Source organism: Rhagoletis zephyria, unplaced genomic scaffold (assembly GCF_001687245.7).
Source record: "Rhagoletis zephyria isolate East Lansing unplaced genomic scaffold, Rhagoletis_zephyria_1.1 Rzeph_scaffold_00221, whole genome shotgun sequence".
NCBI classification, from domain to species: Eukaryota; Metazoa; Arthropoda; class Insecta; order Diptera; family Tephritidae; genus Rhagoletis; species Rhagoletis zephyria.
In genome coordinates, this window is record NW_016157305.1 from 42,342 (window position 1) to 169,565 (window position 127,224).

Here is a 127,224-nt window from a genome sequence, read left to right on the forward strand (position 1 = left end):
GCAACCATGATGATTTTGGGCTTAATTCTGCTCGTAAATTCTGGAAAACGTTGTGCTAAAGTTTTGTCCAGAACTTATAAGCACTCTAGCGCATAACATCACTATACTTTTTCATGAAAATAGGCATGAATTGTGGTGCCTTGGGTTCTGAAAAATTATTGCACCATATGTTAAAATTACCTTTGTCTAATAAAAAAAAAAAAAAAAATATGAAATTTGTTTTGCATAAATCAATGCATAAGACTTACCTCCAATGAATGCAAACATTTTGTTCTTCATAATTATATACACTAACTAAAAAACTACTGTTTTACCTGATTTTGTATTAATTGTGTTGAATCTATACTCTTGACAAGCCGACCTGAATTTTGAGTTAGCTCACTTTCGTTCTAGATGTTCGATATCATCAGGAGATTTAATATTATCGAAACTCTAAAATTTTGTTAGAGTTGTAGCGGTTTTGTCATATCTTTGGCCTATTAGAGAAGCCCCTGAATTGTTTGCTATAAAATCCCTAATTTTAAAATATTAGGAATAATAGCTACAGTTACTGTTACTCGGCCATCCTCCATTCCCACTTTTCAGCAGTGTTGGGCAGTATCGATACCAAAAGTACTCATAACTTCATTCTCGAAAGAATCGAGTGTACCCGATTTTTAAAGGAGTATCGATAATGAGTACTCCAAAGTACTCACAAAATAACTCGAAAGTACACAGAACTTTAAGGAACACGAAAGTACTCAGTATTAAGTGTAGAATAGATACTTCAAAGTATTGAGTTCTATTTACATTTACCGCTATTCAGAAATGATTATACTCAATTTTAAGTTTCAATAATTTTCAAGTACAATACTTGCACCCAGTACATTCAGCCTTTCAACCGACATAACTAGGGATTAATATATTAATTTAGTAATGAAGTGCTATGAAGTGCGCACACCATCTTCAAAAGAATCACAAGTCAAAATTTGGCATTTTTGAGATTATACGCTAAAAATGTACGCAGAGCTTTTATTTACTTTTTAGCAAAAGCTGGAGTAAATTTTTGCTAAAATTTGTTAAAAAACAACCTAAAGTATACTCGCCCTTGCCCATATGATTATCATGTGCTAAGAAATAGTTTTCGCATTTTCTGACAAACGTATTATTTTGAGTTGTGACTCTTTTGAAGACAGTGTGCGATGTGTATATTTAAAGAAAGTACTCAGGACTCTCAAACAAACCCGCTCCTTAAAAGTATCGATATCACATAATTCAATCCTCAAACGTATTCTATGCTTTCCAACACTACTCTTAAATCTGCATTTGCGCACCCTGAAAAACGTGAACAATTGACGTGTGAGAGGCGTTATGCAACTCGGGTGGAGCTTTGGGCTACAGAAGAAAGAGACGAAGCTTTAGTATACTTCACGGTATTCGGTTTAAGGACGTTTTAGAGCTCACTAGCGAGCGCTGTCCATGGTCTCACATAACTGAATGTTGGTTGTAAGACACGTTTCCAGTGTTCAAGCTGAAAACGGGATTGATACATACATATGTAAACACTCCTTCACCCAAATGAATGGCTGTAAATATAAATGTACCAGCGACTATGACGAAAAACGAATAGCCGCTCCCACAACAGTCGGGTCTACGTAACCGGAACGACTCAGATTCATATCTGGCCAAGGACTGTCACTCCAACTGTTACAACAACAGACACGAATAGCAATTTCGGGGCTGCAAAACCACAAAGATGCTATAGCTGACGACCTGCCTGATGACTGGATGCACAAGAAAAGTGACCCAGACAATTTTACCAATTACCGCGGCCTCTTAAACATTGCGTACAATATCTTAGCTAGCGAATTTTGACAAAGGCTAAACAGCACTATCAACGAAATATCAGTGTGGCTTCAGACCTGGTGATTCACCAAATATTCTTTGTCGATTTTAAAACTGGTTTCGACAGTACAAAAAGGAGATGTTGATACAACGCGATGTCTGAATTTGGTATCTCTGCGAATCCAAAACCGTTATGTAAAATGATCACCAGCTTCGTCAGAAGAATCTCTCCGATTCTTTCGGTAACTTTCGGTTTCAGAGACGGCGACTTCTTAGCGTGTGATTTTATTAATATGATGCTAGAAAAATTGATAAGAATGAAATAAATCGTTTAGGAACAATTACTGGTATATTCGATGAAATCGATATCATCAGTTCAGAAATAGCTTGTGGTACATATTTTTAGGTTTCGTTTTCTGCATAAACATCGGCAGTCTACACATCACTAGTGCGCCGAAAAATGTGCCACAAAAAATTAGATTTTAAGTGCTAAGGAAATGAAGAAAAACTTAAAAGCTTGTGTTGTTGCGGCAAACAGTGATGAGCTGAGTCTGGTTACCTACTTTATTAGAATACGGCTGTAAATACTGATTTCGATGCATAACTCATACGCCATGGCATGCGAGGGGGAGTTATTAAAAAAAATAATAAATATTAAAAAGAATAAAATTGTTTCAAGCAATTATTACGCAAATATACCCTGTGGCAAGAATAAAGCGATAAGAAAACGACTAGTTCAGGTAATAAGGTAATAATAAAACGATTACATCAGACGAGTTGCCTTCGGCGTACGTTTTAGAGCCGCTGGTAATAACAAATCGATATGATGGCTATATTACCGGCAATAAATTTGTCGCCGAGGATGACACGCTTTCTAATTACCGGCAAAAAAAAATTGTTTGGTGGGAAAATTACACTGAAAGTTGCACAACGCCAAAACCGGCTTGAGTATGTTCCCAAATCCGCTTTGTGTTCCCCTCCTATTATTTATACATAATTAGTATTAAACGATTTCAACACAGCGTTTGGAGCAAACTTTTCCTATTCACTTTTTATTTATATATTTGCATGAGTTCATTTATTAATTCGTTACGTGTTGCCGATTATTTACTTATGTACATATGTATAACCGAAAAAAAGTAGCTGTAGTTTAGGTCGTAGTTGTACACACTATATACATGCATAGATACCTATGTAATCTGTACATACATACATATGGGGCATATACATATGTATGTTGACATGTATTACATTATGAGCCTTTGAATACATACATTCAGATATATATGTATGTACATATGTATGTGTAACATGGCTTCGACCTGGTAGCTCATGAATCTTTAGATATGGCTAAATCAACTTAGTAAGCATTTTCATAACGTCGGACATAATCGTAATTCAAAAGCATTAAATTTCGCTCAGCCAGACAAATAAACTGCCAGTACCTTAAATATATACTCGTACATACATAAAATCAACATATCAATCAGTCAAACAATCAAAATCAGCCAATCAACCAATCAACCAATCAGCCATACATTCACCACAACCACTGCCGTTCGCCCATGGAAGCTCGTTACTCGTTACTTGTTACTCGCTGTTCCACAACTTGAAATCTTGAATTCATGATTCTGAGTTGGAATTATCTCTTTCAGAAAATGAACTCTTCATATTTCTGACTTTGATCGTGCAATGGATTTGCCAATTGCATCGAGTGCAATCGTAGAATGAGTGAAATGTGAGGCGAACGTGACTCCAACAACACGACAAGAAATTGCAATTTGAAGTATTCGAAAAACAAAAAAAAAAGAGAAATAAGCTAAAGTAAAATGCAATGAAAATGAAATAAATAGAAAGTTAAACAATAAAATCAGATAACTCACAACAACACGACCATGCCCACGACCACGACCACGACCACGATCACGATCAACAACACTTGCAATTTACAACAATGCTAACAAGAAAAAAGACAACATCACCACCATCATGCCGGGCACTCACTGTTCGGGCGAAACCGATAAAAATTACGGTATCGTTATCACTACAGCTATCGCCAACGCCACTTGAACAACGCGGCTCGACCACTCAAACTAAAGCAACGGTAACAGCTGCATCAAACAAAAATTCTCAACGTCCGAAAAAAAAAATGGAACGTGCATATGACGTGCACAAAAGCATGCCAACCACCTTTCAGGTGTCCACTCGACGTGATGGCTACTCAAACATACATATGTACATATGTAGATACTAAAGGCATTGTAAACTATCTGACGCGCTTGCCAATTGTACATACATACATATATACATATATATATATGGTCATATATAAATATTACATGGATGCATTTTTGTTCTAGCATACATACCAAATAGAATGTACAATACAATGCAAATTTACAGAAATATCTACGAATATGAATAGAGTCTGATTGTAAGAGTTAGTGTGTAAGTATGTGTAGTAAAGTTGCGAGATGTTTGTATGTATGTATTTGGAAAAGTCTATAGGTTTATCTATGTATGTATGTAGGAGTATGCATGCAACATTGTTTGTATGCATTTGAGTATGTATATATGTATGAAAAAACGTTTATGTAGATATGCACATTGTTAAACTTTAAAATCACGTATCTCTATTAATTTAGTTTATAGCTTCGAATGTCTCTTCTACATATGTATTTACACATATCGGCAGAAAATGCACAAATCTGACCCATTTTGATTTTGAAAACTTAAAAAGTCTGCACTTACACGCATACATACATACATACATATCTATTGTACATATGTTTATGTATTTGAGCATACCCACCATGTAAAACATCCCACCATGCAAAACATGAGAAATAGGTAACAATCGTCAATGGCAACAAATTGGCGACTCGCACATTTATTGCCGTAGTGAGAAATCGGCCACATTGTTTCTTTCATGCCAATTTTGGAATAATTATGTCATCAAAAATTCCAAAAACTTATGAATTTCGGGTCAATAGGTTTGTTCAAAAGCATCTAATTTATGCCAAAGATAGGATTGAAAAAATAGAAAGTCCCATAGCGACAGAACGAATTAATTCCGTTTTTAAGTTCCATTTTCTTATACAGAAAATAAATGAATTATTAAAAAAACAAAATCATTCCAAAAATCGCCTGTAGCAATAATAAGGCGATAAGAAAACGACTCATTCGATAGTAATAAATCGATACGATGGCGACATTACCGGCAATAAATTTGTTTGCCGTTCGCGACACCTTTTCTTATTGCGGGCAACAAAAATTGTCTGGTGGGTATGCTATCGCACGTACATGCATACATACATATACATACATGCACATATCTATGTCTTAATCAGCAATAAGCTTACATATCTGTTGATGTGCTTTTATTGGCAATAAACGACAAAAAAAGACGAATAAAGTTAAAAAAAATACTTACTAGAGAATAATTAGAGTTGCACAGTTTTATTGATAAAGTGTTTTTTTTTTGTTTTACTTACTTATCGAATTGTTATAAACCCTACGCATATTCATAAATATTTTGAGTAAATTAACAATAAATAAATAAAAAGGTTTCTTCAAAGTGTTGTTTTAAATTTTCACACAAGTGTTCAGGTATTGATTCTTTTTGAAATATTCACAACGTTTTTCAAGTTATTTTTCTGTTAAAACATTGTCCAAGCTTTAGATAAAACCATATACATACATAAATCAAAGTTTCAAACGTAATAAAAAATTTACAAATTTCCATCAAAATTTTTAGCTTTTGAATCTGAATCTTTACGTTTGGGTATGCCGTTTCATAGCCCGCAAAATCACGTTGACTTTGATATTTTTTTTTTGCTGCCGGATTTTTGCAGTTTTGCAGACCGTTCGCAACAAAATTAAAAAAAAAATCAACCCAGTTTTTGTAAATGACACTTGTTATATGAAAAAACCTTCGGTTACCAAGAAAAATTCTCAAAAATCAACGGAATTTTTCAGCCGGTTGAAACTTGCACTTTATGAGACTTCAATTGTATCGGCTATAAAACTGCATACCGAAAACTGTTGTAAACATTCGGATTACATGGTACGTAAATTAAAAAAAAGCTAATAAATCAAGCCAGGGAGGGCGTTCGAACTCTCACTGGGTACTTTACAGGACATTGTTCCCTGCGTAACCTTAGTAAAATGAATCTTTCACACTCGAGCGTCTGTTGTTTTTGTGAGATGGACAAAGAAATGCCAGAACACATCCTTTGTGAATCGCTAGACGCAGACTCATTCAATACTCGCTTATAATAATAATAGCAAAAAAAATATATATACTCCTGTTTTTTTTTCGAAATCAAAAAATATTTACAGGTCGCTCAAAGCTCTTCGGGCAAATTTCAGATATTTTAGGAAGAATATCAGTAACAAAAGACCATATCGTCGTTTAAAGTACAAAACCGCGTATCGTCATTCTGCAAAACCGCGTAACTGACATTGGATTTGCCCACACAAGCTCTTGGCTCAATCCTCATCCATTCGTCCGGAAATAAACTAGTCAGAAATGCGATTTCTTTATAAAAAACAGAGAACCATTAATAATAAAATTTATGCAACCTCACATACGCGGTTTGTACTTTAAACGACGATATGAAGAGAAGATACATTTGAGATTCAGAGTAGAGTGTAATCGAAATAATAATTTTTTAATGACGGATAACAACTCTGCTATTGTTTTAAGGCGCTGGCCTAATGCAGGCTTGCTTTGCACGCCTTGCTTACTTTAATTTGCTTTGATTTACTTCAAAAACTCGTTTTGCCAAATGGCGGCTTGCAACGCTGTTAAAAAGTCAAGGTCTGTTTCCTTACACTAAGAATAATTTTGCCATAAAATTCCACAAAAAAAAAAATAAAAATACAAAACAATCTTTTCAGATTTATTTTTAATGAATGTGAATTAATTTTTGCATTTCAAAGGAGTGATAATAATTATACATACATATAAACTTATATGTACATTTATTAGAAACAAAAAACTCTAAAAAAAAATCGATTTTTCAGGAGACGACTTACAGTAGTTTGACATCATAAATATCGCTAGCTTTGTGTGAAAAGTTGATAAGTCTGCATTTTATGAAGCCTCAAATTTTGACATAGAAAGTAAGACAAATGAAGGACTAAGGTACTTGTTTTATTTTTTATCGTTTATATTCAATGAAAGATAAATTTTATAAGTCCAAAAGAGGCCCCGAATATGCAATAAGGCCAAAATAATATGAAATTTTTTAACAGAGATCGAATCCATCTCATTTGTATGGAGTTTTGCTTTGCATTAAACACGCAAAATGTTGCATTCAAAGTTCCTGTAAAATTGGACTTAGCAACTTTTCACTTTAAGCCAGCGGCATGTTAAATATAAATATGGAAACATAGATTACTTTTTATTAAACTTTGAATTACTAATATTATATATACATTTTTTTAAATTATGTAAGACAATTTTTGTACATAAAAGTCTGCAGCAGTTTGTTTGAATTGATTTCGAACGGGAACATATATTTTTGTCAAAAGCCTACGAAACGCTTTCAAATAAAACATTTGCCTATTTGAAACTTTGAGGCGCTTAAAGCAAGTGAAGCAAAGCTGCCATTTGGCCACCCTTCATACGTTTTAGTATATTCCAAATAACTTTTGACAGTTTTCAAAGCTAAGCAAGCAAAGCAAGCCTGCATTGGGCCAGCGCCTTTAGATACCCAAAAAATTGTGGGTGGATCCCACTCGTAACTGAAGTGAAATTTCTTCCTCTTTTATCCGAATTACTATATTACCAGTGAACCCATATGGTGTTAAAATGCCAAAATTGAATTTAACATCTTTAACAGGTGCCTTTTTAAAAACCTAAAAAAGTATTCCAAATGTTAATCAGAGTTTTAAGCGATCCATCTCACAGTGCAGCCGAAATCCAAAAGTGTGGCCAAAATTCGAAGCTTTAAGGAAACTATTCGAATTTTCGTATTAGCGGGTTTTCGGCGTCGCTAATTCTGAATCCGCTGTCAGAATTTTAAAAATCAAATAATTATAATTATTTTTGGTTCCAATTTCGTGGTTGGGTATTTATCTGGGTAAAGTCGTGCCCATTTAGTTAAGCATTTCAGACATACACACATATCTATGTACTAAACTATGCACATTAATTTCAGAGAGCAACAATGAAATCGTGTCGTCCACCACAGATGGTACGAGCCGCCGCACTGATACATCCTCAACCACAGAACAGCAGCGTTCAAGTAGCACCAGTTCCAGTAGTGTTGTGACTCGAACCGAAAGTCAGACGTATGCACCGCGTGAAACTACCGTCCCATATAGCGCTACTACGAGCATAGTTACCCAGCAGCGCCAGACATCGACACCCACATCCGTCTACACTACGTCTACGCAGCGAACATCTACATCGACCTTGACCACAACAACTAGCCAAGCAACACCACCGCCCGAAGTTCATTCCACAGCTACCGAACACCCAACAACGCCCTACGATATAGTACAAGTATTTAGCGGCGGAAATGGTGGTGAACGGCATCATGGAGAGGACGATGATAAATCAAATATGATATTCAATGGCGAGCATATATCTATACCAGGAGAACGGCCATCGCCACATATACCGCCGCCACATGAGTCGCCGCCATACTATCAAATGCCACCACAGCAACCGCCTTCGTATGGGAATAATTATCGCTCCAAGGGTAAAGGGGGACGCGTTAACTCCATCGAGGAGGAGCGCACGGCTATGATAATCGGTATTGTAGCCGGTATACTGATAGCTGTTATACTTGTCATACTGCTGGTGCTGTGGCTCAAATCGACCGGTGATCGCAACTACAAGACGGAAGGAGAAAAGGCCGCCGCCTATGGGCATAATCCCAATGCGGCATTGCTGGGCAATAGCAGCACAAACGGTTCCTATCATCAGCAACGCCACCACGGGACACATCATCAGAATTTAACAAATGGGCATAATACAGGAGGCGGTGGAGGTGGCGGTGGCACCGGTGGTGGTGGTAGCGGTAGTGGCAGCATGCTCGGCGCTTCTGGAGTCAGCGGAGGTGGTGGCGGCGGCGCGGTCGGCTATGGCTGCATCAGCTCCGGCATGGCCAGCACTGGGGCCGATGGCCGTCCGCAAATGGCCGGGCTGGTGCAACCCAAACCGAAAAAACGTGATTCCAAGGACGTGAAAGAATGGTATGTGTAAATTGTTTTTGTTTGAGTGAAGACTGTAGGTTTGAGGTGGCGAGTTCTTGGATAAGCAGTGAACGGTTGACGAGTTCTGGTGAAGTATTTTAATATTTAATTCAAGTTAGCAATAATTAATTTATGAGATACCTACACACTTAGTCAAAGGCACACAAAAACACACACAAACATAGGTAAAGAAACAGACAAACCAATACAAACACAAACAGAGTAATCTATAAAAAAAAGATTCTAGAAATTATAAACGCACATGCATACATACGTACGTATTTATGTAGGTGCATAAATAATNAAAACACACACAAACATAGGTAAAGAAACAGACAAACCAATACAAACACAGAGAGTAATCTATAAAAAGAAAATTCTAGAAATTATAAACGCACATGCATACATACGTACGTATTTATGTAGGTGCATAAATAAGTAGGTATATAGTGTGTATGTAACAAAAAGACCACGTGATACATATACATACATATATAGTGGTGACTAGTCGTAAAAAAATGAAATATACATACGAGCATACACATGCATACATAACTGTAGTTACCTACAATAGTTTGGGCGGCATAGTTCGACTTGAAATTTTGCAACACAATACATACATACATACATACATACATGCATATGTATGTATGAATACATGCAATATAACAACTAGCAGCCAAGAGAACACAATAAATTTGAGAACCGTAAAATATCCATTAAACTTTAAAAAATATCTACTATTATTAATAATAACAAGTTTATCACTAAGCTACGTACATACATATGTAATAGTTAATACAAAACTTATATGTATGTATGTAATGTACAAAAAGCAAAACGAGAGAGATAATAATCATGAGGTGCATCAGCAGCCGTTTCAGTGTTGGGACAATAAATTGAAAAGCAAGGCAATTACGGAGTGCAAATTTGAAAATAATTGGTAAAATATGACACTTTTCAAAATATGTAGTTCAATTCAACACAAAAAATTAGCGGGCTAATCATTAATAGAGATACATATTTTGTTTTCTAGAAAAGCATCACTCTCATCTTCAAGCTGACTTTGTAAACCCTTTTCAGAAGTCTGACTTTTATTAATTAAAGAAGCAGCTTTAGTAGAACTTAAGGCCTTCTACCGTATGTCCTACGAAAGTAGAAGTTCTTAAATTTTCTTTTTTAACTTTATAGACGTTTATCGCCTTGGGCAATTCGGGCTGAAATAATTGCCAGACTTTTGTGGGACTATTGAAAGACAGTGCAGGCAAGATAGTTTGAAAGATTTTGTTTATTCTGTTAAGAAAGTTTTAAAAAAATAGCCAACTTTAATGTTGAAAAGCAATTGAGCATGTTTCCAATGAAGATGGTTTGCTCGCGCTACTCCGAGCTCCGAGGTTCAAGTCCTCGGAACCGGAATGTCCTTCTTTTTTTGAATAATTTTTTTTTCTTGTTTTAACTTAATTTTGTTTTAATTTTTAGATTTTATTGGTTTAAATAGAAAAATATATATTTTTGAAATTTCATTTAATTTTTATAGGTATTTTATACATTTTTTTCATATTTAAAAGATTTATTTTTAATTTTAATCTTTTTTTTAATTTTTATAATTGGTGTTTTTTTAAGAAAAATATTTTTTTTCAATTTAATGTAATGTTTGAGAGTTCAGTTTATTTATTTTTCCTACGTTTTAAAAAATTTTCTTTTAATTTTTAGATTTTGTTGCTTTAAAATGAAAAAATATTTTTTATTTAATTTAATTTTAGGAACTTATCTTATTTATTTTTAATTTTTTTTTTTTAAGTTTTTTGTGCATTTAATAATTTAATTTTCTTTTAATTTTTATATTTTTTTTATTTTTAATTTTATTTAATTTTTTATATTTTATTATTATAATTTTTTCTTTTTTTTTTAAATTTGGTTTCTAGTTTTTATTGTTAAAACAACTTATATGTATATAATTTTTAGAAAGCGTATTACTAAAAGGCAAACAGATTAACGTTCTCCTTCTTGAAACTAGAACTGTCGAGTCTTCGATTGAGGCCAATGTTTAACTCATGCGCTGCTGTGATCAGGGGTTTAAACTAAAAGATACTCCTATCTGAAAAACACTTGCAATATCAGGCATATGTAATTGATCTCCATAATCCCAGGTTTTCAGAGAAAACGTCTGCTCCAACTATGCGTTCCATTTGGAGGTCATCGTTATACAGAATACAAAATTTCGATCGGGAACGACCTGTGGAATTTCTTTCAGGTCCCAATTATACTGAAATGCCCGATACTTTTATCTCTCCATATCCCTAGTTCTTTGGATCTTAACGCATATTTTTAAATTATTATATTTCGCGTTCACTTTGTACTCAAGAATTTGCCGGAGTTTCTCTTACAATTTGTAGAATGCGTTTTGATGATTTCCGACAATTTGTGGACCTACAGTTGTATGACGATTACGTATGATTTTTTTATTGATACCTGATTCTAGTGAAGATCAATAAAAATATCTGATACAAAGTTCATCATTCATTCTTCTGCGGTACGCATCGCCCAAACTATTTTCAAAATCTACCGAAGTATTCGCAGCTTTCTTTATGATCATCCACGTTTCTGTCTCCTGATAATAGATTTACAGAGCGCGATTTTTCTTCATCGATAGAGGATTGTACTTTTTAATTGCCTACCGAACTTAAAGTAGCTCCTGCTGGCAGGAGTTATTTTGCCTTTCACAATTAAAAAATTATTTATGCCAGCAATGGTATGTCTCCCCATATGAGTCGTTTTGTGTTGGAAAGTCGTACATCGTCTTGCACTTGGGAGCTGCTTTTTCTGCAATCTCAACGGATCGCAGAGACTCTTAATAGCCGTGTTAGTTTATCACTGATGCCAAATTTAGACTTGGCTTCTCTTCGTGTTATCAAAATGGAACTCTAAAAGCAACGGAGATTAGGATCGATTCGATTGAACAAGCGGACATATATACATACATACATACGGGCCTATATTGGTATTTCTAATCTGACGAGACGTGACATTTGTGTGACAAAATGTTAAGAAATAAAATTTAAAATTCAAAATTTGGTAGTATAGATTTAAATATACATATAAGCAAATATATATATGCGCTGGCGTGGCGTTACAAAAGCCATACGTGGCGCTTGACTTGGGTTACAAAAGTGCAAGACCCTGCAAATCTGGCAAGATTATTTGTATACTTTTTTTGGCAATCTTTTAAATAAGTACTTAACGTAAATTTTCCACGTTTTCAAATGTAAAAATTTTTCTGTTTTTTTATCAGCCCAATTATCTGACGTGACGCTACATGATGTTATGTCACGAAAATTTCACTTGAAATTTTTTTTTTTTGATAACATTGTTTTTAAACGAATTTTGAACGCAAATAAACAATTATTTTATTTGGAATATATTTTTTATTTTGACTTCAATGCCAACTAGCGGTTCAACTTTTTTGCAAATCTATGCATGTCTTACTATGCTTCAACTACATATCGTCGGTGATACTGTAAAACGGTCTATTAGTACACTTGATACTTAGATGGTGCCTTATTTGCACCGGAATGTATCGGCAAATCATTACTTCCTAATAAACGAATGACAAAACTGTCTACCTTTGGCTGATGAAGATAAACGATTGCCAGAATCGATCAGATACAGATAACAGATCAGGGAACGTTTTGCAATATCACCGACGATATGCGAAATTTGAAACAAATCGGTGCGGTTTCTGTTTACATTTATAAAAAGCAGCCAAATTGGCTTTTATTTTTATCTCGCTGTAGACCTTCCGCTGGGAACGCCCATATGAATAAAGTGACCAGACTAATTCACAGTATTGTGAAAAATGTGTTTTCTGATTCGGCTGCTGATGTTCTAAGTGAATCCTAGTTTGACTTTATGTTACAAAAGTTACAAAAGAAAAATTCGCAAATTCGATAGGTTTTGTTGTGGCAAGAGTCTGTTTAAAATAAATTTAACTTTATATTAACAATAAAGGAAAGACAGTTAGTGGCCATATGCGGAAATGAGTATAATATATTAAATGTACATTACTATATGCTAAGATGATATTAGAATAAAGAAATATGTAAAAACTGTATAACGCCTGGATGGGGAAGAGACGCAATTAGTTTAAAATATTCTTGAACATAAGTGAGAGCACACAAAATACTGAAGACGAGCGTTGGCTACAAAGAAGAAAATTTAAGCAAAAGAAGGTAGTAGTTGCTGTAAAACGGCAAAACAATTGCGGCTTATAAATGAATATGAAACAATATTAAAATGAAATAGGCAAAAAATTAAACCAAATAGTTCCAAATTCAAGCAAATCTAAATATTTAACCAAATTTGATTCGTTGAATTCTTCATGTAAATTTATAAACGAAAAAAAAAAAATATAACAAATGTGGTGCTGTAATGTAACTAATACTTAGTCCCAAATTTATAAAACCAAATTAAATTTCTTTAATTTAACAAAAAAAAAAAAAAAAATATTACAAACTAATACTACAAAGCAAGAGACAAATAATATTAGAAAATCAATACAGCAAGTAAAATCATTACAAACTTATTATGATGATCTACAAAAATAAGAAAGAAACGAAAAACACAAAAACAATATTATAAAAATAATAATTACATATATAGGATTCCGTGGCAAAAAAAAACATAAAATAATATTACAGAATCTATGACATAATCACATAGTAAGTAACTATTTGGCTTTGACACTCAAGAAAAATATAATACTTATGTAATGCAAAAATAGGCTCAGAAAGTAAGCAAACTAAAATAAATAGACACTACGCTTGACCATTTTTTCGGTGCGATTTTACACGCCCCTCGCCGATTTACACAAGCTCACGCAGTCATGCGATAAGTTTGCAAATTCACGCATAAATATGTACACTGGTTAGCTTACTGCACTACACATGCGCATTACATGAACACTTTGCAGTGTAATACGATACTTATCCGCACACGAACGCCGCTCATTATTTGTTCTTTCATATTCATGACGCGACATACATACATATGTACATACATGTATTTATATGTATGTATGTGTGAAGGCAATTTAAGTACATATGTACATACATATTGCCAGTGTTCACTGTATCAAATATTTAACTTTTTACAATACGTATTTATTATACAACAACACCGTAAAAACTACAACAGGCTATTTGAATGCTCTAAAATTTTTACAGAAATTGCATGCATTTGTATGTAATACATAATACATACATACATATATCTATCGTTTTTGATGCTAATATAGTAGAACATTTTTTTGTGTTGGTTTTTTAAGAATTTTTGTAAGAACTTTTGTCTATACTAACATGGACTTAAAAGATATATGCTTAACTTGAACATATCAAATGCAAAAGACACACGTTTTGAAATACAATTTAACTAAAACTAAGTGAAAAAAAAACAATTGATACTTACGAAAATACATAAGTCACATAAAAATTTACATACACAAACATACAAATCAAAGCTCCGCCTTGCATATGTTACTACAATAGGGGTATTCTCAAAAGGCTTGCAAGGATTGCACGGTGTACGGATTGCACGGTTTGCAAAGTTTTTTCCATAGGAAAATAGGTTCTGCCGTGCACCATGTAACGGCTTTGCTATTGTTAGAGAATACCCTTAACATGAAAGTAATACAATGAACACCCCTATTCTTAGCTTTTATTTGACTTAAAATTCAATTTTTTTACTAGTTCATAGATGTCTTTTTTTGGTTTTTTGAATATAATTCTACGCAAATTTTCTCAAAATGAAAGAGATTTTTTTTTTAATTTTAGTCTAAAAAAATAGCACTAAATGGAGAAAATCGTAGTGCTTTTATATGCAGTAAAATCTTCCTTGAATTGGTAAAAGAAAAAATCTTTTTGTTTTTGAGAAGAATACTTTTTGAATTCCATTTAGAAAACAATTCGTGCTGTTGCATACTTATTGTAATGGTGCCATATTTTGCTTTTCATTGCTCAAAAATATAAACCAACAGCACTTAAAACAATTCCTTAGGCGGAGTTTACATAAATAAACTTTTGCAGAATACGTTGATTACATTTAATTATTGTGCAAACTCAGATTCTTTAAACTCTAATGTATTTTTTAATTACTGGATTTGACCCAACAGGGTCCGGTGCATTGCAGGATTTTTTTGACGTGGTCTAATGCATAGATTGACATTGGGCATGCCCGGGTCGAATCTACATGTCAAAAACAGTGTTGCCGTTGTGCGACTTAAGGGGCAATTTGACACTTTTTAAGCGCCAATACCCTTCGACCCGACTTTTTGAAAATTTTGATTTTTTGACCCTTTTCCAGAATTATATGCGACTTTTGCCCCTTTTCAGAGATTTGCTAGGAAATGTTAACAGAACCATGCTATTAAAAAAATTTTCCTCCTGTAAGTACGAAAAAATACATCAATTAAAACTTTTAAAGGAAATGCAACTCTTCTCCTTGCAGCAATTAGATTTACATATGTGTATGTTCGCAACCCTGTTCCGCCGCTCTTTTCCGGCAACACAGAAAGAATTTATTCTTTTACTACTAAAGAAAAGCAAAAATTGTATGGTAGCCCTTTTTTCGCCAATGACCCCTTTTATGCGACTTTCATAAAATTTTCAACGGCAACACAGGTCAAATATGCTAAAGAGCGCAAAAGTTATGCGTGTCTCTCGTGACAGCTGAAGCTCTTCGCTTGCGATAGGTGGTGGTTGAGCTGTGGAGAGGGAATTCACTTGGCATGGAGCGAGATTTGGTTAATGAAGTGATTGTCTCTCGGCAATTCTTGCTCAGGGCCTGCCAGTACAACGTCGGGTCTAGTGATTGCGCGATATAGGTGTGGATTTCTTCCGTGAGTTCGTATGGATGACTTTGTACAAGTCGAGGTATTGAAAGGAGTCGCCCTTTATTTACTAGCGGATAGGGTATGGCTTTACTTCCAAACATAGGTCAACAAGGGAATCGCTGGAAGCATTCTCTGCGTATGCGATTAGTTTGGCGAGACACGATACGAGAGACCATATAATTTCAACACTTTCTTTTAAGTGGCCCGCCCTTTACGAAGCTGAGATTCAAACAGCTAGATCAGTCAACGGAGCTGTAAATAATTTAGTTGGGTTATGTAGAAGGCTTAATTTGAATTACATAACTTTTTTTTTTTGCTATTTTAAACATCTTAGCCAAAATAAAATATGTTAAGGGCGTTATTTATCACTCACGTTCAAAAACTCTGGCACGCAGAAATATTTTCAGCAAAAAATTTAAAAAAAAATATTTGTGTAACTCATCTCATCTGTAAAATACAACGCATTCCATGAAAAATTCTCGTTCGTTAAATTATACAAAAAAAGAATCTTACACCAAAAATCCCTAAAAAAATAATCTTAAAAAAATATTATCTTAAAAATTTGTGCACCCTAAAATTACCATTAAAATGAATTTAAAATTCTACTGAAATTCTCCAGCAAACGATAAAACTTTTATTTTTATCTAAAAAATCTTATTGTTGAAATTGTTGTATTAAAAATGAATTGGAACACGAATGAAATATATAAAAAAGCACAGTTAAAGTTCCCTAATATCTTAAAATCAAACGTATGTATGTTGTTGTGGTTATGCTATGGCGTAATTTCTTTAAATTTGTTATATTTTGATCTTCGAAACTCACCTTATGTTCAACTAAGACACCAAAGTTATAATATTGCACAAGAAAATCTACTTATATACTTATTTATGTACTTTTGTATTTGAACTTCAATGAATCACTAAAGTGAAAGAAGAATTATTTCAAGAAATGTATGTATAAATTTCAAAAGGAAAACAAAAATATTTATGAAACGCTACTCGTTTGCAAGTTATCAAGACGAACAGTAAGTATTAGTAATCATGATTCAGAATCAAAGCTTTTTTTTTTAATATAGAGTCTTAATAAAATACTTGTGTTTTTGTATGTATGTAGATACATACATATGTAGTATATGTCCGTGTGTTTGAAAATTTATTGCAGCTACTAAAACTTCGTCCCCTGCTAATTGTAACTTTTTCTTAATTTTCAGTTTGTCTAGTATAGTAAATACAACTGTATGTAGCTCGGAACTACAACAATATTATTTTTTTTTTTTTTATTGCTGCAGTAAAAAACTGCGACTTTTGACTGGTTCCGAAACAGCCCAAAGCTATGCAGAGGGTGCAATTTGCCACCGATTATGACAACTGCGACTGCCGAGGTCGAGTAGAAAGAGGTGTACACTATCACTCGGTAGGTCCAGCGTTCCATTCGTGAGACGACAAACAGCAAAAAAAAGGCCTGAGTTCCAGGTGCTCCTAAAATTTGATGTATTTGTTATCATCTGTATACCGAACAAGTCCTGAAATGGTACCGAATACGTCTTTAATTAGCACCGAACTAAAAATGAAAAGCCCTGAACTACTGCCGAATTGGTTCTAACTAGTCCCGAAATGATCCCGAATTAAGCCCGAAAGAATTTTGAACTAGTCTCGGACTGGGCTGAAAAAGTCCCAAAAATGTTATGAAGTTATCCCCAACTGGGGTAAAAATGTTCCGAAAACATACGGAACTAGTGCCGAGCTAGACCTGAAAAAGTCCTGAACTAGGCCCGAAGTAGCCCCGAAAATGTTATGAACTAGTCCCGATCTAGTCCCGAAATATACCCGAAAGCAGTTCTGAACTATTCCCGAAATGGCTTCGAATTAGTCCTAAAATGGGCCCGAAATGCACCTAGACAGTCCCTAGACCATTTCAACGAGCAGTGTTGCTTAGATTAGGGAGTGAAAACAGTTTGAGTATGTATTTGTAAAATATCCACCTTGCTTTTTATCAATACACTAGTGTAGTGCATTGTGGAATTCTCTTAGCGAATAATACAATCACTTGCAACAGCAGTAAACATAGGCTGATTCATATGAAAAATTAAAAATTTTCCGTTGGGTTAACATAAACTTTACCCATACTGAGAGTTAAGATGTTATCAAAAAGTTTTCTTTTTAACCTCTGAGTGTATGGCTGTAAAACTGTAAGTCCTTCTCCTTTATGTAACAATATCAATGCGCACACCGCAAATCAAGCGCGGCCAAGCAAGTGTATGCGCCAAATATTTATTTTATTTTTATGACAACCCAGTTATTTGCAAGGAAAAGGTATTTAACTGCAACAATTCTTCAATGTTACTCATACGCACTGGCAGCCAAGAAGGTACATATGTATGTACATACTTGATTGGCGACACTTTCAGAACAAAAATTTAAGATTTGGAAGGTGGTAATTTATCCAATTTATTACTTCAAAACACATACGGACATAGTACATACATATATATACATACATACATGAGCACATGCAAAATGAAATAAATATGATTTTAAAAACAAAAACAAAAAAAATGTCAATCCCTTCCATTCGTTTGCTTGCAATGGTTCAGGAATTCAGTAAATTGTACATAAATTATAATTTCACGCGATGTTTCATATGTAACATCTAAGGGCAAGTGTGCATTAAACATACAACTTTGTATTTAAGTGAAAAGAGAATCGCAGAATCGCAAATGATACAAATGACAACAACAATACGCCTATCATATATATGTATGTTTGTATAGTAAAGAGGCTTCGGAAAAATGTTATGTTTGTACAATGTCGATTTACGCATACTAACTATGAGGATTTGTATGCAAAAAATACATACATAGTATATATAAATGAATACGTTAGCTAGTAATGGAAACTGAAAGAGTGATGGAGTGGATGGAGTGTTGATACATAAATCGATCAATAAATTAACAAATTGTCACTTGCACCCTCAAGTACATAAATGAATACTTTACTCTTACCGATTGTTATTTAATATTATATAGGGAAAAAGGAAAAATGTATAGAAAAAATATCAAATAAATATATGTATACATATGTATATGCATGCATACACACGTACATACCATACATAAGGATGTGCATACTTTAACACACACATAAATACACATACTTACTATAAATACATACATATATTTAATTATACACTCTTTTAAAACACTCCCACACGTCTTACCCATTTTGCATATGTATGTAGGCCGCATATATTGGATGGCAATTCAAATGACGAAATAAGATGTAAACAACATACATACATACATACGTATGTACGTCATAATTAACGCATATAACTAAAAATACACTTACATCTCTATATACACCTATGTAAACATATAGCATAAAATTACAATGTATGGTATATCGTATGTAGCGGCAGTGATTGTTAAATTGCTTTGTTTGTTTGTATTAGATTTTATAATTTATAGCAATAATAAAAAAAAATAATAAGAAAACAGAATGACTGATAAATTGCAAAAATAAAGTACATCTAATAATGAATAAATAAATAATAAAAACAAAATATTTATTGAAAATGTTGTTGTTTTTTGACATTGACTTGAAACACAAAATAAAAATATCCACGAATATTAAAAAAAAAATTTTAGCGGTGGCAATCAAGGTTTGGAATGTTTTTTTTAATCGCAAAAATTCCACAAAATTTTTACTTGAAACCTGATAAATTTGACATTCTATTGCGACGTATTCGGCATAAATGTAGAATACCTACAATTCTCAAATTAAAAAAAATCATATTGGGATCGATGGAGATCATTGAGGTGAGCGTAACGATACATATAGTTTTTTGGGAAACAACAACTAAAACAATTATTAAAGCTCAAAGTTTAAATTAAGCATTTTTTTAAATTAATATTTCTCGAAAACCTCTTCAAGGATTTGGAAAATTTTGATGTCATTTGATAGAGAATTTAATTCTCCTTAATTTGATGGTAGCGGCCCTCAAAAATTTGTTTAACAGTGCGAAAATTTCTTGGATCTATTTATTTTGTACAAAGAACAAAATAGAGGGGTAATCCATGATGTTCATACTTTAAGGACCAACCAAGGATGTATACATACATATGCATGTAAGTAATAACAGTAATAATAATAGATTGGTCTTACACAATAAGTTAGTGTTTGGCCGAGCTTCTCACACAAATAGGAGGGCCCTACAGTTTACTGCCGACTCCGAACGGCGACTGTATTAAATGAGAGCTTGTTTTCCGAGGCAGAAATAGACTTTAAGGTTTGCCATTTTATTTTATTTTTGTTTTTGATGCTAGTCGGAAACTGGGCTCTAACCCAGGGCCGGCGGAATTGTAGTGCGCACTCCTTCAATAAACATACGCAAGTACATAAATATATGTATTTTCATTGAGGGTATTCACCGAATGCCATGCAAACCATATCAACTTATTTCATAATTATATCAACTTTCAAAATTTAGTATGAGAAATAGTTTTAACACAAATAGTTTTAAAGCAAAAAAACACAGCCGACTTCAATGCTCATATGAAAATTTAGGAGTACAGCTAATTTTTTTCAAGATGCAATGATCGGAACTAAACCAAATTACCAATCCAAAGCAATAAAATCAATGACAGTAATAAAAGTAGAGAGAATATCACACCCTCGACAACAAATTCAAAGGAAATACCTCCGGCACCGAACAGAGAACTACTAATCGAGATGAAAACGTCCTCAGTGCCGAACCCGGAATTGTAAAAGTATGTACAAATTATCCTCATTTTATAGCTTAAGTAAATAAATGTATTAGCCATACAAAAGTCTCCCCTAGCAGAAAAAAGTGATGACAGTGGTATAGAAAAGAAACTTAAGTTTTCCTTGAGGGGCGATAAAAAAAATAAAGCGCAACAAATTTGACAGCTAATCATTTCAGATTTTACTTTTTAAATGAGTTAATTAACAAACGATATTTGATTGAGATTATAGCTGTGATCCAGTACTGCATGAACTTACAGGTTTTTACTCGAACTTGCAGGAAGTTACAGGAAAAATGATCCTGTATTCCAAATTCCTCCAACTTCCTGTAAAGGAGAGCGATTTTTAGAGAGTTGTATAGAGAATGAAAAATGAAATGAAATGGTAAAATCATGAATAGTGTCAAGCGATCACTGGTTGACGTGCCGGAAAAATGCTTTATTTGTTTCCATACTTTTTGTTGTTACTCACTTTTTACTCTCACTTCAAAGCGTAATTCTGCTATTTGACATTTTTACAGGATTTTAGACGAAAAGTATTGGATCAGAGCCTATATTTACATATGTATATGTAAACGTACTTTTACTTCAAAAGCAAACTGCAGTACAGAATAACTTACATATGTGAAGAATTAAAAAACTCTCATCATCTCGCTTAAATTAAAGGAAGCACGCGTTCTAAGGAAAAAGAAATGTATCAAAATAAAATTCAACGAAATCCAGATCCAAATATGATTTTTCCATTACTCCACAACAAAATATTGTTATTTCCAAATTAAATTAATTTTAAATTATTTACAGAATTGCAAAAAAAATTCGCGAGTGTTATACGTATTATTAGCCGCCTTCGAATCGCTACTTCTCTGCTCGCTATGTTTGACTTCCGTTCGCTTAATGAAAAATTTTTTATGTGAAATAGACTGATTAAAAACAAAAAACAGCCCCAGCTTTATTACCTCCGGAGGGATGTTAAAAGATGCCTGTTAAAAGCGCGACCTTTAATATTAGATAAGTTTAGGATTTTTATTTTCCATACAAGTTACATAGAAAAAAATTGTTTTCAACTTTGGAATTTGAATTGGGATTGGAATTGGGTTAAATTGCAGTTGCATTATAAATATACATATCTGCAGTGGTGGTCACATAATTAGGGACACTACTTCTTTATAAATACGTTTCGCCCATTTATTATTTTTTCTCAATTAAGTTTAAACTTATTTATTTTTTTCAAAATTATACGAAAACGAAAACCATGGAATTCAAAAATTCAAACATTGTAAAAGGTTGATATAATGATACAGAAAATGGACATATTAATTTCATACTTTTTCATCAGAATTTCTAGAAAATCTTCGGGTATCTAGTAAATTTAGTTAAATTTTAGTATAATACTGCGCAAGTTTTTAAGCGGCCAGATATGTTGATTTTTGAGCTTCCTTTTCGCTGACGGCGTTAACGATTTTCTTCCATATAAAGTATCTTAATTTTTTTATATTAATATAAGACCGATTAGCCGATGTGTTTCTTGAAATCCTGGTTAAAAAGTTTGAAATTTTGATGGCCTTTCGAAAAAGGCGATTTTTAAGAATCATGTACAAAGTTTGAGACTTTGAGTTACTTGGTTTTCGCTTCTGTATATATACATATACATCTATAAACTATTTTTTTGAAAGAAAATATTAAAAATAAATAACGAAAAAAATAAATGGCAAAACTAATGAAGAAATAGTGTTCCTGATTATGTGGACCCCACTGTATGTACATACATACAAATCACTCGTACAAGTGTTCACGTGTTGAGTTTTTTTTTCAATATTCACAATGTTTTTAAAGTTAAAACGTTATTGTTATTTTGTTTATAAAAATATTGTTGATGTATTAACCAACCAATACCAATTGCCCATAAAGTTTTGGGATTGTCTATACTAGGGCCTTCAATCCCGAAGCATTTTAACAATCACGGGATTTAGGGATTAAAAAATTCTAATCTCGGGATCCTGAGATTTTTCGGGATTTCGACTTCATCACATTTTTTTTTTCATTTTACAGTAGCTTCGCCTTTTTCAAACCACACAGATTCATTGTCACCACATTTGGTCTTAGGGGAGCATAATGCCCCGTAATAAAAGAGTCCGTAATTCAATGTTTAAATATTTTTATAGTATTCTAAAATATCTGTATTATTTGTCAAAAACATTTACTCATATTTGCAGAAATCCTTTTTCAAAAAATGCCACCAAAGTAAAATGATGAACAACTCTGCCATCTGCTGGTTGTGTTTTCAATTGATTTCAGATTTTTCGTTATTATACAGTTCTTGCACAAAATGTTTGAGTACATTTATTCAGGCAGGTCCTGAAATTCTTTTCCAAGTGCAAATGGCTCAGGTTCACTTGCAATCCAAATTTTGGTGTCCTGTATTTCTCGTGTTTCATGTCAAATTAATTAATTTTTTTTCGTTTTCAACATCTCTTTCATTCTGTAAATGAATCAAAAAAAATTTCGGGATCTAGTAGCTGTAATCCCGGGATTTCGGGACATGGGAAAGTGTCCGGGATCCCGGAATTGAATGCCCTCGGCCAAAATTTGACAATATATTCTTGAATTTTTCTAAATTTTGTATAAATTTTGAAATTTTTTTTATATGGTTTGGGTACAGCAGGAAAAATAAACCCTGAATCACAAACGGGTGCATATGCTCTTGCATTTGCACATAAAAAAAAACATAGCAAAAACATTTTAAATTGAAAAACATTGTAAATATTTAAGAAAAATTAAATATTTTATTAATACATGTATACATATGTACATAAATAGTAAAAAAGCGACATGCGCACACTTGTACATCCATCAGCACATGAAGTAAGCATCATAATGCAAATATTTTGTAAGTTGGGTGATATCCAACAGCAGTGATAACACTGTGTTCGCGTATGTAATCGTGTTTTGCTTGCATATGAACGTCCACATCTACATAAAAGTATATGTATGAATATGTATATATACACACGAACACGTACATAAGTTGAAAAGCGCTTTAGATGATAAGCAAGAGAACAAAAAAATTGATTCATTTATTCTCACTTGACATTGCGTTTTATAGCGAGCGAGTGATCGACTGATGCGTACTCAAGTGGTGGCTTTTTAGTCTCTAATAAATACTCGCCGCAAGTGTTGGGGCAGTCAGTGCTATTTGTTATTGTGCAAAGTACTTGGATTGATTAAATCATTTTTTTCTATCGAAATGCAGTTCGTTGCAACTGGTAAAATTTTAATTGTTTCATATTAATAACGTTTATGTACGTATGTATGTATATAGAGCATCCACATCGGCGCTTGAACCCTTTGACTGGCCAGTGGGTATTGGTGAGCCCACATCGTATGCGTCGACCATGGACCGGACAGCAGGAAGCGCCACAAAAGAGCAATATACCTGATTTCGATCCCACTAATCCGCTAAGTCCAGGTGTAGCACGACCAAATGGAACGGTAGGCTATGAAAATAATTTAAGTAGGCATTCTTAAGTGAAGCCATTCTAAGAGGCCTACCCAAGAAGGCCTTAAAACAGTGCTTCCTTGCATGCCTTCTATTAGGACGAAGGAGGAAGTCCTTTCGGAACTTTTCAGAAAGGCTTTTAACTCCTGAAATTATCTACTGGGTACCTATTATGTGCTTATGTATGTACGTACATACATTTCACATACATCATGTACATTTAAATATGTATTCCAAGCCTAATTGCTGTCTACCTACTATGTTCTACAGGTGAATCCGAAATATACAGGCACATTTGTTTTTACAAATGACTTTCCAGCTCTAATGGAAAACAACCCAGTCCCGCCACCTTCGGATGATCCTCTTTTTCAGGTGACCGAAGCACGAGGTACATGCAGAGTGATGTGTTTCCATCCTAAATCCAATGTAACACTGCCACAAATGACCGTTGCGGAAATACGAGCCGTCATAGATGAGTGCGAATTTAGTTCCCTGTATTCCACTTATACAAATATTGCTTTAGTAATGCATGTTTACATTCTCAATCATACAGATGGATTAAACAGTTTGATGAGTTGAGTAAAAAATACCTTTGGGTACAGGTATTCGAAAACAAGGGCGCCGCCATGGGCTGTTCAAATCCACACCCACACTGTCAAATATGGTGCTGTTCATTTTTGCCATCGGAACCGCAAACAAAAGACGAACGTTTACGCAGTTATTTCAGCAAGAATGGTAGACCATTATTAGATGACTATGCGAAACGTGAGGTGGAGCGTAAGGAGCGTGTTGTTGTTGAGAATCGCGATTGGTTAGTTGTGGTACCATTTTGGGCAGCATGGCCTTTTGAGACATTACTTATCTCTCGGAATGATAATAAACGTATTAGCGATGTGACACCGGCACAAAGGGATAATTTGGCAAAAGTAATCAAGGAGCTAACTATAAAATATGACAACTTATTTCAATGTTCGTTTCCATATTCGATGGGCTTTCATGGTGCACCGACTGGAGAGGCCAGTGGCGCAGACTTAACACATTGGACGCTTCACGCGCTATACTACCCACCATTGTTGCGCTCCGCAACGGTTCGTAAATTCATGGTCGGATTTGAATTGCTCAACGAAGCGCAGCGCGATTTGACACCTGAGCAAGCAGCACAACGCTTACGAGAAATTAGTGGTGAACGACATTATACGGAGAACTAATGCAAAATCCATTAATTATTTGAGCGATACATACTGAATGGTTTAAATATATCGCATATCTAGGATTATAGCTGTAAGCAATTGACTTTTATCAAAGCGATCTCTCGTAGCAAATTATTTCTTAAAAATATATACAGGGTATGTAAATCAAAAGCAATAAAATCATTGGTTTTTAATTTGCAAATACAGTCAATATTTATTGTTAAATACATAGAAAGCACATACATATATGCAAATGCGTGTATAATGTAAATTTAATATAACCTACTATCTATAAGTCTATCTTAGCAGCTATGAATATATGCACTATTGAAAACATTATACGCACAACTCGGTTCTTGTATTGTTTACTAAACATCCATCAATTGTTATAACAATTATTGCCGATATTTTTATATTTTAATAATTTCACATAAACGTTTTAACTCACAAAGCTACATTAAATACATCAGTAATACATTGGCAAATAATGTAGGATATAAAGAATACTTAGTTTTGAGCGGTCAATTCACATCAAAGCAAAGTATTTTATTTGATTAAAAATTTGCCACGTATTATATACTGTAACCGATTGAGCTACAGCAGCTTTAATCGGGCTTCAAAAATGTAACATTGCATAATTTCCGAATCGCCGAAAATCTCACGATTAACGCCTTAAAATTTCTTCATAACTGCTCGACTCTCTAATGCTTGCATTTCATTCAAAAGTAGAGCTACATTATAACGCAGTTGATGGAACATTGCAAGTGGAAACTCCAAAGTGCGATATCGACCATCTGGTAGTTGAAAGTGCAGTATAATAGTTGGAGCATTAATACTGCCATTGCACGCGCTGTGGAAACAATGAGTAGATTCGATTTTTTACTACAAATTATATACACATGCTTTCATTCTTACCCTTCCCCCAGTGATATATTAATGCGCCATTGCATGTTTTTTGGTTTAGAACGTGATGTCTTTGCCTCAATGAAATTTTTTGTTAATGAGGCACGATGATTGTAGAGTACCTTGCTTAAATCGTCGACGCATTCGTCTGTAAACCTGAATGTAAAAAAGAAAAACAGCAAAACCAACAGTCGCCGTAGATATATCGTGTTCTTTTTTTTTAAAGTACTTACCTCAGTTCCTTTAGGCAGTCTCGTAGTTCATAATCCTTAACAATACCTTTTGGTGTACGCAAAAATATTTGCATTATTTGTAGCACAGCCGCAAATAATTCACAAAAATTGTCTGGAATAACATGGCCGGAATGGGTGAGTTTAGTTAACTCCAAGTCTAGCTCCTCCGGTGAACACTTCGAACTCTCCAGGTAATGTACAGAAACCTTGATGAGTACCCGAAGTACCGGTTTTGTTAGTTGTGGAAAATATTTAACATATGGACGCACTGTGCGCACCATTGTATATCTGAAATTCGAAGACATTTTTAATGAAAATGTCGCTTTAGCCCGAAAATAAAATTTCAGCAAATTGACTTTCAGCTTTTGTTTTGCTTTTAAGAAACAGCTGTTAACGTAGGGTTACCATATCAACATTGTGTTGACTATTTAATGGAGATTTTATTAGTGTAGACATAAACCATTTGCTAAAGCCTCAAACACAATGAAATCTATCTCGTTGCTGTTGAATGGGGTAATTACTCAATCGTTGTAGGTAAGAGAGCGCTGTTTCGACGGGGTCGGACCAAAGAGGGGAGATGAGAAGTCTTCACATGCAGGACATATGTAGGTAGATATATAGATATGAATAAAGTAAACACTGCGACCAAAAGTCTATCGTTCCCACGACAGTCGGGTCTACGTAACCGGAACGACCCAGCTTTCTATCTGGTCAAGGACTGTCCCTCCAGCAACACTCCCTAAACACTTTGGGGAATTTGTATGTTGTTACAACAACATGTGCTATTCTCTTGGTCATATTTAATATAAGCAGCACCTATCCCTTCTTCGTGGAATGGCCTCGCACTCCAGGAGAAGATGCAATGGTGTCGCAAGAGTGGCAGAGCCTGTGTGTGCATGCTGATCAGTATTCAGAGGTGCCTCTTAGAGAGCGTTAGACCTGATTTCGTGGTCGATAAATTTCTCCATTACCTTCAGCATAAAGGAGTTGCGCGTTTTCGGCCTGAAAGACTTAGTGAGAGAGTGATCTCTCCTACCTTTCTTCTGAATAAAAATAACGTGGTTGTAAACTCGTCCCAGTTTTTCGTGCGCTTTGCCTGATTGAAGAAACTGCACACCCCTTTCCCCCACTTTGACTTGGACATGGGCAGCTAGAGTTAAAGACATCCAAAATGATGCCCAAAAATCAGCCCGCTGACCCTGTCTTCTAACTCAATGCAGTCAACTTTTTTATATTTTGAATTTAAACTAGGCAGGTTAGCCCTGAGTAGTTCATTATACTTAACCCAGTCAGTTTTCCTGGGGTTCCTCTGGACGTAACCTATTCTGACCTCATCTCCCAGTTGGAATCGGATAATTCTGTAATCCGACAGAGACGGCTCTGTCGAGACCCTCCACTGGGTGATTAGATGGCTACTTAATCCGTTGCTGAGAGATGTAAAGTGTTTCCTCTCTAACCATAGTAACGATGATGGTTCCCCAGTGAATGCCATTGATTACCTGTCTATACAATGTTGGGTCCAGTGGTTGAAGTATGTAGTTCTAGACCTCGTCCTTTAATCTTTAGCCCACGTGAAAATATTAAAATGTATGAATTTTATGAATGAAGTGTGAACAAATTATTTTTATTATAACTTTTGAACTAAGGGTGGACTAACGAAAAAAAAGGTTGGGCTAACCCGGGCTAACCTTGGGCAATCGAATGAGAGCGTAAAAGCATTGAAATTCACAAATGAAGGGGTCAGAATCATAAGGGTCTAAGTGCCATTTTTTGAAAATATAAGTTATACCCATATCTGTATAGTTAAATAATAATAATAATAATAGTAATAATAGATTGGCGCTTACACATATGTTAGTGTTTGGCCGAGCTTCTCCTCCGATTTGTGGCGTGCGCCTTGATGTTGTCACACAAAGCGGAGGGACCTACAGTTTTACACCGACTCCCAACGGCGATTGTATTTTTATGAGAAGCTGTTTTTCATGGCAGAAAAACACTCGGAGGTTTGCCGTTGCCTGCCGAGGGACGACCGCTGTTAAGAAAAACACTTTTTTCTATACTTTTGCGATGTTGATTTGACCTGGGTTTGAACCCAGGTGTTGCGGAGTAGAAGCGCGCACTGCTTACCACTACACCACAGCGGCCGACTAGTTAAATAGATGTAGTATTTGTTTGCTGAAAAAGAGTAAACATTCTTTGAAATAGTTAATTTACCTGCATTCATGTAGGCAAGACTCATTTCAAATGAATTTATCCAGAATTTACAATAAGTAATCAACTTTAACTTTAATTATCTTAAAACAATGTCAGACCTACTTAGATTTGATTCTAAGCCCTTCAAATATTAATTTTGAGTTTTAAAAAATTTATTTTTGTTATAGCTTTTGAATTAAGGGTGGGCTAATAAAAATAAAAATTGGGCTAACCTTAGGCAAACGAACCTGATAGCTTTCGTTCGAAAATTCGCATTACGGGGTGCCAACTTCACACCTGATGGCAAGATAGTTCGAAAGATTTTTGTTATTCTAGCACAAAAGTTTTGGCAACAAAGACTCTCTCATACACAACTCGTTGTGAAAAGCCATTTTGAGAGAAAGCACTTGTATATCATTCAGCTCGCCTTACTTCAACAGTCGGAACTTTTATTTTTTTATCAATTTTATTTTATTTAATATTTGTGATTTTTTATTTTTAAAAAGTAAAATTTTTAGAAATTCATTTTAAGTGTTCTTTAAGTTTCCTTTTTAATTTAATTTTTTTTTAAGTTTCTTTGATGGTGTAGTTATTGTTTTTAAAATAATATTTTTTAATATCATTTAATTCTTAGGAACCTATTGCTCCTTTTTTTAGTTTTTTAGTTAAATGTTCTTTTGATTTTTTAGATTTTATAGTATAAGGAAGAAAATAAATTTTTTTAATTACTTTTTATTAAAAAAAATATAGTTTTTTACTTCATTTAATTTTTTGGATCTTACTATATTTTTTTAATTATTTGTTTTTTTTTATAAAAATATTTTTAATCTAATTAAATTTTTAAGTACTATTTCCTTCTTTTTTGAATAAGTTTTTTTCCGTTTCTAATTTAATGTTCTTTTACTTTTTAATTTTTAATAAAATAGAAAAAGATGTATATATTTTTAATTTAATTTAGTTTTTAAAAAACTTATTGCCAAAAGGCGAACAGCATAACGCTGCTCCTTTGCAAATATTTCAATTAGTCTTTCGAAAGACAGTAAAGAGCTTTCAAGATAGTTGCCAGAAGTGACCATTGTCTTACGAAAGACTTTCGAATGACTGTGGTGAGTTGAAAGCCAGTTCCAGAATTGTTTTATTTGCGCCGAGGTTACAAAGGGTATCATGGCTTTGACCATAAACTTTCTATAGACCAGTTAGCTGTTAACTCTAAAATTAAAAAATGGGTGTGACCTGCACTTTTACTACTTGCACGCATTGGACATACATACGCACACACATAAATATGTTTATGCGCTTTCACTTAATTCACTCTCGTACAAGTGATCTTAGCTTCTTGTTGCTATTCCAGTAGCCCTTTGTGAGTTAAATAAAATTCCATTTTTTTTTGTGCCATACAACCATTGGCTGCAAAATATTTACGTATGTAGCTCATAAAATCGTATTTGCTGATTCTTTTCGTGCCAAGTTCAATATCATTTATGCAATTGGACGACGGGGGCATTTCATTTAAAAGCTTAATGCTTTGGCACATGCATACATATGTACATTTGTAGGCAAGTACATAAATATGTACATACGTATATATATGAAATTAAGCAGTTATTTTTAGGCAGCCATAATTCGTCATAATTTCTCGATCAAGTGCAACATATGTATGTACTCGTATTTGCTAACTTTGCAATATCTCCCCCAATTTCCCCATTTTTATGTTTGGCGCTCGCAGCATTAATTTACCCAGAGCGCAAAATATTTGCCTACTTTGTGAGTGTAACTCACACAAAAACACATTGAGTACGGACATATAATTAGGTACACAGTGTTACAAAAACTTGTTTTGATGATATATCGATTTTTTTTTCTTTTGATATTCACCCCTTTACCAATTCTTCTTCTTTTTGCAAATAATGTACCTGTTGACAATTTTAAATTGAGTTCAATATATCGAGCTCTCACCGCGAATTTAACGTGAGCAAAAGATCATTTTTGCAGAGGCAGGCCTCGCGGAAGACCGCGCGAAACGTGAAGAGGAACAGTTTATCGAGAGGTGAAGCAATTCGGGTTAAGCTGGAAGGAGTTCGAGGCGATTGCCAGAAACAGAACCGAATGGCCTATTGTAGATGGCCGCTTATTCCATTCTTCCTTTATAATTTCCCATAAAAAGGTCTTACTCGCCGGTTTTCTCGCTTAACGCTTGGGGTCGTTGTCTTGCTGAAAGATCCGAGCTAGTGTCAAGTTATTCGGGTAATTCCTATTTAAAGACTCCGCTAAAATATCCCCGTATGTACAACTGGCCAATTTTGCTTCAATTTGCACAAGTGTACCCAGATGAAGCGAATCGTCCCCATATCATTACAGATGATCCACCATGCTTAGCAATTTTTTTGTGCATCTGGGGTACAGTTCCTGCAATCGTGAACGCCTGACCTAGGGTCTGCCTTCATTGCCAAAAACATTTAACTTGGATTTATAACTCCACACGACCGGGTTCCAGAATATTTTTTAACCGACTTCAGAAAAAAATGTATGTTACCGTATAACATTGGACTACGACAACCGATTTCTATAATTCTTTTTTTTTTAAGGAAAGGTGGTCCCATACTAATTTGGTTTAGATTCGATTATTAGATCATGAAGAAATAAACGATACTCTTTCATTTTTGTAAGAGAATTGACTTGTTGTTGGTACTGTTTCGCGAACGCTAGCGTTATTTTTATGTATTTATGTATATGTATATGTATTTACGTATTTATTTTTCCAACATATTTGATTTGTCCATTAACGGAATTTTCCTGCCATCGTTGGCGGACTGTTTGAGCTGATTTTTTTCACAATATTGTACTGCTCTATCTGAGCCCCTATTTCAATGGAGGACATATGCAATAGATCTGCTTTACTCCTCCGATCGTTAAGTGGGGTAGTTTTCCTTGGCTTTTAGCGGAGCAAATTGTTAAAAGTCTTCTGTTTTTATATAACACTGGAGAGCGCTTGGCACTCTGCCTCTGGATAAATACAAAACTTCTGTTACTTTTCTCATGTTTTTGAACTTCTGTAAACACACCAATATAATTTTTCTTTCGCATGGAGCATAACTACGGTGACCATCCGTCCTTTATTTTAAAGGGCAGTCCTTTATTTTAACCCCCTGTCCTTTATAATTTTTGTCAAAATAAAGGACGCCATTTGTCCTTTATTTCTTAAACTGTCCTTTAAATGAGCTTTCGATTTTTCAGAGGTCAATTTTTAAACAGGGAATATGACAAAATAAAAATGTCCCTTATAAAGTATAATGAAAACCTTTCGCACCCCACTTAAGGGTTTTATTTAATCGGTAATCTTTGTACAATCTATAAATCACGAATCATTGCTAATACTGATGGGGGAAATTTATATATGTAATTAAAAAAAAATNAAATAAAGGACGCCATTTGTCCTTTATTTCTTAAACTGTCCTTTAAATGAGCTTTCGATTTTTCAGAGGTCAATTTTTAAACAGGGAATATGACAAAATAAAAATGTCCCTTATAAAGTATAATGAAAACCTTTCGCACCCCACTTAAGGGTTTTATTTAATCGGTAATCTTTGTACAATCTATAAATCACGAATCATTGCTAATACTGATGGGGGAAATTTATATATGTAATTAAAAAAAAATATATTAATATTTAGACATTTTCATAAAAAAATTAATATACTTTGAGTAAAATTCATTGTTCACAAAAGCACGCTGAGTTTCCAGTTCCACTGAAAAATAACAATAAACCCCCGCTGGCTTCATCGTGAAGTATGAATAATGATAAAGGCATTTTGGCAGCAAAGGATGGCGAAGTCCTTTATGAGGATTTGATTTCATTTTTCGGAATCGGTTAAAATCCGGTTGCAGTGCCTTTCGAGAAGTGGAACTTGTGCAATTAAATAATATAATTAACTGGTAAATATTTGATCTAAATATGCTTGAGGTACTTTTATCATACAAGTTGATGTACGTTTTTCCAAATCATTTTGAAAATATGTCCTTTATTTTACGTTGGTTAATATGGTCACCGTAAGTATAACTTATATTTTTTACCATTTTTCTAAATACTCTGCGTTAAAGCAAATTCTAGTAAAACATTTCACGTTATTTGTAGTCTTACAGTTTTTTTTTCAAAATGGCTTGATTATGAGCGCACGCGTAGTGTGAAAAAAATTTAAAATTTCCGCGAACGACAAAAACATAACGTTCTGTTCTCGCTTTCAGTAGTTATTGCAGAGATAATGGAATTTTTTTCTTACCACCAGTAAGTCAACATATTTTATCTTGTTCGGTGGCTCAACTAATTAAGAACGGCTACATCTTAAGTCTAAAAAAATACTTGCGTGTACTAGATATTTAATATTTGTTTGGAAACATATTGATTTGAATCAGTTGGTTTATATATGTACATATAAAATAATTTCCCTCCCCTCAACCGTTATCAAATATAAGGTGAACAACTTCTCGGTGTGGTGCTTTGGGTATTTTTCTCAGGAACCGTAATCATTATGATTAAAATTATTTAAATTAGCACTTAATCATTATTTTATGACTTTTATGTTTTTAAATACAAATTATTGCTGAGTTTTATTTTTTCGCTCAATGGAAATAATTATCATTTGATTTTTAATTTTTTGATTACAAATAATGATTATTTCATGAAATTTTATTTTTTCTCTCAGGGACAATAATTATTTTTGAGTTTTATTTTTCCATTTAAAAATAATGATTACTTATATTATTATTATTATTTTTAATCTTTATTGATTAAACTCGAAAAATAAAAATCATTGTAAATTGCAGTAGGACGTACGAACACAAATACGTGAGTATAATTAAAATTTTTTTTACGGCGATTACAACTTTTTGATTTTTTAGGTTAAAATTTAGAAAATAATGATTATTTTCCGTCCCTGATTTTTCTATTGTGTCTCCGGGAATTACGTCTGCACACAAAAAAAGTGGTGTGCGCTTTTAACCAAACCCACCTACCGATAAGTATTTCGACTCACTAAATCCGAATCTAGGGTCTGTTTGACTCATACACCTCCTAAATGTCGAGTTAATTGTATCCGAGTCAAACGGACCTCAGATTTAGAATCAGCGGGTCGAACTACATGTCGGTAGGTGGGTCTGGTTAAAGGCACACACCACTTATTGATAGATCTTATGGCATCAAAATGTCTAAGACATCCTGTTGTGCTACCAGCCTTGATTTTATTGGCCTCCCGGAGTGATAAGCATAGGTTTCATGCTAAAATAATCCAAGAAATATGCTTTAAATCATCAAATGAGGGTTTGTTATGTCACTGTTATTTATCTTTCAACTTTCGGGATGGGATGTCTTTGCTATACTGATAGCAAAGTGTTAAATAGTTAAATCCTCAGTATGAACCCGGACAAGCATTGCTGCTATGTATTTTTGTATAATTATGTTGAAGCATATGAAAACAATGTAGAGAATAAGTTGCAGCTTCGGCAGATAGACATACGTATATATGTATGTATATAGTTTCACTAAACTTTCGTCGGGTCCCATCAGTATTCATGGAAATGGAATGGCCAACGAGCTACCCAGGAACGGGCCCGCTCTGGTTCTTATGCCTCTCAGATATGTAGTGCCATATTTCTCTGTACTTCGAAAATTTGGTAAACAGCAGGTGCAAACATCTTCAATACTTTACGGTTTGTAGGATTCTAGACTGCCATTACGCTGCCACTACACTGGGGCTTGGCCACTCAGGTAGCAAAACTAGAATTGAAACACACTTCTCGTCGTATCTGTAAATGAGTTATATGCAAGAGAAACGGTAGAGCATCTGATGTGCAACTGCGGAGCACTGAGTATGACCAGAATTAGGCTTCTAGGAAAATCTTTATTTTGGATCTGATGACCTGCCAGTTGAGCTATTCAAGTATGGTGGCGAGGAGTTGCATTAACACTTACATGCATATGTAGAATATGGTCGGATTAACAAATGCCTCAAGGCTGGAACCTAAGTGTGCTCTGCCTAGTACACAGGAAAGGCGACCGGGATTAGGTTTTTAAACTTAAGGCCGTCGTGGCCGAGTAGTAAGAAATGCACCCTACGACCCTACGGTAGGACCCAGGCGCGATTCATATGTGGGACAACATCAAGTGCAAAACGCCGATTGGAGAAGTAATTTCTAATACTTTGATAAATTGTTTTTTTTTTTTTTTTTCAGGTTCATAGCATACCATGAGTTCACCAAACACCAAAACTTGAAAAAGATTCGCAGAGCACACCATCTCCCCACTGCTTTTCTAGTCGCCTTCAATAGCAGGTAAATCCATCGCTTACACGCCGATATGTCTGAATTTGGTATTCCTCCGAAACTAATACGGTTTGGCAAAAGGACAAAGCAATACCAGCAGTTCCATTAGCATTAGGAAGAACTCATCTGACGCATTTTATACTGAAAAGAAGAAAAGGTTTCGTGCCACCTCTTTTATCGGATGCTAGAAAAGATAATAAAACCCGTAGAACTAAATCGTTCCGGAAATTTTTTTTACAAGAGCTGATATAATCGATATAATGGCCTTCCACAACCGCACCTGTAGCTGCGGCGGATCCCGCTGCTGGCAGCAGAGGAAGCCGTCTACTGCAAAGGAAAGAGAAGTTGGAGGATAGTTTGGTTGCATTGGGTATTTCTAATCGGCGTCAGCTGACAGAAAAGAAACACGACTGGACTCAAACAAGCTGAAACGACTATAGCGCCAACCAAGAAGAACAATTTTGGTTTTTATAAAATTAAGCCTGGAGCAAAATACATACTTACTCTTCGTTCTTAATTAGTTGGCAGTAGCTGTCTACACACATCCGAAATGGAGTAAATGCCTCTCACCGGCAATGCATGTCAAATGTTTCTCCAAATTGTGTTTCTCTGAGTCGACTCAGCTGCACTCAGCTCGCAGACAAGTCCAAACCATCCAAACGGTACACACAGCCACTGGTGAGGCTTTGACCATGGCGTGGTGTGCTATGCTGGCGCTGCTAGCCAACCAACCAACTTACCAGCTAGCCAACCATTCAAACCACACCACTTGCCGTTGCCACCAGTGCGCTAATAATTGTTGTCGTTGCCGTCATTGCTGCTGCCGTTGCCATCGACGTTGCTGTTGGTGTGGTTATTTTTTTTTTTTTTTTTTTTTAATTTGCGCTCTTGCTGTCTTGCCACAGCTCTACAGTCACAGCCACATCCATAGCAACTTTCCGAGTGTGCGCGCGCCGCCGTTGCTTTTATTATTCAATTGAATTCAAAAATACTATAAGGTATTCGTCAGATACTTTATGTACGAGATACTACTCAGCTTGTCAGCTCGACTCACCAATTGGTCTCAGTCAGTTCTTGGTGAACCGTTGTGCTGGTCGTGCCGTTGTCGCTGCCGTTGTTTAAAACTCTCTTTACTGCCATATAAAACTTGTTCCGTGTGTTTATTCTTGTTGTTGGTGCGTTTTAAAGTACAGGTTTAGCCTTAGCCTCGACTTGAGGGTGTGCTTCAAAGAGTTAGTGTATTAGTAAATAATTTGTACATACTCGCATATAGGTCTGTAGATATGTATGTATATGTATGTACCGCAGTGTATGCATGTGTGTGTGTGTGTACGTGTGTATGTATGTATGCGTTGTCTACATTGGATAGTCTGTTGTCCGTTGGTGTACCGGATAATTATAATTGAAAATCTCCAAAAACAAAAAAAAATAACAGTTGTCTTCGTCCCGACCGCGCCAACCCTACATTCATACAGCCACCGCCTAAGAGGTGCTGCCACACACCATTGATGGCTCCAACATATTACTCAGTTATTGATTTTCATTTTGTTCGGTGACTATGTCGTTGGATTTGCAATTGCAGCGACTTACGTTTTTGAGATAATTAAAAGACAGCTGCTGAAAAACACTTGCGCGCACCTCTAGCGCTTTAAATTAATGGTTACGACAAACTTTAAAAGATTGTGAAAACAGAAATTCATGAGTGCCAAGCTTCCAAATGCGTCAGCGATGTGGATAACACTCATTGTGGCGAAGCCAAGTTGTGTGAACAATTGAAGAATGTGCTACTTTTTTTTGTGTTCCAAGCTTTAAAAGACTCGTAAACCAAGGCGGCTGCTGCTGCTGCACCAAAAGCACTTGCTACTTTGTGCATCTATGCATGTGCATACATATATATGTATAAATGTACATATGTATGTGGATGTGAGTGTGAAAATATTTGTACAAATGTTGAAAAGTATACATGGCAATAAATAATGAAAACATCAGCAATAATAAGTTGAGTCTCGATCAGAAGTCGAACCAGCAGAAGTTTTATTTAAAGCGCAGCGCGTGGAAATTAGCAGCAAAGAAAATGCTCGTAAATCCAAAAGGCAATAGTAAAATCAACAGCAACAACAATTACGTAATTGCTGCTAGCCTTGGTGCTGGAGCTGCTGCTGCGGGTGGTGGTGCAATATTTCACCAAGTTTTTTTTTGTTTTTTTTTTGTTTTTATTGAATTGCTAACACAAAGAATTCGTTGCAATTTAAGCAAATTAGTGAACCACTTCACGAAAGGGCGGCGCAGCGAAACCCTACAAAGTACGGACTCATAACGGCACGCCGTCCTGCTGCCCCATATGAATGCACATAAATACTATGTGCAAATTAACGTACGATAACGTCTTTATCTGTGTGTGTGAGTGTGGCTTTTGTGCATATACAAACATACATACATATGTATGTACGTGCAAGGATATGCGCCTATGACGTTAGTGACATAACGTTGTAATTATAGAATGAAAAAAGGGAATCCTTGAATATATGTAAAGGCAATAAGGGATGAGTGCGTGCTTTCCTGCATGATGGGCGCTAGAGAAATACACAAAAAAAGTATTGAAGGGAGTTGCATGCAAAATCAAAAGGAGGGAGGACCATTCAGGAGGTCATTCAGCAGTGACTCTTATCGTCGTCTTGCTGCACACGTTCAAGGAATAATGTGCGAACATTGCGTTCAATGCTAAAACGCCAACAAATGGGAGGAGGAGAACTGATTTTATCGTGCTTGCTTTGTCGACTTATGTACATTCATATTGTGACGCTGGTGTGCTTTGAGGTTGGCATAGCGTATTTCTCTGTCAATAACCCCCCACCCCCCGAGACTTTTGCCAATCTTTAATAGATTTTTGCGCTCCACTTGCTTATAAGTTTGAGTAAAATGTCAATAAGCATAAGAAAATAAATTCGCCAGCACCCTCGACCGTAAAAGTAAGGCTTTCTGCTGCCACCCAGTGAGCGAGTAAAATTGTATGGCCATCCGTAGCCCACCAGCACTGTTGTTTATCACTTCCGTTGAAAGCAATTCAAGACCACCAACAAACAACCTCCCTCACCGCAGCGTTTCAGACAGCCTAGCACAGTGTGGTGGTCTTGCGTTAAAACTTATTGGATGTTATGAAATTTTGTTACTTAATAAAGTGAACGTTAAAACGTTTGGGAGTGATCTATGGACACGAATGTTTGGCTGAAAGTTGCCATTAGTCATAAACAGGAACGCAGAATAATGATTATTTTGAAATTTTTACCATAAATATGAAAAAGTCTTGATAGTCGCAAAACAATTTTAACTATACTCACGGATCTGTGTTCGTACGTCCTACTGTAATTTACAATAAATTTTAGTTTTCAAGTTCAACTAAAAAAGATTAAAAATATTTAATATTTGAGTTTTATTTTTTCGCTCAAAGGAAATTATTATCGATTTTTGTTTTTTTTTCAGTTAAGAATAATGATCATTCAAAAAACTCCAAAGCTATACCAGCGTGATTTCCGGCGTATCCTTTTCAGAGTTAGCGACACCCTAATAAAAGGAATAACTCTCAAAATTTTCAGGTCAAACTTTCAGTTGGTTGCGTCTGTATGACGTGTTACTTTTTATGGAAATTAGAACATTTTATGGGAATTGGAAAAATTAGACTTAGTAATAAATATTATCTCTGAGCGAAAAAATGAAAAATAAAAAAATTATCATTATTTGCGATTGAAATAATAATTATTTACGTAAAGCGGAAAAATAAAACTCAATTATAACTATTATTTCTAAGCGAAAAATAAATATTATAAAATATTAATTAATAGCTGATTTAAATTATGTTACTCATAATGATTACCGTCCCTGGTTATAAGTGCACAAAAGGTTCGAAAGTTTTTTGAAAAATTTCAAGCGGGCGCTAATGAGGGAGGCACTTACTGGATGGTATAACATGGAATGGAACGGAATTGTGGGTGATCGGAAAAACCAAAACCAATTTTCCCACGCACTCAGGCCGTATTGTCCATTGTACTTGAATAATTCGTAAAAGGGGAGAGCCGGATGTTTGCATATATTTATATAAAAAAAAAATATTTATTAGATCATGTGCGATGATTCAGTGCGATTATATTGGTATTTATTATAAAATATAATAAGTAAAACTGCATGAAATTGAGAAAAATGTGTCAAAAAAATATGGTTTTCGTGATAGTAAATGTTTTACAATCGTATAGCATCAGCGCAACTCGATTTTTCAATGCCAACGTTCTGACCAAAAAAGTTCACCCACTTATCGCGCAAATTTTCGCCTCTTGGCAGACCAAACAAACGCAGAAACTTTTTCCAATCACAAAGAATTTCACTTTATATTAGGAGATCTGTAGGTTGGTCTGTCTGTTGGTTCGTGCTGCGGACGCTGCTTTTTTGTCCGCACCACCTTTAGTCAATTATCCAGTCCGTTACTTTCAGTATTGCAAAGACTTTCTATTGAAAGATCATCTAGAGGTGCCAAATCTAACAAAACATTTATAGCCAGTCCTGATGTTTTGCTAATGGTGCCCGTAATGCTTAAACATACACACTTTTATAGCTTGGTTAACAATGTCTAACCTCCATTTACTATTTGTATAGATCTTATTCAAAATAAGATTAAAAAAAACCCTTTATGGTGAGAGCTGATGGATTAAAAAGAACTACGAAACATGTAATTAAAAAAAAACGCCTTTTTTAAAGACAAGCTTTACTCAATAAAACTTCAGATTTTTACGCAACTAGAGCGCATTCATTTTGTGTTTAACCATCACTTATGGATGCGACCGTTTTGGCATAGTTTAGTTGAGGCGCTAGATAATGCATTAGTAATAAACCTTGTTATGGTTAACGAAAATACTGGGAAACTGAAATAGTTTGAGAGAAAACACGAATATGTTTAGTAGTGCTTCCATAGATTCCAAATAATATTGTGAAGATACGTTTAGAATGACTTAGATGACGCGAAGAGATACAACTTAGAAGGGTATAAGAAAATAATTTTGTTCTGCCGCTATCACCGTTCAATCAAATGCAAAATGTAATCAATAAAAGTAATAGAGGAAATTTTTTGGTGTCGATTCCTTATCAAGTGTTCATAGCGTTTTCGACATTACAGTTTTAATGACCAAGAAAAAAGAGCAAAGTGTGAACCACTTCAGATCCTGTTCCATGTGCACTTTGGTGCCATTTGTAAAGGTCGAGGTTTCGTTGTCACTTCTATTGGAAAAATTAATTTAGAAGCCAGGGTCTCGAGGTCAATTTCCATGACTTGATAATCGCAGTTTCTGCAGTCCACCCCAAACTCTCACCAGAATGATAGCACGATACCGGCAAGTTGTTCGCAGTCTTTTGGATGCCCCAAGTCTCTGCGCGCTCTTAGCTGCGGATTTTTCACCAATTTTTCCATTCATCAATACATCTAAGCTTAAAGGTGAAAAGCTGCCAAGTCCACTTATTTTCAAAACATAGTTTTAGAAGCTGAATGACATATAATGCGAAGCAATTTAGATTTTTCGTTTCACCTGAAGGGGAGACCTACAGTTTTAGGCCGACTCCGAACGGTGATGGTATTTTTATGTGAAGCTATTTTTCATGGCAGAAATTTCACTCGGAGGTTTGCCATTACCTGCCGCTGTTTGGAAAAACAACCTTTTTTTATATTATATTTTATTATATAAAAATGAAATATTTATCAAGATTATCGACTAAATAATCTGAAAACTTTCTTAATGATTTAGAACAAACGAATTCTTGGAACAACATATGTACCAGTGAAATTATTATTTTATTAATTTTTTTTTTTTATTTTTATATTAATTTTTTCCATAAATCAAAGCACTCTAAACTCTTTTAACTGAATTAGTCTTTATTTTTTATATCCGCATTTCGGTCGCAAGTGCCACACAGTGCGCGCGCCCCGCAAATGCTTATGTAAGCTGCATGTAAGTATGTGCACAGATGACATGCTACTGATTGAGCAAACTGGCAGACGGCTTCAGCGGTTATTGGCAATTGTCGAATTTTACCGTGCCGTGCATTTGCAGGTTTTTTTAAGCATTTATGTAGATAATTTCCCTTCGCATCCCCATCGCGCGAGTATTTTAGATCCATGTATGTATGTATGAATATGTGTGTGTATGACTGTACGCAAACTGTGTTTTATGATAGAGCAAAAGGCAAAAAGAAAGAAAAACTATTACATATGTATATAAAGATAGCGTAAAAAGTTAAGCTGCATATAGCGCGCGCGTGCCACATCGATCGCGTATAAAGGAATGTTCAAGTGAAATGTGTAAAATTATGTACCTAGTGCAGCGACTATAATATACTATGTATTCCTAATACTAATCAACAAAATCAACTGTGTGTGTGTGTGTGTCAACATGAATATGTACATCTAATAAATAGTTTCTCTTTGTTGTATGTATTTCTTTCAACCGTTTCCAACTCGCTGACATTTGCCAACATCAATCAAAAACGTCATCGCCGTCACATCGTCACTACGACTACCACACCACATAATTGCCTTCTGTCGATAAACGTGTATGCGCGCCGTCGTGCAGTAGTGTAAACTTAGGAAACAGCCTAACAAAAAAAAAACAAGTGTGAAAAATGCCATCAGCGTTCCGCAGGTGCACGCTGCAGGCCGCGTTACTCGCCTGTCTATGCATGGCTATGTCGCCTTGGCGCGTCAGCGCTAGCATCCTTGAAAAACTTCGCGATGATTCAGATCTGTCGCAGGTAAGTGAAGTCCACCTTACTACACATTAATTTAATGCATTTTTTTTGAAGAATTTTTATTTATTTTTTATTTAAGTTGCTTTTATAGTTTCGTTTCTATTTTTGTTCGTTTAATCTTCTTGCTAATGCCAGCGTTAGTAGTGTTGTTGTTGTTTGGTTTGGTTTAGTTCGGTTTGTTAGCCGTTCTTGTTTAAGATCTCGTCCTTGTCGTTGCTCTCCTCGATTCGCTGCTTGTGCTTGTTGTCCTCCACCTTTGACTTTTTGCCTTTGTCCTCTATGCAGCATACGTACAAAGATTTATACATATGTATGTGCGCCTACATGTATACTATGTAGTATCAACTTCTATATAAACATTGTACTTATTCAAACAGAGTAGCTGTATATGTTTGCTTAGTGTTTCTGATCCTTTTCAGTTGGCATAATCCTCGCGCAAATACTTACATACATATGTACATGCATACATACACTTAAGTATTTTCATGTCAACAGTTTGCTACAGTTGGCAACAATTCCCTGACCCAATTCATATTTGCTCCACATCATTCACACTCTCATTCGCATCGCGTTGCAGCGTTTCTAATGGCATTGTTGTTGTCCTTGAATTGCCGCCTACCTGCCCGGTACCTGTATGAGAGCTATGTATGTATGAATTTATGTACATATATATATAACAGGGTATGTATGCAGTATGCAGCGCGCTCTGGGGAACAGCCAATTTGTGGCCGCGTCGCTGGCAACAGCTGCTCATTCATATTTCAATGTAGCGTTCAAGCATCATAGCGCCCGAGATGCAGTTTACGCGTCGTGGAATTGAGTTGTGGTGAATAGTGTTTTTTTTTAACTGACAAATTGTGATTGCGTCCTTGACCTCTCCCGTTGAGCGAGAAAGAAAATGTTTGAAGGGAAATGGCAACAACATCAAAAAAGCGCCTCTGGGAATTAGCGTTGCACACAAGTTATATTTAACTTAATGGTTAAAGTACTCGTGTACGCATTTTTATGTATGCACATACATACATACATATTTATGTATGATCTACATATGTTTGTTTAAAAAATCGATAGTTACACAAAACGGCTGCCTTAATTTGTTGCACTGCTGTGAGAGGTTGGCTGGCCGCGGCCTTGTTTCGTATGCTTGTGTGTGGCTGTGCTGTGCTGTGCTGTACTGTGCTTGTGTTCGCATTAGTAGGGTTCGTGTGCTTCCGTTTTAGCACAAGTATAACAAGTACCCCTCACCTGTGCTCACCTTTAGTTAACTAACATCCTGAGTCAGTAGTAATCGATATTTTTCATTTTGCTGCTGCTTTCTTGCTTTATTCGTTTCACCCTTTGGTCGTGCGAATTTTTTATATTTTCTCAGACTTTTTGACATTTGGCGACCATAGCGGATGGTCGAAATTGTGTGTGTGTGTGTGCTAATCTGTATACGTACGTACATACACATAACGTTTACGTCATCGCTGCGTGTTTTATGGTTTACATAAGGGTTTTTTCGTTTTTTTTTTATATGAAGAAGAAGAGTTGGAACGATACAGGTACTCAATTCTGACGTTACATGTTGTACCTACTGAACTACTTAGCAAAAATCAATATTTGAAAAGGGGATTCGGATGCTGTAAACCTGTTGCTTCTTTGTCATGAATTGATTTGGATTAACTACTTTTACATATAAGTAGTCAGTACCAGCAGTAATCTAATTTTAGTGATTTATCTGCTGTAATATACGAATTAACTTTAAAGCTTGCCATGCCTATTAAGCGCGCCGGACAGCTTTGGTTGGCCAGTGTAGTCACTCAATCCCATAGACTAGGCGCAATGATGAAACAGATATCAATTTTCTTGGCAACCGGGACCAACTTTTTGATGCCTCTTTTTGCGATCAACCCCAGATTCGATAGAAGACCGACCCCAGCCGGCAGAGCCGCAGTCAATCCGTCTGCATCTCAGCAGGGCTGCACACCGCTCCTAAAATCGTTGCGGTGTAACAGCGCACTTTAAGGTTATTAAATTTGAAATAAAAAAACGACGTTTTCACTTCTTTAAGTTAGAAAATCTCATAAACCTTCCTTGCTAGAGTACTTCTAGATTCAACGCAAATAATTGCTTAGTAATTAAATGCTTTAATTTTAGGGGTCATGGTGACAGTTGATAAAAAAAAACCTGTTGGGCTTAGTGTGAGAAAGGTAAAAGTCATAAACAAAATACGTCTCCTCATTTACCCACTTATAATTATTTGGTACTTTTCTCTTTTTTTTTTATCGAAAAATTGACTTGGAAATACAGGTGCTAAAGATTATTACTAAAAGAAGGTGCGAGGACCGATTCGTCAGGTCTTGAACTTGTATCTAGTTTTCGACCATATAATTGGTGTTTCAGCTTCTTATCGCGTTATAATCATCCAATCTTCCCCATATTCTACATTTAGGACTTTCTAATAGAAGAGAGAGTCCAAACTAAATTTCATCAAAATCGGCTGGAATTTAATGTTTCCGCCCACAAAAGTGGATGGCGTGGTAATTAGCCCGTTTTCACCATATTTTATAATTTCCTATCCTTAATAAAAATTAGAGCACATGTTAAATTTCAGCTAAATCGGTGCACGTTAACAATTTTTGCCCAACTACCTGCATAGAGATGAAACACTGTGCGACGTCAGGATTTCTTGAAAACTTAGAAATTTAAAAGTTAGGATTAATTCAGAAGGACAAACGGGTATTAGAAATGCCCTTATAATTAATTCAATTTAGTCTTTAACATGCAACTCTTTCAAAAATTTTGCGAATGTTCAAGGCTATTCAAGAATAAAATTTTAAAAGGACATTTTCAATACCTACGCGTCCTTCTGCACCAAAAATTGTTTATTTTTTAATTCTACAGAAGTTTCTCTCTTATTTGATAGCCACATTCGATATTTTACATTGCACTGAAACGCAGTTTTACTATTTCTGGTCCCTAGTGTGCACGGTGCACGGTGTTATCATAAGTAATGCGAAACTTAAAAGCATGAGATGCCAACAAACTATGTTTGTACCTAACTACATATGTTTGTAGAAGACTAGCGTCTTCCCTTCTAAGAGATATGTATGTAAATTAAAGTTTATGAGCTTACTAAGTTCCACACATGGTTCTATTCCCTGTAGCTTTGTGATTTGGTCCTCACATTTTCCGCCTGCTGGATCATATACAGGTCATACTCCCGTTGACTTTTAACACCCAATCCAGTTTGGAGAGGGACTTACAAGATTATCCACAACGCCCCCTTCATCTATGATGGCTGAAGAGGAAATGTGCATCTAGCAGAATCTGAGGTGATTCCTCACTACTTTCAGTTCAATCACCGTCGTCCTTCTTGATGACTTTCTGAACTATAGGACCCTCTTACAGGACCTTCCTAATAGTCTTGTCGTTGCGCTGTAGCTCTCAACAATACTACAAATCTGTGGCGATAAGCTTTTATTTTCTTGACGTTTAGAGTTTTGTAGATTGCCAAAAGATCTCTGAAGAGTACAGCACCTAGCATATTCTGTAATACGCGACTGATAGCAAGTAAAAGTAGGAACAGTGAAAACTGTTTGTAAATCAGGTCAATTGTACTGTATTTTGTTAAATTGTATACATATGTGCATAAATATGTATATACATATGCAGGCATATACTGGTAATTATATCGTCAATAACAACTTTTGGGGAAAGTAGGCTTAATTATGCAACAAAACGTTCAGAAAATTTTTCTTCGGTTGATATATTAAAACGTCGAAACTAATTGGTATATTAAACATAATTTAAATGTACATACATTTATAAATATTTATGTGCAAGTAGTGCCTGTGAGTCATTGCTTCTATAATTTAAAGAATGCAAGCTACTGGCGTTCACACCTCGAATGTGTGACTTTCTTTTATGGAATTATTGGTTTCCCCAAAAATAAGTAATCATTATTCTGCAAACGTACACGAAGGTACACTGTATATAGTACATGTATGTGCACATTTATGTAAAAGAACGAAAAACTTAAAGTACATACATTAACACGCTTACGTACTTACATCTGTACATACGGATGTATGCATGTACATTAGGGTGGTAAAAAAACAGTAAAGTCGGAATTGTAACGCTCTCACCATCTAGGATCGTTCTATATCGAAAAAAAGTTTACCCTTATTTTTTTATTTTGAAACAAAAAAATGTTTAGAGGTCGCTCAAAACGTTCAAAGTTTTCCATGTATTTTTATATGGGAAAAATACATTTTTTTGTAGAAATGGTATAGAATTCTTGAAAGTGAATATTTTTCGATCGAAGAACTCTGGTTCTCTTCAGGATACTTTCAATAATAATACCCAATTGTTTATTTAACAATTTTTTAATACTAACGATTTTTTATTGCTCGCCCCATTGCATCTTTTGGGGGTTCGTGGGTTTTTGGCGGATCTATAAATTATAGTTGCAATGAAAAAATGGTTAAACAAACAATTGGGTATTATTATTGCGAATGTCCTGCAGCTACGCAGAGGTTTCTGGTAGAAAAATATTGATTTTTAACTATTCTATACCATTTTTACGAAAATCTGGTTTTTCCCCATATAAAATATATGGAACACTTTGGGCGCTTTGAGCCATCTTTAAATATATTTTGATTTAAAATAATAAAAAAGGGTATATTTTATGTCGGTATAGAACAATCCTAGGGGGTGAGAGCATAAAAATTCCGACTTCGTTTTCCCCCCTCCCCACCTGCATTTTTGGACTACCCTAATGTTAGGGCGGTTAAAAAGTACATAGAAAAATCGACTTTTTAAAACTCTCCAGCGACCTTCAAAATTATTCTGGCAGGTTTTAAAATCCACTTTCAAGGGAACTTCACCCAAAGCCACATTGAATTCAAATAGAATTGGGATGCGAATTGCAGAACCTGTCTGATATAGAATGAAAAAAAAAACGTTTTTGTAATTTTGAAAGCGGTTAATGTTTAATGGTGTGCGGTGTGGAAAATCTAATTTTTTTTTGGCAAAGTCAAAAATCTCGAGAATGAGAGCAAATATTCAAATATATAACGGTATTTTTGGATAAAAAACTTACGTTCTCCTTCAAAATTCCCTTCAAGTATAGAAGGAAATGTTTAAAAACTTCTTTTATTATTTTTTACCTGAGAACATACTATTGCAATGAGCCTTTCAAAAAGTCTTACCCACATATTTTTGCTGTTCTTGCACCAAATAATCTATTTCCATGACTGCAAGAACCGGAAAATGCATTTAATTTTTTTTTTTTAAGTTCATTACATGCGGTTTATAGAGTTGTTGCTAGAGTCTCCAAAAATAAAATGACGATGCTTAAAAAAATAAAATGATGATGATACTTAAAAATGTTTGCAAATATTTGTTTGTTTATTTTTTTTTTTATATCAAAAATATTTCATACCTAGTGGCGGGAAGATAAATAGGGACGCGATTGAACAAGTTTTTGATATTTTTCTTGTGTTAGTTTAACGTTTATTATTTTTTATGAAAGTATCTAACGAGCTATCTCACAAAATGTATGTATATGAGAAAATCTCACGTGTTGTTTCAGGTCGAAAATGGAGGCACACTTATCTTAGAAAATGCATTATCTTCAGTTTTCTATAAATAACAAGATACCAACGCGAAATTGTGTTTACATGAAAATTGGAAAAAGATATACTATATCTACATACTAAAAAAGAGCTTGTAAGTAAAAAATAACCACTCGTGCTCATATAGCCGTAGTTGCGTATATAACGTATACGCCCCGTAGCACCACACGCAGTCACCTATGCGTTTATGAGTTCGCCCGCCTTAACTTAAAAGTCATATTATCTAAAACTACGTAAATATTGGCGTGAAAGATTTTAACACAGTATTCTTTATGCACATATACATATACTATTTTCTTCATGCATATAACAATTTTACCACGAATTTCGAGTTTGCCATTAAAAATTTTAAAAATGGAATTTTAGTTTCTCAAATCAGTTATTTTTTACTCAATGTAATTTTTTTATTTGCTGGCACACAAACTAGCTGTGACAGATATTCTGCAAGCTTTCATTTTTTTAATTTCGTGGTAAACTCTTGATACTTCCCAGATATGTTGTATTTGATGCCAACGTCCAGTGTCTCTAATAGGAATATTCTATTTGAAAACTTCCAACAGTTATTAACAAAAAAACAATTATGATTTTTTCGAGTGATAATGAAAATATGAGTAATTTCGGTACTTTTCGCCTAAATATACGTTTTAAGGCTAAACTTGTTCAAATACTTAATTTATTTTATATTATACTTGTTTCTGGAACTACATTGATTGAAATAGATGCAAGAAGAATGCTTTAGCGTTTTATTTTCTGCCCAGAGAAGGGAGTGACACTAAAAAAACAACTCGTGAGATAATATATAAAATTCCTAATATAAATTTTGAAATTTTAATGAGCATTTGTTGAAATTCGTCGAGTTTTTACAAATCTTGTACAACATTGAAATTTTGACTTACATGGATTTTGTTTGATTGCTATACTTGTATAAAAAAAATAATAAACAAAAGAAAAAAAATAGCCAAAACTTGTTAAAATGACCCTATTTGTTTGCCCGCCATCGTAAATACATAAAATGTATGGCAATCGAAAGCGCTCGCGGTAGCCAATTTCAAAATAAAGAAATTCGGTCTCATAATTTTCAAAATTCTTCAGTTCTGGAAAAAAATGGATCACCCTAATGTACCTAAATACAAATGTACATACATAAATTATTCATGCCACGTCCGCATGTGTAGATAATTAATGCCTTTAGCAAATTGGAGCGCGTAAAACTTCATAAATTGAGATGGTTTTAATTTGGAGCGATAGTACATGGATGCATATCCTGGAGGGTATATTGCTTTTTGAGTAAGACCGAAAATCTTTCTTACATAATTTAAACTGTACACACAATACATATTCTCATACATGCGTATATATTTCATCATTTATGTAGTTATCACACACATGGACATACATATGTATATACATAAGTACGAGTATGCATCTGCGTGATAGACAATTGGCATTTTCTTAGCCAATTCACAGACTCTGATAGTTGGCTAACCAGTAGAGTAGTGTTGGTCAGCATAATGCTGCTAAACATGGCTGGCTTCTGTGTGATGCACGCCAGCTGTTCAAGCTACCATAACATTTTACATATTAATACCCAACGCACGCACACACACAATAGCCTCATTTGCATACATACCTATTGTATTTAATATTATTACTTCAGGTTTGCTTTGCACTTCATTCATTCATTGTAACGAGCCAAAAAGCGTTGCGCTCTGTTAGGCAAGTAATGCCACAAAAATGTGTCTAACAACAACAACTACATACATATTCGCCGCACTAAGCCTAGTCTAACCATCAACCATCATCAACACCGAATAACTCGACTTGGTTTGTCCAATAAAATGAGTGACAAAGGGTAACCAGGTGGCTAACACCAGAGTTTTTCAATTGTAAACGTGTTTTTATTTCTGCGTTTTTTTTCGTGCACTGAAACAAAAGAAAACTGCAAGTCAATACAAAAATATGTACATAAAGACTCTCTCAAGCACACTGAACGGTACATACATACATATGTATAAACATATGACACTATATGCTTGCGAAAACGAAATAAGAAAACGCCTAACTAGGAAATGGGCACAAAAGGTAAATAAACATCACAAAATAATAAAAGAAATTTTGTAGTTGAAAGTCATGTAGTACTTGATAGGTTTATACATACATATATACATATGTGCATACGTATGTATACTTATAAGTGCTTCAATGTTTAAATGACTTTGTATGTACTGGTATTGTGCTAAGCTAGAAAGTGTGTTGACATCCATCCAAGTTCAGAAGGCAATGTAATTACTGAAATTGTTGTCTTTGTCGGGCCGCAAAAATTTCTATTTTATAAAGCAGGGTTGTATGTATACCTCAGTTTTCCAGCAAGAATGATAGAATACAAGATTGTGCCGATCAGAGAGGATTTTTGAGAATAACTTTGGTGTGACGTCACACTGGTGCAATTACGAGAGAGAAATGCCAAAACGTGAGCAAGAATGGAAGATGAAGAAAAAATTTTGCAAGGAAAACGTAAACAATTTGCACAAGTGTGACGTCATGCAAACCAAGATTCTGTCAAATTCGTTAAGAGAGAAATAGCGGTCCGAGATCGGCGCAATCTTTGTATTCTCTCAATCGTGGTTTTCCAGTGTATGTTCCTTTGTTTTCATGAATTGATTTGGTGCACACGGTTTGGACCAGGGTTATTAAGAATTCTGGGTTCTTGAAAAAGTTGTTTCATTTGAAAACTGTTCAGAATGCAGATGCAATTGACGCAGCCCATAAAATTAAATAACATCTAATATGTAATTTAGTTCGCTCTCTCATTCGCAATTCGCACTCCAATTACCATTTGAACTACGTAATTTGCTATACAAAATTTTGAGAGCGAATTACCTCATTCGTTGGTAATTCAGATCCAATTACCATGCGAATTATCAATAAATCGGTGCCGTCTCTAATTTTTATCGGGAATTTATCGAAACTTGCTCACAATTTAAAACTTGCATTTTTTCTGAGTACGAAAAGTTATGTTTATAATTGTGTGTATCCCTAATTTAATACGGAAATTTATAGTTATTAGGACGTACCTACATTTTGCATAAATTTTGCAGCGAAGAAAAACATTAACAAAACACAGGAACAGAGAACTGTCAAATCGAATGAAGAATGTGCCCGTGAGAATGGGGTAATTCGCGATCGTAATTGGGGGAGCAAATAAAGTAATTCAGGATGCCGTGGGAAAATGGCATTACCGTTTTATACAAACAAGAACTAGCTGAAAGTTATACGTCTTCTTCTCCTAGTTTAGCGCTGTAACCGTCTACGCAATTCTAGCCGGGCTCAATAAACCGCATCAGTCGTTTCATTTGTGGGTCAACTGACTCAAATTGAAAATGTCAAAAGAAATCAAGTCCTTCTCCGCCTGGTATTTCCATCGCAGAGGAGAGCTTACTCTTCCTCTACTACCTATAGCGGTTTCGTATTGAGTGCATTCTGGGTTGGATCCCATCTTACTCAGGTGTACTAGAATCGCTGGTATACCAAATTCAGACATCGCGACTTATGCTGAGGTATTTCCTTTTGGTGCTGTGATAAGCGGTTGCGAGATTCGACATACATATAGTGAATACCTGGTATATGATGGATATTAGTTGTAAAGCCAACCCGTTTAGGTCCATCAAGTTTGATGACGTTGGGCTACAGCCTTTCTCAAAATATGCTTACTAAGACCTGGTAGGCAATGGCGATGGCGAGCTGTCTGTGGCAGCAGCTTTGTTCTTTTTTAACCGCGAAATACCTATTCGTCTCAAGACATAGTCGGGTGGTGGGACCCCGACACAGTAGCCTTCAAATGGGAATCAGGTTCATCGCCTCCGCTAGTTTCTGTGGCAAGTTGTTCCTTCCTTTTTTCCTTTTTTAGGCGTTAGGCGTTATTCATATCCATAGCATTTCGTCTTGTACGCACTCACGAAATTCGTTATTTCTCTTTCTAATACAGAAAAAGCGGCTCGATTTCTTATTTAGTTCGCTCTATCAACCATACGTATGTAGCTCGTGCTGCGCCAGATAGAGAGCAGGTGTCAAAATCCTCTACCGAATTTCTTTAAAGGTGGTGATTCCAGTCTTAGTCCTCGAGCTGCTTCATTGCAGAAGACACATCTCGTGGTAGAAATACGCTGCAGACTTAAGTGAACCCTTAAAGTGAATAAATAGAATTGGACCCACCGGAATATCCACGGTACGTGAAGGCAGACGCAAGAGTATAGTCAAGCACGTGTAACAACAGTCCTTTTGCGGTAAACCTCGAGTATGTATAACCCTTTGTCTTGGGAATAAGAATACACCATCCACTGAACCAAGCCTTCATCGGGAATCAATCAACACCCGTCACGTCAACTTTGACCCCTTTCAAGTCCATCGTAGAAGACCAACGCCACCTATTGCAGACGAAGAGCTCGAGTTGCTTTGCAAGGCTCGCGATACATTGACACAAGTCAATTCTGGATATTGTAGCAGGTTAAACGACACTAACCACCTATTTATGTATACATATGCCCAACAAATAAAAGCCCACATTTTAAATAGTTCCATTTTCAATAAAATAAGTAATTTAAATTTAAAGATTCTGGTATATAAATAAACTAGAATTATTCGATTGCAAAAATTCGATTTACTGGGTACTCGATAAATCAAGGTTTCAAAAAACAGCCTAAAAATATTCGAAAAATCTGTTCAAACCGATTTAAAAATACTAGAGTCAATCACCCTTGTAAATGTAAAATGATTTGTAAAAGCGGGCTACCACTTTTTATTTTCACCTTATCGTATACCGTATTCACCGCTGAAATAACTGCTTTTCGCACAAATAAAACCGCAAAACGATTGCTAAGTTTTCACAAATGCACGAAATACTCATATGTACTTACTAAGGGCGTCCAAAAATGCATGCGAAAAAATAAAGTCGGAGTTTTAATGCTCTCGCCCCTCGTATTGATTGATACTGAAAAAATTCATACTTTTATTAATTTAATTTTTTTGAAATTTAAAAATATTTAGAGGTCGCTCAAAAACACTCAAAGTTTTCCAAGTATTTTATATGGGGAAAAACCATTTAACGCGGAAATGGTACAGAATTCTTGAAAATCAATATTCTTCCAGTAATAATACCCAATTGTTTATTTTACCATTTTTTAATACCAGCGATTTTTTTGTGGCTTTAGGGGCCCCATAAGAGTTGGTTAATATTAAAAATGGTTAAAAATTGGTTATTACAACGCTGCTTGTTTATTATAATTGAAAGTCTCCTGAATAGAAACAAAGTTTATCGATCGAAAAATATTGATTTTCAAGAATTCTATACTATTACTGGAAAACTTTGTGCGCTTTGAGCGACCTCTAAATATTTTTTTAATTTCAAAATAAAAATAAACACATACAGCACAATCCTAGGGGTGAGAGCATTCAAATTCCGGCTTAACTTTTTTTTTTACCACCCTAATGTGCATACATATCAAAACTGTTTCTTACTGAATTTTTTAACGACTTCCACAGCTGTTGTTCCAACTTCAAAATTTCTATGTGAAATGCCGTTCACCCGAAATCGTTCCACATTCATGATAAAGTGAACCATTTCGGGAGACGAAATTTTTCGCCGGGAAATTTTTTTACGAATATTTATAATAAAGCTGATTGATTTGAAGTTGTACAATTTTCTACATATGCACATATGTACATATATTTTTGTGGTTTTTGCTTCGAAATATATATTTAATTATTATAAAACATACGTATGTATATGCAAATTTTCAGCAGTGCCAAAGTTTTAAAGAACAGTTTTTCTTTACATAATTCCATTTTAAAAAATGTAAACGACTCTGGTAGAAACATTTTGAAAGTTACGGAATTTTGCTGTAATGCAAACATCCAACTGAAAAATTAAAATTTACGCCCAAAAATTGCATGCGAAGACTATAATACACATACATAGTTGCATAAAGCACATTGGTCATTGCATGTATGTACATACATATATATGAATGTATGTATGTGCGTACCCAGCTTTCGTCAATTGAATATAAGACCTTGCCTTATATTATTTTTAACAAATAGATGACATTTAATGTCGTCATTTTTGCATTGTAATTGACCTTTGAATTTAACGCGGTGACCCGTCTTCCTGTCAGCATCATTTAAGGTAATAAATAGACACAAAACATATGTGTGTACGTATGAATATCATTTTATACATATATGTAAGTAAATATATGCCGTTGTATGTTTGCACATATATATGCACTTGCGAAATTTTATGTGAATGAAAATACCTACATATGTATGTAAGTTAGCTGGGTGTGTGACGGCCCTTGTCAAGTCACAGCCGCAATCCGGTCTTTGGCAGAGCGTTAAAAGAAACCTCCGGTTGGGGGAGGCGTCGTCGGCAACTTGTCGTCATCGACATATTGCATTCACCGCCGCTGTTAATGTACTCACTCGAATGATATGCACACAGTACATACATATGTACATATGTATATTTTAAGAAGGAAAGCGAGCAACATGCATATTAACAAATTATGCATTTACACAAAAATTTACATGTACGCACATGCATACATACATATGTAAGTTTATAAGATTGCATGTCGAGCACAATGCAAGCAAGTCTACTATATGTACATACATACATACATAAGTATTATGCACTTGTAATAAGACGTACATGCATACATACATACATACATATGTACATACAGTGATGACTCTGCGCCCGTGTGGGCGTTCACATCTTTTGTTTGCAGTGAGTGTACTACGTACTATGTGTGTCTGCAGGGTATGCATACAAGTGGTGGCGCATGTGGGACGTTTTGCTCGGATTGACGTTTATGGCACTTAGATGCCATTTGCCACAGCAGTGTGCCCCCTTTTATTTACCGGCCAGTTACTTTTGGCCTCCAACTCTAAATACATACATTTATGGAACGTGCTGAATGATGAATGCAGGATCTATATACATACATACATATAGCAAAGATTGATATGACTTTTATGTTTGTATGTACGCGTGTGTGCCCGAATCAGCAGGAGGAGCCAACTGCTCCAGCGTCTACTTCAATTAAATTTAATTAAGATTTAAACTGTTCAACGACGTGACGATGACCTTAATGTAGCCACTTCGGTTGTGTCGGTGGTTGTTATGAGGGGGTGTTTATTGCATTTAGACGACTATCACAACCCAACGCAGACAGTCTATGAAAATGTGGGATCCACATACAAGTATGTATGTATGTACATGAGTGTGTTTGTTAAAGCATCTATGGATAGATGAGCATGAATGAAAAAAGCTAACTTCACAAATGGATCATGCTTCATCATATGTACAGCTGTATGTAAATGTTTGCTTCTGGTGTGTGTGGCACAGATGTGTGGATGCATGTCCGCTCCCGTTTTATTTTCAAAGCTAAGATACGAATACGTACTTATGGCATTAATACAAATACCTACAAATATACATAAATATGTTTGTATATGTATGTATGTATGTCCGTATGTCGCTTGTGGAAGTGTTAATTGAAAATTACTTTCATCATTGAAAGCTTCTGCATTTCTAATATTTCTAAGTGCACAACATCGTCCGAGTAAGAATTCGATGTTAATTTCTTCTATTTTTTTATTTGATAATTTTTTTTTTGTTTTTTTGTGTGCAGTGCCATGATCGCATTTTTAATTGAAAGCAAATTAACTCGTAAGAAATTTCTAGCATTTCATTAACTCATGGGAATTGATAGTGATACCCAAATGTTGAGTAGATGCAACTAATAAAATGATGAGAATTACATTAGCCCAAAAGCGCATTTGTATAATGTAATCAACAAAACAAATTCGTTTAATTTCTAAATTTAGAATGATGGATCGGGCAAGATGAAAATGACAAGTGATCTTAAGGAATTACATTAGATATGCATCTCATAGCAGTAGCCCAGTGTATAGAGGTGCTTAGAGAAAGTGTTTTCAAACACCGCCTAATGGCCTGAGGTGCGCACTAACTACTACCCGGTAGAACCCAAATTCGATGCCAAACAGCATTCCCAGAAATTTTTTTTTTCTAATCGCAGTCGCCTATTAATGGCCAATGCCATACCTCTGAGTGTATTTCTGTTATTGAAATACTATTCATCTGCGGTTTAGAGGCGTCGTAAGTAGGAAGTCTCGTCGCCGGGTTAATAGAGAAGTGACTAAAAACACCAACGTGGATTGAATGCCACATGAATGAAAATACTTTGTAGTGTAATTTTTATACCGAGCCTCTTTGTGCACTGGTAAGGTTATTTGTAACAGCCTAACCCCACGTCTCCACCTTCTAGAGATTCTCTTAAAAAAGCTGTGGTAAGACAGAAATGTCAGGTGGAGACCACAAATTTCCACTGTTAAACCATATCTGTCTTGCCAAATTTTTACCATCGCTGTCTTAACATCAGCTGTCATTACATTGTTTGACAGCTCAGTTTTCATTTTTCCGTGTCAAATACATTGGGTACAGATCGATCTGATTAGCTTGATGCCATTTCAAACTGACATGTTAAGAGAGCAAGTTGCCCACATGAGAAAACGGGACAAAGTAAAAACAGAAATTTGATAGATATTAAGACATATTTAGTAGAAAATGGAGACGTAGGGTAAAGGAATTGAGATATATACACCAAAATGTTCAGAGTGAGAGAAGTAGAGAAGTCGATTAAGCCATGTCTGTCTGTCCGTCCGAGTACAAGCAAAAATTGAGACATCTAATGAAATTTTGTGTAGCACCGCCCACTTATGCAGAATTGCTACAACTCAGTAGCCGCTTCACCAATCCTCACCAAACTCGGTACGAACATTGCTTGGAATAAAATTAAGAAACCTCTTCGAACATTTTTTTTTATTGGAGCCACGCCCGCCTTCCATATAAAGGAAATTTAAAGAAATACGAAAACTGCGATAAGTTAGTAACTAATGAAGCTACTTCCCTCAAAATCGACGTTTGCAATAAGGTTTAGGTAATGAATGAGATTATTGCAAAGTTTTGAAAAATAGAAGTGGCATCGCCCACTTATGTCTGCGTATGTGTATCTCGGTTACCGTGACAGTTATTGCCTTTGGTACAAAAAAGCAGTATGTTGAAAACTTTTGAACAAAAATTACGCCCACTTCTCATATAGCGGTAAATTTCAGAAATTCGGAGACGCAAGTTTCAATCTCTTAACAAGAAATGAGATTATAGATTTTTGTAAATTATGTGTGGCACCACCCCACTTATGACATGAGTTCATCTCGGTGTCGATTTATCGATTTCTGTCAAATTTGATTTAATTATTTCATTAGTATTTTATCGAGTCTGTTTAAAATCGGGAAAAACAACCATGCTTATCATGTAGTTTACAGGAAGTTGAAAATACGATAATTAATATGTGCGTAGGGTGCATAAAGTTCCGTTTCGCCGGAATTTATGCTTTTTTATTTGTTTATGTTGGTGTGTTGTTAATGCCCAGGCAAATATGTTTACTAGGGTGGTGCTTAAAATGAAATGAACGATTTTTTAGGCTCACCCACTCAATCGGTAATACCACGGTCAAAGATATCACATATAAATGTTGGTGTCAATTGGTGGCGGATAAGGCGTGTCGACAGGGGAGGCAAAAAAAGAAAATGATTTGTCTTTCATCTAATACCCAAATTCGATATTACCATAGCCGAAGATATCACATATAAATGTTGATCCTGATTGGAGTCAGTTAAGACCTCTTCATAGGGTAATCTGAACTTTTACCCCTGTGCAACTTTAAGTCGAATGACAGCCATATATGTATTACGATTACATTTTGATTACTTAGGATTACGATTACGGTAATAGTAATCACGAAAATTGCCCTTTATGATTACGATTACAATAATCGCAATCCTTAAGATTTTAAGATTACGTATTTGTAATCATGAAAATTAGGATTACGATTATAGTACAGTCGTAATCGTTAAATTTTTAAGATTACAATAAAGGTAATCGCAATCATGCAATTCATGATTACGATTAAAGTAATCGAGAAATTAGTTTTGCTTATAGAAAATACGGATTTTCATGCAACAAAATGGTTTTGAGTTATGAATTCGCTTATTTCTCTGGTCGCAGTATTTCCAATAAACTTTGATTTTGTTTAACTGTATTAATTGTAATCATAATATTTTTAAGATTAGAATAAAAGTGGTCGAAATCGTAATTTTCATGATTATTCGTAATTATGTGTTTGATGATTACGATTGAAGTAATCTTAGTGCTTAAATTTTAAGATTATAATTATTATATGTAATCGTTTATGATTACAATTGAAATAATCGTAATCGTATATATTTTAAGGATTACAAAGAAGAAATCGTAATTAAAATGAATCGTAATCATAAATTGCCGTGCTCTGGTATGTACATTTTTAACATATTGAACTTTGATTGACTTGGGCGAGCCTTAAATATTGACCGAAAATTTACACCCTTCTCATAGATTCTTTTTCAGCATAATGAGCCATATTTTTGGTACAACCAATAAAAAAAATAAATAAATCGCCATAATGTACCTACGTTAGTGAATTAAGGGGTTCACAATGAAATTGGTGAGAACAGCTTTTTCTCAATTTTGAAAATACTTTATTACCCTGCAATGACTGGTCAGCAAGCCTTTAAGTAATTTCAAGTCGTGAAAAATAAGCTAAGAATGTATAAGAATATATCCCCAAACCTGTTTTCAGGTGAGCTCATGTGTTTTCTGGAAATTCAGCTGCTCACAATATCAAAGTTTTTGTAGAGGTGTTTTTCTCCGCTCAGCTGTAGAATAAAAGACAGAGTTAATTTGTCCGACGATAGCTTCTCGTTTATGCACTAATGACCACCAATTTGTTATCATCAATACCGCAGACGTGACTATCCTGGACTGGATATGTGTTTGCATTTTCACCTGAGATGGCAAACCTCCTCGGTGTTTATTTCTGCCTTGAAAAAGCTTCTCATAAAGAACATTTACCATTCGGAGGCGGCGTAAAATTGTATGTTTCTCCATTTGTGTTACAATACCAGAACTCATAAAAGAAGTTAGAGGAGAAGCTCGGCCAAACACTTCGCAAAAGTATAAGCGCCAAAATATTTCTAACAGAGCTAGCTAAATATCAGCGCAAACGTCTTTACTGCTAATATTATTGTTTATTGACTTAACTGAAAAATAGCTGCATACGTACATTTATATTTACATACTAATGTAGAAGAAATCATAAAACCTGCATACATATAATCAATCTGCTCACATCGTTTACAACAAACATACCGCATAAAATACACATGCATATGTATACATACATAGTACATAAAACACTAGTACGTCCTTTAGTACAGTTCCATCCCACCTGTACACTTTTACTCACCAAAATACCTAAACGACCATTATCCACACGTAGGGCTATACATACATACATATGTACATACCTAAGTAATGTCCTGGGTTTGGTGTGACTGCACGACAAGTAAATGCTGTTTTACCGCCTCTTTTCTTTCAGGCGACATCGCTGAGACGCCTTATACCTGTTAGGGTAAGATAACCTGCAAGCGTTGCATTTCGTTGCGTTACATTGCGTTACGCTTTATTTCCTTATCCTTTAGTTTTGTACTTCCAGTTGAATTGAGTTTAGTTGAGTTGAGTAGAATTAAATTTAATTAGTCGATTGGTTTGCGTTGCGTTTCTTGCATTTAATAGCACTTAAAAACAAATATGGATATACATACATACATACACATGCATATGCTAAAACATAGTATGTATGTACGTACATACATTTGTACATATGCCATAAACTTAACACATACAAAGCAATGCCATAAAGATAAACAACTTATGCTGCGGTTTCCATATTTCTATTTGTTTTTGCGGTTGCCCGGCAAATTGGATTGCTTGATTTGGCCCATTGATTTTATGGCAGCGTTAGGAAGCACACGTAACGTTGGCATTGTCCTGATGAGGGTGAACGGTTGGCTAATATGCGCTTGCATATGCATGTATATGTACATGTATGGGCGCGGAAATTGGTTTTTACAATATAAAACACACACATATATATGTATGTCTGGCGATATGATTAGAAAATTGGTTTTACGTTTTTAAAACTCCCTTCCAGCTGAATATTTTTGTTTGCTTTTGCATTCGGGTGGGTGTGGTCGTCAAACGTACAATTTATAGGGGGTTGCTTATCTTTAAAATAGTCAACGTTTGACTGTCTTTCTCGTTTGATTCGCATTTCGAATTGAAGTCGAACACGCCAAGCCAGGATGTTGATTGAGCGGCTGTCATTAGATCTTCTATCACATTGACCATTGTGTGTATGCATTTTTTGGCATGTAAGTTACGTAAATACATTACCGCAGCACGTGTGCAAAACGTTGTAGCAGTTTTTTTTCCTGATATACTTATGTATATATCGATTTTTTAATTTCTTAAGGTATTCATAAAATGGCTGACAAATATTGTGTGTGGCTTCCATACTTGCGTCTAATTATTTGTCAAAGCAACCATGTAAATACCCATAACAGATACTTAATACACATTTACAAGTGTAAACATATTCAGAAATGCGCATATGACCATAAATATTTTACAACAGGTTTTCTTAAAATAATGCATGGAATATTTACATACATACATACATACATATGTATATCTGAAGTTTACGTAATTTTGGTTTGCATGTTCTTTGTGGTTAGCCTTGTACTCTTTAACTAGTTTCAGACTAGATGTGTACTAAGTATTTATAAAATGGATAATAAGGAAAACATGTTGAAAAAACGACACGCCCATTAAATTAAATAGATAGTGTTTTATGACAAAAATTATTCTATGATTTTCATAATTTTTCTTACTAAAAATCATAAAAAGCAATGTACGGTAGGGTCAGTGGCGTAGCCAGTGGCTGCGGGCGCGCGGGTTGGGCGATATATTGCCGCTTTGTTAATAAACAACTATTTTTTTTTTTTACTTATGATTTGATAACACACTAGCATTTGATTCCTCTGATTTGTCGTCTTTTACTTCAGACTATTGATAAAATAGATTTTTATAAATACATATTTAATACATATTATCCATTATTGGACTATGCATGTGAATATATTGAGCTGGCATGCACTTGCCTTTTCAAGACTATCTGAAGAAAAGCTCAACATGCAAAAATACACTGGGCTTTTCAAGACGATGATACCGCTTCCGAGGAAATACAAGAGAGTTTACTATGTGTGCGTATCAGACCAAAGCAATATCGCATTTTCCCGGTCTAAAATGGCTGAGATAAAATTATACTCCTTTCTCTCTGTCGTTCATAAAAATAACCGGCTTCAGACGGTCTGAAAAGTTTTATAAGAGTTTTATAATGGTTTACTTGCGTAAAACTGAAGAGAGACTACTATCTCATTTTGCTCTATAAAAAAAACTCTTATATTTAAGACCAAAAGGGCGGAAACAGGCGGGATCTACAGTTACGTTATAAAATGTATCTTGTACTATACGAATAGTAAGTAGTCTGCAAAATGAATTCATAAAGTATTTAAATGTTTTATAAGACACCTTGAGAAAAGCCTTTGGGCTGACACTGATTAAAAATTCTTTCAAAATGTTTTATGCAAAGAAATGTCAATTGATTAATAATTTCATTTTTCCGGTATTTTTTAGCGTAATTAGAGAACAGCTGTGGCTGATTGGTTAAAAGTGCGTGGTACCACTCTGTAGCACCTGGTTCAAGCCGTGGTCTGAACAACATTTAAATTAGAAAACATCCGAGTGTGTTTCTGTTATGAAAAAGTGCTTAGTGGGCATTTGTGACATTTTAGCCCGAAATGTGATCATTTGAGAATTATAACTATGCCGTCGGACCAATGAAATCGTGTTACACCAACTAACAAAGTTGCTTAAATCTGCTTGTAACAAATACCCTTTCTCTTACGCATTCCTGCGAAATTTAACTCATTCATTCCAAGCATATTTTAGAATTTTTAACAATTTTCATGAAAAACCGCAAATTAACCAAACTAAAATTAAACTTTAACATAAAAACAAACAGTATTAGTTGAAAATACACCTTAAGATAGATACTAAAGACAATACCAGTTTTTTAAAGGGGAAAGCAATCGGCGACATTTTTAATGAGAAATGTGATGACAAGCATATTTTAGAATTGTTTTTTAATTATCATAAACAAAAACAAAAATTAATAAAGTGAACTAAAATTAAATTTTTACTTAAAAAACATCAGTCTTAATTATAGACTAATAGGGGCCACCGGCATTAGAAAAAACTTTTTTTGTGATGCTGGCCGGAAACTTGGGGGACTAACCACCACACCTATATGTAAAAATGTATACATATATAAAAGAATACAAACAGGCGACGCGTCTAGCCATTGCGGGTCTCACCTATCAGTTGTCGTTGAATCGCCCCCTTCCCGAAATCCTGACTTCGCCACTGTGTAGATTATCGGGTTTGATAAAGAAAATGGCAAACTCGAAGTTAATAACAGAAAGAAAATGAATAAAAAGGATAATGAGTCACAACAAACGGAGCACACGTGTCAGCGCATGTAAACGAGTTTACAAAGCTGCGCAGGAATAACTATATACTCAAACATACATATAAATATATACATAAGTACATATGTATATTGAAGTAATATTGTAAATAAACCCACACACAGACAACTGCAGAAGTTAATACCCTGAAGACAAAGTCAGCCAAAAGTATGCATAAAAAGCAAATTATTTCCCAAACAACATCAACAACATTAACCGAGGCAACGAACAACAAAACATCGACCAAAGACCATGACACCAAATTCTATTCAGTAAATTTTCTTGTCCTCTACGCGTTTTCTTATTTTAGTTTCAATGGCAATACTTAGATCAAAGTGGTTGTGGTGGCAGTTGCCATAATTTGCTCCTTTATATTTACTTTACACAAACTTTCTACTTCGAAATCCTGCGCCAATTGGCAGCACAGACTACCAAAAAAAAAAAACAAATACGTGGTAGCAGTTACCATGAGCGTGTGACGCCACTGCACACCTATGTATGTACCTACATGCATACACACGCAAAGTGCAGCGAGTAAGGGATGCAACGACGAACGGAAAGCGCACAACAAACGGAAGGACACAACAGAACGCAATGCATAAGGGGTGTGGGTTTGGGCTGAAAGGTTGCGCAAAGGTGTGCTGGCCGCAAATATTTATACGTATTGCATGCGTGTATGTAGTGACAAGCAGCAAGCAGCGGCGCCAAACGTGCAACGCCCATCGACAGGCAACAAGCGCAGCTGGCGAGTTGGCTAGCAATACAAAGTGGCAACAGCACCGATGGCCAATTGCATGCATCAGTTGCATCGAGTGGCACAAATGATTAGTCACTGTGGTCGTTGTCCTGCCACGGCACGGCACAGCACTGAACAGCCCAGCCCAACCCAGACAGGCCAGCATTGTGTCCAGCTATAGCCAAACGAAAGGTTTCAGTTACAGTTTTGGTTGCTGTTGCCACACGTTGCACCAACGCATGTGTCTGGGCGTCTATAGCAACTGCTGCCAGACAATGTTCTATGTATGTAAACAAATAAGCCATAATTGAATGAATGAAATGACACAGTTTAATGCATTGTTTGGCAGAGGACAGTTAGCAAACAGTAATAAATTTATGTAATGTGAGCGCAATTTGGGAAGCTATGAGTACTTACATAAATACAGCAGCAAATCCAATTGAAATTATTCACTAAAAGCCAAGCAACAAAAAGTATGCAAACATATCTACATGTATTTTTACGAATGTTTGTAAATACATACATACCATAAATGCATATCTACATAGGTATGAATATTGGAATAAGAGTAAATATTGTATAGCTGAAAGCTTTGCGATTGCTATGTACCTACCTATACTACATAGCTAGCGTTTGCTTTGGTTTTGCCATTGTAGCTGGTGTAAGCGTGATGTAATGGTCGGTTCAATAAACTTTGGCAACAACGGGGCGCCTTTTCGGTTTATGCAAGCTACCAAGCTATATGTACATACATACATAAATAAATATGTAAGTCTATGTGAAGATGTTCATCGGTGTATGTTTTGCGCTTTTAGTTTTTTGCACTTTGTAGTCATGGCGATTGTAGTACATACACTACATATACTATGTAGGCAGAGCGGAGTAAGGTGCCGCCGAAGGATGTAAGGGTGGTGGCCCTTCATTGTTTTTTCGATATCTGCTGCTAATACCTAAACGCATTTTGTAAATATACATATGTACTGTATATAATATATGTACATATCGTCACCTGAAACGAAAAAAGACGTTACAAACATCATCGTCGAAAAGCAAAAAGGCCACAACTAATAAAAAATTCAAAATTCACTTTTTGATTTACATACATACATGATGGATTTCATCGAATTACAACACCCCCCACATCATTTTATGGAAAAAAAATTAAAATATTAGTCACGACTTTTTTCATTTAATTTACGATGTTGTTATGTCTTTTTGCATTTCAGGTGGCGATATGTATCTATGTAGGTATGCAAGATTCGCCCTGCGCGTTCGCCAAAGCCAGACCAAAGGCAGCCATCGTTCAAGACTTTGATGTAGTCATACATACATATAATCAATGCATCAGTCCTTTGCATATTTACATGAGCATTTTGATATATGTATAATACATACTATTATGTTAGGGCGAGTCAATTCGTATGGGAGAGCTTTTCGGCTATGAGCGTAATAGCACAGAAAGATTCTACGGGTAATTCTAAGCCGATTTACCAAAGAGACCATTGGTCTAAAATCAATTTGGAATTTGCCAAATTGCGAAAATAGGCTTCTTGGCATTTTGCTGTAGTTTCGTAAAGAAGTGCTTAAATTATCTACATATGCTAAGAGGGCTCTTTTGGTATGAGGAATTCATTTATGCACTTATCTTTTTTTTAACTTCCGCCAGAGGGCGCAACATTAAAAATTTTCACAATCTACTTTGGCAATTTGACAAACACCAAATTGATTTCAGACACATGGTAGAATCCTCCTATGCTATACACGCATATTCAAAAAAAATAAAAAATTCCCGCCCTAATGTACGTACATACCGTAGTACATCGTTTTGACGTGAGACAAAAAATTAAGTTATGTACGGTAAATTAAGTTTTAACCGAAAACTTAAAGAAACTAGAAATAAAATTTTACCAGTTTTATAACGCTTATCAAAATATTTATGGTCAATTCCAGGTCATTTGTGAGATGGATTGCATCTTAAAATCGCATTTTAGTAGTATAGTTGGAAATCTTTTTTCTAAAAAGGTGTCAAATGATTCCTAGTCCGGTAAGGACTCCTAATGCAAATTTATTAACTTCAGGATGTATTCTGAATTGCTTCACAAAGTCGCAGCCAAAACAGTATTGAAATCTTACAGTCTTTCCACTTGTTGCACTTGTCATTCGTAACGGCTTTGATGTACTCAAATTTTTTTTAACGTGATCACTAAACTGTGGGATCTCGGAGCCTGGCCATCTAATCAGTCGACTCGTTTTCTTCAACAGAGAGTAACGACATTTCCATACATCAATTTACATTAAGGGCCAGCTTTTCAGTGCGTTACTATGGTTTAAACTTAAGGCTGGTTTTCACTATGTCAAATTCAGTGGCATTTGTCGTCAAATAAGTGAAAACACATTGTCAAGTGGGATTAGAAAGCGGTCTATCGATTGATTTCGATCAGGATAGGTCTTTAGTCGGGTACGTGCCCTGCTAAATCGGCTATCTGTCAGTTTTTGGCCCATAATATTATCGGTAAAGGTATAGATAAAGGAGATAAAGTTGTGTCAAAATATGTCGGCAAGTTTTGGCGTCAAAATATGACATAGTGAAAACCAGTCTTTAGTTTAAACGCTCGAGCTGGCTGGTTTAAACTAAGATTAGCCAATCAAATGTCACGTTTAACCCTAGTGCATAATTATGTACATATAAAGATTGCTTAAGAAATAATATTTAATAATATTTAATATTAACTTATTTTGAAGTTGGTTAAAAATGTGTGAAAAATGTGCTCCCTTTCAGTATGAACTTTGTTTTGTTAAAATGGTAAATTTATGAACTGAACTTTTTTGTATCTTTACTTTAAAAACTTCTAGTTAAAGCACTTGTTTGAGCAAGTATCGCGGATACTAAAAAGTGTCGACGCTTTAATGATTGCTGTTAATCAGTTTTATACTATGTAATAAGATTTAATGAAAAACTCTAACCGGGTGGGACGTGTGAGATCTGAAGGGTCATGATGGTAGAGTTTAATAAGGAAGGGTATAAAAGTATCTACATATTCGCAAATCCAACAAGCCCTAAACTAGCAATCGATAATTCTTTCAGAGTTATACGTAGGTCAAAGTTATCGGGTTATTTTTTATGTTTTTTATTTTTTTATTAAGTTTACACTACACTATACTTAATAATACTTATATATACTTAATAACACTACCTGGATTATTTTATGATTGATGGTTTCTTGCTTATTAGCCATTTATGTTATATTGGATATAAAGCTTTTTCATTAACTTCGCAAACATTAAACTTTGATTGTAACATTTTTTTATTTCGACTTCAAAAAATTTGTCGTTTTCATAATCATTTCTTGATTGTTTTTTAAAGTAGGCTTGCTAAAAGTTAATTTTGAAAGCTCTTACAGAAATGCTTATTGGGTCGTATTTAAACTTGTAACAGCAGTGTCTATTCAATTTAGAAATACGAAGAGGTCATAAAAGCAAAGCAATTTGATTTTTGTTTGCTTTTCATATTTAATTTAAAAATACTTGGAAAAAATTTAGTTTTCTAATATTTTTTCTACCTAATTAATTTGAATAAATTTCAAAACACAATATCGTCTGCTGAGTGGAAGATCGACCATATCTCAAAAAACTTTTCAAGAACGCCCTATTTCGCAATTTTTTTAAGAACACCCTACCTCTGAATTTGGTTGAAGGACGCCCTATCTCACTTCAAAATGTAATGGAAATGTGATGAGATAGGGCGTTTTTTGAATCAGCAGCTGAGATAGTGTAGGGTGTTTTTGAAACGAATACTGAAATAGGGCGTTCTTTAACCAAATTTTTGAAATAGGGTGTTCCTTTTTGAGATAGGGTGTTTTCGAACTGACTGCTGAGATAGGTCAGTCTTCCACTCAGCAGTCGATATACAAGATATATTTGAGCATTTTTACTTGTACATACATACATACTATGTACTTATACTTAATACAAAACATAGAACAAAGCCTCCTCATACATATTTATATGTTCACTTCTTTATTTGCATACATATACATATTTACAATATATGTACTTATACATATGTATGTAGATTTGCTTATTATTGTATACATTGATGTATATGCTCGTATAACCCACATTTGTAGAATACTAATTGATATCTCTTATTTTCTTCTTTTTCATCTTCTTTGCAGTTTTATAGTTTACTAGAGCAAAATATTATTGCAAATTCCACTTTAACACTGCGGCCATGTACAGTGTTTGTGCCTACAAATGCTGCATTCCAGCGTCATCATGGACCCACACATGTGCTCTATCACATAAGTGAGTAACAATGCGTAAATAATCAACAAAATTAATTGAAATTGTTTGTCTTGTTGGTGTTGTTGATATTGCTACCTAAACGAATAAATAATCATTTCAGCAACCACACCAATGACGCAGGATCAACTTATAAAGGTCATACCGTCGGATATGGGTGGTAATCCATCGTTGTATATAACGAAAAATCGCAATGGCGATGTGTATGTGAATAACGCCAGAATAATACCGTCGCTGACGGTCGAAATGACCAATAGTCTGGGAATGCGTCAGGTGAGAAATTTAATTGTACTATATAATAAATACATAAATATTATAGAAATTTAAATTAATATGCACAAAAAAACTCTAAATTCCTACTTCAATAAGTGCATAACGATAGGGTGTAAAGAGCAGTCACAAATTTAAGCAAATTTTAGTTGCGATCCCGTACGAGTCCGGACTATGTAGTCAGAAATAGTCAGAATCAGTCAGATTTTACTGGAAATCGATCCCGTACTCGGTTCTCTGACTATTGAGAGGACAAAAAAGAAAGTAAATACGGTTCTCGCTCTGTCAGAAGTTACCAGTTTTAGTCCGAGAATTTTTTGCTGGTAAATTCTGGTAAATGTGTCAAACGATCAGCTGTAGTGTGTTTGGCAACCAAATTGTAAACAAAAGAAAAGTGCACTCTGCTAATTCATGTTGAAAAGTATTTAATTACTTGTTTAAGTGGATTCTAATGAATTTGAATGTATTTTTGGTTATTTACATGTGTGAGCTGAGTGTGTTTACATTCAAAATAAGCAAAAATTTACAACCAAAATTTGGAGGTTATGTTGAAGTTGACAGAAGTTACCATTTTTTACTAGAAAGCGATCCCGTACTTTTCAATGTTACTCTCTCGCTCTGAGCGAATTTTTATTTTTTGACAGTTTTACTAGTCCGAGTCCGAGTAATACGGGATTGCACCTTTTATTGTGAAAAGCGTATACTTTTTGTATTGCTTTACTACTATGCATTGAGCTTTAAGGCTGGTATGCAGCTCTCAAGAAATCGGTCAAGAAAAATTTGCCATTATTTCGTGTGTGTGTCCAAGGAATTTTGACATTTTTGATACTTCACAGCCTGTTGCCTCACTCTTTCCTCAAGAAATAATAGAACGGGCATATATTTCTGTTGCAAACCTGGGTTGCCTTGTGCTCTTTTTTCACAAAAAACTTTAGAAACCCGTAGTAAAAAGCGTAGCAGATTTCTTAAGAACAGCGTACTGCCTGAAGGAAATTTGACTTAAGAAAATTTCTTTGCCATTTCTTGTACGTCATTTTGTATGGAATTTTAGCTTTTCTTGAGAGCTGCATACAGGCCTTTAGATAGGGATGCGCGAAACCGATACGATATTCAGTATATCAATATTGTTGTTCGCCATATCGGTTAATTTATATCGATATCAGGAGTTGCGATACGATATCGACACAATATTTTGTTTCGTTATCTGAAATATCGCAAAGGTTTGTCTACGTTCTCTCGGCTTCTGAATTGAAAATAAAATTGACTAGTTGGAAAAATTTTGCGTTCTCGCAAAACAGCTTTTGACATAGTAACAATACAAAAATTTCTGAAATCGGTTTGAAACTTTCAAGAAATAAATTCTCGTAAATTTATTTCTTCAAAAAATTGATTTTAAAGGCAAAATACTTTTTGCATAAAAATAATATTATCTGCCCAAGACCAAACAGAGCGGCTGTATTGTCATTTTAGGCTTTGACAGTTTAAATTGATCATGAAACTTACAGCCAGTTTCACCAAACTATTTAAGTGGAAATTAACTTTAATTTTCGAATTTTCGGTTTCACCAATCAATTTTAATTTTGATTTAAGTGACCTATGCTCTGCACTTAAATAAAAGTTAAATCAGAATAACCACACTCAGAGGTGTTACACGTTTAATCACCTGATCATTGTGTAATTGCTGCTTACTTGTATACCAGCCCTGCTTTTACAACACAGCGTGCCAAAGCTTTCAAACGCTCTCAGTACAAATGAAAGCGAAAGCTAGTCCTAGTCTGTTTTACAACCACTTTTTACTCACCTAAATAAATAGTTTATTGAAACTGAAAATTATTTAAATGAGAATTAAATACAAAATTAAATTAAAGTTAATTTCCACTTAAAAAGTTTGGTGAAACTGGCTGTTAGTATACGCAACCAAAACTTAAAAATTCTTTTTAGAGGTTGAATTTTTGGTCATTTCTTTTAAATTACTCGAATTTTTATAGATTTTGTACAAAGTATACAATTTTATCTTACATGGTTTTTGTTAGATAGTGAGCTGTACATCTATAAAAAATAATAAACATTATCTAAACAAAAGAAAACTTGCCAAAACTTGTTAAAATGTACCCGCCACCTAATAGACCTTCAAGGACTTTAATTAACTTTAAATGTTCGATTTGCTGAAAAATATTTGATTGCGGTTTAATTATTCATAAATATTGTAAAGAAGCAATTTTTTGAGGCTATTCAGGCTTATCTAAACCAGAATAAAAGCCATAGTAATGAGAAACAAATCAACTTGCAGGTGATGCATATAATCGATGAAGTTTTGGTGCCGCTTACTCCACTGCCAACTGCCAAAATTGAGTTCACTAATTTGGATGCGTTTCAATTTCTGCAACAGGCTGACCTCTTGGACATCGGCGACAACCGTTTGAGGTTTGTCTAACCAAATTGTATTAAAGCATTTATTAAATTTTCATATTAAATTTCAAATATAGATCATATCGGTCCCAAGTGACTTTAATGCGAAAAGAGAATCTCTACCAATCGCCCGGCGGACACACGTTTCTAATACCCATTGATGAAGGCTTCAAGGTGAGTAATAAAATTCGTTAATCTAGATCTTTTTTTTTAAGAAGGTGTGCTATAAAATTGAGTAAATGCTATTGTATTATTTAGTAATTATATCTGAACAGAATTTCCCGCACCATAATGTGACTGAAATGACCTCTGTGACGTACACATACATACAGTCAGCGTCAAAAATATGAATATCCTGACGTTTTGACGATTTTATTTAGCTATACTTTCCATGCCAAATTTTGCCTTTTTTATAACAATATAGTTCAGAAGATTCAAGAAATACCAAAAAAATTGTATAAAAATTTTCAACTTTTCAATTCGATTTCTTAGAAATTTTTTTGGTACGCAGTTAGCCCAGTGGAGGGTCTTGTGCATTTTCATCCATATAAAAATAGATTTTGTTTATGTGATATATGGAAGAAAATGCGCAAAACCCTTGACAAAAAAATCTAAAAATCAATGATAATTTTCAGACTCCTGAAACTGCCACCTTTTTTATAATAAAATTTAATCGGCAACAAAGCTGCGATACTAAGATATCGAATTAAAAAGTTGAAAACTTTGATGAACATATTTTGGCTATTCTTGAATTTAACTCGAGTTCTATTTGACATTTAAAAAAAAATGCTTCTGCTGGTTTTTGCTGTTGAATGAACTATATTTTTATAAACAAAAAATAAGAAAAATTAAAATTGTCACAACGTCGGGGGTATTCATATTTTTGACGCTGACTGTATATTGTATGTACATACGCATGTATACTTATAATAACGATTAGATACGTAATTTTATATAGCATACATACAATTTCATTCACAAGCTTAGCACGCGCATATATTTATACAGAGGTGTCATTTAATAGCTAAACACATTAAATTTCAACCGCTAATCAATTAAATGTCAATTAATTGTCACAGCAAACCACACGCAGCAGCCTAGTGGACAACAAAGTGATCGACGGACACGTCATACCAAATAATGTAATTTTCACAGCGGCCGCGCAAATCGAAGTGCCACAAACCACAGCCGCATTTGAGGACAATCTCAAAGTAACAGTTAGCTTCTTCAAGCAGAAGGACGGCAAAAGTATGTGGCATCTAAAATCGTGACTTTTTCATTTCCTGCTTAATGCCTTCCTGATTTTTGTCTTTTCTTTTAGTGTACGTCAAATCAAATACTATTTTAGGTGATTCGAAGCATTCCACTGGCGTTGTGCTAGCGGAAATTGTTAAGGGCAATATTCCGGTGCGAAATGGTGTAGCGCATCTGATTCATCGGCCACTAATGATAATCGATTCGACAGTGACGCAATTCCTACAGGTAGGTGTTCGATTACAAAAACACATAACATATTTAGCGTGCGGGTGTAGATAATGCGTGTGTGCGTGTGCGCGAATATTACCTTTAATTAATACTTTCTTTACACACAAATAAAACAAAGAAAAGGATTAAACAATAACAATATTCTTAGTACATACAAACTACAACACAATTTGCTTAAAATACAACAATCGGTCTATGTGTGTGTGTGTGTGTGTGTGTGTGTAGATACCTAGGTACATATTGACATGTGACATAACACGCCTCACATTAACATTAGTATCCTCTGGTATTCAGTAAATTTACTAATATATTTTTAACGGACGAAATCAAATGCACAAGCAAACGCAGTGAACAGCGGCTTTAATTAGCATATATGTACTATGTATATGTATATAAATGAGCAATATTATTTTGTACAAGTATCTATCACTTAAAGTTGTAAACATGTAAAATGTTTCAAATTTAAATTGGCTGGTTTACTTTAAAATGCTGCTGGTGACTGCGCTTCGCTTAGTACAATACAAAGTATTTTTTAATTTCACATCTAATTTCAGACAAAATTTGATAACTTAGATTATTTGTCGGCACAATAGATAATTGACTACAAAAGGTTTTTCAAAATTTAAGCATTCAAAGTATTGCTAAAAATTAACAACTTGTTTTCCAAAAGTAAAATAGGCGAGAAAAACGCTAGTTGAAAGTTATCGTATTTTATCGTATTTTGTCTGCCTTATTATTTACTCGCTGCACTTTTGCTTTGCCTCAAAAATTAATGCTTTTAATTGCAATGGTATAAGGTTAGAGCCAAGTTTTTTGTTGTTTTTATTTGCTTGCGTAGTAAGCGATAAAGTTTGTCCAAAAATTAAAGACTAATCCTCGTACTTAGGCTAGGTTAGACTATAACAAAGATTGACGTACAAAAAATCTTCAAGTTGAAAATTGATTTCAAAACTCTCACCCATAGAAGAGTAATTAAAAACCGTAATGAAATCTTAAGTCCTTTTTGTATTGCTATTGAAAATAGCTAAATAATATGCTTGAACAAAATTAGGCCTTGAGAGCCAGAGTAGCCTAAACGGCATTTCCAAATACATTAAGGTACAGCTTAAAATGCATTACTAGAAGTTGGTTTTTCAAATAGTTTCACTTTCAAGTGCTCTTATTCAAATAGACATATTTTTAGGAATAATTCCGTCGCGAGTGGTAGCTCGCCCTATCTCAGCTGCCAGTTCGAAAACGTCCTATCTCAGCAAACGGTTGAAAAATGCCATATTTCAGGGTTTGGTTCAAAAATGCCCTATCTAACTATAAACTACATACTCGAGATAGCGCGTTTTCGAATCATTTGTTGAGATAGAGCGATCTTCTACTCTACCGTTGACTTACAATATTAGCTTGAAGCAAAGTTCAGCGCTCTTAATGTCAAAAATTAACTATTTTCAAAAATTAAATATCGTAAACAAACAAAAAATTATCAAAGGGTTCACTCACCCCAAATTTGACTATAGAGCTCAAGGCGAATTAATATAAGGTGATAGCAGGAGTACAAAAACAAAAATTTACATGTATTTTGTTTTTGCTTTGGCGGCATAAACTGTCAAAATCTGTAAGAGTGTGTGTAAAAATTCAAACAAAATTTTTCAATTTGATATCAGAAGCCGTGCGGCGAAACACATACACAAAATCAGCTGAGCTAGTAACACCACCTTATATAAATTCGCCTTGATAGAGCTGGTAGTGTTAGAGAGCCACTTTTGTAAGTTACTCATACGCCACGTTACCCGTCACAATTAATTCCTTAAGGCCAGTAGGCAGCTCTCAAGAAAACGGTGTGTGTGTGACCTAGGAATTTTGGCATCTGATACAAGGCGAATTCATATAAGGTGGTATCGATTCAACAAATACAACAATTACTTGTATTTTGTTTTTGCTTTTAGCTGGTCATTGTCAAATTTCAGCTATTCTTCTCCGAATGAAAAAGGGCGACAGAAAATGCAAACACTCTCACGTTTTCACTCACTCACTAACAAAATATAAAATTTTGACAATCAAACGCTACTCACATCTGATTAAACAACACCACCTTATATAAATTCGCCTTGATCTGATACTTCACCAGCCTGTTGCCTCACTCTTTCCTCAAGAAATAATGAAACGGGCATACATTTCTGTTGCAAGCATGGGTTGCCTTGTGCACTTTTTTACAAACAAAAACTTTAGAAAACCGTAGTAGAAAGCGTAGAAAATTTCTTAAGAACTGCGTACTGCCTCAAAAAAATTTGACACAAGAAAAGTGTTTACGCATTTCTTGTTCGGCATTTTATATGGAGTTTTTGCTTTTCTTGAGGGCTGCATACTGGTCTTTACAAAAACAAAAAAAAAACTGTATACATAAATAGTATGCAAGCGTAAAAACATACTAAGTAAATAAATTGGCGTTTTTAGTTCCCAGATTGTCAATTTACGGTCGAAAATTAGTCATACGGCGATTTTTTGCATGGTGGTCAATTCCTTTTTAATACACCTGGGTCACAAATAGAGTAGAAGCGATGCCGAATATGAAGACGAAGTTGAAGCTGAAGATGAAAAACAGTGCAATAGGAAACACGTCTTCGTACTCAGCTTTTCTTTCACTCTGTAGTATGCAACCTGGGTCTAGTCGCTATAAATGTATATATAACGATTTGCGAGACTAAGGTTCGATTTTTTTTCTTGCAGAGAGTTAATCCACTTGAAAGAAATTCCCTTTTCATATAGTGAATACAATGCCTTTTGCCACTAAAGAAGTGATTTGTAAGCAAAAAACATAACCGATTTTAATTCTCATATAAAAATTTAGGAGTACCGTTGATTTCTTCAGGATCCAACGATGGGATCTAAACCAAATTAGTACCCTTGAAATACGTCTTTTCATAAAAAAATATATTGGCGAATTGATAGCCTCCCTCCTACTTTTACGTTGGTTAAAAATATTTTTTAGATATCTTTTCAAAATGGGTTTCAAATTTCGCCTTCAGCGTAGTTCTGACAGCACATTATAGTCCAAGGTATACCAAAAGCTGCAGCAAATTTTTGTTATAATTCGTTAAAAACACCTAAGGTAAAGTGGCCCTTGAACATATGAGCTTAGCTTGTGCTAAGAAATAGTTCTTCGCATTTTCTGACGAACGTATTATTTTGAGTTGCGACTCTTTTGAAGACGGTGTGCGATATGTGTCCCGTAAGTATTTTTGTTGGGATGAATATGTCCTGCTTAGTGTTTTCAAGCAATTTCAGCACTTTGTACTACATACATACATATGTATGCCAAAAAAACCAAAAGAGGTCAAAATATTAACCCAGATAATGGAGTGTGAGATTTTTCTGGCAATTATTTTACCGAAGTCCAAAATTCCGAATGGGACACATATGTTCCAGACCTCCTTGGACACCGTGGAGGGAGGGGGCGATCCTTTTATAATTTTTATATTTTTTTTACATATCCCAAAGCTAAAAAAAAACTTAAACCGAGATTTCTCTGCTGGTTGCTTTTCGGATCGAAAGGGCTAAAGTGAATTTCTGAATTTCCACTGTCTCCAAATTACGCAATTTAATGTTGCTGGTACCAATTTCTGTCGCGCTGTGGTTTGTAATTCCCTTCTTTGGTGAAACACCTAAAGTTTGTACAAAATCAAAAACCATATCGGAAGTTTAGCAAAATTGAGAATAATGCGCAATGTGCTCATGGAAACATACCTTAGGTTGCATTAAAAATTGACTTATTTTTTTTAAAGATACGTAATAGCTTCAGTGCGTTAGAAAGGCGCCACGCCCCCTTTTAAAACAGCCCCAATTTTCTCAAAGAGTATGGGATTGATTTCATATATCTCCATACCATGTTCAAGTACTCTACCACGAACTCTTCCAGAGATATGCAGTGTGAAAACTTCGGCTTTTATGGGAGGTGAAACGCCCCCTTTTCCAATAACCACAATTTTTCTCAATGAGTATGCGATTGTTTTCGTATATCTCCATACTATGTTCAAGTACTCTACCATGAACACTTCCAGAGATATGCAGTATCGAAAATTCGGTATTTATGGGAGGTGCCATGCCCCCTTTTCCAATAACTACAATTTGTCTCCATGAGTATGCAATTGTTTTCGTATATATCCATACTATGTTCAAGTACCCTACCATGAACACTTCCAGAGATATGCAGTATCAAATAATCGGTTTGTATGGGAGGTGCACGCCTCCTTTTCCAATAACCACAATGTTTCTCCATGAATATGTGATTGTTTTCATATATCTCTTTACCATGTTCGAGTACTCTACCATGAACACTTCCAGAGATATGCAGTATGAAAAATTCGGTTTGTATGGGAGGTGCCACGCCCCCTGCACCTAGCGATATGAAATATACTTTACATCCGATTCTCATACCTATTTTATATGCACAAAAAATTTCATAAAGATCGGTCCAGCTGTTTAGGAGGAGTTCGACCACAAACACCGTGACACGAGATTTTTATATATTAGATTTTTTAAAAGACTTGAGTGTTAGTCTTTACTGGCTTTCGATACGAAATATGTATTTCGCCTGATTCATGCACATCAAGTTTTATATTTCTAGCGACTAGCCTCACACTTTTACAAAAGAACTGACCACCTTCTAAAAAGTCGTCAGATCAACACAATTCGACTGTACTAAATATAGGTTTTTCAGATCCGAGGGTATCACATGCTTATGTACTAGGATTAATTAAGAGTTGTGTAAGTGAGGAAAGAATGTTTTTTTATTCTTTATATCTTGAAAAGTAGACTTGGAGACTTTGATTGTAAATGTAACTTGACCTTGGAATTTTTTCGCCGCTGAATTTTGGCTTTAGAAAACTGCAGTATAAATTGCGAAAACAAAGTAATGATACGTGACCTTAACTTCATTGATTAACCTTTAATTAAAACGAAGACTTTTAAAAAATTTATTAGTCAATAAACATATGATAGCCATTTTTGGAATCACAGTGTAAGCTAGTGGACTGTAAGCATTACGGTCAACATAATCCAAATTTAGTTTTTTTTTTTGCTTTTAATAAATATACTTAAATATAAATTTCCTTCATAACACTAAATTTTATAGCAATAGCCCTGTGCACAGTTTGTAGTTTTGATCTGACTTGAACCTAAACGAAAATTGTGAAACAAGTTGCACTGAACTTAATTAAACAGGTTTCTCGTGCGATCAAAGCAAATGCACATGCAAAAATAAAACTGATTTATTTAAAAATATACACGCTAGTTTTAAAAATTACCGATTATATAATTTGCATTATTCGCTCTTTCAATTGCTATTATTTATGTACATCATCATTTACTAAGCATAACATAAACAAATGAAACAATCAAAATCAGAAAAAAAATCTCAAACCAAGAAAACAAACCAAACAAAAATATTTGAATAAAAAAAACCCCATAGTCTGATTTTACCTCGAACTTGAATTAGCAAATTTGCGATTTTTAATTCGTTTTCGGTTTGATGTAAAATCAAAAGCAAAATTTTATTTTAAAATAATTTTTAAAATATAAATTTTATTTTAAAAAAATTTTGGGTGCGATGTAAGTATACAAACTAATAAACGTTGTACTTTTGTTATGAATAAAAACAATTTTATATTCAATCACTCGAAATATCACCCCACCGGCCATAGTCATCGATTAGTTGAATAGTCAAAATGTCACTTTCGCCCACCACTTTATAATGCGATGCTCATCATAAATTAATTGGATTCTATAGACTTGAATTGATAATTTCAATAGAATATTCAAAATTGTGCTTTTCTAAATTTGGTATAGTTAGAAGGGTTGCACTGACAAAAGTGGAATCGTGTTCTCCATTATTCGCGCATTTCATAACTTCGAAGCATTTTATTTGTGAACACTTTAAAACATCTTTGTATAAAAAATCACAGCGCACATGCATACATACATACATGCATGTATAACCTAGAGTACTTCCAGAATCCATATACCTATACATAGCAAAAATATTACTTTAAATAAAAATCACTTTAATAAATAAATCGAAATGGCTTTGACGTACAGATTAGGGTTGTTAATTTTTTCGCTTTTTACGATCCCGGGATTTTCGGGAGCCCGTTATCACAATCCCGGGATCCCGGGGTAGAATATAAATATGGGTACCAAATGAAAGAGGAAATTTCTTTAGAATAAAAAAAAATATCAAAATCTGTTGAATTCACAAGGACGAATAGCTAATTATTTAAGCTGATAAAGTTAGAAGGAACAAATTTGACGATTTTAACGAGTTTATACATATAAGTCCTTAACATATAATTTTTTCAAAAACAAATATTGCGAAATTTCAAGAATAAATTTTTAAAAAGACATTTTCAATACTACCCGTCCTTATGCAGCAAATATTCAACCTCTTTAAATTCTAAAAAATTTCTTCTTTAATTTAATACCCATAATTCTTCTCTAAGCACATTTCACTGAATTTTTAAATTATTTTTGAATTACTGACGTCAGAGTGAAAAAAAAACTAAAGACGCAATTTTAGTATATTTGGCCCGCAGTTTCACGAAAGTATTGGTTTTTGTGTGTAAAATTTACTATCGCACGGTGTAATGAGCTGGACCTTCATAAAAAATTTTAATTATTAAATAAAAAAAAAAGAAAAATAGCCAACACTGGTCAAGAAAATTACTTTCTATTATTGCCAGCAGTGCAATTTACAAATCCCAAAAATCACGGGATTATTAGCCAAGAATCCCGGGATTTTTGGGACCTAAAAAGGCCGGGATCCCGGCATCACGGGATAAACATTCCTAGTACAGATGTACACCTCTCATCAAGACATTTACATGCATAATTCCTTTCATACATACATACAAAGAGATATAAAACTGTCTCATGAAATCATCAGATGACTTCCAACTGATCATATAGCAATGCACATTCTCAGTTACATACGGATGTAATATTCATCAAAATTACACAGTCCACATTACAAACGTATGCATATTTATTCATTTAATGACATAACAAAAAATTGGAGGAGCTACTATACGCTTTTTTTTTGATTTCTTTTTCATTTCAAAATTCATTAGTTCTATTCAGTAAAGAAGTTTAGGTTCCTGCTCACTTTAATTCGCTAGTAATTTAATCCATTGAACTTTCACTGTATCCGCTTTTGTACTTTAAGTTTACCTTTCGATTTCTATAATTTCCTTTGCACTGCTGGTTTTTATTTGCTTTGCAATTGGCAACATGCTTTGTGCTTTAACTATAGAATTTCTATTTATTTTAGCTAAGAAAAAACTATTTTGCGTATTCATGATTTCATTATTTTTATGAATTTGTGCATTACGTCCATTTCGTTATCAGACAAATGAAATGAAATGAAAAAAAATAATAAAATCCCATTAACTCTATCAGCCTTGTACAAATACAAATCGAGCATTGCCATTTCATGTAACTACTTTATAAATTCTACATACATAAATATTTAGTTCATCATTTGTTTGATGTGATTGTTGTGATTGAGCAGAAAACGATATTGACTACTGTATTTTCTTTGTACTCTTCTCTGCCGAATGTTCTTCGTTTTGTTTTTGGTTTTTATTTGTGCCGTTTTTTGTTTCTGTTATATATGCAACGCGCCGGAAACTCATTCAACTATTCAAACATTTTAGTCCTTTAAGGTAAATAATTCAAACAATAAACATTTATGTACATATGTATGTAAATGCAAAAGCCACTCAAAAACATTCACGCATACGAAACAAACAAACAAACAAACATACATATGTTATACGAGTACCTATTTAATATACTGCAAGTTTTAGATAAAAACGTTTCTAATAATAGTACATACATACATATGTACATTGAATACTTCATGCATAAATACATAAGCAAGATACAAAAAAATTTATGCACCAGGTTGAACTGCGCTTGCATTGAATATGTTTGTAATGCATGCAAATAATAAAACTCAAAAAAAAAAAAAAAGCTTTTCGTTTTTTCTTTACGCGCCTACAAAGTTAGAACCATGCAAATTTTTAATAAAAAAAAATTAATCAATCTGCATACATAGATACATATCTAGATATGTGCATATTTATATTTCGTTTCATAACCACATCGAGTAGAACGTTCAGGGCCTGCTTTAGGCAGTGTCTCATTGCACCCGTTGCACCACCCTCCGCTGACCACTAGATTTCACTAAGTTTTTTAGCGACACACAGTGATTTCGCTGAAACTTGTCATGTGCTGTAATCTTCCTTAGGAATCTCCAAACGCGCCTAAACTGTCTAGTCGATATGGCGCCGATTTAAGAATTTCTATGGAAATGTACCGTTCGTAGAGAAGGGGTGTGTAGCCCAGTAAAATTAGATAAATTTGGTAGGAAAATTGAAAAAATTTGTTACAGCGATTTTTTGATGCAATTTATTTATATTTGACACGTAGATCATGGATCCACAGTCTTGCCCCTAAATTTCATTTGGCCCTCTTGGATTATATTTTTTTGGGGTTTTTTGCGATTTGCAAGTTTATTTTTAATTTTTCGTAAAAAATTGCTAAATACAAATATGGAGAGAATTTAATTTAAAAATAACATTTTTTATTGTAAAAAATTGGCAAATTCGCCATTTTTGACAATTTCTGTTGAATATATATATACATATATGTATTTTTCGTAAAAATGTTATTTTTAAAAATCCTTCTATACAACAAATGCGGGAAATGAAATTCTCTTCATATTTGTATTTAAAAATTTTTTACGAAAAAATGCAAAATAAGCTTGAACACCTAAAAACCTAAAAAAATATAATCCAAGATGGCTGAATGTTGCCAAAGGAAATTTAGGGGCTACACTGTGAATCCATGATCTACGTGGCAAATAGAAGTAAACTGCATCATTTACTGCGCTATGTGAGTAAATGATGTAAAATTTAAGACCAACCGGTTTTTTTATCAAATGTAACTATGCATTTTTTCCACCTGCCTCCATATAGACGAAACACTGTGCGACGTAAGCGGACGGCCTTGTTTCCCCTGCTCTAAGAGTGCCGCTATTCAAATTTCTTCCGTAGTAAAGTACTTAGTAGCAGTCTTAGATAGTCAACTTTTATGGAAGCCTCCATAAATACAAAATACATCCAAACCCTTAGCAGCAGTCTGTAAACAGTTCTTTGGTAAAACATAGGGTCCGTCACCTAATTCTATGGGAAGCTATGCATCTGTGGTCAAGTGGAGTAGGCTATCAACCATTAGCGTGGGAAATCGCTTTAAAGAACGTGAGTGCAAAAATGTAAAAATATTTCGCCAATTTCCATCAGTTATTTTGACTGAAAAGTGGAGTTGGCAGCTTTTAAAATTTTATTTATTTTATGACTAGTTTGTGGTCCGAAAAAATTTTCCAACGAAAGCATGGTCTTTCTTCCCAGGAGTTTTCCATATTACAGGCTTATTGAGTAGTGCCAAGAAATAAAATAAATACTTTTTTAGATAATAATTATTAGACATCTTTTAGACAAAAGGCTCAAAATTATTGGAGAGTTTTAAACACAAATTTCGAAACCATTTTGCATCTGAAAACAGTGTACAGAATTTCATACACTTAAGTTTTTAGCTTAATTGTTAGAGTTGCAGCTTCGTTTAATTAAATCGTTGAAGCATGACAAATAATGTAGAAATCCTACAAGGAACACAATTTTGCATGCCAAGTTGCATTATGTTCATCGCTTCATGGAATAAATACATACGTATAGGTTAGAATATATACCAACAAAGCAGAACACAAGCGATTATAAGATATACATTAACACTACAAACAAAGAAAATGTGATAAAAAAACATATTTTTAATTATTTCCCGGAGATAGACATTACAAATCAACATAGATCTTAAAATCTTAATACTCCCACATTTACAGTGCGGCCTTGATACAAAACCAAAGTAGTTTTTTATTGATCAAAGCTGTACTTGGAAAAGTTGAAATTGTTAAAAGTTATAATTATATAATTATAAGTATAAATATTCGATTTAGAAGGCAGTTACTCCGTTACTTGTCCTTTGTTTGTCGAAACACGCTTAAGACTTTTTTCAAAATTCAGGTGATATCGGGGGCCATTCTCTCAGAAATCATTGATTTCGTCTAATCTGGATGGATTTCAGTAACGGAGATTTTCTCGACAGTGCCAAACCAGGTTTTTAGATTAAAATCTTTTCTACAGATAATCTATTCTGACGCTTAATAGATCTTCTTACCAGTATTCTTCCCAAAATAGGATCTGCACAAGCCCTAGAATACAACAGTTAATAACTTCTGGAACAGATTCTCTTAACAATGGTTATCTCACGTAGTGTCTGGAATGGCCCTACGACGAAATATATTAACAATCCTGTTACTTGCAAGTTTTTTCTGACAAGCGTTTTCTTTATACTGACACGACAAGCTCTGACAAGTGACAACCATACAATAATAAACTACCAATAAACTACCTTTCTCCAAAGATTAGCATACAAGAACTTATCAGAGATTTTCATTTTTGCTGCTTATCTGGGTACGATTTCCAATTATTGTATAATACTATACCTACATATCGTCGTTTAAACTACAAAACCTCGTACCGTTGTACTACAAATCCGCGTATTTGACATTTTTTGCCAAAAATTGGATTTGCTCACACAAGCTCTTGAGCATTTTTTTTAATTAGACTTTTAAATCATAAGATTGCATTCAAAATAAGAAAACGAAGAAATAAAAGTATAATGTGCGCGTGGTTTTTATTATAAAATGAAAAGAATAATTACGATGAAGTCTTCTTTAATAGTCTATACTTCATGTATTTTTAATAAAAATAGTGCGAGTGAAATATTATTACATTGGTACAAATATGGGAAGGAAAATACTCCGATTTATGGTTTTAATATTGTCAAAGTGACAAGGCCGTTGATAATACTCACAATTTATGAAACTTCAAAATGTTTTATTATCCGTCAAAAGTTGTTTATTGAAACTACATTCTTTTTTGTATCACGTTACATACTACAATGTAAATGATTAAATTTTCGGAAAAAGTAATTGTTTAGTTTTTATTCATAGGACCCAGTGGAAGAAAAACATTTTTGTTGCCCAATGGAGGTGAAAAAACGGATAAACACAAAAGAACATTTTTAATGCAAAGATAATCGCAATTTAGGACTACACTGTAAATTAAAATAGGAAATTCCGAATAAAACGAAAAAAGCGGCAATTTAGATTTACAGTAAAGGATCTCTTCAGAACAATGCATTCGTGGCTAGCTAAAATTTTAGTATAGACTTTGTTCTGAAATGCAGGAAAAGGCATATAAAGAATTTCTTCAGGAAGTGAGTGTATATACACTGAGCAAAAAGTACAATTACTTTTTCAGCCAAGTTATTGTTTTTTTTTCATGTTAAGTAAACCGATTGTAAGAAATGTGATTCAAGTTGAACATTTGAAAACAAATTTTAATGTCTGGCTGTAGCTAAACGTGTAGAGGAGCTTACTGTTATTTGTTTGCTTCAGGCAGAATCGAGTACGAATACCGTCAGCGGCAAACACAACATTTTTATATTTTTTCCTGTTTTTTTTTTTTTGTTTTTCATGATTACTAAACAGCATCTGTGAAGTGCAGAACCAAATCAAACGACGAAGAAAATTAATTCGACTTCAACGTTTGCGGATAAACTTGCAGAGCGGCTGTAGCTGAGTGGGCAGAGCTGCTTGCTGTTATGTACTAACTTTCTTCCCGTCAGAGGCTAAAATGATAATACCAATTTTTGTTTTATATCTCTGAATTATGAAAAGGTATCTGTTTAGTGCAGAACATACACGTATTCAAACGAAAAAATCGCCAAACAAATGTTTGGTTAATGTGAATAATATTGTGGCTAATATTACCAAATCATTGTTGAAAATATCAACCAAGGCATTGTTAAAAATAATAATAATAGATTGGCGCTTACACATATGTTAGTGTTTGGCCGAGCTTCTCCTCCGATTTGTGACGTGCGCCTTGATGTTGTCACACAAAGCAGAGGGCCCTACAGTTTTACGCCGACTCCGTACGGCGATTGTATTTTTATGAGAAGCTGTTTTTCATGGCTGAAATACACTCGGAGGTTTGCCATTGCCTGCCGAAGGACGACCGCTGTTAAGAAAAAACCTTTTTTTCTATATTTTTTGCGATGTTGCTTTGGCCAGGGTTTGAACCCAGGTGCTCCGGAGTGGAAGCGCGCCCTGCTTACCACTACACCACAGCGGCCACAGTGGCATTGTTAATATTAACCAAAAATTACGTTGATTCCTTTTCAAGTTTGAGCTTGGTAATATGTATTAACCAATTTTCGGTTGATTTTTCTCTCAGTGTATTAAATATGCGTTGCTTAAAAAGCAGTCACAGCGCGGAAGATTATATTATCAATTTTCCTATTATGTGATCAACAGCGGTTACAGTTATGTCGACAATTTTAGATATTTGACCAGCAGTCAGGCACTCAATTTGAATACATAATTCTGGTAGAGTGGTTCAGATAGTTTAACGTAATCTTATTTTCTAAGGGTTTGCTTTTCATTTTTGCCAATGCACTATGGGAAATTTGATGGATTTTTTGGCAAAAATTAATTATGGCTAAACAAGTACATAACTGAATTTAAAAAAAAATATATTTATATATATCTTAACCCTCAACGGCCGATGGGTCTAAAATCGTCACTTTTTATTTTGTGGTTTTATTAAAAAAAATTTAGTAATATATATATTTTTTTAATATTCGTGTGAAGTTAGTTATAAAAACTATTTATATCATTGCCATTTTTGAAAAGTCTTTACAAATCATACTAGTATCAATTGAAAACCCGAAGGTCTCAGTTTCTTTACTAGCCTACTGAAAATTCAGAGGGAGCAACCTTTTCATTAAAAATATTATAAACAGTCTATCCGTTTCTGCTCTTTATTGAGTTTTCCTCCCACTAATTATGTATCTACAAAACAAAAACAAAAAAATCATGTCATACAACATTTTTTATCAAAGGATCAGAAAAATATTACAATGATCAAACACTCAACTGTTGAGTTTATCAAAAAGTATACAATAACGCGTAGTGAGCAGCTGCGCCTTCTGAACTTACCCAATATTTCACTCACAAGTGCATACATAAATAAAGTGCTGTTCAATATCCCTTTATTAGATAACAAAAACTAGAACCTAATTACAATACATGGGAAAGTGGACTTGTTTTTGACAGAAAAACGGTGAAATAATAAAAAAAATATTACTACTTTTTTCTGTCCGAATGGATTGGTTAGGGCTGATCTTGTCTTGATTTTTTAAGGTTGATCTACATCTCAACGAGTCAGAGACCACTTCAATGCATGTACGTACGTATGTATGCATGTAAGAATGTGAAACTTTAAATTTCCCTTAATTAAAATGTGCATTCTGCATCTGCCGATTTGCATGCAACCAAGGAAACATCCATCTTAGCATAACTTAAAATGTTGAATAACGCAACACACAGACCTACAACATACATATAAAAAGTTTGAATGTTGAACGAAACATTTAGGATAGATACCCCCCAAGTGCCTTAACACGAATACATTGCACGCAATACTATAGACCTACATACATATCTACCACAACTACATTCATACATAAATATGGCATTTGCAAATGTTTAGAACCCAAGTAAAAACAAAAAAAAAAATAAAAAATAAATTAATTGAATTTCAATTGATTATTTAATTTTATTAACGTTGTCGGCAACTCGTACGCTGATGGCGCTGATCACTTTGTGCAACGACCTTGAACCTCTAAATGTTTCTGTCGCTGCTCTGCTTGCTCTGTCGTTTGACACAAAATCCAAAACACAACCAATATCAAAACCAAATCATTACCACAACAACAATTCGCAAATTCGCAATCGCGTAGTTGATGAACGTAAGTATGTACGAGATTTGCAAGAAAAAAAATTAAATATAATAAAAATTTAAAACAAGTCTATAAATAAATCGTATGCTTGAAGTTAATGAACAATATTAATAAAAATCAAATTTATATTCAAAGAATGTACTGAATTTAAGTGTGCAAAATTGTTTCTTGTCAAAATGTCCAGTGATGCGTCTTTATCTTAATTAACTGTTATATAGATAAAAAACAAATTCTAATGTATGAACACAAATTAAATTTTAAATTTGCAATATTTTTTGGTTTTACTAAATAAATACTCAAGATGCTGCTTTCTAAACCATATCAAGTGCTTTGAATACAAAATATGACTAGCACTAGGAAAAACTGAATTTAAACTTTTTTTAATATGAAGTACGGCTGTCACTTAAAGGATTTCCACTAAATGCCAGTCTCCGCAAATAAATCTTTTAGTAGCCTCACACTTTGAACTGCGACTTCCGAACTTTCTTATTACCGATTTGATCCACAGCACAACTACATTTTTTTTAAATAATATTAAATAACTACGAGGGAATTTTGATAAGACAGTGACTTTTTGAACAAAAGCTTTTTATTTTTAAACATAGTCTCCTTTTCCCAACATAATAATAATAATAATAATAATAATAAATTTAATTTTTTTTTGTTTGTATCGCTTACAAATTGTGGCCCGATTTTCCGCCATCGCTTGTCAAATTTGATTTGGACACAAATCGGTTTTGGCGTTGTGTCATCTTTAGTGTTATTTTCCATTCTTTATCGGCTTTCTTTGGTTCACATTCACATCGATAAGTTCACTGCTTTGACTGTTCCTTCGCCTGTGATGTATTGAGAAAATATTCGTGATAAATATGATATATGTATCTGCTCAGTGGTGATGACTATTTAGCCAGAGTGACCTAACGCATTTTCAGCCTCGATCATTCAGTATTACTCCATAGATTTTATCAACGATTTAGGGCTTGGCGACCTCTGTTGGCCACTTCTCAAACCTGACTAGACCCATTAAATACTCGTACATAACATACATATAAACTGGACATACTTGTTGACTAGTGGCTTTCGTTGCAGGGTACAAAAGCCAAAACGTTAACAAAATAATATAAGTAGTGTATTTATATGCAATTCTTGGTTCGTTCGGAATGTATAGTAATGTCTTCCAAAGACTTCTGAAACTATGGCGCGAGTTTTTCCACCACAAGAAAGTATAGTAACACAAACAGCTGATAGAGTGTGAAGAACTCTAAACGTCATGAGACCTCTTTGTGTTTTGGTGAAGGAACTTAGAATAATTTAGACTAAAATTTGGAGATGAAAATAATTCCATTAATCTTGTTTTTGGGGTCCACTTACACTCAAACTTATTCACATAATATACTCATTCTATACGTTTTGTCATAAGAAACATACCTTGTTAGATTTATTACTATAGTATTTATGTAATTTAAATGAAGCTTCGACTCAGCGATGCATTAATTATATGGCCAATTTGTTGGCCAAGAAATAAAAAAAATTAATTTTTGAAAAAAAAAATATACACATATATATATACTATATATAGGAAAAGACTCACCAGGTTTTTCGCGCCCGATATGCTGAAGGTGATCTAAAAATAATAACTAAAAAGCATACCCGTAATAACACCAACACCATTGTACAAAACACTAAAACATACTAGTACTGAGTTTGCAAAACCCTTGCAGGGTGCACATATTACAAGGTAAAAATCGGGTTTTCGTATGGGACCGATTTGCAAACCGTTCAATCCGTGCACCGTGCAAGGGCTTTGCAAGACTCTGAGAATACCCCTACTATGCTTTCACTAGATACTAGATAGACTTCGGGGTACGGAAGCAGATCGCTCAAAGTCTGTAGCAGACATCTACAAAGTACATTGATATTTTGGAAAATTTCCTAGATTCCTTATACTACAGAAGAAAACATTGGCTCGCACAAGACACGGGTCCTAAACATTAGGCTTCTACGACGAAATAAAAATTGTTGCATTGCACTTATCCTTCCCTCTGGACTGCCCTCCTTAATTTAAAGATAAGGATGCTGGGTTTAAGGCAGGGGTGCTCAGCAAATTTAACATACTGAGCCAAACGGCAACAGCCAAGTGATATTGTCGTGAGCCAGCTGAGCTTCACGGTGGGCACCCCTGGTTTAAGGATAAATGGTTTAGAAATCAGCAAGAAATGTAAAGTGCATCCTTAATTTCCAACATTTTTAAACAATATATTATTTAACACAAAGGTAAAACCAAAAAGTAAAAGATTTCATTAAACATATTCTTAAAAATACTTTCTATGCTACAGACAATAGTGTAAAAAAAACTTGAATGATAATAAACTCACAATTACCAAATTCCTAGCATTAAGTCCTAATCCTCATAAGCTACAGCACGTCAACTTTAGCTACCTACATCCATATACATATATCACTTGCACCTATAAATATTTAACTGTCATGAACGAGTATATATGTATGTACATACTTATGTACTAGTAAATACATGAATATACAAAAATCTCCCATATGTTTGCATCTCAGAATATTTATCATCTTCTCAGAGCCTCATATCAAGTACTGTTAATTTCTAAAAATTTATAAAAAAAAAAAAAATTTTATTGAATATGTTTCAAATTATGCAAATTTGTACTTGTTACTTATTTGTTTTATTAACTACTATCGAACTTCTTTTTAAGTATTAACTACAAATCTTGCTATTATATATTTTATATTCCTAGATGTCTATTTTATGTAATTTCAAACAAATGTACATATATAGTATGTACCTATTTACATACATACATAAACATTTATAACTGTACAATTTTGTATAAAAAATTCACAAACTTCATAACTTTAATAATTGGTTTATACATGTAAATACCTTAAATCTACTATACTTATACATACATATGTATATGCAACTATACCAATATAATCCGTTGTCTAGGATCTATGCTTGCTAGTGCCTATAATATACATACTAACATATATATAGATATATTAACATGTACCTATTTATAAACATGTAGATATATTGTCAATATGCATTTTATTCCCCAACAAAAAAGTCTCTATGTATTGATCCATAACAAATTTTTATAAACGTTTTTCCCCACAGGACAATGAAAACGGTGCTCTACGCAAATTTTATGACGTAATTATGGATAATGGCGGTGAGGTGCTAACCGATATTAGCAACTTGGGTGAAATTACTATTCTGGCTCCGAGCAATGATGCTTGGGAGGCAAAGGAAGTACAAAATGTTATAAGGTAATACAATTATTTTCTAATACATAGCATACTGTGCGACATTTTGAGCGTTCTGTTCATATAACCTGAAAGACAAAAATATAGTGAAATAAAATAAGCACTTACAGGTCCATTCTGTGCTGGTAACAAAAATTTTGTAACTAGCTAATAAAGTTCCTGTCAAATTTTTGAATCCTTTTCGCGGTCCGTGCACTCTTGTAACCGGTAAATTTTGTTGCCATTTCTCATAAGTGGGGTAAAAAAAAATATTGTCCCGTGAAATATGCAATAGCAAAATTTTCACAAATCTTCATAGCTGAATTGCTGAATATTTTGACTGCATTACCAACGTACCTAGAATCGCAGTGACAAGAAGTGGTAACATTTTTTGGTAATCAAACTTTACGGTTACGAAATTATCTGTAACGTGCAAAATAGACCTGTTAATGTGCAGGCAGACGTGGCAATCTTTTAGAAATTTTTACTTAAAATTTTAATTTTTATAATTGAAATTTCTTTCAATTTTAATATTTTATTGTTTTTAAAAGAAAATTATAAATTTTTGATTTTCATTTAATTTTTTGAAAACAAGAAAAATTTATATTTTTTTATTTCATTTAATTTCTAAAGATTTATTTAAATGTTTTTTCTTCATTTATTTAATTTGTTTTTCTTTTGTTAATTTAATTTTCTTTTAATATTTAGATTTTATTGTTTAAAATAGAAAATTGTATGTTTTATTTCATTGGGGGTATTCTCTGAGTCCTGCAAGTCCTTCCACGTATGGCACAGCTTTGCAAAGCGTACAATCCGTGCACCGTGCAATGGCTTTACACGACTCAGAGAATACCGCTATTGAATTTTTATGATCTTAATTTCTTCTCTTTTGATACATTTTTTTCTAATTTGGTTTTTAGATTATATTGTATTGTATTATATTAAGAAGAGCTTTTCTATTTCATTTAAGTTTTAAAAATATTTTTATTTATTTGTGCTTTGTTTTCGTTTTATTTTTTTTAATCTAATATTCGTTTATTTTTTAGTTTTTCTTGTTTTAAAAAATATGTGTGCATTTTTTAATTTAATTTAATTAAAAAAAACTTATTCCAATAGTCGAACAGCTTGTCGTTAAGACCTCTGCGATAGCAGATCTTTAAATAAGTCTTTCGAAAAACAGAATTAACAATTGTCTTATTAAAGTATCCGAAAGACTGTGGGTAATTGAAAGCCAGTTGCCAGAATTATTCTGTTATCCGAAATCTAAGTCAAAACCTAAGGATAAAACTAAGACTTGGATCAAGATAAATAAATATTTGCAAATCCTTTTAGTATGAAACGAACTAGAATGTAATTTGTTTATTTCTTATCAATCTTCCTTTCTATTTTTCAGTATTTGTCGTGCAGTATATTTTTGTTGAATAATGTAGCTAAGCTAAGTGCCTTCCTTTCTTTTTAGAAATCGTGAGAAACTCCGTGCTATCCTGAATATGCATATTATCAAGGACAAATTGAATGTGGAGCGCATTCGTCAGAAAAATGCGAATATTGTAAGAAAAATATTTTAAAATAATACATACGAGGGTAGTGCCAAAAGTACTCGACATAAGTTATCTTTGAACAGTACTACTTCACTCTCAGTAAAAAAATGGCTGGGTGGTAAAAGAATTGCCAACAATAAAGAGGTAGAGTCTGCGGCGAAGGAAAATTTTAAAGAGCTTGGCGGTTCCTGCTATAAACAAGGGTATCGAAGCTATTGATAATCGTTGGTGAAAATGTATCTAGCTAAAGGAATAAACATTTTTTTCTTTGTCAAGTCGTGTACTTTTGAGACCGCCTTCGTGCTGTATAATTGCATAACATATTGAAAGGAACAGTTTTACATTGTCGTCTCTCCTTACAGATTGCTCAAGTGCCCACCGTTAACAATCGCTCATTTTTGTATTTTAATATCAACGATGAAAATGGCGAAGAAGTAATCACCGTTGAAGGTGGTGGCGTAAACGCTACAATTCTACAAGCGGATGTGGCCCAAACTAACGGTTACGTACATATTATTGATAAGGTTTTGGGCGTCCCATACACCACGGTGCTGGGCAAACTCGAAACAGATCCTATGATGAGGTAAAATTAATATGAAGACACACATCATTTTTAGTTACTAAATAAAAATAAATTATATTTCTTTTCCAGCGATACCTTCAAGCTCGGTCAATTCTCTTCATTCAACAATCAGCTGAACAATACTCAACGTCGTTTCACATATTTCGTGCCGCGTGACAAGGGTTGGCAAAAAACTAAACTGGACTATCCCTCGACACACAAAAAACTCTTCATGGAAGACTTTTCCTATCACGTAAGACCATTTTTTCTAAGCGGCACATTCACATACATATTTCAATCAATCACTTTTTTAGTCCAAGTCAATTCTGGAACGTCACTTGGTGATTGCCGATAATGTGTACACAATGAAGGACTTGGTAGCCATGACAGCTGAGTCGGGCGACTCAATTTTACTGCCCACCTACAGAGATTCGTTAAGGGTGAAAGTAGAGGAAGAATCTGGACGTAAGTATTTGGCGAATATAGAAATAAAAAATTAAAAACAAATTTTTAACAGAGTGCATGTCAGTAGACTAATATTTTTTTTTAAAGATTATATAGTTCGGATTGCTGCAAATTTATTTCGTACTAATATGTGTTAATCCAATTCTCTTCATTTCGTTAAAAAAAAAAAACAATATTGCTTTATTTGCTTACGTGAAGATCTTCACGATGAATATGCTTCACATGAGTGGACTGGTGAGTGATGGCACCAATGAAAATTTCCATTAGAAAATCACTCATCTAGATATAGTACTTAAAATATAGTTATTAAAGGTTTTGTATTAATACTCGTATGTTCATCATTTGCGCATCTTTATGCATACATTTAGTGCATTTATAATATTTATTTTCGTTTTTAACACGGAGGAAACTCAATTTGTAAAGAGAAAGTTTAGAGACCTTTAAGTTCCATAGAATTTCCAGAAAATTACGACAACATTATTATATAGCTAATCTCTGAACACCAGGAGAGGACAGTGAGCCTGTTCCCAGGTGACTAGTCCGTAGTAAGCTAAGGGCAGGACACTGGCTGAGGATACGTCTCGCCTTTTGTTCAGCGAATTTTTTCTAAAACTATTATTAACTAATTCTCTGCAGGTGATTAGGATAGCGCACCGCTTTGCTGACATTTATTTTATTTTTTTATACAAAAATAATAAATATTTATCTAATAAACAAAAGGAAAATTATAAATACTAGGAATCAAAAGGGTGCGCTATTCAAATGACGAGCAGTGTATTTTTTATATGCACATTAGATCGTACTGGAAAGAAAAGTTCGCCATACACCCGTGGATCCAAAGTACTTTTGCAAGGCGATTTCCAAATTTCTTTAGCCGAAGGTAGCGGTCTGCTTTTACATTTTTCGTATATATATATCGATATTCTTGTCTCGAGGAGCCAACTTTTTTGTTCTAAAGTTCGTTGACCCTAATTCCCTGTTCTAATGCCTACCCACCAGATTTAACCCGAGCTCCTACCACCCTAACGTACCACCCTAATGTTAGTAAATAAAAGCTCGCCAAACATTATTAAACTTTTGCTAAGTAAGTGTTCGACTTGGAGGAAAATTTGCTTTTTTTTCTTTACCGAACATATGGGTCGCTTTTTTTTCAATTTGTCGTAACACCTTCAGCGTTTACAATCGAATCTTGAGATGTTCTTGCTTCAATGAGCATTTTTTTTTCGCTGCAAAGTTCATTGTCCTCAATACCCGGTTCTAGTACTTACCCAACAAATCTCAGTTCTTATCACCTTAATGTAACACCCTATTGTCAGTAAATTAAGGCTCACCAATAATCATTAAGCTTTAGCTAAAAAAAATGTTAAATATTCCAGTAAAACTATCTTATAAATTTTTGTTATTGGCGAACGTATGTAGGTGTCCCAAAAAATTTAATAAAGTGACCCCTACGTTCGGCAAACAATTTTTTTTTCGTAGATCTTATTGTACTAATGCTTCAAATTGAAACATATTGAATTAAAATTGAATTGAATTGAAATTGCCTTGCAAAAGTACTTTAGATTTAGGCATGCACCGCGATTTGTTTTTTTTTTTTTGATTGCTTCTAAGCTGGTACGGTCTAATGTACATGTGACAATAAAATGCAATTTTTATCTTACCAAATTTTTCTGCCTCTATCTTTATTTTAGTTAAAATAATTTTTTTTTCTGTGGTATAGATTTTTTTTATTTTTAGAAAATATATCGGTTCATCTCTTTTCGATCACTTCATCACATTTTACCCTCATTCTTTTAAAGGGATAAGGTAGCACTTTATAGAAAAAAAAATGTGGCATACATACGCTTTTCAAGTCTCTAATAAACAGGGACCGAGAACAAAAGTCATGATCGAAACTAAATGTCGTTCTCGTAGTTTGTTCATAAGAACGCTTCAAAACCAAAACAAAACTGTGTACAAAATGGTCGAGAGCAACCTCAATGAGAATTATGTAAAAAAAAAAAAATGCGAACAATACTTTCGGTAAAAGAAGAGAGTAAAATGGGAACAAAAGTCTGCGGAACGTTTTGGGAGAGAATTGAACGCGACCAAAAGTATAAAGAACTTTCTCGATAAGTCGAAGCGAGAACAAAATTTTTCACATAGGGGTCAATAGTTTGAAATATTTGAATATTAAAATTAATCAAAAAGCACTGAAAGATAATTATGCGAATAAAGTCAACGAAAGACTTAAGACGCAAACTTTTTTATTTTTATTGTTTTTTTTTTTTTGTTGCACATAAAATTAAAAATTGTTCTTTAAATGGACAGTTAACCCTTATAATAAACAATTTGGAAGTAGAAATGATCCAGATTTCTTCTGGCTTAGAATTAACAATCGTGGTTCTCACTGAAACGATCATTCATCCCAACACGCAGACGCCAGTCGCATTCATAACGTTAACTTCTCAAAACTTTTGTTTTCGGTTTGTTCTCTAGCAGAACGTTCCCCAGACTTTTGTTCTTTTTTGGTCCTCCCTTAAAAGGTTCTCGATAATTTCGTTATCATTCTGTTCTTCTTGAGAACGTTCACGAGAGTTGGGTTTTTCTCATTTTGTTCTTTACGGGAACGTTCCCGAAACTTTGGTTCTCATTTAAAAGGCTCTCAATACTTTTTGTTGCCGTTTGGTTCTTTTGTAGGAACGTTCTTGACATTACATTTTATTTCAGCGCGTTCTCGGTGCCTGCTAATAAATCATTTCATTTTGCAACTTTCCGAAGTGTAAATTTTTTATTACAAAACAAAAAAACGAAAAATTCTCTCACTTTCAGGTTATGTGATCACTTGGAACTTCAAGAAGATCAATGTCTACCGGCCGGATGTTGAGTGTACCAACGGCATAATACACGTCATCGACTATCCCATGCTGGAGGAGCGGGATGTCGTCGTCAACGGAGGTAGCTATCCGTTAGACACTAACTTGTGCATTCTCTTCACAAATACCCTCATGATAGCAATAGCGCAATTTATTTTCTTAAATAATTAATTATGTGTATAAACTAAATTACAAAAGCAAAAAAAAAACACAAAAGCAGAAAAAACAACTCATTTCAAATGAAAACAAAAAACGAATGCAAAACATTCAGCAAGTGAACATACATTCACATCCAAATCAAAAATTCATAGCCAGCAAAATGACCATCACACATCCGATCACCATATTTGCCTGCCACATATGTACATATGTACATACATACATAAATGCATATGTAATGTAACATAGAGATCACCAATCGCCCGACACATCATTAAGCATACGCATTGATAATAAGCAGAAAAATAAATAAAAATAAAAATAAAAATAAAAATAATAACAAAACTATCAAATTTCGCAACTGCCGATCGGCCATTCATTCGACAATGCGCGCACCGCACCGTTCAACAACTTTGAATGCAAACCCCCATTCACCCACGGATGATCTTGTAATTGAGAAGAGAACCAAATTTGAATCCAAAAAATAAAAATAAAAAATCATTACACAGCGAAACGAAATTCACATGTATGTAAATAACTTGTGACCAAAGAAGAATTGCATTAATCGTTGTGTTTGCGCATTGGCGCCTAGTTAATGCGAACGTCATTTACAACAAATCATGCATATGCATACCATATACTACATAATTAACGATACGCATTAAGTTTGTTTGTATGTATAAAAATTGGTATTATCCTTATGCTATACTTTGCTCTTATTCCTTTTTTATTTTTTATTTTTTTTCTATTTTAAGTTTACACCTTAGTAGTTTGTATGTATTTAATTGCCCTTATTATCCATCTGTCTACGTTTACTTTTACAGCACAGAACGCCTATAAGTATGCAATGCCTTCTGTGCTAAGCGTTATCACTGTAAAATAGCAATGAATGATAATTATTGACTTGTATGTGCTAGCTAAAGTTAAAATGTGTACGAATTTGTATTTTGTAATTTTGTATATTTGCTACTTTTGTTACTCAGTTTAAGCATACAAGTGTTTATTTTTTCATGGTACTTTTTAGTCACATACTTACGTACATACATACATACATAAGTAATAATGTATGTATAATTACTTTTAGTTTGAATTGGTTTCTTTAAAATAAAATTCAAAGAAAAAATTAAAAAAAAAATCGTAGTTTTCCATTTGAATCTTATATTAGTTTTTAATTAATTAATTAGTTTTCATATCAGTGGTTATTTATTTGTTACAATTTTCATTTAACAAACCAGCTAAACATCTATAATATTCTTAAGAAGTATCAAATCGCATCTGAAAGTGAGTAAAAAAGCAATATTTTTTTCAAAAGAACTATTAAAAACTATCAAAAAAACTATCTACAGCTTAAATGCATTCGATGTGCTTTTGAATATGAGTATAGTAGGCTGCATGTTTTCTTCATTCTAATGCCGGATTTCCAGTGTGTATTAAATGAAACAATTTTCATGAAAAACAAAGGGCTTTAACAAATTCCCTTTAGCATTGCGCCAATAAATTTGGTCACCAACAGCTCTATTCCCATGTCAATGCCAAAACCAATCACAAGGCTATTGAAGGGATGCCATATTTCAATCGATTCAATCGAAGATCGATTAATCTAGTCCTTCTGATTCGATGTTAGAAAAACTAAAAAATTTTAAAGGAAGTCTCTTGAAGTTAACTCAAAACTCCAAAAAATTTCATGAAAATTTTGCAATCCTTATTTATCCCTTTAAAAAAAAAAATATTATGCTGTTTTGTAGCCCATTGGATAGTAAAGTGCATGTTTAAATATGCTAGGCGATTCTTTTTCACATCTTTCAAATTTTGCATACGTTATATGAAGAAATTTAGCAAAAGAAATTTACAAAAATCAGTTATACAAAAATTCTAAGGGCTACAGTACTCCATACTAAAATTTTTTCTAAAAATAGTTATTAAAAAAATTTTAAAATCTCCATTTTTTCAAAAAAAAAAAAATATGTACGTATGCTTTTTTAATATGTTAATACGGTTAATTTTTAAGTAAAACATAACATATTTTTAAACATTTTTTTTTATTTCGATCTGCATCTAAAACTGTTAGGTGATCATAAATCGGAATAGAGCTGTTAGGTCGCTTTCAGAATTCGGCATGGAATAATGGAAACTACACTAGCTTCCCACTTTTTCATTCTTACGCGAGTCCGATATTCGTGATAAGGCAAAGGTACCCCAAGTCCATATCCAAAGGATAATACATACACCATATTATCGTAAGCATGAAAGCTGTATGTATGTTGTATTAGTTATGCTAAACTTTTATAATTTTTCATATCGCATTTTTCATATAGGAAAAATTAAGGCAACCATAATCATACATACATACCTAAATATTTCGATATTCATTTTCATCATTTGATGTGCATTATGTATAGTCATATATGCATTGATAAAATATATAAATTAAAATACTTGTATACATATGTATAAAAAACTTAACTGCCGAAATCCATAGACAATTTTAGTCAAAAATTGGCTAAGATTTGCTTTAAAAAAAATAGGCACACGAAAAGTTGCGCTGAGGTATTGACTCATCCTGCTGTATTAACTCATCTACATCATTGCCATTTTCATACATATATACATACACATGCATTGAGATAAATTAAAAGAAATCGAAGTTGACATAAAGTTCAACATTTCTGAAAAACCAGCCATAGATAAATATTTTAGGTATTTTCTTAAAAAAAAAAAGCAAAAGTCTCAAACAGTGACCCAGACGAGAAATTTTGTTTAAGAACGTTAATACTAAAACACCTTCCTAGCTCCTCAATCAGCTGAGTCGAAGTATCCAAACGATTTTGATGCGTCTCAATTTGCGTTGAAGTATACAGAGCTGTGCTTTTAAAGGCTCATTCAGATAATTTTCCTTGAACACCAGAAAGCCTAACGAGGTTTAATATGCCTTAGCACTTTAAGGAAGAGCTTGCTGGCCTCTCATAATAGTCCGATCGTTGGCAAGTTCAAGATTTTTTCTCCTGGAGAGTTCGTTTATAAGTAAAGGGATCCGCACACCACCTTTTTGTAAGGTTAAGTTCTCCTTGGACGATTTCGCAGATAATCCAGGCTCTCTGCCACACCACGCGAATGTGGGCGAGTGCTAGACTGCCTCTCATAATAGGTATTGAAACGAGTTGAAGTAGGAGCCCTCCGTCCTGCTTCAACAACACCGGACAGATGCCATCTTGCTACCTTGTACCGTTCGAAATAATCCAGCATCCATCGTACTGTGAGATGGTATATCAGGCTTTTAGTCAGCTTGCAGTCCGCTGAAGAGTTGTCTGAACGCACGGAACACCGTATCAATCGGGGTGGGAATGGCATCCGGAAAGTGCCTTTTTAATCTCCTTATTGTATTTTGTTAGACTGACTGAGTACTCACCGCAGTTCACTGTGCGCTTTGGAACCTAAATATCTATTCTCGCTATTTGCTTCCTTGATAACTCAGCTCTAATTTTTGAATTGAATCAAACAATCATATTCAAAGATATACATAGATATCTTATAAACAAAAGACATAATGATTTACCTACACACACACACCTACATACATATTTACATGCATACAGTATAATGCACACTCATTGTAAAAACTCGCCCTGCCTGTATATTTGTTGAGTGAAACATAATTTAAAAATGTATCGTAAAACGGTAGTTGTTAGTGTCTAACTAATTTGCTAGTAGTAACAGAACATAAGCATACTTGAAATAACGCCTAACAAAACATTTGTATGTAGTTTACCAAAACGCCAAACAGCATACATTACTACGTACTAAATACTATATATATTTTTAGTGTCACACATCATGCAATGAAAAGTTTATCAACTACATAAAATAACAACCAAAACAAAAAATAACCAAAAATACCAATGATAGTTATGACATACATACATACATAAATATTAAAAAAGAGCAAAAACAAAAAAGACCTCTTTATTATCGCCCTACAACCATACCAAACGATCAATAATGAACGATACTATGCCGTATATACCTTATATATTTATAGGTTAGGCATTAAACCTAGCAACCTTCAACAACTACACTACATACAGACATTATGTAGACAAAGCGCAGATCTAGATATGTACATATCTGCATTGATGTGTGTTGACCATAATTCTCAGATCACATTCCGATACTGTTCAACATTGTTATTGATTACGTTAACGACTACGATTTTGAATTCTTCTAACTATTTACTACCACTACTACCATTATTGTATGGTATTTTAGTGAAATTTTAATTACAGTTTGTTCAAGTACATTATACTATTTAATAAGTGAAAAGATATATATAAATAAACCAAGCGAAAATGATTGAAATTTGAATTCAAAAAGTAATTAGTTTAGTATAAAACTGAAACAAAAAATATAAAAATAAAACAAATACATATAAAATTTTTAGCTAAATAGATTGAAAAATAATATAATCATGCATATTTAAGTAGCTAACAAAAATTTAATAAAATGAGTTAATAAAAAATAAGTATTCACATACATGCATCATACTACATGGTGAAATTTCATGTTGGTGTGCATTAAAATTTGCTGTAGACTAAACTATTTTGGGCTAATTAAAGTGTAAGAGGGTGTATGGTAAGCTTGCCTTGTAAATGTAACATTTGTGAAACATAAATTAACTCATTATTAATTAAACTCACACACACACACACACTAGCATTCTTAAGTAAACTTTATTATATAAAACAGAAAAGTAAATGCAGCCCAAGGACAAAGAATTCCCATCCCCAATTGCAATATAAATGCATTATGATTTAATAAAAACTTTTAAGTCTGTTAAAATTTAATTATATAGCTAAATTAGGGGTATTCAGACTACAGAAAATCCCGATCTGGGGATCTGTAAATATCGAAAGTTACAGATAATAAAAACGAAAATTTGACGTCACTAATGGAGCTATCGACATTTACCTCGTGTCCTTATGAACTAAACTTACAATGAAAATTTAGGAACGAAGCGACGATAAAAAAGACTATGCCAACGGGAATGGGCCGGAATCACGCAAACGGAACCTAAAACAATCAGCCTTGAAAATAGATTTAAAGCTCATCAGCTTATCTAACATATTTGATAGCTTTGTACGTTCTGAAAGCCGTTAGGCCCTCAATCATCATCAATAGCATGATATTAACTGATTCGCTGGGATAACCTAAAAATCAAAGTCTACCAGAGTATTGAGGAGATTAGATTTGCGCTTAATTTCCTTTTTGTTACCGAAAAAGGTTTTAATAAATCATCAAAAAGGTCCGAAACGTTCAAATAACCATTCGAAGCAGGACTCAATGAACATTTAAAATTGATTTGAAAAAATTAGTCATAAAACACTTCTAATATTTACTTTTTGAAGATATCTAGGAAGTTTTTCAGCATCCCGTCTTAGAAGTAAAGCTCCGAAAGGTAAATCTTTATTTATGACCCGTGTTTATAAGGATCTTTGATTCCGGTTATTTTTAATTAAAATTGTTTAAGTATTTACATACTGATATAATCACCTTCCAAGTAGGGACAAGAATTTCGATACGATACGTTACTATATCGATACTTTTGGCATTCGATACCGATATTTTCTACCCGACAGTATTTTTTGGAATCGACTACCAGAACCCTAGTATTGTACCGAATGTCATAAACTCACATTACAAAGAAAACGTGATTAACAATTCTTCCCGATATAATTGTACTATATTTGAGATTGGATGTGGCGGGATTTGAACCCGCGGCCTCGGTGCTTCAAGTCAATACCTCAATCTCTACGTGTAATAGTAATAATAGATTGGCGCTTACACAATATATGTATTAGTATTTGGCCGAGCTTCTCCTCCGATTTGTCGCGTGCGCAAAGGGAGTCCCTACACTTTTACGTCGACTCGAATGACGATTATGTTTTTATGAGAAGCTGGGCATGAATCACGTAACTTTGAAACGATAGTCGTTCAAACGATACTGACAAAACGATGTTATCAAAACACTGATTTATGCATGTGTGTTGCTGTTACGTGTTACTGTTACTGTTACGTGAAGAAAAACTGGAATCGAGTTGACGATATCGCACAAACGATCAAACAATTTTTGATTTTTATGAAGCAAGACAATCTCGACACGATATCGTTCAGACGATTTTCGTCATACGTGATTCATGCCCTGTTTTTCTTGGCAGAAATACACTCGGTGGTTTGCGCACATCTAACCAATACACCACAGCGGCCTACATACGAGACCTATATTCAGATGATTGTTTTTGGTTTTTGGTATCGATATTTGGAATATCGAGCCTTTTTATTTCGAGTATTAAAGGGTATTTTTAAAGCTTTGCTTTAAATGAGTACCATATTGATAAAAGATGACTATAATTTGAGAAACTAAAATTCCATTTTTAAAATTTTTATTGGTGCACTCGAAATTCATTCCAAAGAATGAAGAAAGAAATATATATAAATATGTACAGTATCGGTCATATCTATAGCACGCCATTTCGAAGTGATATTGTGTGCAACTTATGTTTATTTGTTTATTTTTGAGAATTTTCAATTAAAATACAGTTCTTTCTCTAACAAACCCCATATAAACCCAAGTTTAACAATTTTTAGAAAACTTCAAAAAAGTGCCTATATTTCAAACTTTTTTCTCGCAAGTGTTTGAATTTTTCTGAATACACAGTTTTATAGCCCAATCAATTTTAGTCTGATAATGTGCAAGTTTCAAGTGGCTGAAAGTTACCGTTGATTTTTTAGAATTTTTTTCGCCAAAGGTGTTGCGGTTTTCTTCCATATACAAATAAATTGAGTTTATTCATTATATGGAAGCCAATGCGAAAAAAAAAATTCTAAAAAATTAACGGTAATTCGTAGCCACTTGAAATTTGCACGTTGTCAGACTAAAATTGCAGTGGCTAAAAAACTGTGTACTCGAAAAAATTCTAACACTTCCGAGAAAAAAGTTTGAAACTTAGGTGAAAATTTGTTGCACTTTTTTGAAGTTTTCTACAAATTGTTAAGCTTAGGTTTGTTTCGGGTTTGTCTGAAAATGAACTATGTTTTAATTGAAAATTCTTAAAAATTAATAAATAAACATAAGTGGCACACAATATCACTTTGAAATGGCGTGCTATAGATATGACCGATACTGTATATCTGCATAGGGAATACTGTGTAAAAATCTTAAACGCCAATATTAATCACTTTTAAATTATATGGCTTTTAAATTAAGGAGTGCGCGTGAACATGTTAAATGACTTCGTATGGTGCCACGGGTTATTTCTACTTTATAACCGACTTCCAAAAGACGAGGAGGTTATCAGTTCGTCGGAATATTTTTTTTTTTTTTTATAAGGCACAGTCTGTAGTTAGCCTAAGGCTAGCTTTGTACGACATGCTATGATTCCTGTTATTAGTACGCAGTTAGAATACCTCTAAAATTTGGTAGATATTTGAATTTCAATTTGCACTAAAAGCAGCGTTTGTTTTGATTGAGAATTTTTCATTAGTTAAATATTAAACTTTTTGCCTTTAAATTTAGCCTTGCCTCAGAGAGTAACATTTTAAAGAGTGAAACAAGTTAAGAATGTATTACAAAGTATTGCACCCATTTTTCATGATTTGATTTTGAGATTGCAAACAAAAATGTAATAAATAAATCAAAAGGATGTATAAAATATGCTAATAAAAAAAAAAATAATAATAATAATAAAGACAACAACATAAAATGTAGCTAACTAATGCAAGTGATGCTTAAGCTAGCTTTTATGACATTTAACCAATCACATCTCACATGGTGCAAGAGTAAAACAAAACAAAGTCAGTATATGGGCTAGTTATAGTAGTAACTAAACTCAGACATTGAATGGACATAAAATAAAATAAAAGTAAGCATTAAATAATAACTACAATGTATTTTATTGACAAGTAATTCACAAAAATCTGTAAGTGTATACAAACTTATTGCTATAGTCAGTAGTTACACGTTAAAAAAAAAAAAAAACAAAAAAAAAACCATCTTATCACATTCAAATATCACCAAACACTCTCCCGCCCCGTATAAGAAAAGAAAACATCTGTATACAACAAAACCGTAGAGAGCGACGTTCACATAGAATACACAGAACACACATAGCCACCTGCATAAATAAGACTTGTCAGGACTTGTAGATGTATGTACAAACATACATTTCAAATAGCTGTGAATGTACAAAGGTACATACAGGCATATGCAAAGGATGCATGTAAGTATGTATATGTAAGTAGGTGTATGTATGTAAAGAGTTTAGAGTGCACGTAGAACTGCATACATATACACATTTGTATATATGTGTGTAGTAGATACATATTTACTATGTAGCACCGGCAAGTGCCCACTAGTTACTACACATAAAAATCGATTCATTTGTGACTATAACAACAAATTAACGTGTAACTAGTGCCTTACTAAAGTTTAACTAAATACCTTAACCTTAACTTTACCTTAATGAAACTTTAATTTAATTAAACAAAAAAACAAAAAACAAATGATAATAGATTATTAAAAAAATTAAATAAAATGCCTAACACTTTGTAGTGAAGCCAGCTTACAAATTACAAAACAAGACAAAAATTCAAAAACAAACAAAAAATTTAAAAATAAAAAAAAAATTGTATTGGGCATGTCAAGTGCTTCTTCGAAAAAAAAATTTAATTACTAAAGTACATTTACATAGAGAAAATCTATATACTTATATACACACATACATACATACATAAATAAACGCATATTAAATAAGAGAGCATATTTAAATAAAAAATATATTAAATTAATTATATTTTATTAGTCTACTTAGATAAGCAATAAAAGCTTTCATAAAGACAAAAAGTAAGGTAAAACAGAATCACAAATTACATAATTTATTGAAGAGGAATAAAAGAAGAAAAAATACTGAGACAACAACAATAACGTACAATAAACATTACGGTGGTCATTAAAATATCAACTTCTAAATTTTGTATGGGACATCCCCTTTATTTTGTTCTACATTCAAAATCGAGAGATTTACGAAATTTTCAAAATTTTAAGTAAATTTTTAATGGTCGCTAACAGCGCATGAAAAATTTTAGTTTTAGTTTTTTAAATCGCAAAAATTCTACAATATATATATGTATTGACTTTAAATCTGATAAGTTTTATTTTGAATTTAAATGTGATAGGTTTCAAACCTATTCACATAAATTCATACACTCGCTGAGTCAACATTTTGTCGAATTTTTGGAAAAAAAAATTAACTTTTGAAACCTTGGCAGCGACGCCAAATTTTTTAGTTTGAAATTTTCGTGGATGCCTTTATTTTGTACGCAGAACAAAAAAAAAAACCAATGCGCCTTGATTTTGATATTTTAAGGACCACCCTAATGTATGTATGTACATGCATATGTATGTATATAGTACCTAAGATAGACTGGGACGATCCTTTTCCGAAATAATAAAGTTCGCAATTTCCCATTCAAGTTTGAAAGTTTACTTCCAGGCGATTTTCGTCCTTGACACGTCTCAACAATTTAACTAATTTCAGACCAGTTTAACGTCATTTAAAATTTATTTTAGCGAGCTATCCATCTTTTGAGAACATATTGTATTTGGTTTAATTGGGGTCAGTTTAGGTAAGGTGGCAACCCCTCGATTTTGATTGTCCATTATAGATTAATTCCTGGAGTCATCCGCGTGAAGTTATATGTACATAAAAAGCTCTACTTTCTCGGATTTAATAATGATTTTTGAATTTGGTTTCTTGAGAATTTTAATTTTCCGGCAGATTAAATAAGCAAAGCTTGCTAATATTAAAAAAAACTTTCGAATCAGTTAAGATTTAGCAGTTTCTTCCCACTGTACGGATGAACGATCAGCATACCTGCCAGAATTGGAAAAAAAAATTGCAAACACTGCAAAAAGCCGGCACTCTTAAGATGAAGGTTATGGAGAGTTCCCAAAAGTATACACCTTCTCCAACTTGGCTGTACAGTTTCGACGCATCCGTGAAAATGTCTATTGTACCGCTAATCCAAAATACAAATTTTTGTTTTTCGCAATCCAGTCATACATAAGGATATGTTTAAATGCATATGGATGTACATACATACATACGTATGTAAGTATATGCATGCATGCCAATGTATAGGCACATGTTGTTGTTATTATAACATCATAAGACTACATATACTAGCAAAACTAAAACTTATATGCAAAAAAAAAATGTACGTAAACATTATGCAGTCAGTGTAGAACGCCTCCGCTTCCTTCCGAAAGCAGATAATAAGCAAGAAGATGATGAATTTGGAACATACAAGCATATATACATATAAGCATATACACACGCTAAGCATATACATATAACAAACATACACACACATACGTTCGTATTAAGTAAATGCATATATTTATTGAGTGACATATTTAAATGTTTCTGGAAAATAAAAATACTTGAAAACAGAACGAAACACTGGATATATGTATAGGTAAAAGATTAAAATGCAACTATTGCAAAAAACAAAAACATATACAAAAACTTTTACTGATTTGCTGCTTCATTAGAACATTATTACCTGCAAAATATCTCTTTTTTAAATTTATGTTCGAATTGAAATTTAACTAGCACGACAGTGCAAAAAAAAGTAAAAACAACAACAACAACAAATGATTTGTGTACACGCTTGTGAAATGACTAAAAGTGAATAAATAAATAAATGAATTTATAAATTCTCCAATTGTGTGGCTTTTTATTGAATTAGGATTATAAATCTTCCCGCAGAATATTTCTCCCGAATACCCCAAAAAACGCTTCATCAGATGAACACATCGATCACGCTTTCGCATTAAAGATTTACAAGTGTGATTTAAGATTTGCCTCCTTATTAGCATTTCAATGAACCATCTTCCAGCGTGGGCCGAAACTAAAAATGTTCCCGACCGCCTCTCTTCTTCCAAAATTTCGTAAATTTTTCGAACCAAGTCAAAAAGATCTTTCTAAACTTAGTCAGTACAATAGCTTGGTCTTTGTGCTTATGTCCTGGACATTTGAGAGCGTTACTGTAAATAATTTCATGCTACTGTTAGACAGTTCAAGGGCAGGCATGACGAGACATCTATAGATACTATATAGACTATAGTCTGTCCCTTTGAACTTCGGACTAAAATCTGTGGAACTATCAAACTACAATTTTACTCTCTCAAGTGAGAGTACAAGTAGAACAGATTTAGAAGTGCATGAGAACGCAAAAAGCACTATTTCATTTGTACAACACTGATTTGGCTGAAATATCACTAACGATGAAATTTCTAGAGTAAAAGTAAAAAAAAAGCCGAATGGGAAGATAAAATAAACTGTAAGGTAGTAAATTTTCTCAATAATAAATTTTTCGGCAGGAAACGTGGTTTCATTATGTTAAATTAAAGATTTAATAGCGAAAATTAAAAAAAAACGGCGATTTTTGTGAAAGTATTAACAAATTTCAGTGCATCTAAAGTTTCTAAGGCGTTGTTTACATTTACTTGAGAATTGTCAAAATCGGCAAATCCCAAGTAGAGGTTTCTGTAACGTGCCACATGTGTTCGCTACATTGTGATGTGATAAAACGAAACGCTGGCAGCACTCCACAAGGTTGCGAAAAAATTTATATTCGAAAAATATGTATCTTGATATGGAAGGAACCGCTTTACACTGTCAAGGAAAAAATTGCCAAAACTCAACGCAATTTTTAGCAACTTCAATCTTGCGCTTTGTTATACTAAAACTATTTTTTTTTAGAGTCTAAATAAAAAGTTTGCAATTAAGGTGAAAACTTACAGAATTTCTTAAATTTTTTTACGAAGTTTGATCCGACACCTGAGATCTACCACATTTTTTTGATATCTATCACATTTTTCCAGATTGTACCACACAGAATTTTTGTAAGGCCGATCACTGGAACGGAGTGAATAAACAATGTCGATGTTTTCACTTTTCTAGTCGATGTATCGACGATGTTTTGTCCAGCAAATCATCGATGCTAACAGCAATATTTTTGGACGAAATATCGATATTTTTTAAAATCAATAGCTCTCCACGAATGTCAACAAATACATTCCAGCATTTAAAGGGAGCTCGTCTCTCTAGCCTAAATTGTCAACGCCAGTAATTTTAAAATTAAATTCATAATTCAATTGTTTGCATCCGGCATCACATACACAAGTTATGTTCGATTTGTGTTTAGTGACTGGCAAAACAGAAAAGGAAAACGGACGACAGGTAAAAACAGAAATGAAAATCCCAAAGTTGCCATATTACTTAGAACTCCAAACAAATTACGTTGATGCCAGATAAAACTTTTTGACTTTGCGTGACATATATAACTTGGCCAGCAAATCGCCAGGCACATACGGTATGCCACAAAGAACGGCAAGAAAACAATTTTGCACTGCTTGTTTGCTCATGAAAATTGCTGTGGATTTTATTTATTTAGTTTTAAAAATATTATCAATGTAATTTAGTTTTATTTCTGCTTGAAAACTCGAATTAGGACTAAACAAAATAAATATTAAACCAGCTTTGCTTCGAGCTATAGCTGAAACAATCTATGTGGCGTGCTTTGTGTATTTTCATACATTTCATCTTATCCGTCAAAGCGAATCAGCGAATCATCTTAACTTTTTTAACTTCCTGTACCTGAATATAGTGCAACATCTATAAACGTAAATTAGAGAAGAAACCCAAGCGGAGCTTATGCTGCTTACATCAAATTAAAAACCATGGAAACCACTTCATTTAAGATATTAATCTAAAGATAATGGCCCGTAGTCATAGTCAAAATAAAGTCGACTTTAAAGTTAGTTGCAGCTTTTTTGACAGATATCCCATTGAAAATTATGTCAAAAAGCTGCAACTAACTTTAAACTCGACTTTATTTTGACTATGACTACGGGCCAATTAGTATAGATTGTAAATTTTACCACCAAAATGTTTGTCATTATTTTGGCAATTGATTTCTCTATTTAATCTGGCATCACTAAAAGTGCATGCACCAAAACAATGAGAGAAAACACGAAGTGTCGGAAAATTCTTCTAGCTAGAGGAAAATAGAGTGCTTCTGCATTTACTTCGCTTTTCGTTGAGCTACAGGCGGTGAAAAATGCATTTCCTTGGCTCGCGGTTCACACTCGCAAATAAGTAACACGGAGTGTGTTAAAAAAAAAGCGTGTCGGTCTTGGGTGTACTGCAGCTCCATCAGCAATTGCATTTGTGACCACACTGTCTGTGACGGAGGCGCTAGTGATAGTGTTAACAGAAGGCGTTGACTTAGACGTCAGATTTTACGTGCTTCCGTGCGGTTGTGTAAGAAAACAAAATATATAGAAAACTATATATCGAAAGCAGTCGCCGCGAAGTAGCAGAATTAGCAGCAGAGGGAAGCAATAAAGTGTGTATCGTTAAAGGGGACTACGTGACCTGCTGGCTGCAAACATGAGAAAGCGTACGTCAGATTACTACAGTTCCGATACGGATCAAATGGTGGCCACTGAGGACATTGGAGTCAAGGCTCCTGTAGTAGATGACTATCAAGATATATTTGTGATGCGCCCGCAAACACACTCCAACTATGGCGATAGCTTTAGGGAAGCAAAACGTCTATACGATAATGGTAATGAGGAGGTAAGATCATTTTTCATGTTTTGGTGTAGAGACAAGCCATGATTATAGTCACGACCTAGGGCTAGACAGGTCGGTAGGGTGGGCATGAATATATATGTGTATTCATAAGCAAACATTTCTAAAAGTAGGTCGTCTATAATTTTTGCACTTTAAACTTCTTGTTTTTGTTTTTTTTTTTTTTGTTAAACGTACAGTGTATTGATCTTATGTTTCATAATTGGAATTTTAGGTGCGAAAATTACTGCTAAAAGAATGTAGCCTGATATATGAATGTAGGAAGTGTCGCAATATGTTCCGAAGTCTGACGCAGTTCATCGGCCATAAAAGAGTATTCTGCCGCAGCAAAGTACATAGTGACGATGACAATACGGAGGGAGATAATTACAATGGATTCTCGGTAAGTAACTATGTATTTCATTTGTAAAAATTTAAAATGGCGCTGATGCACATTCATGCTCGTTTTTTGTACAAATTTTGTCATTGCAGAGCAATCATGTAATGGCGGCCAAAGAAATTTGTAGTAAAAAAAATCGGAGCAGTGACTGTGTTTTGCAAAAAATTGATGAAGCTGTGCAACCGACCAGAAAGTTGAGTGAAAGTAATGAACTTATGGACGAAAAAATAATGGCTGGTAATTTCCTATCACATAATTTTAGTTATACATACACATCAAGAACATAACATACATACATACATACATTTGTACAAACATATGTATATAGTGGTATATCGGACTTGACAGGGGGTAGTATTGGTATATTCTTTGTGATTTTTTTGTGTATTATGTAGGCGTAAAATGCAAACTGCATAGATGTCCACTTTTATATTAAGTACGTAGGACCCCTTGTTTTTATTTATTACATATTTTGCTGAAATTGATTTTCCAAACTCCTTAGGAATACAATGAAGTTTAAAGAGTTTTAAATAGTACTTTGGTAACTTACATCTACAATGGGGATCTATACGAACATGAATACACATACATTTTCAGTAATGGTATGTATGTATGTAGTATGTATTTACTTATATCCACCCAGGTACACGCATATGTATGTTTTATGGGCTTTGCACAGAGTTACATATGCACAGGTGTTGAGTTGCATAATGTTAAAAAATCTTTTTCTGATAAAATTTGAGAATTTCAGAAATTATGATATTTTGCGCGCCATGAGCTGAAAAATGTTATCTTTAAACTGAATAGTAAACTATGTAATTGAGTTTGCGATAGATTTGAGTTTTTAGTGTAGAGTAGAAATATATAGTAAAGTACCCTATTGTCAACATTTTTATACATTATGCAATAACGACACATGTAAAAAACCCCTTAATCAGTGGCAGAAGTCTCTAATCCATGTATAATCCTTTCTAAATCTCTTTGACTGCTTTATGATTTTTTTTTTTTTTTAATTTTGAGTTGTGTCGTTATTGCAGAGGACCTTCGAAATATGAAACTTTTCTTATCTTTTTTGTATGTATTGAAATCTAAGGTCAACGCAGCCAGGTAGAGTACTAGGGAGCGGCATACAAAAAATTATTTTAAAAACGGAGAAACGGCTTTGTACGAATTGGAGGATACTGCTTTTACTTGTATATATTAGAATTGCGAAAGTTTTTCGTACACAATATCAAAATTAAAAATTTTTAACTTAATATTCTTTTGAGTAGCGTTTAAAATGTGCAGATATGCATTTAAATTCAAAATTGGAAAATATAAAAATAAAAATAGTTTGTCCATGTTTCTACATATTATGAATTTCCATACGATAGACGGTAAACGCTTGCAAGCGTATCGTATAAAATTAGTTTTCGTATTATCGTTTACATACGCCTCACAGATGTATTATTATTGTGAATGGCTGTTGTTGTTGTTGTTGTTGTTGTAGCGGCTACAACAACCCCGCCCAGGACGGTTGGTATCTCAGTCGTTGTCGTCAAGTTCCACTAACGGCAACCCTAGGAAGCGTGCAGCTTCTGTGGGGTTTGTCCACAGGGACAAGGCCGTGAATGGCTGTGTTTTTTTTCACTGTTTATTGTGAACCAAACCAAGTTAGCCACACTAACTTATGAACTAACTTATTTCATACGACAAACATCGATTCGTAATAGGGGGTATATCTATTTATGCAGCAAACTATTTCCGAATAAACTAATACAAACGTTATGGTTTTTCGTTCAGGTGAAAGTACGGAGCAAATGGTAGACCACACTGGAAATGAAAAATTGAAAAACATAATCGCTTGCCCCCAGGAGCTGTGTAAGCTGAGTTTTTCCAACACCAAAGAACTTGAAATACACTTCTCTCAAGATCATACGTATGTATAAGGATATAAATGTATATATTATATTATAAGCATTATATTTTTTTTTGCAAACAGTAAAACAACGCTACTTACGCCACCAGCTGAGCAAGTTGCTCCTGAGCACACAGTTATTACAAGAGCGAAGCGAATTCTGTCGACTAATTGTCACAAATGTGAACACTGTGGAAAGGTTTTCGAACTCAAGGAAGCTCTGTCGACGCATCTCTTGCATTGCCCGGTTAAACATAATATTTTGAGCAAAACTCTTTCGGCTGGAATAAGCGATCAATCCGTTACAAAACGCCAAAAATTGCAAGCATCGACAGATGGTACCACTACAGAGCTTCATCCAAGCGCTGAAGCTTGTAAAAATGATAACACAGAGAAGGCAATAGAAAAGGTGCCAGCAGTGGCAGGCAGTATCGCGGTGGCTGATTCGGACCGTACCATAGTTGTAAAACGGGAATACGTCTCCCAAGAAAATGGCGTCTGCGCTAACACAAACATTACAGGGAAGAAGAGGAAATTGAAGAATCGCAGAGTTCTGACCAGTTAGTAATTAAAACATTAAACATTTCAAAAATACCTTTTTTTAAATAAAAAATAAATAAATTTTACAGGCAACACTTGCACAAATGCTATTTCCATATCGAATGTTGAAGAAGTATCGCAAGTAAAAGAAGAAACAAGCAGAGGAGTCACCGGTACTGAAACAAAAGTTAGATCAGAAAGCGGCGGTAGCAGTGATGGTAGTGATTTGGAACCCAAAAAATTACTGTCCACTTGCACTTATTGTGACAAGTCATTTGAACGTCGTGCTGCGCTATCCACCCATCTTCAGCACTGTTCGGTGAAGCAAAGCGTCCTTGAGCATACTTCTGTTTATGGCATCAGCGTTTGTACGAAGCGATCCAGGCTCCATTCATCGGCGGAGAAATCCTCAAAGGAAACACGTCAACAAATTATGGTTGCCACTGCTGAAGATGATCCCGATACAGAGCTTTTAAATGAAATGTTTGCCAATCTTGGTAGACAAGACTTCGGTGTGGGCTTGCGTACTGTTATAATTGACCAAGATGACTTGACAGCTTCCGGTACTGATGATGCTAAGGACGACGAGGAAGAAGTTAAACCGGCTAACACTTCCACCGAAGTGATTGAAAACTCCCCGGCAGATGTCAGCGTGGCTGGTAGCGAGAATACGCCTGGTACGACAAGTAATGAAAGCACGCCTGAAGCAAAGGAGGAGGACATGGAGACAAAGGCAGGCCGTCGTATGCGAACTGGGCCAATGGAAAAGCGGCTGTTGTGTCGCTGTAAGATATGCTATAAGCAATTCACCGCTTTAAGTAATTTGCGACGTCACATATCCATGTTCCATTATAGGGCCCAACGTTTTGGTTGTACGTTGTGTGAATATCGTGCTTTTCGACGTTACGACATTGTCAACCATTTGTGTAATACACACGGAATGAATGGCGATCCTGAGGCGATGTCAATCGAATTCGTTTCGGAACAGCAGGTTAACTATAGCCGAGAAGATGTTGAAGGCGACATTGTCGTACTCGATGAGGGCAATGATTTGAATCCATTGAACGAGTCGGTCGAAAACGTTGAAAACGGCAATGAACCTATGGCAAATGTGAAGCGTCTAAAACGTAATAAAACTATTGCTAGTTCAAGTGGGCCGAGCGTCACGGTGAGCAAGATTACCAGGCAGAAATTAAAGCGGTCGCAATCACAGCACGAAACTTGCACTGGTGGTATGAAAACCCCGGCAAGGCGTCCCATAAGGAATCGCATAAAACCTGAAAATAAAGACTTTGTATATGATCTCTCCAGTTTGGTTAAAAAAGACAACAATGCCCCACAAAGCGATGTAACCCGCACTCTCAGGCGGCGTAATACAGCCAACACAGGCTCAGCAGAGGCTGTAACGCCTTGCATAGAATCACTCTTAGGACCCGCCGATAGTAGAGAACATATACGCGGCGCTTTAGGCCGTTTAACTGCGATGGTTATAAGTAGTGGAGCGGCAGCATCTTCTACACAGCCCGAGTTACCCGCAGAAAGACCACAAATGCGACCACGCGTGAACGCGACGCAACGCGCAGACAATCATTCAGTTCCGGTTATTGAAACCAGCGATTTAGAAGCTGCGCGCCTACAATCCACGTTGCTGGAAGACACATTTCTCGGTAAAGTAGCTAAAACTTCACCAACATCATTCAAGATTAAACCTGCATTATCGCTGCATACCAGCACGCTAAGTTGGCTGCTGGAAAAAGTCGATTCATCGCTACACCAGAATGCCAAAGGCAAATCTTCGCCTAGCAGTACTTTGTGCAATGATGAAAATGGTATCAGCAGTATACATGTTTCCCCGCCTCCGTCAATTCCACGAGCAAATGCTCCACCGCCTACGCCGCGAAAACGCATCACAATGATTGATCGCCTGCGCAATGAAACCTGCAAATATCGCGATAGTCTACTACGATCTGCATTAGAAGACTAAATGGAAAAAAATTTACGATTAATTTTTATAATTATATTTATTAGTCTATTTTAGATTATGTGTAATCAATCAATATTTGATAGTACCTAACTGTATCACCACCAACTTCATATACATTTGTTTACAAAACTTAAAACCTACCAATTTCTTTGAGTAGCATTTGTGAATTCGATACATTTGTATACATGAATCCTTTTATCCATATATCTCCGAGTGCGTATACATTAAATACATACATATGTAAGTATGAAGATTTCTGCTGTACATAAGAGCATACATTTGTAATAGTGTAGTGTAAAATATATAATTCACGTACCTTGTACACTCAAACGAAATTATTGTGTATTTCGTGTGAGATGAAGCCTTAAAAAATAAAGAATAAAATAGAAAAAAATTTTCTAGCTGTATATAATATTCATCATCATATTGTCATGCAAATATGTACCGACGTGATAATTTTATAGAAGAGCAAGTAAGAAAAATGGCTTTAAATGCTTCATGGGACATTGAGGAAGCGAATCACAATTTAGCATGGTTACCTAGTAATATTGCGCTTCCTTCTTCACCAATATATAATAATTTCGCCTAAAGAGGTACATACATATGTACATGGTAGAGCGATGAAGGGTGAAGAGCAGAAGGCAATTCCACACCAGCTTTGAGTTACCTCTTGTGCCTTAAGGGTGAGGAGCGCTAAAGAAAAAACTTGGGTATTTTGAAGTTGCTAGAGACCAAAGAAAAATAATTAAAGTAAAGACCTCAGGTACTTTAGAGTTGCAAAAATCGTCGAAAACTATGCAGTGCTGCCAAGTTTTTCCGTTTTTATACACTAGTCGAGTCGAAATTTTAGGAAATGATATGACATTTTCAATACAATACGGCTGTCGAAAAACGACTTGCATTCGACACGACTCTCGCAATGAGGCTGAATAAAGAATTGTGCATTAGTCGTCAAAAACGCTGATAGTTGCCTCTGTGGCGTAGGCGTCCTGACAATTGTTAAGACAATTCATTTTGAGCAAAATGTCGAACGTGAACGTGGAATTATAAGTTGCAGAAATACGCATTTCGAGCGAGCTGTTTAAGCAAAAAAAACCTAAAAAATAAACAAGTAATTTTTAGTAAAAAAACCTACTTCAATTCTTATATTATTAAGATTAGTATGGGACCACCTCTGAGACACTAAGGGCCAATTTCACAGTGCGTAGTTAACTCCGAATCGACAGTTAACTAGAGATTTTCAGTACAAAAATCTGTAGTTAACTCCCGATTCCGAGTTAACTACGCATTGTGAAATTGGCCCTAACTCTTCTATGCGAAAAGAATTATCGAAATCGGTTGAGGTTGTCAAAAGTTATGCAACATATGTACACAAAAAATATATATTCCGACGAACTGATAACCTCCCACTTTTTTGGAAGTCGATTAAAAAGACGAGACAATGATATATACACATCATCATCTTTTTAGTTATTATAGCTATTCTGGTATGAAAATTTCTTCTTCCTTTTTCGAAGTACTCCCGAAGATCACGAAATAATCTCGAAAATCCCGAAGAAGTCCTTAGAAAATTTCAAAATAGTCTTGAAAACCGTGAAATCCCGAGATTGCCGAAGTGGCCCGAAAATCACGAAATAGTTCCGGGAATCCCGAAAATTCTGAAATGCCCCCTAAAATTCCGCATACCGAAAATCACGAAATAGTCCCAAGAATCCCGAAAATGACGAGATCGTGGATGCCAAGGCGCAAATGCGCCGACACGCACGCTCTTGTAATAAATTGCTCCTGAGCAGATCAGTTATGCGGCTCTTATTATCTTCTCCAACATTAGATTAAATAAGTCACATGAAAGGGAGTCGCCCTGTCTGAAACCCCGTTTGGTGGCGAACGGCTCGGAGAGGTCTTTCCCAATTCTGACGGAGCTGGTGGTATTGCTCAACGTCATTTTACACAGCCGTATCAGTTTGGCGGGGATGCCAAATTCAGACATATCGGCGTATAGGCAACTCCTTTTAGTGCTGTCGAAAAAGGTTTTAAAGTCGACAAATAGATGGTGAGTGTCGATCCGTTTCTCGTCGGCCTTTTCCAAAAGTTACCGTATTTTGAATATCTGGTTTATGGTGGATGTGCCAGGTCTAAAGCCACACTGATAAGGCCCAATCAGTTCATTGACGGTGGGATTCAGTCTTTCACACAATACGCTCAATAAGACCTTGTAACCTATGCTTGGAAGACTGATTCCACGGTAGTTGGCGCGAATGGTTGGGTCGCCTTTCTTGTGGATTGGGCAGAGCACACTTAAACTCCAGTCGTTGAGCATGCGTTTATCTGACCATATTCTGCATAAGAATTGAATTCAATTGATGCATACACCTTATCAACTCCTCGCCGTGGTACTTGAATAGCTCAGCTGGCAGGCTGGCAGCTCCAGCAGCTTTGTTGTGGCTCGTCTCCACAACTTTCATTACTGCTACTTTTCAGTAGGGTGGAAAAGTGTTCCCTCCACAATTTAAGTACATTTTCGACATCAATCACTAGGTCGCCATTGTTGCTCTTACAGGAATTCGCTCTGGTCTTACAACCTTCCGCAAGTCACCTAACTCCTGGGAAAATTTTCGGGAATTTTCTTGTCGGCCAGCATTTCAGGCTGTTCGCACTCACGTATTTCGGCCTCCCTCTTTACGAGAACATCAACTAGCCGGGCAGAGGCACGTTCCCCATTAAGGAACCGTGTAATCGTAGTCTTTAAACGTTTGCCGGGGCGTCATCAAAGGAAGAGGGGGGCTTATCATCCGAGGCTTTGTGTTCGGTTCTTCACTAGAAACGTTTTTTACTTGGTGGGTTCCAAACTCGGCCCAAAACCATTGCCGGGACGGGGGTGGTTGATCGGATTCGCTTAAAATTTTATAATTGAGGGGTTTTTAGGGCCGCTCATTAGATGTGTATCAGAAATTAGATTTTAAAACTTCAATATTGGATGGACCATTTATCTGGGAAAAGTTATTATCAAACGTACGTACATGGCGTATGAGGTACCCTGAAGAGATGGACAGCCGCTTTGGTGTAGTGGTTGGCAGTGCGCGCTCCCCCTTTAGCAGGGCCTGGGTTTAAGCCCGGTTTAACCCAACGTCAAAAAATATGAAACAAAAAAGTTTTTTTTACTAGTGGTCGGCCCTCAGCAGGCAATAGCAAATCTCCGAGTGCATTTTTGCCATAAAAAGCAGCTTTTCAAAACGTCCAATCACCGCACAGTGCTTCCCTTCATATGAAATGTGGGCAAAAATAGAATTATGGACGGATTTAAATGAAAATTCGTTTCTTGGTAAAATTCGGGACGCTAAATTCAAAAACGCAATTTTTTTACATATATTTTTTATTCATTCCATTAAAATTTAGCATTTTTCGAAATTTTGATTTAAAAAAAAATATTTTTCTGGAATACCGCAGGGACACCCTGTGTTTAATTTTATGCAAAAATTTTTAATTCTGTAGCTAAAAAATGTCAAACCAACATTGTATTTCAAAGAAGGTATTTTTGACATTTGTTTCAATGAAGAGGTCCCGCATGGCTCTTATTAATATTCTTAGTATAAAATTAGCCAATTTTAGTGGCTTCCTGGCGGTATATAATTTATTTTGTAGGGAAATTTCTATTTAATTCTTTTTAGTGGATAAATTACCTTTACAAAAATACCAAAAACGTTCACATTGCAGACAACGAATTTTTAGATTTTTGGCGGCACAGTGCGCCGTTAGGAGTCGGCATTAAACCGTAAGTCCCTCCCTTTTGTGTGACAACATCAAGGAGCACGCCACAAATCGGAGGAGAATAACGGCCCAACACTAACATAGGGACACTAAAATGAAACGAAAAGAATGCCGAGATACGTGAACTTAATTTTGCTCGTAGATTACGAATATGTATGCCGTCTTTCTAGATCCGAACATTTTCCTCAAGATATTTTCATTTTAAATTTGCATGCCGAATGAAAAAAAAACAAGTAAGAAAGTCTAAGTTCGGGCGGAGCCGAACATTAAATACCCGGCGCAATATTAAATATANCTGATCATTTATGTATACATTTGTCTATATCTATCTCGATTCGTTTTGCCTGTTACAAACAACCGTTATGTGAACAAAGTTATAATACCCTTGTGCACAAGTGCGCTCGGGTATAAAAATAAACCTTTAACATGGAAAATGTTACTCATACGCCATGTACGAGCACGGCAATGTACGACGTGACGTATGAGTAACATTATTTCCTGGCCTTATTTCATGCAAAAAAACAAGTAAGAGCAGTGCTGTCTTCGGTTAGGGGCTGTCTATATATTACGTAAGGGGGTTTTCGCCTGTTTGTTAAGAAAATTCTAGACCCGCCCTCCCCCACAAAAGTTTTACGTAATATATGGACAGCCCCTTATGCCGAAGGCGTCATACCTTTCATGAACAGAAGAAAATTTACTTTAACAGATTACTGCATTTGAAATTAGTTGTTTGGGAGCTAAACAAAATTTATATATTCACGGCATACATATTTAGATAGAGGAGGTACATAACTCCGGTAACACAATTTAATGGTTTTAATTGCCTACATAGAGGATATAAAGCTTAGAGGAGATAAAGCTTATACTTTGTATGATTATTTAGAGAATAGCTCAGTAAATTTATCTGTTTTAGCTGTAAAGGAGTTATAAAGTAAAATACCGTTTCTGAACAATCAGTTGTATGGAGGCTATAGCTTATAGTGACCCGATATTTGTAAGTTTCACTGTAAATACTCTGTTAATAATGGGAGAAAATAGTGCGAAGTTGCATGTTCCTAGCTGCATAAAAAGAAAGGTTATATCAAAAAATTTTTCATATCTAAACAACCAGTTGTAGTCGTTGTAATTTTCACGGTAAATTATCTATAGACAGTTAGTGAAAATAGTGTGAAATTTAATGTTAATAGCTGCAAAAGAAAACGCTTTACTACAAATTTAAAAGAACTACAACCGATTTGTTCTTTAATATTTTCTCTGTTTGAAATTGATTTTTTTTGTTTTCTTGGGAAATGATCTGATCTGGAAAAACGGTATACAGATACGTAATTTACGACTCAATCTTAAGTTCATCTGTTTCACTGATTTTTGTCATTTCAAAACTTACAATTTTCTCTATAGTTTTATTAATATTATTATTTTTTAAATAAATTTTATGTTAAGGTCTAATATACACATGACCATATCCACGAATTTCCAACTTTAATAGCTTAAAAAAATAAAATAAAAAAAAACATTTACTAAATTACTAATTTTACAAAAAAAAAAAAATTTTAAGATTTTTCTCTTTCATTTGTTTGTTTGTTTCTTATAATTAGTAAAAATGAATAAGGCAATTATATTTAATATTTTGTCACTCTTGTTTTTTACGCTACTGAAGCCCTTCACAAAAGTTGGTGGGGGATTTGGAAATGACCCTATGGAGTGAGGCAGACTGTATGCCACGGCCCGTCTCTGATGAAATACGAAAGCAGTGCCTGGGTGGTAGCTTCATCGCACTTTCATGCAGGCCACTTGATAAATAGCACGCAATCCCAAAGTCCAACGAGCAAAAAGACAACCAATTTTAATGGGTTTCATTCTTTAATTGAAAATTATTTGTTTTACTTGCGAATGCCGCGTAATAATGTTTCTTTTTTCAAACAGTTGCTATGTGAGAATAAAGGCTTATTATCCTCTGGGAAAACATATTTACAGAAGCATCATTCGCAGCTGATTGACCAATTTTCAAAATACCGCAAAATTTGCGAATTAAATAAAAAAGTGAGATTTTCAAAGTTCCAAGACTGCTTTTTTATTACACACTTTTAAGGAAAATTATATACATACCGAGGCATACGTACATATCTATATATTTCCTCAATCAAAATGAAGCGAATTTTTATGGCTGCAGCTGAAAATGCATCTACTGTTGGCAAACAGCCGCACCCACAACCTAAAAAGCCATCTTGCTGACACTCCCAGCCTGCAAATCACTTTCTACCTCAACAGCCACAGCAGCTATGCGAGCAGGTGTATGTATGTATGTTTGTATATGAATGTGCTCGATATTCATTTAAGTGTTCCAATTGGTGCATTTGTTTTTGCTTCCTGTTCGCGAGCGGTATGTATGTATGCATGTATGTAGTATGTATATACCAACTCGTTGTTGTCAACGTCGTCTTATTGACCATCGTTTCTTGCAGGCAGCAGTGGCAAAATGCAAACTGTGTCAGGGTCAGGATAGGTCGATATGCACTTACATATGTACATACATATGTATATGTATAACATTACCTTCTGTACCAGTAATCAGTGCCATTGTGTGTGTTAGGCAGATAGCTGAATCGACTCCGTTCAGGCATTGCATCTGTTGAGGCATGGTTACCAAAAACCAAAATACAAAAAAAGGACCTGTGTGCATAGATGCATGTGAATTTTATAGAAAAATTTAAAATAAAATAAAATCTAAAAGTCATACTATAATAAAATGGCGAGTAGAAGGTTGCGAAGCGCAAGCTATGTTCTTTATTTTTTATTTTAAATAAAATAAGAGCATCTGTGATGGTATGTGATGAATGCAGTGGCAGTAAGTAAGGCGATATAGTTGGGAGTATAAAGCACGTTTGTGTATATACATACATATGATGCTGATATTACATCTACCTAAGCTACATATACATATATGTATATAGATGATTGTAGGTTGAGCGATTTCGTGAAAGGAACCCTTTTATTATGTAGCTAGACACACAACCATGCAAGTACATATAGTAATCTAGAGCTTGTGCATTTGGTGTGTAATTGAAAACCACTTTTAAAAATTAAATTGGAACATACCGTTCATGGTCGTAAATTCAGGATACGCGCGGCGTAAACGCACATAATACCCGTATTCATATATCGATAGTATGTAGGCATACACACCTCTAGATATGTACATACATACATATATAAATTCATATGTATGCAGCCATATGTAATATAATTGTGTTTACAAGCACAACAAAAATTGTAAAATATGTAATTTCCACCGAAGCAGGATTGTATATCGAAAACGAAAACTTTTCCATAGTTTAATAGAACATGAAAAGTTATTCAATAAGCAGTTTGAGCAACTCACAATGGCGAAAAAAAGGAGAGCATAACGCAAGTATAAATCAAGGGTAACACAATACGCATTACAATAGCGAATCTCTTTTGGCATGAAATTAAAAATATTTTAGTATCAAATTTGTGTTTATTTAAGCGATATTACTTCGTAAAACTTTTGGCTTTCTCCCCCTTTTGATGAGTGCTTTTTATTGCAGGAATCTTTTCGCTTTATGTGGTATTCCACTATGTTGGAGACAGCTAGCTGTTAGCCACTGGGGAAGCCGTTAAAATTAATTTATAGCAGTTAGTGGAATGCTTCTTTTTTGACTTACGATTTGGTGATGTTGTTGTTCAGATGTTTGCAATGACCGAAAATGATGCAGGGAATATCGCCACTAGACATGAATAAAAGCGCGAGCTTAAAAGTTGACAGCGAAAAAAGACGCATAAAAAAAAACTTCAGCGAAGAAAGACGCGTTAAAATATTTGACGGCGAAGCTGGACGCGTAAACTTATTTTCGCGGTCAACTATGTTTGCGGGTATAACAGTATGTAAGTTCCCCAAAGAGATTTGAGGAATGTTGCTAAAGTGACAGTCCTTGGCCAAGTATAAATCTATGATTACGCGTCTTTCTTCGCCGTTAACTAGGTTACGCGCCTTTCTTCGCCGAAGTTTTTCTTAAGCGTATTTTTTCTTAAAATTTTTTTACGCGTCTTTTTTCGCCGTCGAAACACTAGCCCGCCTTTTTTCGTGCCTAGTGACGATATTATAGAATACATTTGGACCATTTTTAGAATTTTTATCCCCCTCACTAAAATCTGTTGAGGTAGAGGTCTGAGGGCATCTGTTATTGTATCAGTTTTATATTTTTAAATAATTAAGCGCGTACCAAAACAACTCGCGGAGCACACACTTTTCATTCTCTACCTAGCGCAGTGATCGACATGCCATCAGTATTGCCAGCTAATTTTCGAAGGGAAATATAAGACAATCACTCTCTCTCATTAAAATTTCAATTCGATAAATGGGCAGGATTTCGAATGCATAACGAATGGAAAATACATTGGATAACGAAGTTTCCGTTTTGCTGGAAAATGGTCTGGTTCTCCAATCAAATACTAACCTATTGCACATTCGTTATCGAAGGTGGGACTCGAAAAACAGATTGGTTTTCCAACCATTTTCGAATTGTTAACCAAGCCCAATGTTTATTGGGTTGCAACTTCATATATATTTATGAGCGCCTGGTATTGGGAAATGAAAGTATCGCATTTTAAAATTAAAAGTTGGTTATTTGTATAAAATTAGTCCACTTTCTTTATAAAAATATGCTGTTGGCTAAATATTCGGAGCGCCCTACATTGTTTCTCCATGTCATCTCGGTGAAAATTGTTCATAATTTTCGTAGACAGATTCATATTAGGATTTGATTGGGGTTTGCTAAAATATAGGCCATATTTCAATACCAAATTAACAAAAAAAAATTTTCAAATATTAACAAAAAACCGTATACATACTCAATTTTGTGAGTAACAGTACCTACATAGAACAATATTAATGAACAAAAGCTATTTGAAGCGTTCGGACGTTCCGACTTTCAATATACTTACAGTCGATAATCCTATAGCTTTCCAAAAGAAATTTTGTGCGACTGGCAAGAGTAACCAAAACTAGCTTTTGTATTAAAATTTTGACAAATAAAGTAAACGTTACGACTCCTTTTTTTTACTTTTAAAGTATATTTTGCGTCCGAGCGATTGAAAAAAAGCGCGATTTGTAATTTAACTTTAGACCGTTCCTAAAATATGTTTACATTGTTTTTGTTGTTACGCTTACAGAACATAAGCTGTACTAAATTTTTGTATAGATTTCCAATTCGTTTTAATCGTGTGCCACATGATTATGAAGAATTTCTGGAAGGTATGGTTTCTCCGAAAAAAAAAAAATCGAAAAATATTTTGGCGGATGAAAGACAAAATGTGTAGCTATCGATTGGCATCTATAAACTTTGTCCAGGCGAAATTCTATTTTTTTGATCTTGGTTGACACTTTTCAGGAAATACCCATATAAATACGTATGTATGTAAGTCAAAGCTGTAAAAAATATCTTTCATTTGATATTCATATTGCAACAAGTGAATTACTTTTATAGCGCAAACTTAATCAGAAAAATTCTTTGAAATACCCTATTTTCCAAACGCATACATTCGTACAAATCGTTAGAGCAGTCGAAGCTATAACATAATAAGGGTATTCAAAGTCTGGTGCATATGCAAGATCATATGCAACGCAGTGTGATTACTCTTAATAATATACGGCTTATACATATATAGCCATTCAAAATGTATAGTACAGATGCATGAAAATTTGGCTAACTAACTTCTGACAAACCTATAGTTGTATAAACCAGAGGACGGAGGACGGTTTGTTTTTTCTTTATGATGATACAATAGCGAGGATGGTTCCGTGCGCAGAAGTGGAACATTTTTGACTGTCATTCACCTGGGAGTGGCCAGAAGCGATTCTTGTGCGTATGGTTTAAATCGCAGCTCACAACGTCCGGATATTTATATCCACGTATACTCGGGGTAGCGTGCTAAAGCGAGAAGGCGTAAAACTTCGCGTGCGCTGGGTTTGGGTCCCGCCACGCTAAAACCAAGCCCAATGAAAAATAAAAAACAGCCTCGAATGAGACCCCCATTTTCTGATGACGACCACGGAAAACGTATAAAGGACTATGATTTAAGGGTATGCACCTGGAATATCCGGACCCTTAATGGGGAAGGTGCCTCTGCCCGGCTGGTTGATGTCCTCGNACCCCCTTTTTCTGATGACGACCACGGCAAACGTATAAAGGACTATGATTTAAGGGTATGCACCTGGAATATCCGGACCCTTAATGGGGAAGGTGCCTCTGCCCGGCTGGTTGATGTCCTCGGGAAGACAAAGGCTGACATCACCGCCATCCAAGAACAGCGATGGACGGGGTAAGGAAAAGTAAGCGTGAAGTCTTGCGACGTCTACTACAGTTGCCACGTAAAGGAGCGCAAATTCGGTGTTGGATTCGTGGTAGGAGAGAGACTCCGTCGCCGAGTACTGGCGTTCACCCCGGTGGACGAACGTCTAGCCACAATCCGCATCAAAGCTAGATTTTTCAACGTCTCGTTCATATGCGCCCATGCCCCGACGGAGGAGAAGGATGAGGCGTCCAAGGATCTCTTCTATGAGCGCTTGGAACGTACATATGAGCGCTGCCCCCGAAAACGATGTTAAAATCGTGCTCGGTAGTATGTAGTACTAGGTACCAGCATAAGAACATCCACCAAGCTAAATGGCTGTCTCCAGATCGAAAAACAAGAAACAAAATCGATCATGTTGTGATAGACGGAAGGCACGCTTCAAGCGTTTTAGACGTACGTACACTCCGAGGGCCAAACATCGACTCGGACCACTATCTTGTTGTAGCCAAGATACGCACCCGCCTCCGTGCAGCAAAAGATGACGGCCAATTTATTCGCCACTCGACGCACACACCTGCTCTCTGAGAGCACTCTTCAACAATCCGACATACGCGAGCAGTGGAACCACATTTCCCGATCGTTAAGTGCCGGCGCCGAAGAAGTAGTTGGATTTCAGCGAGCCCGAAAGAACAACTGCTACGACGAGGAATGTCAAGAAGCCGCAGAGAAAAAAGATGCCGCCTACAGGGCCACGCTGCGATCGGGCGCAATGCGTGCCATGTGGGACCGTTATAGGAAACTGAAGCAGGAAACGAGACGTATTTGCCGCAATAAGAAGAGAGAGGACGAAATACGTGAGTGCGAAAAGCTTGAGATACTGGCCGACAGGAAGAACGCCCGAAAATTCTGCCAGAGGGTTAGGCGACTTACGGAAGGTGACAAGGTCTTATCGAGCGTATTGTGTGAAAANGACGTATTTGCCGCAATAAGAAGAGAGAGGACGAAATACGTGAGTGCGAAAAGCTTGAGATACTGGCCGACAGGAAGAACGCCCGAAAATTCTGCCAGAGGGTTAGGCGACTTACGGAAGGTGACAAGGTCTTATCGAGCGTATTGTGTGAAAAACTGAATCCCACCGTCAATGAACTGATTGGGCCTTATCAGTGTGGCTTTAGACCTGGCACATCCACCATAAACCAGGTATTCACAATACGCCAAATCTTGGAAAAGACCCGCAAGAATAGGATCGACACACACCATCTCATCTATTTGTCGATTTCAAAGCCGCTTTCGACAGCACGAAGAGAAGTTGCCTTTATGTCGCGATGTCTGAATTTGGTATCCCCGCGAAACTAGTACGGCTGTGTAAAATGACGTTGAGCTGGCTTGGGCATGTCGTTCGAAAGGACAGAAACGCTCCTGCTCTGAAAAAATTCAACGCGGGCCGCGATACTGGTAACAGAGATGCTGGTAAGAAAGGCTTCCTCTGCGTTGGAAAGACCAGGTGGAGAAGGACTTGGCTTCACTTGGCATTTCCAATTGGCGTCAGTTAGCACAGAAGAGAAATGTCTGGCGTGCTGTTTTGGACTCGGCCAAAATCGCTTAGCCGGTTACAGCGCCAATAAAGAAGAAGAAGAAGATACAATAGCGATATTTTAAAAACTGGCAATTACTTGGCTTTTTTTAAATCTTCGGGGAAAAATGTTTCTTAGTAAATAAAATCTGATTTTTTAAACGAAATGTAACTCAAAGTAAATAATAAAAGCAAATAAGGGTATCTGAAAGTAAACGAGATTATAAACTTCAAGAAATGCACGTTTGATTAAAATTCTTTATTTTTTTTTTAATTTTTTATGAATAATTTTCTTACTTTGGTAAAGTCATACGTCGATACGATACGATGTTTTCCTGACATTTTTCTAGTTTTATTATGACTCACATAAATATGAGAAATTTGATTTTATTCGCATTCGAGTGGAGTTCTGAACCATAGTGCGTTCGTTCGAATTTCAAAAAAAAAGATTTCAAATTAAACGGCTTGATCTGTAGGTGTGCAGTTTATTTTTTGAAGTTAGAACTTTTTCAGCGGCATAGGTAATTTGAAATTCTGTCAAATCAAAACCGATACTATGTGAGACCTCTTTTCACTCAAAAATGGCTGAACGGATTTAGAATGAAAATTGTTTTTAGAATTTTGAATAAGGTTGCCACGTGTATAAAAAGTTAAATTCAAATTTGGCATCTTAACGCCATGCGGGCTCACTAGTAATTATACGTTCCCTGCTTATAATCGTTCGGGACCTCTGAGAGCCAAACAAGTTGGTTAAGGAAACCCCTTTAATTCTTACTCACAAACATACATACACAAATAATGTACATATGTAGCAGCATACAAACTGTTGTGGAAGTGGTAGACAGAAGCACAGTCGGTGGGGAACCATAACACCGATAGCGAAGGGGAAACAATAAAGCACAGGAGCATTAAAAATAAATGAATAATAAAAAAAAATAAAAAAATAATAATAAAAAAAAACATACAAAAAATGGGCAATCGCAAAGACAAATAACATCCGAAACAACAACAACCCTTGCAAATAAAGGCAGTAAACAACAATAAAAACAATTAAAAATGAAAAGAAGTCTGCAAGTATGTGGGCGTATATAACCTACTAACGCACACACATACACACACACATACATACGCTGATGACACATACGAACGTGCACTTACAAGTTAGGCAAAATCACCTTGGACTACACACATACATCCATACCCATCCATACTAATGTGTGCAAATATGTGGGTGTGGATAGAAGTGTGCTTTCGAAAAGCTTAAACGCTAGCGAAGCTTTTGTGTTTAGTTATTGCCATGTTCCCATTCATGTCGTTCCATTTCATTCACTTTCGGGCCATTTCGCGCGTTCCAGCTGCTTTGTTGTGTCGCAGGACAATGCACGATGATATGGGCGCGCGCTTTTCGCTACGCCTGTGTGAATTCGAATAGGATGGATGTAAATCGGATGGTGGGGGGGTGTGAGGCGGAAGGATTGCGAGGCTGTTAAACAGCGAAAGGACATCCTAGTCACGAAAGGCATGTAGAAAACACGTCTGTCGTGTAGCGACGACAACAACAATCATAACATTACCGTAACACACACACACACACACACACACATTTAGCGTGCGAAAGTACATCTACATGTATGTACATACATAAGTATGCAAGGGACGGTGTCGGGGCGGAGAGCATGGAGATTTGGCTGTCATCAGATGTTTTCGGGTCGTTGCCGCCATTACAGAGAGGACACTGAAGGACGAGCACACACCATCGTCCGTCGTGAAGGTGGATCAGCTAGCGCGCACGGGGTTTGTAACTAGTGGTATTTGGCAAACGGACGGGCCGAACGGATGGATGAATGGGCAGCCAGGCGGCTGAGAGGCGGCCCGAAAGTCTGTGCCTGTCGTTATGCAAGCATTCTGCTTAAATATTTATGTTTGTTGTCAGTAGCATTTCGCTTATTTGTTTGTTTGTTTGCTTGTTGTTTGTCCGATTCACTGGACACATGCATCCACTAACTGACGAACTGCTTAGCAGATAAAGGGATAAACAGATAAAGGGAGGTTGTAGTTGACAGGAAGACCGCGGTTATACCGATGTTTATAAACTGAAAACAAAAGCACCGAAGCATAACAATAGTGCAGGCAACAAAGACATGCGAGCGCTGAAGCATGCGAGGATAGTACGGCTGTTGGCTGCTGGTTGCTGGCTGACTCGGCGTCCATGGCCAAAATAATTGTTTGTGGTTGCAGGTTTTGATTAACACATTACTAGCCAGCCAGTCAGCAGGTGGGGTCTGCGAAATGCACTCGAGTCGTATGTGTATGCATGTGTGGTGATAATGTATGTATGTATGTATTTAAAAATATGTTAAGTATCACTGGCAAGTGGAAATTTTGCTAAGCAGCACAGCAGTGATAGTATGTTTGAGAGAAAGAGATTGGGAGCGAAAGAGAGCAGGGTGAGAGGTCAGACAAAGTGGGGGATTGGAAGGTGCGTGGTTCAGCGGGTGACTACAACTACCAGTGTTGCCGGATTGGTTTTCTAAAAGCTATAAATTTCCCAAAATGAACTATAATATACAAAAACGCAGAGAGTTCTTAAAAAGTAAGATTTTTTAATTTTACTGAACACTATCACGTGGGGTATTTGCTAGTTGAAGATATTTTTTAATACTTAGCTTATCGCTTTAACCTCCAAAAACGGGTGCTTATCTTCTTCTTCTTCTTCTTTTTTGGCGCTGTAACCGCCTAAGCGATTTTGGCCGAGTTCAGCAAAGCACGCCAGTCGTTTCTCCTCTGTGCCAACTGACGCCAATTGGAAACGCCAAGTGAAGCCAAGTCCTTCTCCACCTGATCTTTCCATCGCAGTGGGGGCCTCCCTCTTCCTCTGCTACCACCAGCGGGTTCCGAGTTGAATACTTTCAGAGCTGGAGCGTCGGTGTCCATTCGAACGACATGGCCAAGCCAGCGGAGCCGCTGTATTTTAATTCGCTGCACTATGTCCATATCGTTGTA

The 127,224-nt window shown here is 34.9% G+C and overlaps 5 protein-coding genes across 14 annotated transcripts in view; 4 read left to right on the forward strand and 1 right to left on the reverse strand.

Annotated features, from left to right (window-relative positions):
• LOC108358181 (neurexin-1-like) overlaps positions 1-9,243 on the forward strand; it is a 51,526-nt gene extending 42,283 nt beyond the window's left edge. Inside the window, 1 exon segment of the mRNA XM_017609353.1 lies at positions 7,992-9,243. Coding sequence (XP_017464842.1) covers positions 7,992-9,043 — 1,052 coding nt within the window. The 3' untranslated portion in view covers positions 9,044-9,243.
• A 14,541-nt stretch (positions 9,244-23,784) lies between these two features.
• On the forward strand, positions 23,785-25,565 carry Galt (Galactose-1-phosphate uridylyltransferase). The gene is made up of 4 exons (XM_017609354.1): positions 23,785-23,944; positions 24,001-24,170; positions 24,448-24,653; positions 24,731-25,565. The coding sequence occupies exons 1-4, from the start codon at positions 23,926-23,928 to the stop codon at positions 25,383-25,385; spliced, it is 1,050 nt and encodes a 349-aa protein (XP_017464843.1). The 5' UTR covers positions 23,785-23,925; the 3' UTR covers positions 25,386-25,565.
• Positions 25,566-25,925: 360 nt separating this feature from the next.
• On the reverse strand, positions 25,926-26,878 carry LSm-4 (COMM domain containing 5 Like Sm protein 4). The gene is made up of 3 exons (XM_017609355.1): positions 26,504-26,878; positions 26,283-26,426; positions 25,926-26,217 (listed from the first exon to the last, which is right to left on the reverse strand). Exons 1-3 carry the CDS (start codon positions 26,806-26,808, stop codon positions 26,040-26,042), a joined length of 627 nt encoding a protein of 208 aa, XP_017464844.1. The 5' UTR covers positions 26,809-26,878; the 3' UTR covers positions 25,926-26,039.
• Positions 26,879-36,076: 9,198 nt separating this feature from the next.
• On the forward strand, positions 36,077-98,437 carry Fas1 (fasciclin 1 Fas1 domain-containing). 9 transcript variants are annotated; one of them, XM_017609365.1, is made up of 17 exons: positions 36,077-36,186; positions 41,620-41,797; positions 66,934-67,063; positions 67,164-67,333; positions 69,621-69,754; positions 69,817-69,913; positions 70,819-70,987; positions 71,061-71,221; positions 78,922-78,930; positions 85,196-85,204; positions 88,347-88,498; positions 89,934-90,024; positions 90,378-90,598; positions 90,668-90,830; positions 90,892-91,042; positions 93,854-93,979; positions 98,093-98,437. In XM_017609365.1, exons 2-17 carry the CDS (start codon positions 41,669-41,671, stop codon positions 98,095-98,097), a joined length of 1,917 nt encoding a protein of 638 aa, XP_017464854.1. In that variant the 5' UTR covers positions 36,077-36,186; positions 41,620-41,668; the 3' UTR covers positions 98,098-98,437. The 9 variants fall into 9 exon arrangements, with proteins under 9 accessions (XP_017464854.1, XP_017464847.1, XP_017464846.1 ...); XM_017609358.1 differs by lacking the exon at positions 98,093-98,437 and having other exon boundaries at positions 36,077-36,284; positions 93,854-95,074; XM_017609357.1 differs by lacking the exon at positions 98,093-98,437 and having other exon boundaries at positions 36,077-36,243; positions 93,854-95,074.
• An 8,615-nt stretch (positions 98,438-107,052) lies between these two features.
• On the forward strand, positions 107,053-112,981 carry LOC108358186 (uncharacterized). Of its 2 annotated transcripts, XM_017609366.1 has the most exons (6): positions 107,053-107,753; positions 107,983-108,150; positions 108,240-108,384; positions 109,930-110,065; positions 110,129-110,604; positions 110,674-112,981. In XM_017609366.1, exons 1-6 carry the CDS (start codon positions 107,565-107,567, stop codon positions 112,566-112,568), a joined length of 3,009 nt encoding a protein of 1,002 aa, XP_017464855.1. In that variant the 5' UTR covers positions 107,053-107,564; the 3' UTR covers positions 112,569-112,981. The 2 variants fall into 2 exon arrangements, with proteins under 2 accessions (XP_017464855.1, XP_017464856.1); XM_017609367.1 differs by lacking the exons at positions 107,053-107,753; positions 108,240-108,384 and having other exon boundaries at positions 108,065-108,150.
• The last annotated feature ends 14,243 nt before the right edge of the window (positions 112,982-127,224 follow it).

Bases quoted from the DNA above. Each gene is read 5' to 3' on its own strand.
- Galt (XM_017609354.1), top strand. The intron at 24,171-24,447 runs GTAGGCTATGAA...TATGTTCTACAG, and splicing joins TAGCACGACCAAATGGAACG to GTGAATCCGAAATATACAGG. The intron at 24,654-24,730 runs GTGCGAATTTAG...TCAATCATACAG, and splicing joins ATACGAGCCGTCATAGATGA to ATGGATTAAACAGTTTGATG.
- LSm-4 (XM_017609355.1), bottom strand. From the start codon at position 26,808: ATGTCTTCGAATTTCAGATATACAATGGTGCGCACAGTGCGTCCATAT. The intron at 26,427-26,503 runs GTAAGTACTTTA...TTTTACATTCAG, and splicing joins GACTGCCTAAAGGAACTGAG to GTTTACAGACGAATGCGTCG. The intron at 26,218-26,282 runs GTAAGAATGAAA...TTGTTTCCACAG, and splicing joins AATATATCACTGGGGGAAGG to CGCGTGCAATGGCAGTATTA.
- Fas1 (XM_017609358.1), top strand. From the start codon at position 41,669: ATGCCATCAGCGTTCCGCAGGTGCACGCTGCAGGCCGCGTTACTCGCC. The intron at 41,798-66,933 runs GTAAGTGAAGTC...TCTTCTTTGCAG, and splicing joins ATGATTCAGATCTGTCGCAG to TTTTATAGTTTACTAGAGCA. The intron at 90,599-90,667 runs GTAAAATTAATA...TTTCTTTTCCAG, and splicing joins GAAACAGATCCTATGATGAG to CGATACCTTCAAGCTCGGTC.
- LOC108358186 (XM_017609366.1), top strand. From the start codon at position 107,565: ATGAGAAAGCGTACGTCAGATTACTACAGTTCCGATACGGATCAAATG. The intron at 108,385-109,929 runs GTAATTTCCTAT...TTTTTCGTTCAG, and splicing joins GGACGAAAAAATAATGGCTG to GTGAAAGTACGGAGCAAATG. The intron at 110,605-110,673 runs GTTAGTAATTAA...TAAATTTTACAG, and splicing joins GAATCGCAGAGTTCTGACCA to GCAACACTTGCACAAATGCT.